General features: G+C 44.3%; 4 protein-coding genes and 1 long non-coding RNA gene across 18 annotated transcripts; all 5 read right to left on the bottom strand.

The window, feature by feature from the left end:
• Positions 1-30305: 30305 nt before the first annotated feature.
• On the bottom strand, positions 30306-46725 carry LOC129212016 (transmembrane protein 182-like). 4 transcript variants are annotated; one of them, XR_008579047.1, is made up of 6 exons: positions 46436-46713; positions 43735-43852; positions 41570-41668; positions 38816-38953; positions 30549-31159; positions 30306-30468 (listed from the first exon to the last, which is right to left on the bottom strand). XR_008579047.1 is itself a non-coding variant. In XM_054839992.1 (5 exons), exons 1-5 carry the CDS (start codon positions 46586-46588, stop codon positions 30930-30932), a joined length of 738 nt encoding a protein of 245 aa, XP_054695967.1. In that variant the 5' UTR covers positions 46589-46713; the 3' UTR covers positions 30306-30929. The 4 variants fall into 4 exon arrangements, 3 of the variants coding, with proteins under 3 accessions (XP_054695967.1, XP_054695970.1, XP_054695968.1); XM_054839992.1 differs by having other exon boundaries at positions 30306-31159; XM_054839995.1 differs by lacking the exons at positions 30306-30468; positions 30549-31159 and adding an exon at positions 31166-34243 and having other exon boundaries at positions 43740-43852; positions 46436-46725.
• An 8238-nt stretch (positions 46726-54963) lies between these two features.
• Positions 54964-83949, bottom strand: LOC129211760 (sodium/hydrogen exchanger 2-like). 3 transcript variants are annotated; one of them, XR_008578965.1, is made up of 13 exons: positions 83396-83949; positions 81626-82089; positions 81004-81254; positions 76011-76228; positions 72306-72502; positions 67390-67479; positions 65251-65321; positions 63965-64129; positions 63173-63287; positions 61686-61820; positions 57246-57312; positions 55481-56657; positions 54964-55370 (listed from the first exon to the last, which is right to left on the bottom strand). XR_008578965.1 is itself a non-coding variant. In XM_054839378.1 (12 exons), exons 1-12 carry the CDS (start codon positions 83670-83672, stop codon positions 56521-56523), a joined length of 2187 nt encoding a protein of 728 aa, XP_054695353.1. In that variant the 5' UTR covers positions 83673-83949; the 3' UTR covers positions 54964-56520. The 3 variants fall into 3 exon arrangements, 2 of the variants coding, with proteins under 2 accessions (XP_054695353.1, XP_054695354.1); XM_054839378.1 differs by having other exon boundaries at positions 54964-56657; XM_054839379.1 differs by lacking the exons at positions 54964-55370; positions 55481-56657; positions 57246-57312 and adding an exon at positions 61043-61160.
• Positions 83950-85862: 1913 nt separating this feature from the next.
• Positions 85863-90975, bottom strand: LOC129211813 (uncharacterized). 2 transcript variants are annotated; one of them, XR_008578983.1, is made up of 3 exons: positions 90362-90975; positions 86476-86555; positions 85863-85967 (listed from the first exon to the last, which is right to left on the bottom strand). It is a non-coding gene; the product is annotated as an uncharacterized LOC129211813 (long non-coding RNA). The 2 variants fall into 2 exon arrangements; XR_008578982.1 differs by having other exon boundaries at positions 85880-86042.
• A 5950-nt stretch (positions 90976-96925) lies between these two features.
• Positions 96926-102785, bottom strand: LOC129211913 (TLR adapter interacting with SLC15A4 on the lysosome-like). 8 transcript variants are annotated; one of them, XR_008579006.1, is made up of 6 exons: positions 102560-102785; positions 101836-102011; positions 101252-101420; positions 100574-100674; positions 97525-98655; positions 96926-97393 (listed from the first exon to the last, which is right to left on the bottom strand). XR_008579006.1 is itself a non-coding variant. In XM_054839697.1 (5 exons), the coding sequence occupies exon 5, from the start codon at positions 98610-98612 to the stop codon at positions 97719-97721; it is 894 nt and encodes a 297-aa protein (XP_054695672.1). In that variant the 5' UTR covers positions 98613-98655; positions 100574-100674; positions 101252-101420; positions 101836-102011; positions 102560-102785; the 3' UTR covers positions 96926-97718. The 8 variants fall into 8 exon arrangements, 7 of the variants coding, with proteins under 7 accessions (XP_054695672.1, XP_054695677.1, XP_054695674.1 ...); XM_054839697.1 differs by having other exon boundaries at positions 96926-98655; XM_054839702.1 differs by having other exon boundaries at positions 96926-98655; positions 100574-100671.
• Positions 102786-105766: 2981 nt separating this feature from the next.
• SH3BGRL (SH3 domain binding glutamate rich protein like) lies at positions 105767-141587 on the bottom strand. Its single transcript, XM_054839193.1, has 4 exons — positions 141299-141587; positions 115412-115597; positions 112061-112141; positions 105767-108275 (listed from the first exon to the last, which is right to left on the bottom strand). The coding sequence occupies exons 1-4, from the start codon at positions 141341-141343 to the stop codon at positions 108243-108245; spliced, it is 345 nt and encodes a 114-aa protein (XP_054695168.1). The 5' UTR covers positions 141344-141587; the 3' UTR covers positions 105767-108242.
• Between the last annotated feature and the right edge of the window lie 1242 nt (positions 141588-142829).

Below are 142829 nucleotides of genomic sequence, written 5' to 3'. Positions count from 1 at the left end.
AGGAAATGAAGAGTTTATTTGATAAACCCCAAATACCCAGGAACAGACTCCAAATGCTGACTTTAAGAGAACGATGCTGATTTGCACCGGTTAAAACTTTCAGCCCTTTCTCTCCTACTTCATACAGAAAATTTGCAGTAAGGCGGCACCAAATTCCCTGACGATTTTTACTAGGAACTGGATCAGCCCCATAAAAGCAGTTATCTGGAAAGGAACAGACCAACAGATACTCAATACCTTGGCAAGTATTTTTATTAACTGATGATGGAGAACTACGCTAAGATCAGAGATCACCTTTCAAACCTTTTGGCCTAAGTGTACTTTGTCTTGGACTTAGACTATATCCATCAAACTTTGAAGTTATAAAATGAATGAGTTTTTTGGAGGCCTTTCACACTGTACAGTAGCACTGTTGTTCAAAAGAATTATTCAAAAATCATTTAAGGTTTTACTTAACTGTAAATATTTATTTTTCATCAAAGGAAGGAAGTCCCAGAGGTGGGCTAGGCATCCAGCTGGCGGGTTTTCAACAATATATTGATTTTTGTACATCCTTTTCCAAGTTGTGCAGTCAGCAAGAGTCAGTGGCTGTTGAAGACAGTGTCTCCTGCAAAGGCCAGGAATAAGGGCAAGTTTCTCGTAGATAAACATGATGGGCCATATTCTGATCTAGAAAGAATTTACCCCAATTTTCTTTTCCCCTAAACCAAAGGTTTCATTTCATCATGAAGCAAAGCAAAACATTTTGTAGGCTTCTGAATATTTCATTATAAAATCTTTCCTTAATTTAGTTAAATTTTCAAGATATTTTATTTTTACCGTACGATAGGAGTGGAAGCTAGAGTTCGACGCTCCTCCAGGAGACACCAAACCTCTGTGTTTGAAGACGTGGTAACAGCACTGCACAGATGTTTCAGACAAGCATGAACCTGCATAAACACAGGAAAAAAACCCTGTCCAATCTCTCTAGATACTTAATTGTACAAGGAGCAAAGCATGCAAAATTAATACAGCTCATGATATTGAAATAAGGAAAATGCCAATCAAAGCAGTCTCCAACTGCTGATATGAAGTGTCCCAGAAACACAGGATTTGGACTAAAACCTATGTCGGCAGTTAATGACTCACTTGCAAAATTGTGTGATTACTTATTTTTTTAGTGTTACCACACAAGGATGCTCCAGCTACGGCCTGGGACAAATCTGTGTTAGTGCTGTATAAAAGCAAACTTCAGTATGGGATGAAATACAGGGATGCAATTAGTGTTGTACAAGAAAATACCGAGGAAAATATTAATTGCCTGCACATCATAAATATGACCTGTGACAATTTTTTCTGTAGCCGTTCCAAGAAAGGAAAATTCTACAGAATGATTTAAAGAAGAATTCAGTTGTTCTTCCCGCATGTGTAGGGTCATTTGGATGAACATGCAAAACTGCGTTTTTGAAACTATTGGGCTCCCAACATTGAATTGGGTGAGGTGGAAAAGTTCAGAGCTTGAGTGGACCAGTTCCTCAGCAACCTGCTCTGGCTGCACCCGCCTGGAAGCCTGGGGGGCTTCTGGAGGTCCATATGGGTCCTATCGAGACACAAAATGCTGATGGTTTGCTGTATGGATGAACAGAGAAGAGCACGTATTAGCAGTATGATGCAGTTAAAAAAAAAAAAGGAGACTTAAACATAGCCTGGAGGCTTACATACAGGAAGATTTGCAAGTGAATATAAAGTCAGTATTACAGGAATACAAGCTAAAGGATCAAAAGACAGAGAGTGCAGTGGTGTTTTCCACAATGGTTAGGTACTCGTCTGTCTGATCAGGCTTGGGAAGAAAGATGAATAATTCCATTTAGATCGCATTGAACAAGAATAGGTGGCTCGAGACCTACAGGAGGACAAGAAGGACAAGGAGAAAAGCAAGATGAGCAGAAGGATGATGCGAGGTTCAGGCAAACCCACCCTGATCCATGCTGGCTGAAGCTCAGCCCCGAGGCACGTGCTTTGCACCATGGCACGGAGTGTCTGAGCAAACGCTTTGGGGCTACTGCAATGTGTTATCTTCTTAAAGCAGGGGGGAAGATCCCTAGTGCCCTCTGCATCCTTGACCGTTCGTGCTTTCTGCTTTGAGCGTAAACCACTTATCAAATTCAAGCATAAACATTGCACAACTTTTAGAGTTGTGTTTAGCTCCTTAAATTTCAAACCTGAGTAAATGGAACAATTTTTTTTTTATTTTTTTTTATTTACTCTGCGCTGCTGCTGAGGGGCAAATACATAAAGGTGATGCATTTCAAAACTGAAGCTTTTGACTCAAAGTTTAGCAGAGTCATTAGTCATGTCACACATGCCAAGTCTGGTGGAATTTGGCATAGCTGTTTAAACTTTAACAAGGGGTAAATTAAATGAACCTTTACCTAAGATATACTGCTGAGGACAGAATGCCTACGGTAATGATACAGATGCTAATTTATCAAGAACTGTTGAGTACTCAGCTTCGTATTAAAATACCGGTGTCAGCCAGGATCAATCCCTACAAATCTGCCAAGAAAGATACAATTTGGATCAAAAAATAACATTTTTACTCAGGCTGCACAGACACAGTTTGGCTCTGATGTGTTTTCCTGGGTGAATTACAAAAGCAGGATTTGGAGATTCTTCCGTCTCGGGAATTAAATGCTCAGAACTATTGGCTGTCAACTTGAAAAATGTTAGATCTGCATCTCTCCACAATTGTCTTAAGTTTCTTGGAATTGAGCCCAGCTATTAGCAGGGGGTAAATAAGACAAAAATTGACAACAATGTGCTTTATAGGGTGAAACGTTGAAGGATGAGTTTTAGATGTGAACGGTTAATGGATTTCTTAGAACTGCAGTATTTGATTTGAAGCTTACCATGTTTTTGAAGCAGGTTCACCTCAGTTACTCTCTAAAAACTGAAAAAAAAAACCCAAACCCACATTTATTCCTTTTGAAGTACTGCAAAAATCCGAGGTAGTGTTTATTAAAAATATGTTTTAAATGGGCAGCGTTGTAAGTTTGAGGTCAACTGGATTCAGTTTGGCTGTTGGTGTAGACCACTACAGTAAAATGGAAATTGCTTGGTGAAATAAGGTTGAAGTATCTATTGTTTCCAAGGGCATTCACATTATTTCCAAATTCTTCCTTTTGTTTTCATAGTATGCTGTGCCCGAATGGGTACAGGGTTGTACTGTCAGACTGGAAGTGATTCTGCCTTTTCAGAGAAATGGGGTTTTTTGCTTTACTATTTCTGCTGACTTACGCGTTCGGACGGCAAGAATACTTCTCCTCTTCCATGTGATGAGCTGGGCTTTCTATCTTACATCATCTTTACTAGGGTAGAAAAGTCCCAAGAAATAAATTATAATTTTACCACAGAGCCAATGAGTGACCAGCTTAGTTAAAATAGGGCAAGCTTGTAAAGCATCCCATTTCAACAGGTTTATTTGGTTGTGTGCGACGAGCACGGATACGAACGCCTTGACACGAGCCCCAAGCAGCATGAACAAATCTAAATACATGTTAAAGCTCAGTTCAGCAAGGTACTTCAGCTTGAGGTTATTTAAACGTGCATGTAGCGCCATTAAGGTCAATAAGTCTATTTACACCCATGCACAGTTCTGTGTGTACTAAAGCACTTTGCCAAGCTGAGGGCTGGCAAGCAAACCAAAGCCTTATTCCCTTCTCTTCATTTTACTGCTGAAGCAAAGGAGTGATTTTTCTGCCTCTCTCTGGACTTCCTTTCTTAGGAAAATATTTTCAGTGGTATTTTTCTTTAGGTTCTGGATGTGTTTCTGGAATGGCAGCGAGTTCTGCCACCCTTCCCCACGGCAGCACTGCCTGAGCCTCTTGCCAAGGCTGGTGGAGGCTTTGGGTAGAGCCTGGCTGCGTTTACACCAACTTCAATTCTTTCCTGGTGTCAACACCAAGTTTCACTTTGGACCTTGAGATAGGTTTCTAGCCAGAGCTCAAATAAATCTGCAGATTATAATGATGAATTTGGGTACGCACATTATAAAAACAGTGTGCGTGTAATGCCTTTAAAATTGACTTTACTCAGTTGGGAAACATCAGCCCGTGCCCTGTCCTGCCTTTAGTAAACTGTTGTTATGTCCCAGTAATCACATTTTATATCTGGCAGCTTGCTGTTTGGCATTTCGGTTTGGGGGTTTTTTTATTTTTTTCTCAAGAAGGAAAGGGGGATTTTTTTTAAAAACATTGTGTTTCTAAGATTACAGGTATACATTATGGGATTTGAAAGGAAATGACTTCAACATATATTTGGTTGATGGACACCATTCAGGAGACACGATGTGCAATAGAGAAACTTCCAAACAATCTTTGAAGGCATGACTTTAGTAAGAAACATAAGCCCAAGCCTGAACATAGGCATCTGGGTTGTTCCATTTGATAAGACCATACAGAGAACAAGGGATGGGCTGAACCTGAGTGACATGGTATGTTCTGTTTTTACCAAAATATCACCCACTTGGGACTAAGTCCCTGCAGCAGTATAAACTAATAGCTTAGATTCAGTAGCTGCAGTGTCAGTTAGGTCACTGGGTTAGAGAAAATGTTAAGTGGAAACTAATCAGGATGTACCAGCAAGTGCCAGCAAAGTATGGGAGCGGACAGGTTAGGTGCAGCTTCACCAGGGTTCCCATAAACAAGGGTTTTACAAGTTCCCGTTGACAATTTCTCTTTGCAACATGTGTATAAAAGAGCAATTTGAAGTTTCAGGGGTGTCATGTCTGGATGATGAGTCCATCAATTTTCTTTGGCTGCAGGTTTCCCTTCAGTGGCTGGGACGTAAATTATGAGAAGCTGAAGGAGAAAGCTGTAAATTATTGGGCTCTGTCAACTTCAATATCCTCAGCCTGATGGATCCTTGATTTGACAACAATCTGCTTGTCAGTCACTCTTGCAAAATATTAACACGCTTGATTATCAAATGTGTTAGCCAACTGTTAAATCTAATGGATAGAGCAGTCGAAAGTCCAGAGATGCAAAGGCTCAGTCAGACTCGGCTGCCGTTCATCCTGCAAAGCATCTGCTGAAGCGCAGGGGCTGCTCGTTGTTGGCCTGTGACAGCAGAGTTTCTTTAGGGCTTGCAGTATTTTTTAGGAAATTCTGGTTCTTTTTACGAGAAAACTGGAAAGAAGAGCAAAAATGCTGTTGCCCAGTTTCCCTGGGTGCAGTCTGAGTTTCTGCTCACGGTCAATGGGAACGGTGTGTGCCCAGCGCTCCCAAAAATCAGTGTCATTGAAGATGCAGGAAACAGATTAAGTGCCTACATGACGTCCCCAAGTTTGCGAGGAAAAGACAGGTTTCCTTCATCGAAGAGTATTTTATAACTAGTAAATCAGGCGTTAAGGTGTCTCCTAACAGCCAGTGCAAAAAGCTCATCTTCATCTGTAAAGACCCTTTGGGAAAACCATCCCACTTCACCGTGGTTCTGTCTGTCCTTCTGTATTTGTTCCCACCTGGTTTTTGAGCAGCCATGGCAGCGATGTCTCTTACCGCCCACTTTTACAGCACCTGACCCCGTAATTCAGACCTAAACCAGCCTGGGAGACAGCAGAGAGCATGGGGAGCCGAGCTCTTTGGGTTTCCCCAAAGATTATATGAGCAGATCAGAAAACTTTGCTGTCTTTGGAAAAGCAGGAGCCACCAGTGCATCCAGGAGAGCTGTGGGAGTGTGGGTTAGCAGGAGGGGAAGGAGATGGGACCACGGGGAAGGGGCCGCCGGTCACTAGTTACATCCCTTGGAGACAGGGAACAGGCACCTGGGGTTGGAGAGAAACCCGCAATGCAGTAAAGATGGGTTGCCCATTCCCCCTCGCAAACAAAAATATGTATTTTAAGAATATTTTACTGCCAATAGCAGAGGGAATCCCTTCTAACGTTACAGCGCAAAATGGAAAAGGTGTGTGGTAACAGCCTCCAGCACCTCTGCTCGTGGAGCTGCAGTGGCAAGGTGGCTTGGAAATACCTACTGACAGGAGTGCCGGTCCTTAATAAGCACTGTTAGTTTAATTGCCCCCATTACAGATGTTATCAGCAGCAGGAATAAGAAAGGAATCGCCTGTCAAGCAGAGCGGGAATGCCAGGACAGTCGGCGATGCAGACTGCTGCGCTCTGCTGCATGCATAATGAAACTGCCAACCAGCACAAGTAAGGAATTATGCATTTAAGCTATAAGGCCTCTCTTCAAAAATCCCTGCAGCTTTTTTTTTTTTTTTTTTTTGGTGTGACTCTATATAAAGTCCTCCTAAGCTAACGTGCCTGCAGAGCCAGTTAAATACACACTGACCATCGGTTTGAAAGCTCCGAGACACCTCCCACCAATTCACGTTGGCAAGCTCTTTATGGATGAGGCATTGATCAATTATTACATTTAATCCCTTGTGTGGAGTTTAAAAAGAAAGTCGTATCTTTAAGCATACTAGTCGGCCTCAGGAAATGATGATGAGCATTACTCTGCCCCCTCATGCCGTAAATTACGATGGGCCACCGTAGGTACGGGTGTTGTGCTAAACATTAAAAACACTCACCTGGAAACAAATAAAAGCGTGAGTAATAACCAAATGCAAATTTATCCCCGATTTATAATGTGCTAGTAAATGCTGACATTGAGAGAGAGGGAATGTGGTGCAGGAGGAGGATGTTGGTTTTTGCAATTACAGTCCCAATCCACTCTCAAAAGATTAAAGTTTTACACAGTGGTTGTTCTCAGGAAATTTGCTGAATCCTAATATTTAAGATGAAAGCATAATAAAGGGTGATTTTTTTTTTTAAGAATTGTCTGATAGGTTTGATTTGCCGGTTCTCACTGAAGCAAAACTTTCCACTGACTTCAATTATCAGTAAATTGTGTTGACCTCAATAAGGGTTTTTGCAGAACTGGACCCGTAGCATGAATAGGCTGTTCTGCGCAGAAAAGCGACTGCATGAAAATGGCATCTTCTTACTCATCAGTTCTGCTTCCCGAGGGCACGCCGAGCTGCTGCATCTGACTTTAATGACAAAAATGAGGGTTTGCTGCTCTTTCCTCCTGCAAGACCTTCAGAGCCGGTGGAACCGGGCTAAGAGTTTGTGCCACAGCAGCAGGGTTTGGGTGAGAACCACCTCGCAGGGTGGTCGTGTCCCCCTGGTCCTACACACCCAGAGGGCTGTGAGCCCCAAGGTTGTCCCCAAACCCCGCTCTCCGCGTGACAATTAATCCACCGTCGTTTTCCCAGTGAGCTACTCCAGTCAGGGAGCTTTAAATGCTCTCTGTTTGACATCCTCCTGATTTATTGCATTTGTAAAGGTGACCTTAAATATTTTAATGGTAATAATTCTTTCAAGGGCTCGAATCAGTAAATGTGCTATGTTCATATTTTGGCATTATATACTGTAGGCAATTTAATCCATATAAGCAGTTTCAGTGATATTAACACTGTAGGCAAACTGATACTAAAGTTTAAATGTCAGAGAGAGTTTTCATATTAGATCTAGTGCAAACAAAGCATTTTTTCGCCAAGTACTGAGGCATAAAATACCAGGGGATAGTAAAGACAGAGAGTGCCAATGAATCTGAAATAAACAGGAGGTGAAATTTATAGTATTTTCAAATATGTGCCCTATCCAAGGACTGCTGCAGCTGCACAGATCTATAAAATTAGAGATAAGAGAAAAACCTTGTAGTGCTCCACAATAAACACACCTCCACCAGGGTATGTATCTGGATTTCTGTAACTCCTTGGAGATTTACTATTTCACCTTCGATTTATTACCCCACTGTGTGTACTGTGGATGGCGTTTTATATTTCCTCCATCACCCTGCTCATTATTTAATGACAGGCCCCTGTTATAATCACTGTGGGACCTGCCGCCAAACCGTCGCCCACTCCTCGCAGAAGGGTCTGAACAGAGAAACGCTGGGATGATCCCACCAGTATTTATCCAGCGATGCTCTGGGAGCTGTGGGATCAAGCAGGTTTCCATCCTCCGGCCCTGAAGCTCTGGGTGCCTTCTCACACTCAATGGTCAGCCAAGACTCTGCCTTATCGGGGGGAAAAAAAAAAAGCACAGACTGGATAAAAAGAGGCGCCTTTTAGGGTTTCCAGCTTGCAGTGAGGTGCTGGGTGCCGCCTGTTCTGGGGTACGTGATGTCCATGGCTCTGCAGAGCCGCTGGTTGGGTGCACCCCGTGGGGATGCCTGAGCCAACCGAGCGCTCGCCGGCACTGCCTCATAAAGCCTGTGACAAATGGTCAAAAAGTTTATTGCCCGTGTACTGCTGCTTACGACCCCATAAACCACCGAGGATAGCGTGCGTGGAAACACGGGCTGTTTGTTAGGATGTTTTCTTGTTAAATAACCTGACCTGCTCTGAAATCTTCTGCTGGCATCCCCGGGCAAAAAAAAGGGGTGGCTGCAGGGAGCAGCTCCCTAAAAATAAGTAAAGCAGCCTGTGTGTGTGCTCTATAGGATATATAAATAATATACCTTAAGCTTTCGCCTTCCTTTTCCAGCAGAACCGTGCATATAAGCAGAAGGAGAAGAAACCTGTCCCTACAAGAGTGCTAACACCAGCAGAGCCACCATTTGCTATCCGCTAACGTAAAGGAGATGGGCTCCTCCAAGCCAGATTTCCAGTCAAGGGGGAGAACATGAGCGTGGAAACAACCTCTACGGCTTTACGCAAGTTTAATTGTATTTCAGTACAATCAGTCACAGTTTCCCAAACTGTAGCAATAGGAGTCCTTGGACTTGGACAGGCGTGAGTGGCAGGACAGTGGCTGGATAATGAAGTTTTGGGGGGTGTGATGTCAACATTGCTTCATAATCAGCTTGTGTGGTGTGACATACATTTCTCTTCTTTCTTCGAGACTTTGCCAATCACCATTATGACGCTCAGCACAATTGTTAATCAGGGTTTTTAGAAGTGGGATGAAGCTGGCGAGCTGTGTTCCTCAGAAAACACATGAAATGGTGTGGCTTTGTGGGACAACAACTTGAGGGCTCAGAAGTGACAATTTTTGAACCACATCTCCAAGCTACTGCAGCAAATGCTGTAAAAAGCCACAGGAAGAGGAAGCACAAGTGCTGTCACCTGGGAGACGAGAGCAGGAGGGGAATGACCACTGAGAATCAAAATGAGTTAATGGTGGTCCTTTCTCTAAGAATTTTGTCCTTTCTGTCGAACACAGAAGGTTTAAACCCTCTGAGTGTTTGTCACAGCTGTTGGTGACCACAGCTCCTGGGTCCGTTCATCACTATCACTCGGATACACGGGACCACGGCACTGGACTCGGTAGTACTGCTTTACCCCAAGGTATTTTGAAGGTGCCTCGGGGAAATCTAGACATCTGTACTTAAGGGGGCAAATCCTATCCCAGCTGGGGCGATGAAAAAGGTCTGCAGCCTCCATCCTTCCCTGGCTCCTGGAGCTCCCGAGCGAAGCCCTGCTAGACCCTGCTGAGATGTTTCAGACCAGAAATCAAAAGAGCTCAAGACCCTCAAAACCCCACAGATGGGAAGGAAGAGACAGTCAGGAACAGTTTCTTCCACTTTTCAGAAAGCTGAAGCATAAATGAGATCTTCCCAGCACTGTAACTGCATCAAGGTGAACTTTTTTTTTTTGTTCCAGTCTGGAGGACTTGTCTGGCACGGCGATTCCTTCAGGAGCCCCTGACAGCAGATGCGACCGTCACCTTTTCTGGCTACGACACTTGGTTGAGCAAGCGACCCGTGCACAACTTGCAAACCCCAAAGCCTCTAGAATGGATGAGAAAATGAATGTGCTCAAAATCTAGTTACAAATTTCAGTCTCTTGCTGAAACAGAGCCAAGATCTCTAATTAATATTCAAATCTCTAACCAATATTTCGAGAAAATCAAAGTGTAAGGATCAGCCTGTGCATTCCTGTTTCTATCTTTGTCCTGATTGCACTTGATTTTATCAGGGTCACACTGAAGAGCTCAGGCTTGTTTAATTTTAAGCTCCAATGACAGTCAGAGGAACCCAATTTTAGTTGCTTCCCTGCAAGACCGTTTTTAGTCAAAAGCAATTCTTTAGCTTTCTTCGGCCTCCTTAAATTGACGAGCTATAAATAAGGTGTTATCATGGCTTCTTTCTCCATAGAAGATGCTATCACCATACTTAAAAACATATATAGAATGACTTGTGATAACTGCTACTGCATCAATAGCTGATAAACCAATAAATTAAAGTAACGGTGCATAAAATGATGAATTCTGATAGACTTAAGGCAATATAAAATAATTGGAGACTTTATTGCTATTTCCATTTTTAATGGAGTACTATGGCAGTACATTCTCGCAACAGGGCTGGAAAGGTAAATTAATCTTTATGCATCATCATCAAGCAGTGTAAACATGGCCAAACTTAATTATGATATAATAGATTGTTAAGTGTCTGCCCCACAGAGGTGTGATTGCTCTCAGGCAAGTGATTACAGCGGAGACAACTATCAGACAAGGTCTTCTTTAAAAGGCTAGTGTTAGCTTTTGCATGCCTCAGACAATAAATCCGACACGAAAGCCGTGCCAGAGAGGCAGCGTTCCACACTCCCAGCTGCAGCAGAACTGTATTCGAGGGACAAACACAAATTTACGGCGGGGCGGTAATGAAACGTGGCCTGAGATTGCAGGACTTTGCCAGTAAAAACTCTTGTTTCTCTGCAAAAGCGTGGTGGGAGTCATTGAAACCGCAGCCTGGGAGCAGGACGGAGGTGCTGGCCCCCCTCCCTCGGCTCATCACCCCACACCCATCGGCACCCCGTGCTCCTGGGCTGGGGTCCCGCAGGGAGGAGAAGTCATGGAGGGGGTGACCGGGCTGAAGAACTCATATAAAAGAAGCAAAAATCTTACCTGACATACGGTCTTTTAGAAATTATAGCACCTTAAGAAGAGAAATGCAATACAATGTGTATTTTCCACTTCTGTCTCCGATATTGTTTTCTGTCATTAGCAGTTCTGCTCCTGACACAGATGTGTGATTTTATGAACCCATTGTACCTCCCTTTCCGTGGTAGCAGTTTAATTTATACTTACATGTATAAGTACATATTTATACTTAGTAAACATACTCTGCAGTGATCTTGCTTCTTTGATGGACTAAGTTCACTAAAGGAACAGAAAGTAATAATTGATGTTTCAAATGTAGCTGCAAAACGTAGTTCAGAAATCTCACATTACCGGGGTTTTCTGAGAAATTTTTGCAAAATAATTCTAGGAATATGTTTTATTGAATAGTTTCAATCAGTCTGGATTTGATGTCGGTACAGTGTGGACAGCAGAAAATTCAGGCCAGAGAATATCTTTTAATCCCAGGCAAATTTTAGCTATATCTCCTTTAAAACTCATATTGCAGTGTATGTTTTATGTTTCAACGTCATGATGTTGACAGTGGCGTGAATTGGTCCTATATGGAGCGGCAGATCTTTTTCACACAGTCGAATACCAAGAGGTGCCTTAATAACTGGAAATCAAACAGCAGCATGTTCTTGAATTCCTTGATTACTCTAAGCCACTTTCTGGAGTTCGACACACTTGTGTTTATTTCCTGATAATTGTGCTAAGAGTTTTCTGCTGCTAAATTGCCTCAGGAATTAGGATGTGCTTTTGAGAGCAGTGGAAGGAGTCCCCTGCTAGCACGCCTCTCCAGAGCAGAAAACATCTCTCATTATGCAAATTATTGTAGGTGGTGTGGGAAGAGAGAAAAAAAAAAAGAATCATTTTAGAGCTATGGCAATGGTCCACTCCAGATCACCAAAGAGGCCACTTGGACCCGTCTTGATAATCAGAATAAAACAGCAGAGAAAACATAAAATCTTAAGATCCCACCTTTATTTGGTCACTAGTGTACCTTGCAGAGGAGTTCTCTGTACTTTAATTTCTATTTTAATTCTTTAATTCTCTTTTTAATTCCCTCCTCTGCTTATTTATTACACCACTTTGCTCATTGTTTGCACCACCTAAACTATAAATCGGTTTAATCCACTTACATCTCAAAGTCAGACTGCATCCTTGCATCTTGCTTTTGCATTTCCACTCTTTGATAATAGCTTTTACTAGCAGCCCAGTTTAAATTCTTAATTTTGTCTAATTCCTCTAAATGCACAATGATTCTTCAACTGGAAAGGAAAGAGAGTAGCTCTGAATGATCCATATGTTGAAGTACTGTATTTTCATCGTTTAAATGATAAACTTCCCATCAAATATCCACAAATGTACATTCATGACTCCCATCCAATGATCTATTGGCCAGAGGCACATACATTGTTTTAATTTATTTTAGAGTAAAGGTGCTTTCCTGCCGAGTTTGAATAAGCTTGCTACGTACCAAACAGATGTTCAATAAAAGAGAGACTTTACTGAATATGACACAGAAACTCAGGGAAAGAGGATGAAGAAAGGAAAATTACAGGATGTATGGATTCCTGGTTCATCAAACAACAGGCCCCAGTTTTCACTGGGGCCCTGTTAGGGGTGGAGCAGTAATGAAACAGAAGGACCGAGGATGTCTTGGGAGAAGGTAACATCTATGCGATGCTTATGGTGGCATTAACTTTGGTGAACCCACTGTGACAGCACACAGTTTCCCGTCCTCTGCAGCAGCAGTGAGATGGCTTCTGTGGTTGCTAAACTGTCCCCCCCATCATGGGAGAAACAACAACCAAACCCTAACAAAAATTCAATTGCATGATCTGGGAAGAATTAAAGGGTCTGGAGGTGGGCAAACGAGGGTTTCTTCCCACCATGTAAAATACCCAGTTTTGTTCTTGCCAGGGAAAAGCGTTTCTTAAAACGCCCAAGTCTTGCATCTATTCAGGCTTTTCCTGTTTGGATTGAGATGCTGTTTAAGGAGGCATTGAGGAGAGCAAAGCCAGCCTGATTCATCGGGAGATCAAAGAGGGAATGCTGCCTTTGAGATAACGACGCCTTTGCTTTGAAAGGTTTCTCCTTTGTGCAGGAGTGTTGCAGCGGGATGTCCACCCACCAGGCAATGTCTCTCTGGGTGGGACACCTCCTCCTAAGAGAGACACAAGAGGAGAAAAGTATCTACTCTCCCTGCTCCAGGTGAGCTTAACCTTGGGGGTGAAGTTGAATTTTTGGATGTTTCCTCAAAGTGAGATTTTGTGCCTGACCTTCTCCAGACCCACCCCAGCTTTGTGGCCAGATGTGAGCAGCACAATGGGCGTCTATGACGTGCCTCCACCCTCTTGACAGATAATTAGACTCAAAGCTGCATCATTTAAAACTGGAAAATTTTAAAACCCCATTGAAAACTTTCTTATTTGCAAGCGCTCGCAGACGTGAATCCCCGTGCAGATTTGCTAAGGAAGATTTATTGTCGTTTTAAGCCTAGCGGTTTGCCATGCTTGTCCAGCGGCAGTCCATAAACAGTTTTGCCTCACTCTACCTTCCAGTATTAATGTGTCAAAGAGGTGGAAAAATGAAGTATTTAAATACTTTTGTGGGCATTTTGGTAAAATCTGATGATACAGAATGCGGACCGGCTCCTGCAGATGCTACCATCAGCGCTCTCCATCTACTTAACTTGGTACTTTCAAAATCAATCCTAATAGTGGTGACAATGTCCTGGCACACAGTGTGAGACAACCAGATGAACATCATCAAGCCGCTGAGGCTTCCCGGAGAAGGATAGCAGAATCACTTTATGCTGAAGACTAGTAAGACTGCATGTTCTGTCTTTGTTTGGACTCTACAAATCTACTTCAGTTTTACAGTTGGTAAAGACTGGCACGATAATTTGGAAACCGCAGCATCCCCAGCCCCACGGGCATTGCTGAGAGCCTGGAAGGGCTGCTCTGAAAGCATCCTGACTCACAGATGCTGGTTGTTGAGGTGTCAGAAGAGCACGTGGGGGTTCTCACTGTATAATGGAGTGGAGAGAAAAGGTAGAAGAGATTTTCATCATTGAATTTATTCCAACTGGGGTCAGCGTTCTCCAAGACCAATGCTGTGGTCATTCTGGCAATATCTGACTGCTTCAAGCTCAGGTGAGCAAGAGCTTATTGGGGAACCAGGATCCATCAGACTATGGCTTGTCTGGCTTGAATCAGCAGGTACAGAGACTTTGGCATCTTGATTTCTGTCTTTCTATTCCTTTATTTACTTATTTATTTTAAATAACTATGTCCATCTGCAGGACTTCAAAACTCTTGGAGTTACCCTAACCCTATGTTTACAGCATCCTTAGGCCAAAAGGAAGTGTGTGATGAGGTTGTTTTTTGGTTTTGGTTGTTTGGGGTTTTTTTAATGTAGTCTTTTTGAGAGTCTCATTGGCGGGCTTGAGCTAGAGAATATATTTGCCGATCTCTTAAGTGCACAGATGAACGTTACCACTCACCGAGTGGGAGCAGCATATAAGTGGCAGGGGCTATGTTGGTGGGGTCTGTAAGTGACAAAGGGAATCACATTTGGGAGCAGAAGGTTTGAACATAAAATTGTAATGATGAAGCCAATCAAGCTCATTAAAGCAGTTATTTTAATTCCATCTTACATGACTGAGTATACTTAAAACACCCAGGGCAGAGGGACCTCCAGTCTGTATGTGAATGACGACTCTTCTGAGAAGCCTTTTAATTCTGAAAGGGAAAAAGTAACTGAGCACTTTCCGAGCTTGTCGCTGACACTGCTGAAGCTTTGCTGCTGCTGCTTCTTCCCAAAGGTCAGGCTCCTGTCCCGACTCAGAGTAAAAACATTATTATTGATAGGTATTGAAGGTAAATCTTGGCGTGCGTTATTTGGGTGGGAACATGCAGGCGCTTGCAATGACAAACTGTCTTTCATCAAATTCTCAGCTTTGCTTGACTCTCCTATATTCACTTTTTTAGAAGGAACTTCCTTTATACAGCTTACAAAATATGTATTTGCACTTTGACCTGTGCAAAAAAATGATCAAGTACTGAGTACCTGCACCTCCGAGCTTTTCAGCTGCAGGTGCGAAAATCCAGATGCATAGTTTGCAAGGAACAACGGAGCTTAAAAAGAAAAGACTTCCCTTCTGAGCGAGTCCTAAATACATTTGCTTCTTTTCCCTCTAACTCATGTGCCACTCTGGGACCAGAAAGCACAAGAACAATCTCGGGCAAACTGTTGCTGCACGTGCACAAACCGGTCCCAGGCAGCACCATGAAGGGTTTTGAGCCAGGCGTTACGGTGCAAAAATGCCTGCTGGTGTAATATGACCGGGTGTAAAATCACGGGAAATGGGTGTTACAGATAAAGCAAAGTGCTGCAAAAAATGCATAGAGACTGAAAACGGGAGGGTGAACTTCTTTCATCCTTTGTTGAGCATGTTGGGATGAGAAATGGGAACACTGGTAAAACCCCAAAACTTTTAGAAGTCTTTAAGGGACGATGAGAGGTTAAGGGACAAGGGTTGGGGTTGCTGGGAGAATCAGAGGTTCAAGCAAGGCATTAATCAGTCAAAGTCTCAATAAAAGAAACACCATCTAAAAAAAGTCATGGCGTTGTGAACAGTAGGTGAGAATATTTAAATACCAATGAGATAATAAACATGGGACTGAGAAACATGAGTAGGATATATGGGAAAAGAAGGTGGTCAAAATTAAAGGCAAAAGCAGAGCCGAAGAAAATAAAAGGTCTAAGTGATAACTGGCATCAGACCTAACTGTACCTTTTTGAAAAACAAGCCACTGAGATGCTAACCTGGAGATTTATAAAGGTCTTCCTGGGCAGAACACGCTAGTCACCTTCCAGTTGAGATGAGAAAGTAACTCAGCTGCAGAGCTGCGATGAGTTTCTCCAAAAGACACAGCAAGATTTGTTAATTTACAATGGGGAAGCAATATTATCCCTTTAATAATAGATTATTTTACATCTCGGTCCTCAGCACAAGCCACCAGCCATTCAGAACCAAGCAGGGAATAAATAGGAGTTTGCAATATCAAGTACGATATCATGTAAATAACAGCCTATAGAGACTTACTGCCTTGTTACTATCTGCAAGTAGCTACAACCAGGAGCGCTGCGTCTCCTACTCCAGCTGATGAATCCAAGCGTGATGCTGAAGTTTCAAAACACTGGAGCCTGGGCAATATTTTTAACAAGCCGGATTGACAGTTTTAATAATTCCTAGATCCCAAACACATATGAAATGAGCCCTTGATGAGAAAGGTCTGATTACAAATAACCTGCAGAGAGATGAAAGTTCGCTTTTAATATCTGGTTTTTTTAAGTCCGCTTTAGACTTTCAAGAGGCTTCAAAAGAAGGCAAAGACTAGAAAACAGTTTGATTTAATACTGTTAGATGTGTGAAATAGAATGCTGGACAATAAGAGATGTAAAACAAGCAACAAGTGCAAATGGCTTAAATCAAATTAAAGAGCTAATTGAAAATAATGGAATTAAAACCTTTTTTGGATGTTTTTATTCATCTGTTTTTCATCGCTGTTTGCAACAGCATTTTTTTAATCTTTTTTACTTTGAAGAACAAGCTTTCTCCACCATAAAAGACAATGATTTTAATCAGTATCTGAAATGTCATTCTATGGGGATGTAGATGCTCAACGCCAGTCAGGGAGAGAAGCACCATCCACACGAACCAGCAGGACAGGCAGAGAACTATATGGCCTTTGTCTGTAGAGCTTCCTGATACAACACCGTGATACCGAGTTACTTTATCTCCCGTTATAGTGATCCTCGCCAACAGGTTTTGCTTTCATTCTCCGAACTGAAGGAAATAGTTTTTTCTCTGTTGTAGGATACACGCTCATAGCTTCAACCGTGCAAACCTCTGCCTGCGGTGAGTAACCACGAGGTAAGGGCAAACTCAAATCTGCTCGTTTTGGGTGGGAGAGCAGATGTCCTAGCAGGAACGCAACTACCCTTACGGCTCTTCACTGTCCCACTTCTCTTACCCTCTCCAGTGCCGTTGCCCTCTCAAGTTGGCATCTCCTTGCTCTTCTCTCTCCTGTCCCAAGCCCAGCACACCTCCTTGGAGTTCCCCCAGCCGATTTTGAGCTCCAGGGTAGAAATGGCTCGGCAAAGATGCTTTTGTTCAAAGGGTCTACAAAGGCCAGAAGCTTGCAATGCTTAGAAAAACAGAGTTGAGTAGCACATGGTTGCAGAGTGCAGAGCAAAACTCAACCCGAGCCCACCAACCTGTTAAATGCATTCTGTACAGAACCTCCCCCCGGCCACGAATCCCTGCCATCACTATTTAGAAAGTTTCCTCCTTTTTTTTTTTTTTTTGAATGGCAGCTCACAGAAATAACATCCCCACGGGTATCAGAGCCAGGCGGCACGGCGGGTTCAGCTGCCCCGTGGGGCTTTAGGGGTTATTTGTGCTTTGCTCCATCCTGCACACGAGCAAACTGTGCTGCCTTTCTCACAGGCAGCTTCATTTTAAATCTTCAAGAAGAACGGGGGAAAAGCCAACTGAGAAAACACGAGGCCAATTCCCTCGCTTGTGGGAACCGTATTTTTTAAATGAAATTATTTCCCCTGTGTACTGCTACGCTGCCTCTTCATTAGAGGGAGAGGAGAAGCGTGTGCGCTTGCCCAACGCCGAGCGCTCACGGTATGCGAAGATTGCATAAAGAAATCATTTCTGGGACTACAAACCAAACCGTCACCACTCCTTAAGTTTGGTGAAATATCCAATCAGTCTCAGTGGGGTTTTGCAGGAAAAGGAATTAACTAAAAGGAAAAAAAAAGGGGGGGGGAAGAAAAAAAAGGAAGAGAGAAACCCACCAACCCCAGTGCATTCCCATAATGAAGGGTCTAAAAATGCCCCACTCATTGATGCAAAATTACAGTTATTGTTTATCCTCCTTCTACTTCACACAGCTTTATACAATACGCACGACGAAAAATGCAAGCAAACAACCGACACATTAGTTAAGAGACCTTCCATTTTACTTTGGCAGTTCACGATAATGGAATTTAATTGTGGAAAAAGCTGAATAATTTTAGCTGAATGTCATTTGGTTCATTCAAACTGGGAATCAGGGACATTTTTAACAAAGGTTTTCAAACTTCTTTTGAAATCAGGAAGCTGCTGTGCACAGATAAGGGGAGAGGTTTGAGGATTCTCTATCAGAAATTTCAAGGTTTTTTCCATCTGCTTTTTCACATTAACTGGTAATTATCCAGAAAGGCACATAATAGTGCAGAAATGACAGAAGCTGACAAAGGTTTTCCTAAGATATGTAAATTGTCAGTGATAGGCAAGGTGCAACAGAAAGGCTTTCTACAGCACAATTATTTATGCCAGTTTCATTTGCTTTTAGGTAGCACTGATGGCATACCGCACCGCCGCGCTTATCACAGGCGCCGCACGTTCCCTCCACCACCAGCACGTGGGAAAGATGGCAAAAACCGAGCTTGAAGGTTGGTGGTCTCCTCCGACTCTGCTATTTTATATTAAATACGTGTGCGCCTGTGCCTGTGTGTATAGATATTTCTGAGGACTCTCTCGTTTATTAGAACATTCCCCTTCGTAAATAAATAAAGGAGTGGAACCCTTCCCACTGAAACAGCTTCCGCGTTTCGGTTACGGTTGGTCTACGAGTCCCGCCTTCCTCTCAGCAGCGTTATTCGAGGGAGGATGTGTTAAAAGAGGCACTCAGCTGGTTGCCTCTGACGTTCGTTAGCCCTTTTCACTGATTGCGTATTTTCAGCAGGTAGGTGAGGCCGTTGAAGATGCTCCTCTGGCTGGGGTTGAGCAGGCGGGTGGTGGGACAGCCACTCCATCTGCTCTTAAAAGGGTTGGTGCCAGCACCAGCGGGTTCGGATACTCTTAGCTTATGCTGCCTAAGGGAGAAGAGAGCCTCTTTCCCTAAACTGCCAAGTCAGACTCGGGAATTATTACACACAGGAGTGCAAAAATGCCACCCCTCCGTGACGTGGCCCTGCGGGTCACCGGGCGGGCTCCAGGTCTTGAATGGGGTTTTACAGGGGTTTTTTCGGTCTGTGCTATACAAGCCAGGGGACAGAGGGTGGAGGTTTGATAAATATCCCCTTTCAAAAGGAGAGGTTGGGCTTCTGAGTCCTTCTGGGAGGTTAATTTTTATTTAAGTAAAGTGTCAGGGGCTGTGCACGGGAGAAATTCCTGCCTGACCCTCGCCGCGTTCGGCTCATACCGGAATTACGGGCTTTAATTAACCTTTTCTGGGAATAGGACTCCATATGTAACTACATATGTAATGAGAGGTTATAAGATCTTTAATGGATGAAGGGACTTTACCTATCAGTCCCTGATGTAGTGGTACCAGAGGTATTATGGTGGTATAATTACTTTACATTACCACGTGAGTGATGCTAAGTTACTCTGATGGGAGGTGTTTCCGTGTGGGTGGGTGGGTGGAATTAATTTTCCTTTATGGTAATATTAATTTAAGTTAATGGGAGCTGCGAGAAAGTAAACAAGGATGCAACACAATAGATTTATACAGAAAAAGAAACCAAGATTGCATTTGAAAGTCAATGGGCTTAGCTATTAGCTCTAAGGACCTTGCCTCCTATCTCCAGCTTTGTTTTCCCAAATCAGAAGGCTTGGCTCAAACCCTTGTAAAAGGCTTTGGGGTGGAGGGAAAGGATTCGACCCACCAGAGCTGTCGGGGCTGCAGGCTGCTGCTCGAGGGGGGTCTGTGCCTGCAGGAACCAGCCTGGGTGCTTACTTGGCTTCTTTCTTTTTTTTTTTTTTTTTTCTTTTTTTTCTTTTTTTTTTTTTTTTTTTTTTTTTTTTTTTTTTTTTTCTTTTTTCTTCTTTTTTCTTTTTTTTCTTTTTTTTTTAAGACAGATTTTATTTCAGGTGCTTTCATGCCATAAAGAATAAACAAAACCATAGAAGAGCTGTTTTACTTGGTCGGTGCTTAACTTCATCAGGAGGTGCAGGGTTGGAGGCTTTGGATGTAACATCCCAGCTGCTGATTTACAGGGGGTGCAGCCCAAAGACGGCCCCTGTGCTCCCGTCTGTCCCCCCTCCTGTTAACTCACAGGACTCCTTCCTCTTCTGCCTGCAGCTGCCTCTCTCTATGCCTTTTTTTTTTTTTTTTTAAGTAGAGACTGATTTATTATTAATTGCAAGGGGAGGGAATGCCCAGAGGAGACCCCCAACTCAGCCCCAGGGGAGACCCCGGGAGAAGATGAGATGGGGGACCTCAGACCAAGCCCAGCTGGACATGGATTTGGGGAATAATTCTGGACCAGCAGCAAACTTCTGGTATTTTTACAGATTATTTAGGATACTAAAAAATTGCCTGAGTGTTAATAATTTCATTACATGTTCTGGATTTGCTTTGGTTTTACTTTTTAGGTTTGTTTTTTTTTCAAAAAAAAAAAAAAGTTTAAATTAGATCAAAACCTATCAGGCCTGAGAAGAGGGTCTTGGGTGGTCTGCGCACAGCGGAGCTGAGCACGTTGTGCGGTTCTCATGCACGGACATCAGGTTAGAGCTGGTGAAAGGCCTCTGAAAAGGCACGAAGGCACTTAAGGACAGAAACCTCTTTTACTGGGTAACGGATAGAGCTGGGCGAAGCACCCAGGCTGATCAAGAAGCAATCACGGGAGCGGTGGCACGGATGCGGCTTCGTTACCGTAACACCTTTCTGCATTTGCTTGTAGTGATGTTTTGGTCACCGCGTGACTGACGGGCACAATCCTGAGGATGCTGCCCTGCGTCCTGCCCTGAAAACAAGTCCTGAGTGGAGTTTCTCAGCCTCAGACTACCAGAAAAAGCCTGAAAAAACCCAGAGGACGATCTGCCTGCGTCTGCTGGAGCCTGGTGTCCCCATCAGGCAGCGCCACGCATCTGCTTAGAGAGCAGAGGGGGGAAAAGCACCAGCACTACTCCTGAGCAGTTGTACTTACCCAGCAGAGCTTCAATTTTGACCATTAAACAATTGCGGCAAAATACTCACTGTCCGTCTACGGCCAGAGAAGGATTTACTAAAGCTATACAGCAAATAAGTGGGAATAATGAATCCATCAAAGGAAATCGTATACAGAAAAAGAGGTGAAATTCACTGGAGGAATTATTCACTTCAACTTATTCACTCAGCCCTGCTAGTAAAAATTTGAAGTACAGGCTTCAAGAGACCGCACAGGCATGGGGGACTGCATGCAGTGGAAGGAGAGAAGGGTAGGCTTTCATCAAGTAATATGCAAGAAAATCAGTCCCCCTTTTTAAAAACAAAGTCCCTGTGCCCAAGCACTGTCACCTATAAAATATCCTGCTCCGTTTTCTTTGTTCTGTTTTAATCAGGGACTGTGAATTTCAGAAGTGCTTCTGATTTACCCGGCACGGTGGTGGAAGGTTCGGAGCCAAAAGGGATTTCTGGAGGTGATATGTTTTGCCTAAGTCCCTTGTTGCAGAATTTTGGATGTTCTTAGGGCAAGCAGTGCCCCTCCTAAGATGACTCTCCCAGGGATGCCGAAAATTGTGAAGTAAATGGTCATCGGGGATGGCAGGAGCTCTGCATCTTTCTAGGTCATAAAAAGATGGGGAAAAAACAGTGTAGAAAAAAAAAAAAAATCTTTAGAAATACTATGTTTTCATTGACCAAAGCCTTCCAGCTTCTGTATTGCCGGAGCTCCCAAACATCAGACCCAGCATTTTGGGGGCAAAGGGGTGGCCTGAATGCATCACTTGGATTATCTGGATCTTCTTCTGCAGCCTCTTGTTAGACTTTGAAAGAAAAAAAGAAAAAAAAAAAATTAAATGTATTTCAGAGTAATTGAACTGTGCTCACATTAACTTACACTAAAATTATTTTTAATTAAATGACCTTCCCCTGTTTGTAGCTGGAAGGTACTTATGTGAGATAAAAACTCCATTCTAATAACGCTGAGACTCACCACCACTTAATTAGCATCACAACTCAAGGCAGACCGAGCAGGAAGGCAAGCGGGGAGGTGGGCTTGTGCTGCTGGGTGGGATTTTGGGGAGAGATGCTCCCTCCTACAGCAAGCTCCATCCCAGAGCCCACCCAGCGCCGCGAGGCACACCGGGAGTGGAAATCACACCTCGTATTTGACACAGTTTGTGGCAAAAGCAATTATAATTAACATTATATTAAATATTAAGTCAAGATCATAAAATGTTGATTGGTACTGATTAGCTGTATAATCCATAATTAGAAATCACTGCACCCTTCACCAGGTACTGTAGTGCTTCGCTCATGATTTCACTGCTAAATTAAGTGAGTCATTCAGCTTTTGCCCTGAGTTTTACTTTTGCATTTAATTTAGGTCAGAACCACGTTCAGGCGCAAAAAAAAAAAAAAAGGCACAAGACCCGTTCCCGCTGAGGCTGTTCCCAAACTCTCCATCCCGAAGGCAGCTCCCCATCGCTTCTACACCTGCAGGAAGGCGATGGCCAAATTCCCCTCGACCGGCCCCAGCACTGCTTCGGTTGCGTGTGCAAGACATAGGAAGGTGAAAGCTCCTTGTGTATTTTCTCACCCTCAGAAAATGGTTAATGCCAAAGGTAAAGCCGAGGCCGTACGTGCCCACCTGGCTGCTCTCAAGCCAAGGCAGATAAACCAGCGTTAGGCACCTCCGAGATAATGCTTTATTGCTAGCATAAACTAGGGGTGCACTGACACCTCAGCAAGGACACCGAGGGAGCGAGACAAGACTCTTTAATCCGATCCAATTTTGGAAGACCGAACCCATCCGTGCATCGCTCATTAACGGGATGGGAACACCGACCCTTTGGTATAACAGTTTGGGGAGGACGGCGGCTCTGGGCTGGCGAGCTGCTGCAGGAGGGTGAGTTATTCGAGGTGTTCAGGAGGGCTTGCTGCAGCAGCCCAGCCTCCCTGAACAAGCCTTCCCCTGACTTTATGGATCCGCTTATCAGGGAGAGCCGTTTATAATGGAGAATGTCGTCATTGCACACTAAGAAGCATTCAAGTGCTGTTAAAGTGAAAAACAAAATCCACTAACCATAAGGTTTTATGTCTTTGCTACTGTTTTTTCAGCCCCCACCTTGGCTGGAGACCCACTTGTGGTTTTCTGTAACATTTATGGGTAAAAATAATAAAACTCAGCAGATAAAATCCCAAGCCCTGTGGCAGCCTGGCCATCAGGAGGAAACCAGCTGTACCTGCGTGAATTCGGGCAGCCTCCTTGCAGCGCTGCAGGCGAGCTGGTCCAGAGGGACCTTCAGAGGCTGAGCTCAGCGCCCGCTGGCAAACCCAGGGCTAGAAACAGAAAATACACTCTAATAATTTTTCTTTTCCGAGGGTGCTCTTTGGAGTCCTATGGAAGAAATCTTTTTATTCCTTCTGCAACTAGAACACGCGCTGTTGTCTTTTGCACCGATTAATATTGCCTGGGAGTGGAGATGAGATGCTGGGCAGAGCCCGACGCTCTCAGTCAATTAAATCAATGCAGTCGTGACGCTCCACCGATTTTCCCTAACCGAGGGTTTGGCCTAAAAGGCAGCGCACGCAGCGTTACGGAGGACACATGGAATCACAGAGAACGTGGCTGCCGGCCAGGCTGAGAAAAACAGGAAAGCCGTGCTCCGGGTCCTCGTTTCCCAGTGATGGGCACCGCGGGATGCAGCCCTGGACCGGGTCAGGGAAGCACTGCGCCCCGTGACGCCCACATGCTCATTCTTGCATCCTTTTAACTGTTCTTTTTATTATATTATTGGTTATATTCTTATTTAAATGATGGCTTTAAGCTTGCATAGCTTGTCTCCTTCTTTTAAGAGCCGCTTTGGCTTAGTCCAGGGAAACTCCACTGTGGTCTCTCCTTCGCAGGGACTGCCCGTGCTGAGCTCCCTGAGCAGCCGTGCGTCCTTGGCAGATCTTTACCTGTCCCACCACAAAGCATACAAAAAGACAAGAGGCCACTCACCTCCTTCCTCTGAGCATCCGGCAACCTGAAAAAAACCAAAAGAGAGGACCAAACCTTGTGTATTCTTTGCTGAAATGTTTATAGTGTAGGGGTTACCTGAGTCAGCAGCTAACCTGGCAGATAATTGAGAAGATTCCCATGCCATGACTAGCCAAAGCAAGGTATTTCTACTCCTTCAGTATTTTCATTAAAAAAAAAAAGTGTAAAAAAAAAAACCAAGCAGAATTTCTTCCCTGCGTATCACCTTTAGGTGGGCAGCATCGAGTGCAGGCGGCTGCCACGGTGCTGGGCACAGAGTGCTTCATTCTGAGCCCACATCTCCTCTCTGGGATGCACAACAAACCCATCCACGCAAGAGACGGCCTGTTGCCTTGTCTAATACTAAATATGTCTTTTTTTTTTTTTTTTCCCACAGAACCAATGCATTAACTCAGAGAAGTGGCACCAGAAGGAAAGCCTGGAGTCACTGCCCGCCCTGGAGCCAAAACACTGCTCGAATAATGGCAGTGGGATTGCTGTGAAAGAAAGAACAAACTCCTCTCCAAATGGCTGCAAACAGCAGGTCTCTCCAGTCCCTTCTTAACCACTGAAGATATTTTCATTTAAAAATATCTACGTAAAGGCAGGTTTAATCTCACAACAGCATTTTCCAGTTTCAAAAAAAAAAAAAGTCTCAAGTTATTTCTCCTTCAATTTTTTTTTTCCCAATTAAATTAATTTAAAATGAGTGAAAAATGTTTCATGCCCTGAGATCCTGAAAACCTCCGGTGTCAGCTGAAACCGGCACTTCTGCTCTCAGCCTCAGCCCTCGCTGCAGGCACCTCTGCTTTGAAGCCTTTGAAGAGTTTGTGGCACAGGCAGAGGCTCTCTGCAGAGAAAGCCAGTCATTTTATATATATTTAATGTGTAAAGTGTGTGCGTGTGTTTGTGTTAGCATAGCATGGATTTTTTTTTTTTTTTTCCACACAATGCATGTGGAAAGATGTAGAAGAGTTCTTGACCTGCAGAACAAAATTGCGGGAAAAACCACTGTCTGCCTTGCCGAGAGCATCCAGAAGGTACCTTTTCATAGGATCATGGAGTCTTTAAGGTTGGAAAAGACCTCTAGGGTCATCAAGTCCAACTGTCAACCCAACACCAGCCCATGTCTACTAGCCCATGTCCTTTTGCCCAAGCCTAGGTCACTTCAGCATCGCCCTGAAGATCCAACTCAAACTTTCTGCTGACCTTCAGAGGGACTGAAACAGCCCGTTTAGTTGTGCCGCTAGGACCCGCTCGCTCTCCCCTCTCCCAACATCAGGATTTACTCTTTGAAAGCTTAGAGGAAACAACACTGCCAAAAAGGCACGAAAACACCGGGACCGAAGTGGTTGCGGATGCCACCCTGGCTGGGAGCTGCAAAGCAGCTGATATAGGTGCCCTGTGTTTATTTTGGGGGTGTGATGCAAGAGCAATGCAATAAATTTGATTAACGGTTGGGGTTTTGGAGCTAATTAATTATTTGACTCACGAGGTAAAGACCTCGATTCTGGAAATGACGCGTGTGGTTCGAGAGGCAGCATCTCTGCCTGCATAAGAAATGATCCACCTCAGCAAGCAGTCGGATTAATTCGGTGGCTGATTTGTCTAAATTATTAAATTTCCCTACTTTTTTTTTGGCAGGGACAGATTCAGAGTCGATGCCTCTATTTCAGAATGAGCTGCATTTATTCACCATGCACTGCAGTTATTCCAGCCTGTAACCGATGAGGTTTAATCGGTAATAAAATCTTAAGCAGCCAGTTCAACCTATGTTATTAGAGCAGCATTTCTGAATGGTTTGGTGAACAACTTCTCCCACGGACTGTTGTTTTTTTTTTTTAAATAGAAGTAAAGTACGAAAAATTTCTTACAACATCTAAAATGGAAAAACAACTACGTTCCGTGACCCTACGAAAATATTTCTGAGGACATGTAATATATTTTGCCAGGGTAATGTCCCTATTCTAGGAGTGGTTCTTTCCTCTCTTCTCAGCATTTGTTGCTTTTTTTAATATAAGGCACGCAGGGAAATATTGGAAAATGGAGAGGGAAAATATAATTAACCCTGTGTTTTTCACACAATTGCCCTTTGTGCTACTTCATTGTTATTTTTTGTAGCTTTTATGAAGCCATCATTAATCTAGTCAGCCAAGGTCAGGTGAGACTTTTTTCTTCTTTTCAGACCCTAACGCTTATAAAGCTTCAATCTACTCTTCCATAACCAAATGTTTAGTACCTACCGGTTGGGTTAATTAGAGTGCATTCTTTACAGCTCTGATAATAATCACTACTACACCATCATAGCAGTGGCTGTAGACTATTTTTGCATTTGTTATTTCTTTTTAACAGTAAGCATTTACATACTCGCGCTGTTTAAATGACTGGTTCCTGTGGGTTCAGCAATCATACCTGGAAATATCAAGTTCCAGAAGATAAGAGCATCACCCGCTCGTGACAATTCCCAAACTAAATGCAGCACGGCATCTTGGATATACCTCAAAAATAAGTGACTTTTTTTTTTTTTAAGAGGAGGAGAGCATATTCACGGGGGGGTGGGGAAAAAAAAAAAAAAAGATGAGAGGAAAGAGAGAAGATCGCTGAATGTCCAGCATTGATTTAAAAACAGGCTTTGCCAAGCAGGGTGAAAAGGAGCCTTCCCAATCCATTCAGTGTATGGATATTAATATTGATAACAGGGCTCTGGCTCCCAAGAGAAGGAGTGGTGAATGAATTAGGAACCAAATACATTTCTGTAAATAAAGTTTTTCCAATTCAGATTATTTTTTTTTTTTTTAGGAAGTGGGGAAAAAAAAAAAATCTGCTTCTCAAATGTCAAGTACTTGAAAGACTAAAAATAGATCACCGGAATAAATAAATTAACCCAGAAGACAGGACTGATGCTCTGCAGGCATCACGGATTAAATAAATTCACTAAATTCAAAGTGGTATTCCAGATAAGAGCTCTTTGTGCTGCAGCATGTACAGCTTATTGATTATAGGATTGAGGTGCTGTGCGCTCTTGTAAAATGTACTCTGGTTGATATGACTTAATCCTGCGGTAATGTACAGCCTGGTGCACAAAGCATGGAGCTAGCTTATATTTTCTTATTTATTTTAATTTTGTTTGTGTCTTAATTTGCCACACCGCATCTGTGCCCTCTCCCACGAGCACTTCCCCGGGCAGCGTTTGCTCAGGATGAGTGACGAGAGGCATTTCAGAAGGTGCTGAGTCAGCAAGATGAGGGCTGGGCTGCTCGATGGAAGCTTGCAGGACGCTAGCCGTGGGAATCTGCCTTGGTTATCTTCCACAGGGATGTAAAGCCTGAGCACTTCACTCTTCCGTTGCATTGCGTGGGCTGGCTGCAAGGATGAGTCGCCCTGTTGATGTAGGGAGCCTTGGGGATCAGCTCAGGTGGAGATACTTGTTCTGCAGACCCCCTGCATTTTGTTACGTGAGTCCACCAAGGCAAGGGTGTCTAACCAAGGAGCAAACACTACCTGTCCAGATAAGATGGATTCTTCTGGACAAAAAGAAAAAGTAGAAAGTTTTGTAAATCCTGTTGGTCAAAGTAAACAGTCCTGGATGGGCTGTTATACACCTAGCTGGAATGAGTGGTGGCTAAGTTCCAGTTAACCTGTTTTCTATAGTAGAGGGTGCTTTCACCCTCCTGGTCAGATGTTGGACTGCCAAGGTCACTTCACACTCGTACAGGACATTTCTTTCCCCCTTTGGAAGCTCTCCTGGCTCTGGTGCTCAGCCCAGCTCTCCTCTGCAGGTTTCTCTGAGGAGCCATCAGACCTCTCTGAACGTGGACTTTTACCCTATAGTTTACCAAGAAATTAAAAAACCTCCAGGCCGCTGGTGGTGCGAGAGAGCAGCTGGGCACGGCAGTGATGCTCACACGACATGCTGGTCTCCTGGTCCAGCTCTCCGTGGGGCTGCTGCTCATCACCCCGCACCTTCCCGGCCTCGAGTCCTGGTTTTCCGAATCGCTGGTTAAAAGTTGGTCTGACTAAGGGGAACAACTTTTATCATTAATTTTTGCCTCCTTGGTATGAAGGAACAACTGAATGAAGGAGCTGCGAGGGCTTGGGTTTTGGGTAACCTGCCCACATCCCCATATCTCCCACAGGCTTGGCAAATCCCCCAATATCTATCTTTTTACCAAAATCAAGACTCTTAATCTCCAGACATATAGCCTCTGCTACGTAACTCTGCCTCCTGAGCGTGATCCACAAGGTCTGTATTTTAACACCCAAGGTTCATTAATATTTCCTGCAGAGTATTCAGTAAGTAGCAAATAAAGCAGGAAGTGTCCCAGATGTTGGAGAGAAAAAATGGAATTATTCATTGCTTACTAACGTCAAATGCTAATGTGAGAAAAGCATCCTTGAAGAAATCCTTGACTAAAATTCATCAGTGATGTGAAATCACTGGTTTAATTATGCATTTTTGAATGTATTTATTAGTCCCGGTTCTGATCTGACTTACAGATGTGTAACAGTGATAAGGGTCTACTGCAGTCTTTGGAATTACTCATGATTTATAGTGACAAAACTTGGATTGGAATGAGGTCCTTGTCACTGCTCTATAATATCCTTTCATCAAACTTCTTCACATTCAACAGATGAAAGAGACAGCAGTTTCCGCAATTTCGAACCCTACCACCGAGTCCATTAGCTTGTTTTTTTGAAATTTCTCCTCCAGAAATGACGACTCTCACACAAAATTTTGTCTGCTCAAGTTATATTTACCACAAGAAACTTGAAAGCTAGGGAATTAGACTCTTTAGTCCTCCAAAATGATGTGTTTGGTTAACACTTGTGCTGGCTACAAATGTTGCATTTTAACAGGGAAGGTAATTAATTTAGCTATGCTGGTCTATAATCTCATTCCCTGTGTCCTTATTGTTGTGACTATTAGAGTATGCTCAATACCAGAGGGGTTTTTTTAAGGAAGGAAAAAAAAAAAAAACCAAACAAAAAACCAAAGCCAAACCTCCATTCGAGAATGATTCAAAAAGAAGTCATGTGTTTTTCAAAAGAATGATGGAGTTTTAAACTATTGCTTGTTCTAGAGCTGATCCAGAATGAGCAAGTCCCCAGGGACAGTTTACTCCCTAAGGCACGAATGCATGATTAAGCTAAATGTATTCCATAAATGCCTTGATGACATTAAACTAAATTTTTTAAAGAACAGATGGAGAAAGTTAATAAATATTTCATTCTATAATATAAAACTCACTTCTATATTCACAACTTCAGGGATCCTCAGCTTCACAGATATCAATAAGTCTGATGGATTTCTTGCTGCATTCTCATTCTTCTGCCCTGGTGTCTCTTATGCGATCATCATTTCTGCATGCTTGGATTGTTTTATGGGATCAGTGAAAGGCAAGTGACTGTAAATCTTGACCTCTTCTGCTCCTGGATTATATACTTTTATTCTTTGTGACCATAAGTGTTCATCTCTACACTGAATAGATAATTAAATGACAAAAATTATTCAAAGGGAATTTATAGTGAGAAATTATCACTTGAAGAACTGGTGGGGCACAGGCATAACCCAAGGAGATATCATGAGAAAAACAGTTTAGAATGACCAAATAAAACACTGAAATATCTGTGTATTTGTAAATACATGGAAAATCTATTCACTGGAGGGGGGGCAGGGAACCGACATGATTTTTTTACCTGTATATACCAATTCTGTTAAAAAAAAATTCTATTAATGGAAAACAGTGGGGATTTTGCTTAAGAACTGTAGACCAAGCCTGTTATTCATGTGAAAGAACTAATCTTTACATGTGGGAATTACAATTTCTCCCTCTACGTATGCCATGAATCCTGTAAAAGAATAATTAGAACTTGCTCCAAAAGGAAAGAAATGCCAGACTTGAATAATATTTTAGGAAGAGCATTAGCAAACATTCCTATACTGTTTTCTAGAAGAGATTTGCATTACATCAGTAATTAACTATACTGAGTCAATAGTATGACATAAAGCTTGGGAGATATATGTTTAGCACAGACTATGACATTTGTGAGAAGAGTGTGCATTTTTAGGACGTTTGATTTAAGTGGGACCACTGCAAACCGTCGGACAATGTACACCTGAGCGATGGCAAGAATTTAAAAATATCTAAATGGTGTATTATTTGTCTTTTGGGGGCTGACTCTTGTGCTGCGTCTGTAGAAGATCCCACGCTGAGCCAGCTGACAGGGTCTACCATAACAAACAAAATAAAAAATATCAATGCTAGTGTTTCCACTGCCTTTCCCCCAGCTCTGACCATCTTTCGGGTTTTGGGTTGCGAATCTCCACAACACTGCGTCTGGGGAAAATATTAAACGCACAGTAATGTGATGCTGTAAAGAAATACTAATTAATTCATGTTAGGTTTTATGCCACAGAAACTGGTTTATTTGCTTATTGAAAGTTAGGTTAGGTCCAGGTACATTTCTATCTTCAGAATCAGGGCTTTTAAGGAAAAAAAAGTTTCTCATGTTTCCCGACATCCCATTAAAATGGTTGTCCTTTGACGTCAATTAGAGCCAGCTAAAAAAAAAAAAATCATCCTTAATTGCTTTTCAGAAATAGACATTATAGCGTACACCGTCACAGCCAGATTCGATTACCTTTTACAAGAAACAAGGATGCTGGGAACGCCATAAAACTCCAGCTCTGCTGAATACGGATGCGGGGCTCCGTTGACAGCCACGGGAGCTGTTTTTCACAGCGAAGGCTCTTCCCTGGGCTGCAGAGAAAACTGATGCAAAACCCATAGACACGTCTAAATTTCTCCAAAGTGTAAAAGTGCTGAAGCTGGATGTTCAGCTGGGGCTGGTTTTGGACTAACAGGGGTTGGATGCTCAGTGCTCCATCCCTGCCTCCATGTACGAGCGAGCGTAATCATGCACCTACGCTGACAATTATAGCTACAAAAAGGATCAAAACTTGTGTATGTTTCATTACAACGAGCATCACCAATTTTCTTAAAGGCCTTCTCCAAATTTGTCTTACTCCAGAGACTCCATGATGTCTCTGCCGATCAGGTAGAAGAGGAGTCCGGAAAGTAAAGCCAGGGGCACCCCCGCTGCGGCGAACATGAACGACCACCCATAATACACGTGCACGGGTACGTCGTCCGTGCACATCTCGCTTCTCTCCAGAAGGATGTACTTCTGAAAGTCAGCGGCAAACTCCTTCCACATCACGAAGAGAAATATGAGCAGGAGAAATAAGGCTCCTGGAAAGAGAGACAAAGGTGAGTTACTCTTTGCGTATGAAGAAACACAGAAATAAAATCGAGAAAAGATTGCAACAGATTTCCACCTATTCTGGCAGGTCCTTTGCGTCAAAACTTAGCGTTGCAGAATTATTATCCACGACGTTGCTCTGCAGGTTTCCATGAAAGCCAAGCCCACTCCACCGTGACCGGGTCCTGCCAGGAGGACCCAGGTGGGTTGTTTTGCCTTTTTTTATTTTTAATTTGCCTGAGATGAGCGAGAAGGAGAGACCAAGACTTACTTTTTCCTTTTTTTTCCCCTACCCTTCCAAGTAGTGTCACATCCAATTTCCACCAGAAATGCAAACATGCGTGGATCATTCCTGCTGATGGCAAGTGTTATCTAGCAGCGAACCTGCTACCCCCAGCACCAGCGCAAGCAGAGCCCGTGCAGACGCTGGAGCGGCTGCTGCAGCTCGTGGCAGATCGTCTCCACGGCTTGTGTTACCCTTCCCGAAACCGAGCTGTGCAACCAAGTATTAAAACACATGGCAAGGAGTACAGACGATCCCATTTTGCGGAGAAATAACACATAATAGAGTGGAAAAGGGATGTAGCTGTGAGATATCAATCTCAGATGGGCTACTAAATAACAGAATAATAAAAAAAATAACAAACAGCTTATACCATGAGGCTAGAAAGTCTTTTTATGGCACAACACGGGCAAGCGAGACCTCCTGTGCCGTTCCCTGGAGCCAGCCGGGAGGAGAGCCGAGCTCACACGCAAGTCTGGTCAGCATCTCGCTTCGAGAGCGTCCGCTCTCCTCGGAGCCTCCCAAGCCTTGCAGGATGCTGCGACCCAAACAGCAGCTCTCCCCTGAGACCCCGCCATCTCGTATTTCCAGACGCATACCCGTCGGAGGTCAGCGTTTGCAGGAAGAGCTCGGTCACATCTGAAAAGCACGTGGCCGACAGGCACCTCCCGGCCCTGGCGCAGCCCCCAGCGGGTTTGGGGGGGTCGGTGCCTGAATAGGAACCTCCTTTCCCCAAAATTCAAAGTGACGGTGGTCGGAGGCGGCAGGTCTGGCTCCCCCGTATGAAGCAGATGACAAAAACTAGAGCGGCCCCAATATTATTTACTGTGTCGCATTAAATATATATAGTGCATTTTAAAGTCAACATACATTAAAACTAAATAGTGACGGTGTGATGACAGATCTGAAAGCATGTCAGTAATATCTGATCTTGCTACTTCACAGCTAGAAGCTCGCTATTTTTAAATGGTGCTGTATAACATATAGATATATGCACATACGCACACACATATGAAAGAAATACATCACAGGTTATAATATTTTTATAGTAGAAGTGAACAGTTCGAAATTAATTTAGTTGACAAGTTACCACGCAGTTCTGCGGATGTGTTGTGGCTTCTGCTGGATTTAATTTCTCCCCTTGCAATTTTTAAATCAAAGGTAGCCTATACTATATTTAATTATTCTTCCTGGCAGCTTATACACTACAAAAATCCAACTCCCGTGCTAAGCAAAGGAAGCGGGTAAAGCTTGACATTGATGTATCCGCTTAGCGATGGTGGTTACCGAACCCTCGGCCAGAGAGAACATCTCAGTGTTTAACTGTGTTTCTGCTTATAATGGCTATAAGCACATCTGCGGCTACAAACCTCCGCTCCACGTCTTGTACCAAAAACCGAGACTTGTGTGAAGGTACAGAGGGTTCAAGGTCCTCGCTACATGTTGCATACAAGTCGAAGCTACTCATCGTAAGCTGTCGCGTCTATTAGACTGCCTCCTATACCCTAAGACTGCAAGTTGATTCTTAATAATCAAAAAATCGGTGTAACCATACGACTAGACTTTCCGTCACCGCACGCTGTTATTCCAAGCCGCTCTCCCTTACACGGAAAAGTCCTGACGTTTGCTGGAGAGGCAGGCTAGGAGTTAAATAGCAGCTGTTGTAACATTTGCATGTTCATTGAGATTTTGATACCACTTGAAATTAAGTGCACAAATAAATATTTTACAGTTAATATGATAGTTGTATGATTAAAATACCAATTATTCTACTATAAGAAAACGATTGCATGTTTAAATAGTCACATGTCCTTTACAGAATACAATATATTGATAAGAAGGCAATTAAGTCTTTATTACTGATGTAATTTAAAATTAAATTAATTAGATAGCAACTGAACCTTGAAAAGTGCTCTTTTAAGGATCAATTTCTATTTCATTAACTTATAATACCTACCGTAAGAGATGCAAATAAAAACGGAGCCCCGGCGGGACAGAGGACACGGGTACGCTAGTGTACTTTTGAAATCTCCTACTTTTCTTTAAATAAGCAGGGGGTTTGCATTGAGGACAATTTAGCCTCATTTATGGAGGAAATCAAATTAAAACCCACCAGTTCTTAGTGAGGAGGGTGCGGGGAAGCCCGGTGAGCCGGTGGCACCGTCCCCGAGCTCGCCAGGAGAAGCACCGAGTGTCGATACGGAAGGATTTATTATTAAACAGGTACTGGAGGTGACGACACGACCACGGCTTCTAAATTAAGAACGTTTTCACACTCTGGGAAAATGACAAGAAAATGTAAAGTAAGCAGCCTTCTTCCCCGGAATAATTACAGCCGAGTGGCGAGGAGTCCCTGGGATTTACACCGTCTCCTCGGCGAGAAAAGAAAATCGAAAGGGCAGGTGGAGCCACAGGAGGACGGTGGGAGTGCAGGGGGGGCAGCGCACTGAAAACTGTTCAGCAAAAAAAACACTTACTTGGAGCAATCAATCACAAGCATTCGTGAAACTGTCTGAAATTTGTCATCATTTTAGACATTAGGAGACTCTTCATAATGAGGGTATCAGGGGCTTTCACTCTCATATTACCAAAGCAAGTGTTTGGCATTGGTGTTTTAAAATGCCATTTTATTTTGGATTTTTCATCCTTTGAACAAGTGTCACTTTAACACCTCTTTTTGGGGCCTTTTAGACTCGGCCGCAGCAGAAAGACGTCTTCGTTCCCTGCCAGCCCTAAACCGCTTTTTATGTAGAGACAGATTTCTTCCCGCCTTGGGCAGCAAAATGAAAAACTGAAAAAAAAAAAAAAATAAATCTAGTTTTCTGCCCAAGGAACGAGCCCGGCATCAGCACGCACGCCTGAGACATGGGACGTGTGTTGGGTTTGGGTAAGTGTAAGTGAAGACCTCATCAAACCAGACCATCCCCACACTCCTCTCTGCATCCCTGTGGTTTCTACCACTGGAAAATTAACCAAGTGATCTCTCTCTTTCCCTCCCTTTTCCCTCTTTGCCTCCGTTCATTAGCATGGTATGGAAAAAATTAACTGCGAAACTCCGTCTCAATGCTGATGAGGTCAACGGCATCTTCTGGGGAGGGACTAATTGCAAGAAAATTGAAGTGGGGTATTAAATCTTTCTCCTTCGTACACTACTAACTGCAGGACAAGGAACCCCGTCGCTCCGTCTCCCCCTCCCAGGAGAGCTGCACCTTCGTTGTGAGTAAATTGGAGTCGGGCTTTTCCTTTTTCTCTCACTTTATATCCTTGTGACACCTTTATAGCTGCTAATTGTAGGGACAGGTGAGTGAACTCAATCTTTAACTCTTATTCTGTGGAAGCTAGTGAACTTTCGTGTAATCTGCTAATTACGAGAAAAATGAACTTTGACTCGTTCGCCTTTCTCACTAGTTGCCTCTTAAGGATGTTAATAACGAGGAAATGGAGGGGTGACCTTCAGCTGCATTTCCATAACTGTCAGCCTTTACTGCACGTGGGGAGCCCGAGGTTGCCAAGGCGCTTGATTTGGGAAGAGGAATCTAAGCACAAAATTCAGCACTTTTGGTCGTAGGGCTGGCCCTTTTTTTTAAAGAGTTCAGCTCATGCTGAAGAACAGGTTGGTCCGAGCACACACCGTGTCCTCTGGCAGGACCACGACGCGGCTCCGAAAGCGGAGGAGAGGCTTTGTGCTGCCTTTGCCCGCTGGAAACGGCCCGTGGCCACAGACGGCCCACATCCCCCGCGACGGTGGGATGCTGCGAGCACATCCCCGTGCATGCCACGCAAGTGGGGATGCTGCAGAGCCAGCACCGGGACCACAGCGGCTGGAAGAAGCGTGGACTGTACATGGTTCGTCACGTATCTGTGCTTTCCAGCGCAAGGCGAGCTGGCCACCAGCTCCTCTCGAGGTTGTTTAACATTACCTGGGGCACGCATCCTTATCGCTCGCTTTGAAAACTCACCGCACGCTCGCGCTTCGCCTGTCCGCTGCCTCCAGAGCAGCCTCCTCACCCCTGAGCAAGCCACCAGCCTGAGCTCAGGTCATTTTTCTTCACTTGAGCCTAAAGCCATGCAGCTGGTCCGAACGCCTTAGGGCAGCACAGCAAGCTCAGTGAGTGCCCTAGGTCTGGACGAAGCGTGCGCTCGCTTCTAGGCTTGGTCACTAAAGCGCCCAAAGGAAATGAAAACCGAGGAGCACAGGCACAGAAAACTGAGGAGCACAAGCAAAGTTGTCTCAGCAATTCAAACATTTTCCAGAAGCTGCAGCGCAGCGTTCACCCGGCCCTCTCGGTGACATTGTAGTGATAATTAATCGTATTGTCATCTGACTATTGAAACAAGGGGACCATTAGTCACCAGGCAGTATCTGCCTCCCCCTTGCAAGCGCCGAAGCTCAGTCTGAGCTGGCAAACGTTAGGAGGAAAGCAGCACTCCGGCTATTTGCTCATGCAATTTGGGTGCTTTAGGGAGCAGGCTGGCAAGGATAACTGCTCAGCTGGGGCATTAGATGTGCAAATGCAAGCGGCAGCAAATGTCAGATGGGCTCCGGCTGTATTTCCCAAGTCACTCAGCAGAGGAAATCAAGGGGGATGTCTCCGGTCCTTTGAAAGGGGTCTCGGAAACGCCACCCACAGAGCACTACATTTGTTACGGTAGCTGGCAGACGGTCAGATTTGTCCTCTTGAAAGTACAGTAAATAAAAGGCATCTCGGAGAGGAAACCCAAAGGGATCTAATTGAGCGATAACAATCTTCACCGTTAGGCATTGAATTCCCCCCGGCGACGGACGGGCACACATAACTCCTCGAGATCACGTCAGGCTGGTTTTCCATAGATGCGCTCGGGAGTGCGTTTGCACCAATAATCTCTTTAGAGCCTTTCGGTGGCAAATGTTGCATCATTTTGCAACGATTAACCACGGCCGTGATTTCATGACCTCAGCGTGGGCTGCTACCAAAAGAGGCAGAGGGAGTTTATGGACAGAATGAAGTTGCCTGTAAAGGATGCCCTGAGAGGCCGGAGCATCTTGCAGCTGTGGTGCCCCATCTCACCATCCGACTGCCAGACCACGTTCCCACTCTACAAATTGCCAGCATTTTCACACTTCCTCAAGGAGAGATCATTTCTGCGAGGGAGGTTAATTAACACTGACCCGCGGGCCATGATTAGAAGACAAGACGCGCTTTCTCCCATGTCGTCTCTCCGCATCCCACTATCCAAAGGAAGGAAACGGCTAGGGATTGAAGCTGTATTAAATCTATTGTTCCTGCTGCTTAGCAGAATCATGCAAAATATTTTTAGAAGGGATAACAAAAAAATAACCACGGAGGGATGCATCCTGAATCCATCAGGAAGCCAGTGCCAAGAAGGATCCAGAGCTCTGGGTTCAGGATACCCCTCCCCCCAAAAAATAAAATATGATCAGCTGAAACTCTCAGCAAACTTTGCTGAAAAAAAATATTGCATTCTCCTAGCTATCATTTAAATTGAAAATTTAGCAGGAATTATCTTCCAGCTGAACTCGTTCCTCCTAATGACAGTTAATAACAATGATTGCTGTTCAGATTGAAACTGCTTTAATACAAACTTCAATTTAAACAGGAGCATCTTTGTCTAATGCCAAGAGGTTTACGTGATACATAATCAGCTCTTCTAAAAGGTGTCAAATTCTATGCCCCAGCCTTTTAATCAAGAAGTAGTCAAATAAAGTGCAAAAACAATGAAAAAAATGGAATACAGTGATTCAATATTACTCGACACCCTTTTCTGCGTGATATTTTGTTTATCTGGCCAGTGTCAGAAGGTGATCGATCTGAGTTTTTCCACTTGGGCTCAAAGTTGAGTGTTTTGAAGAAGTAGGTCTTCAGCTGAGGTAGCCAGAGTGTCACATCTGAGAGGATTCAAATATTTGGCCCTACTCTGAGAAGAAGAGATGACTTCAATGCACACATATGTCAAGCGGCCGTCACTACTCCGTAGAAGGCATTGGTACCCGATGGAGATCCAATAGCAAGCCGTCTTGCATTCCCAAATGAAATCCATGTGTGTAAAATTTTCTTTTAGAAAAATTAAGCCCAACTAAGCATTTATTAAACTCTATAAGAGAGAGAGAAGCAGATACCCACAGGCTTGCTGCCCTCACTTCAATAACTGAAGACCTAGAGGCAAATGGAAAATTGGACAAAATGCAAAGCGAATTAGCGGAGGCAGGTAGGGCCACATCGATTCAGTGCCTTCCAGAGGTTTTAGACAAATAGATAGATGCCATCTAGCTTCCTTTTAACAAGCAGCTCAGCTGGCATCGCATGGTTAATTATTAGTACATCTGGAGGAGACACGGATTAGGAGAGGAGCTTTGAAATGGATGGGGAGCTAAATAACAGGGGGAAAAGAGTAAAAGGTAATAATAGCAGGGCATGGTGAGATTGGAAGGTGTTTAGGTGGAGCTCCTCCAGGATCGGTGTTGGGACCTTTCTTGTTAAATATTCTCATGAATGTTTTCAGCCCTAAAAACCTTGGGCGCCAGTCAAAGCCCAAACTGAGAGCAAAGACACCGGCTCGTGGTTGATTCATGCCGTGTATGAGGAAGCAGGACCGGGTGCAGGATCTGTAATTAAGCGGTTGTTTTTCAGAGAAAGGCCTGACTTCGTTACGGAGTTCTTCACTTGGCATGGCTCAGCTGAGCTCCAGCCGCTTGACTCGCAAAAAAGCTTTTTTCTGAGTTTGAGTCACTGTTATAATTCAAGTATTTCTACTAGTTAAGCCACTTATTCCTTCTCAAATACAGAAAAGGAAAAAGCCCAAGTGATAATTCAGTGGAATCATTTGTAATGGTAGTGGGAATAATGAATAAACGCCTATTTTTAATTCATCTTCCTGCTGTGCCACCACTTTATCTTTTCAGGTTTTATTAAGCCAGCCCTCCCATTTTGAATCGCCGGGTATGCCTTTCATCGCTCAGCGGGTTTCCAGCTCTACCAGATGTTAACAGCAGAGAGAGGAGAGGCCCAAACGCAAAGACTGACTTAGGGGAAGAGCGCGTGGCTGATTGCTGCCCAGGGTTAAAGCAGCTGCGGACTTTACTAAAATAAAACGCTCTGCTCCTCTGGGTTGCATGGAGGGGGGGGGAAGTATTTTTTCCAAACCCCAGCCTCCCTAGGACTAAGGACTATCTTGCTAAAGCTTGACTGAGCATAGAGGTTTAATTCCAGCAGGGGAAGAGGGAAATCATTTACTCTGAGTCAGCGCAGCTCCCATCAGAGCCCCCATGCTCCCCCCCCAGCAGCGCCTCCCCCCACTTCCCAGCATGAAGCGGAGCACGGCCGCTGCGTTCCTGCCCTGGCCATATCCCCTTCCCGACGCTTACCCGAGGTGAGGAGGAATCCGCCTCCAACTTTGTAGGACCGGGGGCTGACGAAGGGCACGCCGCACACCAGCAGCAGCCCTCCCACCAGCCCAGCGGCGACGGCCAGCATGATGAACGCCGTCCAGAAGCCTCTGTACACTGCACGGTTAGAAAGAGTAAAGTCAGGGGAAAAGAGAGGATAAGCAGTTTTCTTCAGTCCACGCTTAACTCCTGCTTCAGCACCGTTATAAGCGATAACCTACGACGCTGCTTGTGTTAGGCAGAGCCGGAGCTCCTGTTTCGCTAACTCCCTGCCGCGGCATGGGTGCAACGTGCCTGGAACCGGTGCAAGTTCAGGTTGAATGTCGTGCCCTACATAATGGGATCGGAATGAGAACAAGGGGGTGGGAGGGTTTGCCAGGGAAGCACGCCACAAAAGGGGGTGAGGGTAAAGGACACCATGCTTAGCTGTGCCTGTGGGGGATGGAAGAGCTTGGCAAGAAAGGAAAGAAAATAGCAAAATTTGGAGAGATGGAATCAGACCACATCTTTGTTCCATTTTAATTAACACTTACAGGAGGTGCCAGGTTCCCGGTTTAAAATAAAGGTGGTTTTTGTTAGCAGGACTGCGGGGAAAAACGGGAGCTCATGATTTCCCCCATTAAGGGCTTTGCTTGACTCCATGTAAGAGAACAGGGCAAGAGAGCAGCTGCCTCTTCACCCACGGAATTTGGGGGTTTTGCTGTGACTTCACACAACCACGCCAGCCGGAGCCGAGCAAGCTTGCATCCATCACATCCCACAGGATGGGACATAGCCCACTAATTTCAGTCTCCCGGTAGCCAAGTCTCTTCCAGTCACTGCCCTAAACCTTGGCCACAGGTGGTGGTCTTCAGGCAGACCCCCTCTGATACCCTGCTCCCCCTTCCCCTGATTTATCTGATCCCCTCAGACCACCGCATCTCGCTCTGCCTGTTGTTTTTCAGAAGTGCTAGTTAAAGAGATTTAAGCCGAGCACGAGCGAATGGGTAATGCTGAAATGATTCACACTTGAAAGAAAAATGATACAGAGAAGATGCGTTTTGCTCATTTGAAACCATTTTGTCAGGAGAGCCACTTAGGGAGAGATAAGTATCTTGAACTCTCCAAAACCACAGAATTCATTTTCATGTTTAACCTCCCGTCACCCGTTTCTCTCAGGGAGGCTAAGAGGATGCAGATAAGGCAGAATTATCTCTGGAGCAGGTAATAGCTGGAGGACCCCTCTTCTTGGACAGCCTCCTGTTTTGTCAGCATTTGCATACGAGGATGGACTGGTTTGAAATAAAATGAGCGTTAACGACAGAAGCGCCTGCTCTCTGCAGCAGCCCGAGTGCTTCGCGGAGGCGTTGGTGCAGCAGAGGAGCCCAAAACGTGGGTGCTGAGACATCCCCGTCTCCCCGGGGATCATAGCGGGGTGGGTGCCTGCAGAGCCCCGCAGCACCCCGGGGCGCAGCCCCCGCACAGAGCCCGTCCCCAGCACCTTCCCGTCCCGGAGGCCGTTTCTGAGAGGCAGCTGGAGAGGGTTTCAAAGCAAGGGCTGACAGGCAGGGACAGATGCCTCCAGGGCCCTTTATTTAGTACGGAAAAAAATAGTGTGTTTATCAGCGAGATCATTCAGAAACTAGACGTCATGCCTGCCTCTCCTAAGCAGAAAAATCCCATCGCTTAACCCGCTTGTTTGCTGCACGCAGCCTGCAACGGGCTCCTCCTTCTACCATCGACAGGTCCCTCGTATCCATTTTACACTACGGCATGTTCCCCAAGGCAGGAATCCTGCACAGCACAGCAAAAGAAACTAGCTGCTCTCCCTCACATGCTCCTACTGACAATATTTTTTTTTAAAAAAATTAATTCCTCATAAAAAAAAATAAAAATAAAAAAGGTACTGCTAAAGGCTAAGGAAAAGGTCAAGATGTTTGTTTGTGCAGTATGCCTGCCCCAGATCCCCAGAGGCAACGCAGAGTGATGCACACTATTTAAAGAAATCAATTCATTTCAAAAAAGATCATTGAATTAATTCTAGCTGCTGCCACCAATTTAGCAAATTAAAATTCCTAACAGCAGCTGATTCATTAAAGAACTCTGAAAATACAGAGAAACATAAATAAAAAGGGAACCAGTTGAAAGGAGAGCTCTCCAACTGTGTCATATTCGGTGTATTAAAAATAAGCCAGTCACGTGGATCTTCTAACTATTTGGTCTTTAACTGATTTTTCCTGTGTTTGTTTATTTTGTCTTGCAACAAATCAACACTGGAGTCCTCCCAGGAAGCCAGACTCTGGAAACGAGTCAGCACTGGGCTGCCACAAGCCTGCAGCCCAGGAGAAATTATTTTTCTTGCTTGCCCGCAGGGTCTGGATTTGGCCATGGGGCTGAAGCCCTTTGCCTCCAAGCTCCTGCCAGCGAGCAAGAAGGTGGGAGAAGGGAGAGGTTGGATCTAGCATCCTCCCTTGCTCATAGGAGTAAGCACCAAGAACCGGCGGGTGGGTGCATGGCTCATGGCCAGGCATGGCTGGCTCTGGAGGACAGAAGATGTAGGAGAACATCTGGACGTGGTCACGGCTTGGGGCAGTCAATTACGCAAGGCCATTTTGTCAAGGAGCTTTCCAAAAGTCTCGGCCATGCTTGGCCACGTGCATTTCCAGCGGGACAACCACAGCACTGACACACGTCGTAAATCTCTGCCCGATCGCTTGGGAAAGGAGCTGCTGGGGGAGCAGGGAAGAAACCCACCTGCGGTTGTGTCGTAGGAAGGATGGGGGAAAGGTCCGAGAGCGATGGGCATGGGGAAGAGGTAGCCATGCATGCAGAACTTGGGGTGTGCTTGGCTGGCTGAAAAAGAACAACAACAACAAATCCCTGTTTGCTTTTATTTTCTGCAAAAATCACGGTTATAGTATTCAGATGGCAACGTACTATTCGGCAAAACTTATAAAACCCTCACTAAAATCAGAAGGCTGGGGAGTATAGAAGGATAGTAAATCCTGGTTAGAAAGAAAAAAGAAAAAGAAGAATGATGAGAGAGAGGAGACATGACAGGATCTGAGACTGCTCCCCCGTACATCTTCCCATCTTCATAACCTGAGTCTGAGGTGGACATAAATCACGAAAGAGGGAGCAGCTGAAATCAGTGTAAATAATCCCACCTCTGTTTTCCTCCAGAAAATGTGTCAGACCACCTGGAAGGGGCAAAAGTATTTGGGTACCAAAACAAGCTACCTTACAAGACCTCCAGTTTGTGAGAAGGGAAAGCACAATTAGAATGGAAGTGCCCCATCAATATTAATACCACTGAGGCTTATCATGATTAACGGTAATAGAATGAATGTTAAATGAATTAATTAATGGTTGGCCACTTATTTAAATATGTTCCCCAGCTCAAAGGAACACTTTATAATAGGTGGACATTAGTTCATGCTAAATTGACTATGGAATACCTATTGAATTAATTATTACGTCCATGAGAGCAGCAAATTAATTTGCCATGATCAATCCTATTATCATAAATACCTAAAGAAGTAATACAAATTTGCCAGTTATCAGAAAGAGTCATTTTACTTCAGGTAACATTATATTATATCATGTATTTCCATATAATGTAATTAGATAGCAAACTCCCTCTCTCAAGCCTGTCCTTTTTTATCAAAAAAATTTCTGTGTGAAAAATCCGATGTTGTTCAGTTGAACGGTGGCAGGAACTGTTCCTGCAAGATTGCACGGGAAACACAGGCCAGGGACTGGGGGACAGCAAAGTCATCTGAAATTTTAATCTCTGTGGAGTAAATTTGTCATGGGAACCTGCGTTATTTGCAGCCAAATGCCCTACGAGATGACCACGCTGCTCCAGAAACTCCTAAGTGTCTTTGATCGAAGCACCAGCAAGCACAGGGTCTATGCGGTGGTTAAAACCTCTGCAGAACTTATTTAAAATCTCTTTTATTTTATCCCCAATACTCGTCTGGGGCTGTGGCGTTCCAGGGAAAGGCTGTCCTCTAATTACCCACTGTGCATTAATGCAGGCGAGCTGGATGCTGGCTCGGACACCGGCGGGGCTGGTGCCAGGCGTGTTGTGGGGTGGTCTCACTCCTTTGCTCTTTCTGGTGGGAGCACCTGGTTCACTGGGCCAAGACCCCACACTTCGCTGCATGTGGGCCACCAGTCAGCACCAACTGGTGTCTCAGAACAGGTTTCACCTTCTCTTTTTTTTTTTTTTTTTGAAGAGTGAATGTGCTTTCAGGAAAAAAAAAAAAAAAGATTTTGCATCCGTCTCTGTTTGTTCATACGTGTAATTTCAATGACCTTAAAAAGCAAAACAGGCAAGATGTTAAAATAAACGTCTTGTGTGCTGAAGAGCATAAAAACCTGTGGTTACAGCTCTCCATGGCCCACCAGTGCCCACTGCTAGAGGTCCTGAGCACCCAGGGAGACCACACGCATGCACATCCATCCTTCCCTGTGCTGAAATCAGTGGGAGGTGGGCACGCTCAGCACCCCGATGGCTGAAAACGCTGACAGAAGAGCAATGCCAATGGCCAGGAAAGGTGTGGGCTCAAATTTAGCAGACCTTAGCGGAACACAGACATCAAGAGGTGGGGGGGGAGAGTTGTCCTTGCTGGTGGAAACCAGCCACTCCATAAGACTTTGTAGGTGGTATATTAAATGGCATCAAGAGATTCCTACATTTCTGTGAAGAACCTTCTGAGAGAAAAATCCAAGTCAAAAAAAGAGCACAGAAAGGGCGAGCCAAGTTTGCTTTTGAGAGAGAGACACAATGAGAATGAAAAAAAAAGTTAAATAAAGACAATCATCTCCTCATCCCTGGGAGCCCTTCTTGCGCTCGTTTGCAATTCAAACTGTGAGTGAATGCTGCGGATATGGTGTGGTGGCATCATACTCACTGTACCAGAAGGTCCAGATGGTCTCCGGGTGGCCCTTGCCAAAGAACCAGCACCGCCAGAAGAAGCCCTCATGGTGGAAAGTGAGGATCTCCTTCCTGACCTCTGTCGGCATTTCAGCCTGCGGAGGAATGAAAACCCAAGCTGATACAGGGGTGACCATGGTGAAAAGGTGGAAAGTGTGTATTTTTTGCTTAGAGAGTTGTTGCTTTCATGGTTTTTTGGAGTTTTTGTTTGTTGTTGCTGGAGTTGGTTTTGGAGGGGTTGGGGAACGCAGAGGCAGCTGCTGCCCTTGACTTTCTGCCATATCACAGCTACAAAATATTCTGATAACAAATCATCTTGCAGACCTTCACAAAACAGCTTCTCCTTTCTCTAAAACCTTTAAACCACTGATGGCCAGAGCTGGGGAGGCATGTCAGGGAGCAGAGCGTTCTGGGTGTATCCCACTTCTTAAACGCTTTCCTTAAGTAAATGGTATTGCTGTTGTAACCAGTACAAAGCAAGCTGATTACCAGGTAAGTAATTTTAGGTGTGATGCAATGCAACAGTTCAGATAACCTTGCTGCTCTGCAGGATCCATTTAAGGTCTGGCTTAACCCCGGAGTCCAACTCTATCATTCCCAATCATCAGCCCAAAGGTTTCCTTCTTTCTCTTTCTCTGCTGAGCCCAGTGGAAGTTATGCTAAATTTATGTGAGACACAAATTACTCTGCCCACACCAGTCTTCTCACAGGCCACAATAGGGATGTTGACAATTTTTCCTTTTTTGTGAGTCTACTTCAACCCCCAGACCAGACCCACGAGCACAAGGTTTAGGTCTTTCCAGAAGGGAGGATATTGCAAAGTTGAGTCACGGACTATTTACCAAAAAACTTATTAAAACTATAACCAAAACCAAATTTAACTTTATCACATAGACTTTGGTAAAGGATGCGTGACTGCTACAAAATTACGTTTTGCGGAGGACGGAGAAACTCCATAGAGAGCGAACTAGAGAAAGGAGACGGGACTCAACGGGGAGCTCCTAGAAGATACCTTCCTCGCCTCAAGGCTTTTATGCATCAAGTTATAACCACTTCCAGAGCTCTGATCTGATTCTCCTTTTACTTTCAGGGTAAAACACTAACTATGACAACAGCAACACGCAGCCCTCAAACTTCATCAGCTGGCTGGCTGCTGACATGGTGCGTCTGCGGCACGTTTAATCGCCGCTTGGCAGATACTCGAGACCATCCTTATCTGTAAGGGACAGGATTTGCCAGTTTAAGAAAGGGCAGAGAAGGTAAAAAAACACAGACCGTTGTACACAACCGGTAACTGAAATAGAAATAATAGAAAGAGTGTCTGAAAGAGAAATAAAATAGCTCAGAGGAAAGAGTAAGAGCCGTTCCTATTTCTGCCCGGCGCTTTTGAAGTCGCTCTGCCTTGCTGACAGGCACCCTAACACTTGGCCAAGAGCGTATCTTAAACGTTTGAGATGCTTGTTCACGTCGTGCAGCGCAACGTCTCTAGTCTCTCTGATTTCAAAGACAACAGCACAAGCAAAAATCTGGAACAATTAACGTTGTCATTTCCCAAGTGCACAAAAACTGAGCGACGCTCCTCTGTCCGTGACTCTGCCATTTCCGGGGCTTTACTGCGCTGCTTTAAACAGCAAAGACAGTGTCTTCTGCCAGGCAGTTTTTCTATCTTAAATATTATTTTTTTCAATAGAGGAAGTCATTTGGAAACATGACTCAAGCAAACAGTGTCCTACATTTGATTATGGGATTCTGAAATGAAAGAAAATATTTCTTGCCGGCATCATGACGCTTACCCAGCGTGACTCACCACACCAGAAAAAAAAAAAAATCAAATCTAATTGGATTGAACTTTGAAATAACAAAAAGTCTGCACACAACAAGGATCTTCCTGTCATTTTGTAATTGAAACCACACATTGATCGGCACAAAAACATTTTTGAAGAGTGGGTGGCTCAAGGAACTGATCTGGTTGTTATTTCATTGAAGAGTTAGACAATAGCAAGTGCAGCTAAAGTCAAACTTTTGAAAGGATCTAGAAGCAAGTAAGCAGTTAGCACTAAAATACCAAGTTGTCCTTCAAAAATCACATTTTCTGCTAACTAAAATCCTATATAGGTTTTAATTTTAAAATATATAGGCCTCCTCTTGTTAGATGGGCAGGAACTCCTGTCTACTCTGTTCTGCATCTGATGTTTGCTTTTGTTTTCCACCTGAGCTGTAGTCATATCACCTCAGATGTAAATGATTGCCAAATCCTATACTTTAAAATTTGAATTACGTTTAAACGAAGAAATAACTGAGGGAGAAATCTTTTAATGGCAAATATCAGGAGATATCTTTTGTCTTTAGAGGCAAATGCTGTCAACAAGTAAAGCTCTTATGTTTTTGCTTTTCATTCCCTAATGTTTATATCTGCCAGATTACAGAGGTGCTGTCTTAATGTTTCCTAAACGCACTTCAGTCAAAACGCTAGATACTATGGAAAAGCTGGGTTGGATTTTAAAGTTAGCTCAGGCTGACGTTTTACATTAGCAGGTCGCTTTCGATGAGCATAAACATTATCACAGATTAAAAACTGCCAGCACCCAAATTAAAAGTATTTGTGTTCCCTTTAGAGCAAATTATTTAAATAAGTCGACTCTTTCTCTCCTGAAGCAAGGCAAGATTTCAGAGTTTACCTCCCTGGTCCGCAGGGTGCTATTCCCATGCTCGAAGACGCCGCAGGTCTCCGTAGCCAGAAGCCAGTAATCCGTCCCAAAAGCGATGAGGAAGAGCAACACGCCGGTGCCGCCGAGGATCCCGGCTGTGAGAGCGGCTACTCCAGCCTTCATGGGGCAGCAGGTAGGGAGCAGAACTGGAAATCAGAAAAGGAGGAGGAAAACGCTGGAGTTTGCAGGGTCACTGGAAGAGGGGGACGAGAGAAGCGCTATTTTTGGGCTCGGAGAAGAATCTCCTCCTGGCTGGTGTGAGTTTCAGTGGGTGGTGGGAACAGGACTAATAAAAGCAGATGACCTGGTGTAACCAAACAGCTGTGGCATTAGGGAACATGACAAATAGCTATTGAGACAGAGCAGGAAGATTTCCAAATAAACATATGGCTGTTCATTTCAGAAGAGCGGTGCACAGAGCCCTTAGCCTCGGCCGGTCAGGCAGCGTCTGTAGGTCACGAGTGGCAACGACGCAGAACTGCCCAGGCCACTGGAGAGTTTTTAAAACCCTGTTTGTGCATGAGATTAGCAGAGAGGCTGTGCATGGCATGGGCAGGTCAGGACTCGAAGATCTTTACCGTGTCGTGGAGTCTGCAGTTTCTGCGCACCGTTAGCCGTGTGCAGTATAGAAGTGGCACTTGTGGAATATGCGTCTCCTGCTGCCTCTGAACAAAACGCTATCGCACCTTTCACACAAAGCAGCCCCAGAGATCCAAGCAATAACATTAAAATGTGCGTGATATCTCTTAAATATCTCTTAAAATCTTGTTGCTCTCACAAGTGATGCAATCATGCCATGCAAACACATTTAAATCAGGCAGGTTCACATCTACCTAGACAAGGAGCATTAAAACCAGGTGTACATACCAATATACCTAGAGCATCTTGCTATGCAGCTGCAGAAGGATGTTCTCTCTCATGCCACAGAAGAGCAGACTATATAGCATCCATACCCCTCCCACTGCCCAAGCCTGCTCTGGAAGAAGTGTCTCATGGGGATGAGGACATTCCTGCATGGAATTTCATTGCCATTTGGTTCCTAATGTTTTTGTCTTCTGCTGGAGCATCTGCTGCAGATCACTGCCAGGAACAGGATGCCAGACTAGGAAAATTATAATTTCTGTTGGGCAATAGCTGCATTCCCGTGACATGCCAGGAGTCTGGGGGAGGAAATTTAAATTACAGCAAAAATTCAAGTTCTGATTTTCCAACTTTAGCCTAAGTCATGACCTGTTCTAAAAAGGGGGATAGATGAAGATGTTGACTTCCTTATCCTGTGGGATTTTGTGTTGCCAAATTAATTTCTGAATCAATTTAATAGTTAAACTTAACCGTACACATATGGGTATTGCAGAGAAACTGCACACTGGTTAGGGAAACTGGAGAGACTTTGGTAAAATTTTGACTACACTTCTAGCCACCTGTTGAGGCATATGGACTGATGAATGTGCTCGTTCTTCTTCTATGAGCACAATAGACTTTAAATTATAATAATTTACTCTACCCTGTGCATTGCTCTTTCTTAAATATTGCAAGCTGGGATAGTTTTTAAATAATACATTAGACTTCTCTTTCTCACTGTCAGAGGGGCAGAGCTGCTGTTTGTTTAACCTGACGGCGAGCACGTGAGGCATCTGGTAGGATCCAGGAAAGAGGTCCCTGCCCGTAAGAGTCTCCTCATCAACATGTGAAGAAAGGAAAGTTGGGAGAGGTTGCAGACTTACCATCATGCAAGGTCCAAACTCATCCACAGTCACCGCAGCCCCATTAGAGCTAGAGCGGGACTGCTCGGCGCAAGAGTGCGAGGAGGGCAGAAGATGTTGTTGCATCTGGCATGGTGGGGCAGATGGTGGGAAAGCAAGGCAAGAGGGAGCTGCAGGACAGAGCCAACAGGTTGTCTCAAAGGTTTGGTTTACATCTTGGTCACTAAAATGGAAGAATGCCTTCTGATGTTAGTATGACGAGATGGAAGTCCTCACGGCAGGGCTGAACGCTGCTCTCGCCGGCAGAGACATCATTGCGTGGCCTTCAAACAGGGAGCAGTGGAAGTGCATCTGATGGGACAGCTGCGGTACAAAGGCCATTTTCAGGGAAGTGAAAATATGCTTCATGTCTCCAGCCTGCTTAACCATCCCTTTTCTTCCAAGCACGTTATTTAGTCAGCTAAGGAGAGGAGAAATCCTTCTGACACTGAGACCCTTGGCGTGCCCGTGGGGGAGCAGCTCCACTCCTCCTGCGCCCTCTCGGCAGTGCTGCTTGGGAAACGAGCCCTCCTCAGCCCCGTAATTCTGCATGAATAAACACGCACTGTCCCTTCCCGGCCACTTACTCACCCTCCCGCGTTTAGCTATCATCTTTGCTGGAAGCAATCCCAGCTACCGCGATGCGTTTGCACATAGGTGCTTCTGGCCAACCCTCCCATCACCTTTGCTCATCCCATACCTACATGTACTGACCTTCTCCCAGCCTGTCCCTGGGCAGCCCAGCACATTGACTCTTTTTCCATGGTTTTGAACTGGGATGACATATATCCATCTCGCCATCATTTGGTTACTTCGCAGGCAACGATTGCTGCAATGAGATGACCTCTTTGTATTGAACATAAAATGGTTGATTAAATACAAAGTGCAATATATCCATCACCTAATCAATCTTCAATAAGTGTCATTTCAATCAGTTGCTGTTTAACTAACATGTAACACTGGTTAAACCTGTCTGAAGTGACAAGGAAAATCAGTTGCCGTCTATTCTTGTGATCTGTATCTCAAAGCTGAACACGACTGACGGGGGAGCTTTGGCAATGCTTGGAGAAGCTGGGTGAAGACAAGAGTTTGCACACCAGAAGTGAGGACTTTTTTTTTTTGCAGACTGCACTGCAATTGCATAAAATTAAAATGCAAAGTGGACACTCGTGTATTTTTAAAAGAAGATTAATGCACACTCCCACATTTATGTGTGTCCTTTTCAGTCAGCTGTATTTGGCATTGCTGTATTTATGCTAATGCGTATTCGCAGGTTAGCGCTGTTTGCCATTTGGAAAGTGTCCTCAGCAATTCTCGGTCCCATTGGCAGAAAAACCCCTGCGTGGCTGAGGCAGAGCAGTGCTGGTGCCCAGCCTTGGCTCCTCATGGGCTGTTACGTGCCCAGCCAAACATTTTCCAAATTCTTAGGCTGTGGAACAGGAATTGAGTTTGCAAGGTCAAAACGTCTCTCCATGCAATGAGCTTTCCCTTCTCCTTGGCGCGGTCCCATACATGTGCTCGTCACCATGAGGGTCTGAAAAATTCCTGGACATGATGGACAACGAGACTGTGCCTGGGGCACCAGCAGCTGCTCCAGCAGCACCTGGTGGGAGCACCCAGCCTTGCTGGGGACGGTTAATGCACTTGATGGGGCTACAGCCCCCTACGTTTCCTTCTGTTCAACTTGATTATTTTTATTTTTTTTTTTAATTAGACATCAATCCCATTGCGTCCAGTCAGCCCAGAAGGTTCTGGCACCTCATGCCGATGGGCTGGGGGGGCTACCAGAGGAGCAAACTCCTTCAGCCCCGCTCAGCCTTCTGCAACCCCCTTCCTTCTCTGTTTTCCCATTGCTCAGGGAAAAAATGAGATAAAATTAAAATTTTTATAATAGGAATGGTTTTTCGTAAGAATTTTTAGTCTTACAGACTAAACTAATAGATAAAATAGTTCCTTTACTCTTCAGAAAAAAACATCTTTATTAAATATAAGATTCTGACCCATTCTGGTTTCAAAGTGTAAATTAGCTTTCTGGTTTCCTTTTGTGCAAGCATTTTGTTCATATAGATTTTATACAATGCAATAGACAGCCTCGTTAATAGACAGGACACACATATACTAGAAGAAAAGAAAGGGGAAAAAAAAGAAGAAATGGCAAGAAAGCCACCAATAAATCATTCCAGCCCCCCTCCCTTCCTCTGCAGTTAGAAAGGGCTGGGGATTTTCTGATGAACTAATCAGAAAATGTTGGCTTTAAAAGCCGACTAATTTTTGAGGAATGGGCTGGGGTGAGTGAATGCCTCTTGAAAAATTTTAGGAAAGGCATTTCTTAATTATGAACGTTTCATTTCAACATTTTCAAAGAAAAAGTTCCGTCCTGGAGGTCAAAACACCTTTTTATATCCATCAAATAAATGAAAGCAATTATTAAATACCTATGTCGATGTCAAATTTTCAATAAAATATTTTCTTAAATTATGATCAACTAATCCGTATTTTTTCATCTTATTGTTCCCTGGGCTGCTTTATGATGGTGCCTTTGCACCTGAGCTCTGTGTGGAAACGTTGCCCCTCTGGGAAACGTGCAGAGCACTGGGGGTCAGACGGCAGAGCTGGGGCGGCAATACGGGCATCCAGCACTTGTTTTTTGGGAGGCCATGAGCAAAGCACAGTGAGGCCACAAGGATGGTCCGGTATCTGCCCAGCCTGAGCTCCACCACCCTTTGTGGGTTTGCAACATATTGCAGGGCAGGGGAGGACAAACCAGGAATAAAAGTCCTTTTATTGTACAAAAATACTGCGGGATAAATCCTGAAATCAATAGTAGATTTGCAATTTCCCTACCATAACGGGATTTCACTCTCCATTTCTCAGCCTCACCAAGGGCTTAAGGAGGTCTGGTTTCACTGTTCCAGCAGAGATGTTCTTTAGTTTAGAGAGGGAAAGAAACTATTTCCCAGCCAGGAGCAGCAAGCCCTGGTACCGACCACTTGCCCCACTGGCCCTGGGTCCTGCAGATGCTCTGCCCGGTCCATCCCACCCCTCAGCATGAGGTCCAAGAGGCACCTCCAGAAGGTGATGCAGCTCTTGGCTGGCCTGAACGACCATTAGGAACACGCTTGTTTCCTCCTACAAAGCAAGTTTCCACCTGTCAAACAGGCTACCTTATGCACCAGCGCTGGGCAGACCAGGAGCTCCTCTGCCAGCCTGAAGGCAGGTCTTCATCTGGGGGAGCCCTGGAGGGGAGCAATCATCCCAAACTAGTCTACAGCCTCCTCATCACTAGTTGGTGCCAGAATTAATATAACACCCCTGGAGCACTATAGCAACAGGCTTAGGACACCCATCCTAAAAAAAGCCAAACACACACACACACAAAAAAGAATGTCCTGCCACACTTTCTAAGCCTGTAGAAACTGGTAATGATGTTAATTGTCCTTTGTAGCTTGCATGGGGATCTCTGGAGTGCCACACCAAGGCGAGGTAGGTGTTATTAACTGAGCATCACCCATGATCCGTGCAATAGTCCAAGGCAAATAGCATTTAATTAGCAAGGAAAATGGCCCTGCCAGTGGTCCCTTACCTCTTCTGGTCCCAGCACGGAGCTGCCTGCATGTTCCTCTCATCCAGAGAGACCCAGTGAGGGTGCCACCACACACAGCACTAGGACCTAGGTGTAAGGAAAGGGAAGTCACATCCTGGGTGTTTTAGTGACCTTTATTTCCTAATTGACCCTGATGATTTTTTGCCCTTAAACTTTTAAACCGGAACTGTGAGTCTCCAAAACATACATCCTCTGGCAAGGAGCTGGGGCTAGTCAGCTTGGATTTTTCCCAGAATCAGTTATCATTATTTTTTGTGTTTTGATCCACGCTTGCAGAAAAAATTATACATTGTGTAGATAGATCAACATATTTTCACACTCTCACGCTGAGAGCAGAGGATTTTTTTTTCTATTTTATAAACAGACATGATTTCAGGTCTGCTTTCAGTGACTTCCCTGATTCCCTTTGGAGATCTGCCTACCTCTCTGCATTGAAGCTTACCCTGATGATCTGCCCCGCTCTGAAAGATGTCCCACGTTGTGTTTCCCAAGGCAGATGGGGCAAATACCCCTTGTGGGTCTCTGCCTTTGCTCTTGCTTCCACAAACCTCAGAACAAGAAGAAACGGAGAAGAGCAAAGCCATCCAGACCTCGAAAAATGCTACTCAAGCGTTGCCAACTTTGCTTTGGAAATGGCACCAACATCCCCGGATGGTTTTGGCAAGAGCAGCCCCCCAATTATGAGCTGCGCGGGAAGGGAGAGGAATAGATATCCATATTGACATTTGCCCCTTTAATTCTGCATTAAAATTATAATCACTCGTTCATCTCCATCACATGCTCCTTTTTCATCTCTACCGTCAACATGTCTCTTGGAAGGAGCACATAAGCCTGGATGTTGAAAGATCCTGAACATTTCTTCTGAGGTTGAATACCCCCGGCACTTGATATCAGGAGAGAAAAAAAGCTCATTTTGCCTCACCTCCTTCTTAAGTGTTGCCAGCACTTTCCAGGACTAAGCCATTATAATCTCCTTAAGCAATCATGAAATAAAATAAATGCAAGTGTTATTTTCTGGTCAAAAATAAAAATTAAAAAAAAAAGTCCGCGTGCTGAACACCGATACTTTTTGGAGTTGCGAGAGCAAGGGAGATTTACAGCCTGATTGGTGAATGTGGCTGCTTGATCTACGCACCCAGACTTATCTGATGTAGTTTTTGGGCTCTCACTTTGCCATTGAGCTACTCCCCATCATTAGCAACTTTTGCCTGTTTTAACCTTAACTTTCAAAAGACTCCTGTACACTTCCAGAGTAAGCACAGAGCAATAACTCTCTGAACTACTAAAGGAATCAAACTGATGCAATTTATTTCCCCAGAACCATGCAATATTCAATGATACACTGAATCTGTGTTTTTAACACTTTTTAAAGGACTAAAACCCTGCAAAGAATTAATTGGGCATGCTCTGAAGCCTGAGCATTTAACAGTTTTTTCACTCGGTTGTAGAATTTTAAGACCACCAACACTGGATACCAGCAAAGATTATCAAAGGTATTCTGGGCTGAAATACATACTGGTCAGAGGGCTTGGCCACTAAGCAACTGGAAAATACTTCATGAAAGCTTTAGCTGTGCTATTATATTTTGTAAAGAAACTTTAAGAAAAAATCCATAGCATCTAGAAGGTTAAATTTGGGGCAGAGTGACTCATTGGGAAAGCATGTACGGCGCAGAATATTGTCTTCTCTGCAGATCAAGCAAATCGTTAATACAGCGGAGAGGTATTTACGGTCCCAGCACTGCAAAGCAGGGTTGAAGGGGATTAACGGGCTGGGATCTGCGCAGGATCAGGCCAGTGCATGTGCACAGGCACGTGGGGCTGGCTGGAGCCGGGAGCATGGCAGGAACCTGCCGCAGCCTCCGCTCTGCCACGCGTGCCCAGCCGCACGCCTGGAGCCAAGCAGCATCTGGAATTGCTAGAAGCTGGGAGATCCTGCCATCAAAATGTCTCGTTGGGCTAAAGTGAGATGAAAATGTACAATTTCAAAAAAATGCAAGCAAAATGTTTGGGTGGTTTTTTGTTTTGGTTTTTTGTTTTGGTTTTTTGTTTTTGTTTTTTTTTTCTTTTTTCCACACCAGAAAAAATTTCGGTTCCATTTTCTCAAAGTGCCCTGATTTTTCCAATCATTTCTGCTGCTTACTACAATATTATAAAGAAATCTATGTGTGCCAAAACCAGTCACCACTTGATAAGGTCCTTGGTAACCCATAGCAATATTGCAGAGAACTCATTTTACATGATGGGAAACTCAAATACAAAAAGATCATTATTTAAGTACCCAATACCCAGAAGCATGATGGATGCCGTACAAGACAAAGACAGTACAGACATCCAGATATTTAGGACAAAAGCAAGACAGTTCAGAAGCCAAAAGGAAAAAAAAAAGTAAAAAAACCCCCACAAAACAAAACACAAACAACAAAACAAAAAAAAACCCCTACGAGCAAGAATCAGCCAAGAGATTCACAAAGTTGCTATCCTTGATTAAAAAAAAAAAAACTTGATTAAAAACTCCTTGGCAAGCAACTTGATTTATTTTCCTTTTTGCTCTCCAGCTACGGAATAAAAAGGACCCATCTTAGTAAATCTTTCTATAGCTATTTACTGTGCAGAACTTAAGGAGAAATTTTAAACACTGTGGACATTAAACTGCAGGTAAACAGCGAATATTTCAACCCCAGATAGCCAAGGACCTTCAGATTCAGGTTTTGTTGTTTGGTTCCCCCCCCCCCCCCCCCCCCCCCCTTGTTATGCCCATAAAGAAACCTTTTTTCTCACTCGTTACAATCGCTTGCCTTGCTCGTGATCTTGCGATCACTGGCCAAGGGTTGCACGGGGCAGAGCTGAATGCGCCGCTGTTCAAAGCGGATCTGCCGAGCTCGCCGTGCCGGACTGATGACACCCCGCGCATGTCACCGGCTGCCGCTGACATCACCGTGAGCATTTTGCGGATGCAAGGAGGTAATAACCCTTAGAAGATCTCATAAGACAGCATATTTAATTGCGATAGAAACGTGGGACGTGTGTATTACGTCCTCAAAGTTGGGCAGTTTTCTAAACAAAGTGTAGACAAATCCACGTAACTCCCATGCGAGATGGATTAAACTAAGAAACAAGCCAAAATTTTAATAAAGTAACTGAAGACGACAATGGACTCGTACTAAAATCAGTAAATATGTACATATATGTATATACACACACACAGAATACACATCTAAGGCTAAAAGGTCCAATTTTCATTTGCAGTGAGGTGAACTTCCAGTGGCCTTCAAGTCAAAATGAAATACATCAGCTTATGTTACGACATCATAAAGGCATTTGTTCAGATGAAAACGAGACCTCCACGTCATTGTAAATACACACAATGTGGTGTCTTTAGTTTAAAAAGAAGGTCCCGGTGTACCAGGCAGTGGTCTCCTAATGGAATATTTCCGCACACAGCAGATTGGCTCTGGAAATCCAAAAATACCACGGAGGGGAGTATGGGAATTCCTACAGTTTCCTTTATTTTCAATTCAGAGTCTCTTTGGCCACTCAAGATTAAATGCTCTTGGGTCCTTCAGTGCAGAGGAAGGGTTAGAGGAAGAAAAATGTGGATGTTTGCAATGCTAAAACTTAGCCTTTTGGGTTCAGCTAAGGACAAGAATTCGAAGGCTTGAACGCTCACCTGGAGTTTCAAAGAGAATTACCCAAATGTGGAGATTCCTCAGGTGCTGCCCCTGGAGTATGTCTGCATCTGCTCTGCAAAGGGGATGGCACCTCTCCCGGCGGAAGCACTCCACAGCAGCGAGGTTTTGGGTCCCTCTCTCCGCTGCATCTTCTAAGGAGACACATTCGAGCCCCGTCTGACCCTGCTGCCCGCGGCCACGGCAGCGGAGATCTTTCTGCAGAGCCTTTGCAGGCTTGCTGCAAACCACCAGTCACAGCACGAGGCTGGCCCGTCTGTTTCAGGGCTGGCACGGTCTTCTCCTGCTGTCGCCACTGGATTTAGAGCTTCCCCGTTTTATTTTCTGAGGCGAACCGTTTCTTAAATAAATTTTAAAAACTCGGTAAGAATACATTTTCCTCTTTTAACGCAGCTGTAATAAGTTTTCATTAAAAGAACTGTGTCTAGGTGTGGGGCAGTACCTCTGGTAAGACGCAACGCCTTATTTAACTATGTGATTTAACTCTGGGCTTCACATGATTAATGTTTGTAGTCAGGACCCATCAGTTCCTGAGGAGCGGAAGAGATCTTTCGCTGTTTCTGCTGTCTTTCCTGGTGACGTGCTCCATCGCCTAATAAAACCTTCCTTGAGATTCTGAAGTTTTTCCTAACATATAATCTAAATGCTCCCTGCTGTTTAGTCTGTCCCCTGCTGACTAATGAGAAGATCTGATATCTCACCTTATTAAAACATCCTTTCTTGCACTTGCAGACAGTTTCAGCAATTTTCCCAGGCTGAACAGACCGATTTTCCTGAGCTCCTCTCCCAGACATTCCCTTGCGCTGCTGGTGCTCAGCTGCGCGTCTTTTCCCTTGGTCCCCTTTAAAAACCCCGCCTCGTGCAATGAGAGCACGTGCTTTGCAAACCACCCAGGATATTTTGCCCTGTCCACGCTGTCCTTTTCGATATTCATCTTATTTACATTATCTACACGGATAGCAGCCACCCATGAAACGGTCAGGCCCATCATGGGAAGCATGACGCAGCATCACTCGTGCTTTTACATCTCCAAAGTCAGCTCTTTCTCCGTTTCTTTCTTCTCACCCCAGGCCGTCCCGCTGGGCTGTGGCGGTGGGATGACACACACCGACTTCGACCGGTTCCGTTTCACTTCCCGAACTTTTTCCGCATCCCCCACTGCAGGAAGAGAAAAACCACCAACTTGTATGAGAGATGTTCTCCTCTGCAGGCCAACAGGAATGAAGAAATACCAAGAGCTAGTGAAGTGACAATTTGCTCGTTGGGGATGAGATATTCCACTGCAGGGATCACTTTTTAATTATAAAACAGAAGACAAGGATCAGTGTTTGGATTTAAAAAAAAAAAAAACACGCAATTTAAACCTTATTTTGTGCTTTGAAATATGTTACGTATCTGGATCAGTATAATAAAAAAAAAAACCCCACCCAGAAACACTACTGTTTATCACTTTGCTCTGCTCGTGTTTTTCTTCAGGAAGAACATAGTTTAAACATTTATTTATAACAAACTGTGGACTGAAATAGCCACGTCCCTGGCAGATGTCCACTCTACGAACTCACGCACGCCCCCCAGTTGTGTTCCTTCCATCTGCTCTTGCAAACCTGTAGTAAGGCACCTTTGTGCAGAGAAAGGGCCAGCTATCCTGCGGCTCTTTATTTAGCAAGCTTTTCGTTCGTTGTTTAAAGACAATTACAAAAGAAGAAAATATTAGAAATAGAAGGATAGAAGGATTCCCCAGCTTACCGGTGAAGGAGCGGCACAGCTTGGGCTGCGTGCTGGACTCGCCCTGCGCTGAGGAGGAGTCATCCTTCTGTAATTAAGAAAGAAAAGTACTTTAATGCGTTTATGAAGATTACTAGCGAGTCTGTTAATGACACTCCTGCTTCATAAACAAGCCATTTGTAATCCGCAAGGACTCTGTTTCCATTTGTTTTACTTTGGCCAAGAAAAACAAAAAGAGCTATTGCTAAAAATAGACCAAATAGATGGTAGGAAATATTTACAGACGCTGATTCGTTTCGAGTTGGTGGAAGAGGTCTGAGCTCTCCAGGAGCGATTCCGCAGACAGGATGGGGCAGGCGAGCCCCGGGACATCGACATTTCTCACCTTGGCTGTTCCCCACCTTGGCTGCAGGCAACGAGCTTGCACTAATGAGCTCCCTGTCCTTTCACTCCAGTGCTAATCTCCACCCTTCAGGAGAAAAAAAAATAAAATAATACTAAAAAAAAAAAAATCAGGTAGCACAATGCTGCCTGAATTGTTCAGTGCTTCTGTAAACTGGGAATAAGTCTCTTACGCAGCTGTGATTTGGCACCTCGGTCTAGAAACCCAGACTGCCAAAATAACTCTGGACACCTCCCAGCCTGGTTTTCTGTTTTGTTTCGGTTCGTTCTCCTCCCTCCCCTAACGAGGACCGATGCCTTCCATCCCTTGTTCGCACTTTTATTGACCATTTTAATAACAATGCCTTCCCGGCTCCAGCAGCATCGCCTGGCTCCCTGGAAAGCCATTCCCAGGGGCATTTAACGATTCTCAGAGCATGCTCCATGAAAGGGCTCCGACATAATTACCAAAGGCAGTATGTCATTTACGCACATGGCTTACAGGCAGCTCCAAATAAGCTCCTTCTGGGGGAGCGTACTCGCGTTTTGGCAGAAGAAAAGAGGACGAAGTTGCCTGGCTACAGGTGCAAGGATTTTCTGGGTGCTCGCTGGTAAATAAAAGCTATCCCGGGTCTCAGAAACCGCCCTGCCAGGGCACTCTGCGTTGGATCCTTGCCTAAAATAAGGCAAGCCTAAAATCCGGAGAGCGTTCAGAGCCAGCGCGATGCACAGCTCCAGGAAGCAGCAGCCTTCAGCAGGAATTTTGTCCTTAGGCAGAGGAAGGCGAACTTTCTGCTGGAAATAGATAGTCCTGGAGTTAATCCTCTGGGCTATGATTCAGATCTGAAGTCACCTCGTAGTCTTGCCAAGGTTTTTCTGCCTGGTTCAAATCATTTAACCTGCGAGTTAAGGGATAAGGATTGTTCTTTTCTTATTTTTTTTCTCTGCCTTCCCCATTCACTCTCCAACCTCTCCTTGGCAGGGGCTTCTAATGCAACCTGAGAGTCATCTCTCACCACTGTGACAGCAGAGGTAGACACCTAAAGTGCAGTAGACCCCTAAGGCACCCAAAAGCCACCCAAGTTGGAGAGAAGAGGTGATTCATCCTGGCTGAAGCCAGCTGTTGGCCACGGACTGGTGCCCATCCTGGCAAGGGCATCGTTTTCTCTGCGCTGACTGTGGAAGGAGATGGATTGTCCATCAGGCAAGATGAACTTCATTCTTGGCTCTTCCCCGGCCTGGTGGAGCCATGGACCTATGGAAAGATGCTCTTCCATACATCCCTTATTTTGTGCTGACTGACACAGGGGAAAAAGACCAACCAGCACCTAATAAACTATGAGATTAAGCTAACTGAGCTACGACAGCTTCATATTTTAGTAGCAAAGGACTAAGCAACTTCACTAAAAGAGAAAAAATATATACGCAGACAGCCAGAGAGCAGAAAAAGCAGTGGTTCTACACTGAACCAAAGGGATTTTTTAATTATTCCCTCAGCTGATAGCACCTGACTGATCGAACGTATCGCCAAAGCTTTTCTCAAGTAGGCTGGCAGTGGAAGACGGCGCAGACGTTTCACCAGCACCGGAGGGTTTCCAGCGGCTCTTTGCTTGAAGTTTTTTTTACGGTTCCTGGATTTCCAGTTGGGTTTGCAAACACAGTTGTAATGCTTCCATCTCGTGGTGAAATGCAGAATAGAAAACCGTGTGGCGTGAGAGCGTCTGCTCTTTCTTGCTGACTCAAAACCTGGAAGGCCAAACCCTTCCCTTCGGGACTACAAAAGATGGAGTATCCGACAATTAGAAAAATCTCAAACACTAACTAGCTATATTTTTCATTCGTCTCTCTTTTAAACAGGAAAATGCCATTTGCCTGTTAACTTGTCAGGAAACTAAATCTGAGCAGCTTAATTTTTTTCCCCAAAAATTTAAAATATTGAGCTGCTTTTAATGGGCTGAAATCTACTTTTTAGCACAGTGTTCCTTCTTTCTGCTGACAAATTCTTCAATCTGTCCTCCTACAGCGTGAAGTAACAGCGTTCACCCACCCTCCCACCTCGTCTTAATATTCCATGGCTCTTGTAGAACATTATCCCATCACTTCTGGGTATCGCCTTATTTCCATTCGCAGTAAAATGAGGCAGCTATTCTAAAACATTGACAGATAAGCTGCTGATCACACAAAACACGCCTCATTTTTCCTTTTGGGTGCAGAAGGATGCTTCTTGGGCTTAGAGTCACCCTTACAGATGTCAGTGGAATCAGCTCCCGGGATTTACATCTGTTGCACTTAGACTGGCACAAAGCACAGGGAGCTGCTGTAAAGATTAGCACCAACAAAGGACACCAGCCAGACAGCAGTATTCAGCATCACATTGGCATTTTGCACGACCCATAGCAGCATTCTCCACCCCCACAGGGCATGAGCCACCGTCCGTGAGTCAGTACGGAGTGAATTCTATTGCTTCTGCAATTTCCCCCCAAAACATTCTGTCCTCTGAAGGGCCAGCCGTAAGCATTGGAAGTAACAGGAGAAACGGTCTTCCCAAAGGTGCTGAATTTCCTACCAAATGCACCGCAGCACCTAATGGCAGCAGCAGAGGAGGGGAATGCAGGAGCACAAGGGTTAACAATCAAATGTCCTTAAAGTACATAGCGTCGTGCTCAAAATCAGCCCTACTCTGATGTTGTTCTTTTGAAGTTTAATTATACCAAATGTTCTACAGGAACATGCCATGTTCTTGCCTATCTATTTTGAATTGTAAGTACCAATCAGCATGTAAATGATCAAATTAAATCTTTTAAGTTGTTTGCAAGAGCCGGAACACCTTTCTGTGAATGAAGGGCTGAGCAGCAGCGGCATTTGGTGCGTCAGCGCCGTTCTCGGTGGGCTCTTCAGTGACTGGCATTTGAACAAAGAAATCAGAGTGGAAGAAAGCCTGCGGCAGCCGCGAGTTCTTGTGCTGTCGTGGAAATTTACTATCTAAATAAAGATAGATAAATTATTTCTTCTTAAAAGGTCATTCCCTTCTCCTTAGCGATGGAGCCTCGCTGCTCAGATTAGAGCCCACGGTTTGCACTTGGACAGTGCTGCAGCTCAAGCCGTCAAAACCAAAGATTCGGAGAAGCGGGTGAAATTTAGGGGTGGCTCAGGAATTACAGCTGCAGACCTGGGGGTTTGGGAGCAAAATACAGGGGGGTTTAATTGCTTTTCCGCTAGAGTAAGAGTTACAGAGGATGGGAGGAACTGCAAAGACCAAGCCCGCTCCTCGTGCACCATTCCCAGACCACTTTGTCTTTCCACGGGGAAACGCTGGCCCAGCTTATCTCACTGATTTCCAAAAAAAAGTCAGCAAAAAGTCTTCGCCAGCCACAGACATTGTATTTACCTTGCTTCTCCTCTAATTCAGAACATGAACCAAGTGGAGCTGTGCCAGCAGTAAATTTGGACTCAAAGCGGTTCTCCCAGGAATCCGGTATGCAACACTTCCCTCTATTTTACTTTATTTATGTCTGCCCAGAACCGTAGCTGCTTTTACAAACAAAACACGCTCACCTGCAGAATAAATAGGAAAGCTCACAATAATGCTTCTGTCCTTTCAAGGAGTTGGGGGGAAAAAAAAAAACAAACAGTTTCAAATATTTACAGTCCATCTGGCCTACTGACAATGGGTGTACCAGATTCCTGCCTTCGACGAAATCTCCCAGAAAAAGAAAACACGGGAAAAACAGACCTCTGAATCTACAGACTGAAACCCAATTAATAACATTTGCTCAGTAAATAACTTTCCTAGCATGGATGGAAGCCTATGTTCACACAGCACTGAACGGCGCTGCGTGCAAGATGGCTCGTTTGTTTGTCAGGAATCGGGTCGGGGTTTTTTTCCTCGGTATTTCGTACTCATTGGAATGCAATTTAGGATGGAGAGACACTTCTATTTTTTTTAGGGAACAGGATTTGTCTTTAAAAGGAAATACCGCCAGCAGCAAAGAGTGCTCTTGCTAGTTCTTGTTACACCTGCACGGGGAAGCAGCCCGTGCATGGTCTCTGCAGGTCCAAGCCTTCCCCGCTCCCTCTTACCTCCTTCCTGGAGCTGACCCCGTCGCCTCCGCTCACTTCCACCCGCAGGCTCTTGTGCCGGAGGATGAGGATCTCCTTGGCGTGCTCCACGGGCTCGGTCTCTCCGGGAAGGGTGTGCCTGTTGTACGCCGGCCCCTGCGCGGTGCACCGGACAGACTGCTGTTGGAGGTGGGACCGACCCTCCCTCTGCAGCAGCATCCCTTCAGTAGTGCCTGCATCTTCCAGCATCCTTCACCCCCCTGCACCCATCCTGCCTACTTAGGGGATAAACTGACCCCCCAAGAACGAGAGGTGGGGATGGAGGGGAAAGACCCAAGGAGAGAAAACAGGGCTCTGAGCTCTGCTTCTTTATGCAAATTTGTCCAAGCGATCACTGACTGACAAGACTGAGATGCATCTCTACTACTCCAGGCGAAACATCAACCATGTGCAACTATTCTGTTCTAGGTGTCTTCAGCCAGAGCTGCCTCAGTGCCCCTGCCCAGCCCTGCAATATTTTGTATCAGCTCCAGCGTCATATATGACTTGTGCAAGAGCATCAACAGAATAATAAATCCTGCTTCAAAAGGTGTGAACTAACCACAGTTAAATCTCCCACTAACATCGACAGAAGTTGAGATAACTCTGTCGCTACAAGGGGTGAGGTTGGATTTGGACAGGCGTAAGTGCAAACAGGAGGCACACCTTCATCTTCATCCCATTTACCACTCCTGTAGGTTTCCTCCCAGCCTTATCTAAGTTGCTTCTCTCGACTCAGCAAAGGGACAGGAGGGGGTGGTTGATCCCTCTGTGCTCAGCTGCCCACGCCAGCCACGTCCCCAAGGACTCAGTATTTCGTGCGTAATCCGTAAAACAAAGGCTTAGGTGGATTTTAAGGATAAGGCTCCCTGTATCACCATGTGAACAGCAATTACAATGCACAGTCCTAGGTGCAGTGTAAAACCTCGGACGGATTATTCATGAGTTATTCTGTAAACAGCAAGTGGTTTCCATGCTATTTACCAGTTGTACCAGTTTCATGGCAAAACTGCCGAGCGGCTTTAAAACCTCTGCAGATTAATTGTCGCTTGCAGCTCACTGATTGTGCTCTCTTCTATGGGGAAAAAAAATGCAACGTGAGGATAACCCCATCCCTGCTCTGCCCCTGCTGTAGGTAACCAGGAGCTGTTGCAGCTGCTGGATCTGCTAACCTGATGCCTGAAGATCCATGTGTTCCTCCTTTCTGGTTCTGGGTACGGATGCCTAAAATACTTCACGAAATTATAGGCTGACTGGGTGAACCTTTCAAAAGCTGTCATGCTGCAAACAGAAATGTGCCACTGACTTGGAAACTGGATCTGGCTTTACACAGCCAACCATTCTCTGCTCACAAAGAGACATCATTAGTAATTATGTAAATATTCATAACATCTGCTCAGGCTGTTAGGATAACTGAGATAACTTTTGTTATTGGACACCTAAAATACAGATTGAGGGAAGAGTTATACCGTTCTCCTTATTCGGTACAGGTTCCTTGCCAATATTTCCTGTATATTTTCCAGGACATCCGGATTCAGAGTATCTTCCAATTTTTTGTCTGTTATGACAGTCCTGTCGTTGTTGCTGCAAAGAAAACCAGAATGCCTTATTTTGGAAGACGCACAGCAGCACAACCGGCGCATCCCCAAAGCCCCGTGTTCACAGCAGCCCTTTCGGATCCCACCACCAGCGGACATGACCAACAGCTGATCCTTGCAGATGGAGCTCACTGCAGAAGGGGCATGGGTAATTAGCATCAGAGCTGTGCCCTCCGTGTGCTCCCTGGGAGATAAAAGAGCTGCGGCAGAGCAGAACCGTCTGTGAGAGACGAGATGGCCATTCCGACACACAAATAGTTGACCCTGATGTCCCAGCCAACGCTCGTTCTCACTGTCGGTTCCTTCAGTGCATGTAATGGTGCAAAGCCACCAAAAAATGGTGCGAGAGCCTCTTCCTCAGAGCACCATTTCTGCGTAACTTGGGGGGGGTGGGGGGTGTACAGGTGAGCCTCCACATACAAGATCAGAAACCATGTTCATCAATGCCAGTAGATTGCTCATCCACCCCATCACCCACCTACTAGTCTTTAAATAGTGTTTACTTTCCATTTGTCCAAGCTATGTTGCTCCTTCCCATGGGACAACCCAGCAGGGAAGAGCAGAGGAGACGGAGAAGTTTGCAAAACCTTTTCATTACTGTTCCCTCCAACGGGAGGGTCGGGAGGATTGACGGAAAGGCGACGACAGCAGGGGAGCACTTACAGCAAGGATGGGTGAGACGGGGCATGACCCAGCTGCCCTGCTTCTGCCAGCTCAATGGCATGTTTCCGCTCCAGCTTTTCATAGAGAAGCACGATACTTGATTTTGGCTGGTCGTATTCTCGAAGCAGGATCTTCTGCAGGTATTTGCTGTTGAAATATTCTAATCTGTTTGAGAACAAAACAAGACGGGCTTAGCCTCCTCCCACGACTCCCCAGCACCAAAACAGACCTGAGCAAGCCGGCAGCTTCACAGTCCATGACTGCCCCATATTCCTTTATATTCCATTAACTTCTTTCCAGAAATCAATGCTCCAAGAGGTCAGTCCCTAATTATTTCTGCGCCACAGTACATGAGCTAAGATATTAAAACTTTTACCAAACACAATAAAAACTCCCCAAAGCGCCAGATTTATCATGAACTCTTCTGTAAGTGCTACAAGTACACGCAGTAGCCCCAAGGCATGCAACAGATTTAAACACTTCCAGATTCCCTCTCGAGCCATTTCCTCTCACTTTCTGCTCAAATACAGCAGAACGCTTGGGAAAGATGGAGCACCGCGATATCAAATACTGACGCTCAAGTTCTGCTGTTGTTAGCTGTTCGCAAACCTGCTCGCAAGGAGCCAGGATGCTCCTCAGCAGCAGCGATTCCCAAACCCTCTAGTGGCACTTCCAAGCACTGACATTCCTAAGAAAATCCCTGCCAGCTGCATTTATCAACTACCATGAAGTTAGCTGCATCTGTGTCTGCGCAGCCAAGGAATTAATATTAGTATATTTTATTTGTATTAAAAAAAAAAAAATTCCTATGTGTACAATCTACCAGAACTTAGTGAAAACTGAGCACTTCGCTACAGAGCTCTGTAGAGATCGTCTGTAATTTGTCAATCCACAACAAGCAATTGCCCCTCCAAGTGCTGCAAGCTCCTATTTTTAATGCTAATTGTGCACACATTGGGTTGGGGTCCTCAGCTCCTGCGTGGCCAGACAGGCAGGAGGGCATGGCCTTTTCATTTCCAGCAGATCTCTTTGGACAAGAAGGGACAAACAAAATAGGAGAGGAGAAAGGAGTCTTTTTCAGAGCGAAGTACAGCATGACCTGCAAGCGGGGAAGCGCCTGAGAACCTGGTCTCACCTCGGACAAGGAAAAGCCGCCCCTTTCTCACCTGGGTCGTGCCATGAGGACGAACAAGGCTCAGCTGCCCACAGCAGAAATTTAGGGAACAGAAACCAGACTCATTTTTTTCTCTACACGTGTACACAGTTGTATTTTGGCAAATCCTTACTTGTCTTTCCAGTAATACTGTCCCCAGTGTCCAGATATATCTTCAATGCCAGCCAGCAAATGATCCAAGAACTAAACAAAAGAGAGGATTTTGCTATACACCGGTTGCATGTGTTGCATACGTGATGAACTCAGTCTGCAAACATCAAAAGCCAGCAGACAAAACCGGGGGATGCTTTCAGCTTGGTACGCAGCTCCGGTAAACAAGAAGAGGGACCATCAGGCTAATTCTGCATCCAAGCATCCACACGTATCCCCGGGTTCTGGAGTACAATAAGTGGTTGGGCTGCTTGCTTTCAGGTCTGTGCAAGCAAAGAATAACGGCTGAGGGACGTGGGTCTGCTCTTTATGATACGTACAGGATGGCTGATGGCTTGCATGTCCTGCATATTGGGCCTTGATAAGCAGGAAATGCTCACATTGAGGTTTTCGAGGACAATTTGTCTCAGGAGATCAGTATCTTCAGGATATAGGTGTAGATAACGTACAAATGATGCTTCGATTTGAATAAATACTGCCTTCCCCCAGATGCTTCCCACTGAATGAAATAATTGGTCATATCATGCCTTATACAAAAACATTATTATTGTTTAAAATGATATTAAAAATACAGACAGGTTGATTTTTTTTGACCTAGAAGTTAAATCTCTGTAATTTCCCAAATTGTTTTCCCTCCTACTGGCATCTCTAAACTGCGAGAGGTCTCTGCTTTACCACGAGTCAACGCCCCTCTACATTCAGGTACTGATGTCCCTGGAGCTTGCTCCAACTCTAATTTAAAAAAAATATATCTTTTGTGGGGTCAGAGGCAGAAAAAAATTCAGAGCAGTTCACTCAGCCCTGCAGCCTGCTACAGGTACGGAGTCCTCACGTTTGCTATTAGCAGCTGCACGGTCCGAGGACCAACAAATGACCCCCGCACCGGTCATCACTCTTGCAAGCAAGAGCATCCCAACTCTCCGGACAGAGAAATAAATTTGAGGAAGAAAGCTGCTCCTGGCTGCTGTGTGCCTGGTTTCCAACTATCTGCGTTGTTACCTTCTCTACTTAATTGGTACACAGCCATTTTCAGCTCACATTTCCTAATAAACACATTTCTAGAGATGATTTCCTATTCATACACTAACAAAAGAAGAACGTATTCTCTGCTCACGGTAGGAAAAGCCTCTTCAGCCTATTGAACTGTTCTGTTAACCTCACACAAAGCCCTGCAATACAACCTAATTGTGAGGATGCCAAACGGTTTTTATAAATGTCCTCAGACCTAATGTCTTTATTGCTAGCTGCCCAAAAAGACGAGAAAAATATTCCTGAAGGAGCCATACCTACAGAAATGCGACAATTAGATTCAGAAACGTTATTTTACACTGGATGCAGAGTATCACGGCATTAAAAATCCCCGGCCACAGCTCCCTGTCAGGTTGTAAGTCTCATATCGAAGGAGACCTGGAGCAAAGCCTCTCCGATTCATCCCTCATGCACCGACAGCATTGCGGTGGGATCCAGCAATGCAAAGCCTCGGCTGGGGGTGCAGAGTACCTGGCTTCCTCATGGAGTTGACCTGCTCTCTGCAGGAGCCCTCTAACTAGAAAGGCCAACATTTGGATGGCAAGAGCAAGGTGAACTAAATTCCAGCTCTGGGTTACGGTGACTTCAGTGGTTCCTTCCAATCCAGTGTTTTCCTTACCTTCCTTTTTCTATTTTTTTATTCCCCGCCCCCCCCCCCCCCAAAATCTCCAAACTAATGTGTGACCAGTGAACACCTGGAAGATCCTAACCCTGAAAGTGACCACGTCTCATTTTCTTTCTTTCACTCTTTTCAGAGAAGCAAAAAAGTTAGCATTAGGTTCAAGTATAAACTTTTGAGCAAGTGATTATCTTTTCCTGTCACGTTTGTTCACCACCTAACACACCACCAGCCTGATTCAGCTGGTGGCTGCTATTCCAATGCAAATAATAACTCATGGTTAGGAAGCTGCGTAGGACTTCAACCTGCAAAGGGACTGACCTGCAGAGGATTCAGGTAAAACTGCAGGTCTGAAGAGTCCCTGGAGGCACACCACCTTTCAGAAGGACCACATTGCTACAAGCAAAGCAGATTGGAAAGCTCTGGCTGCGTGTTGATGGAAGCATCACTTACCCGAATATGGATCTGCTCTCCCACTGTGGGAGCACTCTCTCTTTTCCTCTTGACAGCCAACAAGTCAACGAGAGGACGGATGGTCATTCCCTGCAGCACAACCAGAAAGACAGAAATCAGCCTTTCTTTACATCAAATGTTCTTAGCGGTACCTGCGCTGGAACTAAAATCACCAGCACAGGTACGAGCCGCAGCTACCTTGTTCTTTGCCAGAACGAGACCTGCTGTTCAAGCCAGTGCCTCTTACCTGCTCGGTTCGATCAGCAAGATAAAATCTGCGAAGCTTCGACAAGACTAGAAACTCTGTTCTCCCAGCTGTAAGCCAAACATTTTATTTGCTCGTGGTAGCAGCCTGTCAACGGGAGCTCACACACAGACTTCAGGATGGGGGTAGGCAGAGAGGGGAAATGCTCTGCTCTCTTCATCTGGCATCTCAAAGACCACAAAAAGTCAACCAACAATTTCAGGGTCAAGCCTGAGGCTTGCGATTGCTTGTAGCCTACCAGATGGAAAGGGGCTTGAAACGTGCAAAGTTCAAATGCCTGAAACGATGATAATCCTTGAGACTTCACAGCACGCAGCCTCCACCAGCATTTGTCTGCTAACTTTTTGAGTATTATGTGTCACGGATCATTACTCCAACGATCTTTGATGGCCAGCCAGTGGCTAAGTTTACTAATCAAAGTATCCACCTGGTGGGAAGGGTCAAGGGAAGAGTTTTAATGCCCTTTAAGCCTCGTGAGAGAACTTCTAAAATGCCTCTGCGGTGCGTTTCTTACTCTGGCTTCGTTATGAAATGACTTTTCTAGGACATGTTTACAGCAAAAATGATGGAGTAGTTGATGTTTATGACTTCTGAATGTCACAAATGCTGGCACAGAGGAGAGTTGAACACATTTTTAATTGCAGAAACAATTAATGTGTCATTTTAATAGCTAATAGCAATAAAAAAATGCATCGCTATTCAGAGTAAATAACATAAAACTCACAAATTCAGAAATAACAGATATTACAAAAATTAAGTAGAGACTACGCAATTTGGTCTCTTGCCTTCACTGGATAATCAGCTGCATTTGTTTTGATTTTAAAGTGACATTTTGGAGTTTTGCGACCAGGACTCTCAAATTTAGGAACACCTTCATTCCTTTGGCCCTTCCTGACCTTGGGAGCATTATGGGAATCCCACGTGCCATTTCAGGCCACATGTCATTTCACAACACACTCGTAGGTCCCCTCCTCCACCCACCAGGGACGACTCCTCTGAAGTGCATCACCCCATGCTGACGGCTCTATCATGGCTCACAGTTTTTCGACTGTCAGCCATCCAGTATCTAATGGGTCAGGGTAGGCAGCAAACAAACAAAACAAAAATCACAATTATTATATTTGCTAACAATTTCATGGAAGAGGTCAGAGGCCAATAGGCTGAGAGAGTGAACTTCAAATGGAGAACATGGTATTTCATTTTTAAACCGCACTGAAAGGCAGAACAATGAGGGCTTTTTTGTGACATTCCAGACAAGCCCACAGCTCCTTGGAGTACTTTCTGGTCTACGTGGCACATATCCAGGCCTGCCTGGAAGCGCTGAGGACAATTGCTCACTCAACCTTCTCAAAATTATTAACCAGGCTTGTTGTGGGAAGAGCCTTATGCAACTGAGTTAGGCCAAAACAGATGAGTTTCCTGGGTTGTGTAATGCGCTGATAGACGCACGTACGGACAAGCCCAACTGCTTATGTGTTGGTCACTAGTCTGTGCAGCACGAGACTTTTCAGACAGCATGGTCAGGATTTCCAAGAAAATGAAGTGGGTTTGTGCTCCGACAGGATGCCTTGGTGACCTTCAGCAGCTTAAAAGAGCCCAAATCATCTCTCCCCTAGTTTCTGTCCTGTCTTAACACAAACACCCCCTGCCAAGTCTGTACTAATGTCACTGTGCATATAAAGAAAACTTATTGCACAAAATAACAACAAAGAAAGTCCACTATCCACAGAAGTTGTTTTGTAGCCAATAGTCACTTGTCCTTTCCACCCAAAGTGACATGCTCCATGAAAGATGCTGGGACATTAAAGATATCTACTCTTCAATCCTGCATCCACCGATGTGGCTGGCAGCAGTGCCGTGGACTTCAGAAGCTGTAGGACTCATTTGCAAACCCAGGTTTCTAAGGTTCATTTTAACACCTGCTTCTATTCACCTATGTCTTGCGTGTCGAGCTACAGCAATATCTTTCTGGTTCAGCTTTTAAGCAAGTTTGCTTTTTCCCCCCCCTCGTTCTTGCGGTGGCCTCAGCTACACAATACTGCAGGTATCTGGAGCCTCAGCAAAGTCTGTTTTTATAGATGCTATGCTCCTGCTGAATGGCTGAAGGTCAAGGGGTCGCCCGGCTGACACGTACCCACAAGGGACCTTGTTTAACTCTCACCCTTTCGCATGGAGATGACATCACCAGTTGAGCTTTGAGGTTACACAAAAGCCCTTTTCCCAGTCCTGGGAAGGATTTTCCGAAGCCTCGGTAGAATGGAGCTGCTGCCTTAGAACAACTTTTGTCTGAGACTCAAGAGCGTCTCTGCATGAGCGGACGTGCCTAGTGACTGGATCTTTTCAATTTCTGACCCGCATTTGCATCTTAAAACTTGTCAACCTCCACCTAACTATGCTCCCCCCAACCCCTGGCCCCTGCTCTCTCCCTTCAGTCTGAAACCTGCGCCCGGTCCAGCTGCCCTGTGGGACTCAGCTCCAAGCCCATCGGCACGCCATGCTTGTTGACCGTTTTTTCAGCTGATGGTGTGCATTAGATGGACGTGGGGAAGCACAGTCAACCCCAACCCTCCACATTGCCCAAGCACCCAACACTCACACCCGAGGGGTTCAGGGAGGCCAGGCAGAAGGAATTTGCTCTTGTGGGGTGATGCTCAGCCATGGAGCAGCTGTCACCATGACCCACCATCTCCCAAAGCCCCAGCAGCTGCTCTGCACACTCCATCCAAGGGCAGCCCCGGGTCAGCCGCTCTGCACGGACCTCACATGCCTGAGCAGAGGAGCTCCCGGGGAGCTTTTCCGCACAGCATCACTCCTAGACCCCGAACCCCACTTCACTTCAGCCCTATGGAGACCCACTCTTCACTTTCTGGGATAGAGCGCACCAGGTAGACATCAGCCTTGCTCACTTTGGGACCAGACGACCCCAATTTTCCCACCACATCCTCCTTCAAACGTGACACCGTTTGCCAGGGGAACTAAAAGGTGCATTTCAGAGAAACCCCAAAAGGAGCCTCGCCCCGCTGCTGGGCAGAGAAGAGCAGGGAGACATCCAAAGCCCTCATCCCACGGAAGGCTGCAGGGATGCTTTTACCACTAGATGTCACAGCAAGGCCGAGAGCTGCTGCCTGCTCCTCCCGAGCACAGTAACTCCCTGCAACCTCAGCCTGTGCCCAAGGGAGAGAAAACCTTCCTCCATCCTACTCCTGGAGGGATGCTAATTAAGAATCTGTGAAAAATAAAAGGCTATTAGTCAGGAGCGCAATACCAGCACCAAGTTCTGCACCTCCCCTGCTGCAGACTGACCAGCCTTGGTCCTTGCCTGCTCTGCAACTGCAGGCAGGGTCGGATGTGGCACCTCCCATATGCTCCCCAGGAGCAGCTCCAGCTGCAGATGCTCCTACAGCTTTTCTGTGGGTTTGGGCTTTGCAAAAACACCCACAGCAGAAATCGGTCTTTTTTTTTAAAAAAAAAAAAAAAAATTCATCCATGCTTTAAACAATAAACCCAATATCTCAGAGCAACCAGTGCTGTGAGGGTCCACCTCCCTCTCCTACCCTGGCAGTGGGGGGTTAACACGTCCACAGCCACCCCGGGCAGGTTGCGCTCACTTGCAAAAGCTTCCCCGCTGGGAAGGAAACAACTCAAGAATCACCAGGGCAGAAGGAGAAAGCAGGTAGCAACAGGGCTTAGGGATCAGTTATAAAAGAAAAATTACAGGCAAATAAATCAAATGTGCTATGACTTTTTTATTTGCTTCTGATTTTCCTTGCTTTTATAACAAGTAACACACCCAATATTTTTTTTTCCCAGTGGAAGAGTTAAAGCAATCCCCTTCCTGCTGCATCATCATAAAATAACTGCAGTTGCTTTGCTGCATGAATGTGAAAACATCTCAGACATATATACAAAATATTTTGATAAACAACTAATGACTGCTGTTGCTTCAGCTGTCAGATGCCCAATAAAATGGAATTCATTCACAGAAAATCTTAAGAAGTCACTCCTGCAAAGTTAGGTCCTTTTAAATTGTCCCACTTGTGAACTACCAAAACTGAGACGACCAAACAGTAAACCTCTTAGAATTCTCACTGCCCGTGTGAGTTTGGAGCATCTCCAGAATCTTCCATCTTCTCACCTTTGGGATGAGGAAAACTGACCCTCATCACCGCATGGCTCAGGTACCATCTCATTTCACAACACAGCTACACTAACAAGTGGTTCTTAACTTGCTCAAACAGCAAACTGGTTCTAGAGGTTGATTTGTGTTGGCTTTGCTCTCACATAAAACACATAAAAGCCCTACTTCAGAGAGGAAACCTATACCAGCATCATTCCTCACAATTTTCACCAGCGCTTCCCCGATATGGATGGACCAGATCAAAGATGGGACAAGTTATTGTGGAAAATGCTACAGCACATGTTGTAAGTCAACAACTGCTAGTCAGCCTCACATTCTCACACCTTCTGCCTCTTTCAGTAGTAATTTTAAGTTTTTATATGCTTAACCACTTGATAGAGGGAAAGTTTTAATGACTGGTAAATCCTTGTATCCATCTAACATTTTAGTACTGGTTATTTGTCGGGGGGGGGAAGAAAAAAACCAAACAGGCTCATTCTTTACATCCACTGGTGACACTGAGATTGCGTTTACCTGTACGAACACGGTGAAGAGGATGACAACTGTTGTTGCTGCAATGAAGAGCTTCTTTCTGTGAAAGTCAGGAAGCAAGAAAACCAAAGAGAAACAAATGGCTCCTCGGAGACCCCCGTACGCTATAATGAATTGGTCTTTGCTGGTGATGGTGTTCACGTGAAATCTGTTCACAAAGAAAGTCAGCACAAGAACCCCTAAAAGCAGGAAAGAAGATGGGAACACATCAAACAAAAAGAGCGATCAGATAAAACTCATAATCTTATGACGTATTTTCAGTAAAACACCAGTCGTGAGGAACTGGCCAGGCCCCAGGGTGGTATATTCCCGAGATGCCACTGGAGAAGGGCTTTTCTTCCAGCCTGGCCCAACAGGTTTGCGTTTGATTTGTCCAGATCCAAATTAATCCCCAACACATTTCTGATCTGGGGGGATTACAGACACCGTTGACCAGCCACAGTTCTGGGCGCTTGTACGACTATAAAGTTTTAGGTAGCTCATCTCGTAGCAAATTCTCTTGTTTTTTAACTCAGCCTTGTGCTTATCATGGTCCAGCTGGGAAACCAGAGTTTCCTTTGGAAGGACTTTTGCAGGGGACTTTTAGCATCAGGACCGCGGATCTCCAGAACACACCGTTTGCCTGGTGAGTCAGGGTTAAGCATCAGCTAAATATTGAACGAACAATAACTACTGGCAACATGGGATGCATTAGCACATTTATTTTGATGGTAATTAAAATTTTAGGGCAATTCTATGGTCAAGCACCAGCTGAAACTTTACTCGTATAATGATATGGAGCCAGATTCCGAGAACTGAATTGAAATATTAATTGATTTATTCTAATTGGCGATAACAAATGACTGAATTGCTTGGATTATAAGTGGTCTCAAGGCAAACCATCAGTAACAATTTAGCCACAACTTACCCTCCAATTTCCCAAAGTTTCCAAGCAGTAACTTGGATAAGTAGCTTTATTCTGCCTGTGTTAATGTTTCTTCACAAACCTTTCACTCAGATTTATACTGTATGAATTTAAGACTACGTAAGGTGACACAGCAATTGATGTAATTTATGGTCATTTGCAAATACATAAACAGATGCAGAAAGGTACAGAAAGTCAGGCCTTAAATCAGCAAGCTGTGATTTTAATACCAACAGATATGATAAACATCTTATGTCCTGCAGATTAATGGCCATTTTGAGAACCGATGACACAGACTGTCACTGACTTTTGCTAGGAATTAGCTGGATCCACATCACTACTGCTTTCCTAAAGGGCATTTGCAAAAGAAATGAACTTCCAAAATAGTGCACTTGTAACGTACATATCAAACATCTTCCCATGTACGTACGACTGAAAATATCTGAACTTTGATTGCACGTCAGGCTGGTTTGAAGAAAACGAAGACCTGGGGATGTTCAGGAATAGGGAACTCAATTAACTGAACCTGGCAACACCTTCCCCATCTCCGGAGCTCCGTGGAGCTGGTGCCCAGACCAGCAGATGTGAAGTACTTTGGTTTCAAGGTATGTTGTAACTTGAAAGAAATAAATAAATTAAATAAAGCATACCTCAGATCACATCTACAGCTACTGTAAAGCTCAGGCAGTGGCAATGATTTAAAGGAAGAAAATTTACTTGAGCTGATATCCTGGCCTTTGTCTTAATTTAATCCTTCCTCATAAATTATTATTAGCATTCCCTAAACTAATTCAAGGCCAGTTTGCTCCAAAAGATGACATACAATTAATCATTTTGAGCAGAATATCTTTTCTTCTGCAGATATACCTTCAGAAAGAGCAGAAGTAAATCTCCCTCATGCTTGGATAAGAGTAGAATAGTAGTGCTGTCGTGCAATTAATATAGTTGGCTTTTTAGATGATATCTCATATCAAAGTAATTCCAGTCCCCAGGGTTCATAAGAATCATTTCTCATTTAAGAGCACTGAGAGGGTCCAATAAAATCCAGCTTACACACCAACCCCAGCACTGTCAACCCAAAAGTCCCCAATTCCTGCAAGCAAACTCTACGGGTGCCTCCCATTTCTGGATCGGTGCCTTGAGCACATCCAGAGCTGCTGGATGGGTCTGAGCTGGTCAGGGTCTAATCTCAACCACCACCTCCACAGCAGGAGTTTCCCAGCCCAGCTTTGTGAAGAATTTTTGAACTAAAAAAAAAAGTCAAACTCACTTGGAGCTTCTTTTCATTTGGGCAAATAATTTAAGAGAAACCACTTAACTGTAATAAAACATTTGAATGTACGCACAACTGACTAATAAGCACGTTTCCAAGTGCATTTATGGTGCACAGTTATTAAAACAAACCTTGGCGTGTATTAACAGCTAATAAAACCCATCCTGCTATGTCTTGCTAATCATGGCCTACCCTATTTAAGCAATTTCTTGAAGTGTCTATCAAATTTGAGTTCCCTCTGACTCAGTGGCTTGTAAACATAAATCCCATTGAATGTTTTTTAGCTCTCAAATTCTTTGCCAAAACACGTGCTCTGTTATATTCACAGATACAGTTAATATACAAAACCATCCATAAATGAGAAGGTAGGCACTCCTCACTCACTGAGGTGACGGTCACGCTGTAAGAGGCGATGGAGAATCAGCCTCTCTGAACACCAAATCAATGCAAGATACAACTGGGGATGACGGTAAAACAGCGCATCTATTTTTCTGGTCATTTACAAGGCATGAAAATGCAGTCCCAGAGCATTCTGGCACCAGGACTCAGGTTTTCGTCGTAACTGATCTCAAGAAGATTATCTTTAGCCACAATTATCAGGAGAGTATTTTCATACAGAACTCGCTCTTCCTCTTGTCATCACTAAGTCTTGGTCGCTTTTTTGCTGTGAGGTGGGTCAAACACTGCAATAGGTTTCCCAGGGAGGTTGTAGAGTCTCTGTCCATGGAGATAATCAAAAGCCATCTGTCCTGCCTAGCTGACCCTGCTTAAGCAGGGGCTTGGACCAGATGATCTCGAGAGGTCCCTGCCAACCTCAACAATTCCCTGATTCCGTGCAATTCTGTCATTCTCAGTCCTTATCTGAAGTTCTTGAATAGGAGCAGAAGCATCCTCACATTTTAGGTCCCAATTCTCATCTGCCCAGCAGTAAGCTGGGTAGATGCTCTTCTGTAAAGCAGAACAGCATCTCCACAGACAGTCGTTTGAAGGTTCCTCCAGCTTCCCTTTTAAGGATGCTGCTGTTAAGAATTAAATCTCTTAAATCTCTGCACTTCAGAATATGCAGACAGAGGCCCCACGGTTTTACACAGCTCTCTGATCCCAAGCTATGTACTTACAATCTCCCTTCTATTGTGAAGATACCAAGGGACTGAGAGACACTGAAATGGAAGTGGAGATCATGGCAATCAAAGGAGGGTCTAAGACAGAGGTATTGATAAAACAGATGTCATGAGAATTTCTATTTAGCACCAGAGCTGTCTATGGTGAGCACACAGACTAGGACATTGCAGCAAGATGCACGACTTGCTGTTGAGCAATTGATGGAGGTGGAGGGAAGCATCGGCTGGGGTGTCCCACTTCAGCCCTTGTGTTCACATCTGGGATAACCACACATACAGAGAGAGCAGGACAGGAGGATGGTGGGGGCAGAAGCATTCTGGAATCACATTTTTGACTCCCATAAATAATAACAGACATAAAAAAATAAAAATATAGAATTTCACCATACCCAGTGCTCTCCACATGAGACAGAAAATAACAGTGAAGCAAATGTACGGCCAGTTCCACTCATGATTTTCTCCAATGGTGGAAACTCCAAGAAAGATGAAGATGAGGGTATCGCTAACACTGCTCCACATCTTCATGAAGTATTTGACTGTGGTATGCGACTTCAGAGAGATGTTGGCCTCCACGTAACGTTTCATTCCCATGGCACAAGCAATGATGCTGAGAAAATGAAAACAAAACAATAAATTTTTCTACTTAAGCACACAAAATCGACACATTGTCCTGTATAAAAAAAAATAGGCTTCATCAAGTCTTAGATGTTTGCAGACATCTCACTGGGTAGTGATTCGCTTCCCACATCAGTCCAATAATATCAGGAGGACCACCAGGACAATAAGATGATATCTAGGTTGACCAGACTGACTGAATCTGGTTTTTAACAGATAAACAACTCACCATCTGTTGCATTTATCGCAGACACACAGCAATACCTACAATTAACTACACCCAACTCTTCCCATCACAATACACCATTTCAGTTCTTTAACTTTGCCAAACTTTAACTGTTTGGGCTGAAGAGTTTTCATGCTTAGGACCTCACATTTCCAATTTTGCCCCGGATGAGAGGAAGACATTTGAGGGAATGGGAGACTTGTTTCTCAGCACAAGAAATGCGTAAATAGGACTCCTGTGAGTTTGGCTGACATCTGGTCACTACGGCAGAATCTTGCAGAACTCTGAATCGGTGTAGTTTAAGAGCAGCCTGAATGCTGTACTTCTTCACCCAAGGGACCAAAGCTAAATTTGGAGAAACTCAAGCATACAACGTACCTCACGCTGTATATTTCTAAGCCTGACCAGATTTGCACTGTATATTACTCGGGCATGGCTATGAAGCCATTGACTCCATGCAACCAAGAGAGAATAAAATGCTCAAGCACACTCATAAGGCTGCACAATGAGCCAAGAAATGCCGTTGCTACAGTCAGAACATCTGACCTCCTCAGGTATCGCACATCCAAGGTCACTTCAGAAGTGTGCAGCACCAATTAAAACGTCTGCCTTGCAATTTTTCATGGATAATTGGGTCTTCAAGTTACAGGGTACATGTGGTTAGCCTAATTCATCAGCTTTTCAAATCAATATGTTTTCAGGCCAGCAATCTTAGAAGGTCAAAACAATTGAGTGCTCAAAGCGTCGAAGCTCCATTTTTTTATATTTTAACCTGGACAGAAACATTTCGTTCTACAGATTGTACCAGCAATGGCAAAACAGCTTTATGTTTCTGAGATCTGATTTCTATTGGTACGTGGTAAGCTCATCCACACCGAGTTGTATTGCACTAAAAATTCATTTCACGTGGGACACGATGGTAATTCTCATTACATTATAGCACACGCAGACAAGCCCACAGAGAAGTAGAACCTCGGCTTGCAGAAGTGCACCTAGGTCTGGCAGACTGACTTTAAAGATAAGCTGGGACCAGGGCAGGTAAATGATCCATACAGGTGCACATAGGTGTCAAGATAGGTGGTGGCTTTCACAACCTGTTACCCATATTCAGAAAATAGCCATGCAACTATTGCTTTGCAGTGAAAAATAGCACATTTAACCCCAGAATTTCACAAAGGGGATTCTTTGCATTATTTGGGCTTTGATGAAAAAACAACACAAAGCGACCAGGGTTGTCCCTGGCCCCAGCAAACAGGACAGTTTGCAGAAGCGCAGAGCCGACTGCGTTCTGCTTGTGGTTTCATAACCTGTACGAAACCAAAGACCCCGATTCTCTCCTCCACAGCTATTTATTTATTTCAGCCGCCGCATTGCTGCTCTTAATCTGCACCGCTGCTACCGACAGCAGAGTAAGGGCCACTTTCCTTCTGGCTCATCAGTGATCACGAACACCTTCACTGCCACAGCTTGGCATCTGTTGTTGGACCAAGGCAAAGGCACGAACAGCAGCTACATTCATTTCTGCTCTTCTTAAAGCACTAAGAAAAATCAGCATAAGAAAAAAATCGGCGATGCTATTATGGGAAAATACTTATCAGATATTTGGTGGGAACAACAAATAAGAAGTTACAAGGAAAAAAAAAACCAAACACTTTTTCGAATGAAGATGCATTTCCACTCACTGTGAGGTACTGATTACTGGGCTTTGCATTCAAACAAAAAAAAAAACCCAAATACACACATTTCTATTTCTTTCATTTGAAAATAACTGTTCATTTTCCCTCATTGCCATGAAAAACACAGACAGTTTTTGAAGAAGAAACATTTGGGTTTGTCTGAAATTAAAACTTAAGGGAGAGGGCTTGTAGTAAAGGCACAGGATACGAAAGGTCAGACCCAGAAAAGCCACAATACTCTGACTGGGGAAAGAGATCCCGTTTTACCCAGCAGCATGAGACCAAGATTCAAATCCCTTTTTCATCTCACGTTGCTTGAGTTCACATCTTCCATCTCCTAAGAAAGTGTACCAATACTTAAAAATATCCTGCAACCAGTCTTTTTCGATTTATCCTTTTTGGATTGACCCACTTTGCATAAAACATTGAGCCAGAAAGAGTAACAGGGATTGAACTACAGGCTAAAAAGAAAATAATAAATTCTTCTGTTTCTGTATCTGCCTCAACACATAGTGGATAAAATAGTTTCAACTAGGAACTAAGGGATCCAATGTGTATTTACGGGCAAGTGACTTCCAGAGCCGTGGTTTGGGAACACTTCTTGGGAAAAGGATATGGGTTCACACCAGATTCACAGACTAGGAATAAACTTGACCTGTTCTGTCACAACTTCAAAGGGCACTGCCCCTAGGGCAAGGGAAAAAAGAAAAAGGAGGAAAAAAAATTATGTAAAACTAAAAAACATTTGCAGAACTGTTTAGCAGATTGGGTTGCATTCACAGATATTTTTTTTTTTGGACTATGTAGAATTGATTTTTTTGGCAATCAAACTATTTTTCAAAGGAAAAACCTGCCAAGATCTGCTTCTTATAATACAGTATTCCCTGGTCACAAACGACCGAATTGTTTGAAATCGAGATATAAAAGAGGCATTTATAATTTGGCAATTATAAGACCGGCAGTGCAGGAATCAGCTGCCTCTGCAATTGTTTTGCTTTAGAAACAATGCATTATTCAAAAGAATAGAAAATGGGTTCCATAATGGGTACAGTAGATTGTGATTGATAAAAGGAGACACCATTAGGATTGAATGTTTTCTGCTCCGTGATGATTATGCAGCATATTTATTTCACCGTTCTGTCTTGCACTCCTATAAATAGGCTTTCTCTTACCTATTCCCAGAGCTAGAATTGTTTTCAGTAATGCCAGAATATTGCTCCTATTAACCATTCGGGGAAACAAAATCTGCAAGATATAGGAATGGTTTATATCCAAAGGAGTATCATTTGTTTTAAAATAGATCTCCCAGATACTCCTGTGTCTAGCTGGTACCTGACTTAGTTTTTTTATTTTCTTTTTATCTTCATTATTATCAGATTTGCAGTTGTTTACACCGTAGCTATCAATGCAGTCTAAGTGCACTTTATAGTCTTTAGGGAAATATGAAGTAGTTGGTTGTGATCCTACTTAGTTTAGGTAGGAGAACCAACTGCAACAGATATCAGCCCACGGAAACCAGAAAGACTGAATCACTTTGGTTTTCATCTCTCTCTGCTTCCAAGGTGAGATTTCTTTGACCATTAGGATTATTATATCTTTTTTTTTTTTTTCTCAGCACCTGCTCTGGAAATGAAATGCACAAAGTAAGCCCAAAGCTCAGTTACCTCTCTTAAAGCTGAAGGATCAGCCCCCAAATTATTCATATTATTGAAAGACCCATCCACTAAAAAGAAAAAGGAATTAACTGTATTATCTATAAATTACAATTTGTGAAAGACTGAATTTACAGAAAAAAATAGTTTTGCTTTGCCGCTCCAAAAAGTTGCATGGGAACACGCGAGGTGGTACCTGACACAGCGTGGGACTGTGCTGCAGGACGCAGGCAGCGCTGCTCTGCCCCGCGCCGCTGTAACCCGCTCGTACAAAAGCTTCACGGGGTGAACCCTTCGGCGCTCCAACGTGGCTTTTAGACTGATGGGTGTATACGACCGACCGTGCTGCAGTAAATTGCAAGCAGTTTGGGTTCAGTACCTTTGAAACCTTGATCTCTGACATCTTGGGCTAAAATTGGTCAGCAGATTTCAAACGGTACTGGAGAAAGAGAAACGATGGACGACGCCTTCACTCAAGAGACCAAACTCATGAGCTGTGTCAGAGCTGCTTCTGGTGGTAAGTCCAAATCTCCAAAGCAGAGGTTTCCATCAGAGCCCTCCACTCCCCAACAGCAGGAACATTTCCAGGCTGCAGCTCCGTTGGGGATGCACAACTCCCACCCCATCGCTCTTACTTTGCTCTGTCACCGTAAGGTCTGCCTCAGCACGCCTTTGAGGCCACGACCCAAAGCTAGCTGGTAGGTAGGGCATGCAGACCAGGAGGAGGGTGCTAGACCAGACATGCTGTAAGCTCAGACCAAACCTTTCTGAGGATTTGATTAAATACTCTTCGCAGCTCTTCAAATGTTAGTTCTGACTGGGCCACACATGGAAAATAACAAAACATGCCCAGAAAGCCTCTGCTGGCTCTGCCAGGCCCTCTAGACCTCTCATTGCTGGAACATTCAGGGTTTCCAAATGAAAAACATGGAGCTCAAATAAACATTCCTCCACAACCTACACAAACCGATCGGCCATCTGAAGCTTGCCCAGCATTGCTTGTGACTTGCAGCTATTACCATTGACGTGTAATTGTGTAATGTGTGAAACGGGGTTACACCTCTCAGCTCTTCCGCAGGCTTTTACACTCGCTGTTTGCTGCCATACACAGATTCCCAACTAAGCAAACTTACATTAAAACTTTTTCTGATACTTTTCAGTAAATATAGCCAAAAAGCTTTCCTGGACAGATGAGATGCTGGGATATACTTACGCCACGATCCCCGAAAGGTGAAACATTTCGGCAGTGAGGTAGGAAAGATAGCTGTACAGGAAGACAAAGAGCGGTTCGATGACACGGATGTCCTTGGTGAATCGCGTGGTAAAGGCGGCAGTCATCCCAAAAGTAAGACCTACTAAAACTCCTCCTAGCCCAACCACAAAGAATTTTCCAACTCCAGCAAAAACATCCACGCTTTTGACGGCTGGCATTTCACAGAAAGATCGAAATAGCTTGTAGAGCACCTGGGTGAAAAAATGAAAGAGAAAAACAGCCGTTAACAAGATATTCACCAGACATGGCCATACGTAGCAACGACATTAAATCACGCTGCTGGGATTTCTGCCGGGGCAGGGTCAGCATCCTTCTCTGGAGGTCAGGCACCCAACAAGGGAGTGCTGTGGCACTCTTATGCACTTCTGTCTCCAGACATAGAGTCTAAGAGCTGTTCACCTGAAAGCTTCTCAGGACCTCAGGCCAGAGAAGTGGACCAGGAGTCCTCTGCTAGAAGACGCTGTTGACGCCTTTTCGCTCTGCAGATCTCACGTCCCACCTCTCAGCAGCAGAGCATCCCTCCTCTGAACATTAAATACTCAAAATAAAGGCTGGTCCTTACCACCGTCACTGCGTCGTTCAGGAGTGATTCGCCAAAGACCAAAATGTGTAGTCTTTCATTGACATGTATCTCTTCGAACACCGCCAACACCGCCACAGGGTCCACGGCGGCGATCAGGCTGCCGAACAGAAGGTTGTGGAGCAACGACACGTCCTGCAAGTGAAAGGCTTTCACCTGGCAGATCCCGTACAGGGAAAAGCCGATCCCAAACACGTTCCATATCGTCCCCACGACCGCATAGAGGAGGATAGTGCCGATGTTCTCAAAAAAGGGACGGCTGGGCATGAAGTAACCAGCGTCAAGGACGATGGGTGGCAGGAGGTAAAGGAAAAAGATGTCGCTGTCCATAACCGGCGGTGACTTGTCATTTAAGCCGTAGATGATTCCCCCCATGATGAGTCCAACAAATATCAATAAACAGCTTTCGGGAACGACGGAAGGCAGCTTGTTATATAGATGAAATCCTGGAAGGGGATGGGTAGATTAAAAAAGTATTACCTCACCAGCCCAAACTGGCTAACGGGCACCCACCAGCTCCTCGCTGGGGTGAGGAAGCTGCCCATGCTCCCACCTCAGCAGGCTACGCTGTGGAGTAGTAGTAATAAATGCACGCTGTTAAGGGGAAGTCGCTCAATTAGAAATTGGCTAGAAAATCTGAAACATAAATAACTAACATAAATAGCAACTGCTAATTTTAAACACAATACATAAAAAAAAAAAATCACAAAACCCATTCTCATTAATTATAAATGGTGCCACTTTTAATATTATTTAATCATTAACACTTACAGCTGAAGGCAATACTGAAAAAAGTCCAATCAAGCCAGCCTTGAGCAAAGCCCAATGTTAGAGAGAAATGCTGACAACCACCACGACTACTCAAGGTGAGTTATTAAAAGAAAGTAATTGAAACAAACCAAACTGGAATAGGAATAATAATAAAAAAATACCTGTGGTTATTGTTTCTTCATGTATGTTAATAGAACTGAGATCTCATCCTATAATATGAAAAATAGCAAAATAAAAAGAACATTTCCATCTGCAAGAAATTCTAATCTAACCAAATCTCAGAGACTTTTCCCTTCCAAGGAAAAAATAAAAGAAAAAATGCTGTAAAATAACTTTTATAGCAGTAATTTAACAGAAGTTATCACAATTCCTGGAGGGAAAAAAAAACCAAAAAACCCCATAATTTCCACTTTCCTATGCCCAGTTTTGCAGGGGGCGGGTGGGAAGATAGAATATTTTGTATAACTTCAACCTTTCTTAGGTGTTATCACCATATAACCTCCCTGATGCAAAGAGATTTTATTTTAGGCTATATAACACCCTGCACACAGATTGAATTATTCCTTGTGGCTGGCCAGACGCAGCCCCTTTTTTAAGACCAAGGAGTCTTCATTTTAAGATGAAGATGTCAGCGGACGACCTGCAGGTAGCATGGCTGGCAAGCTAATCGAGATGAATACACACCTTGGTGTGCGCTGCAGTTAAACAAAATTCCTGGAAACCCGGACATTTTTCCTACTAATAGCAACACTACACACAGGTGTGAACTTTTGATGGAAAACCATCATTTCCAACCTAAAATGCGACTGGGTAGTTATTTTCCATGAGTGCGCTATGTCTGACACACCACATGCGCGTCCTTAGGACTTGGCAAGTTATCTCAGGCTCCAAGATTGGAGAAGAGGTGAAGTAAAGGCCACCCCTGCCCACACCATCCCCACAGAGATCCCCGTCCTTCCTCACCCTCTCAAGATGCCTTACCTATTTTGGCCAAGGAAGCAAGCATGATCCAGAGCGTGATTTCAAAGGGCACTTGGACATGTTGATAATCCAGAGAGAAAAACGCGTGCTCTGAGGATTCATTGCCCTGGGCTTCCTCGGCAGCCCAGCTGATGTTCTCCGGGATAACGTCCTCCAGCAGCGGCATCAGTGGGGAGCCCTGCAGGGCTCTGACTCTGGTGGTTTGGAGGATGGAGGAGAGCAAGGACCCAGCTAGAACAGCAGCTGCAGCTTTGCACCCTGGCCTCTGCCCCTCCATTCACCCTGGAAGCCGTCTGCTGCGGGGATTTGGCTGCTCCCAGCCGATGGCTCCAGCTGCAGGAGACACTGGAGCTTGGCTCACCCCCGTTGAGTGGGTTGCTGCAAAGAGAGGATCAATCGCTCCGCCTCACCCTGACTGTCCTCTACGGTCTATTATTTTCCAGCTGGGAGACCCTGATGGAGACTCGCACCCTTTGGCACCACGTGCCCAGATCGGCAGAGGCTCCTCCTGCAGATGCTTCCACGAAGGAACGCCTCGTGCGTCCTTAGACCAACCACACATCTACGCAACTTGAGGAAGAACTAAAATGCAACTTGTCTCTAACTCTTGACGTATTTTGGCTCCCAGTCTCTCAGAAACCCTTCTTGGAGGGGGAAAAAAAAATAAAATAATAATCTTCACTGCTGCTAGAGCAGCCAGGATTTGACGGAACAGGTCCCACATAAAAAGTGGACCCATCTTACAGTGGACTTCACTAGATTTCTCATCTGTAGTCCAGTGCCCACAGAGAGAACACACAGCAGTAACATTATTGATAACCACAGTTTCCATTTGGTAAATCAAGCAGAGCAACTGCTTTCCTATGCTAAAATAGAGCTGCAGGGTTCTGCTGGATGGAGGTCACCTGTACTGGAAGAATAAATTTCAATAATTGCTTAAAGCTTCTTCCTATAATGAGGAAAACAGGAAAAGTTATCTTCATCCCTCTTCGCTACTTGAAAACGACACTGAAAGCTGAGTGATTTGCTTGGAAAAGCTGGAGAGATAGAAAAATAAGAAGTTATTTGTAACAGTGTTAGACGTAGTAATAATACAGAGGGGGAAAAAAACATACTGGGCCAAATTCCTCCATTGTGGAGGTTCATTTAAGTTGACGATGTTTCAACAGGGATGAATTTGGTCCGAAGAACACATGTAATTAAAATACAGAGGCCCCGGGCTGTTGCTAGACTGATCGATGGCCTATTTGTTTGTCTTCAGCTGCCTAAATCACACCAAAATCGAGCCGTCGATAACGAGCTGGTGACCCACTTTTCTGCTGTAAAGTCCGAACCCAACACCACGCAGACCCAGATCCTGCGTTTCTCAGTACCGCGTGAGCCCCGTTTCTGATCTGATTTATAAAGGAGGAGGAGGATAAACTTTGGGAGTCAGGCAAGATGCAGCAATACGCTCTAGGAGAGACGTCTTTCCACCTTACCACGGTTAGTTTGGATTTACAGTATGCCTTTATCACGCTCGCTGACTTTAAGACAAAACTCTTCCTATTAGAGCTGTCTTTAAGCAAACTAAGCTTTTTAAACTCGGTGCCACTTCTTCCTTTGTATATTTAAAAAAAACCAAACAAAAAACCCCCACCCCCTGCAGGACAAGACACTTGGAGGACAGAAATCCCACCAGGTTTTCCTCCATCTGTTTTCCAGTGTTCAATTCCATAGTGTCTGGGATGGGGAGGAGAGGAAGAGGTGAGGAGACGGGATCCCTTGTTGCTCTGAAAGCTGGAGAGTGCAGTGCTCTTAACAGCAATTAAGAAGTAATTAAGAAATTACTTAGCCAGAGCTAAGAGGAGTGGAAGCAATTCTAAGCCTGGACTTGCATGCCAAGCCATCATATTTCTTCTTTCTACTGAAATATTTGGTGCTGAATTTAGGAGTTTGAAGACTCATTCCATTTGGTGGCACGGAGGAGTTTTGCCAACCTCCCATCCCCCTCCATCCCCAAACGATCCATTTTAATTTTTGCTGTTCTCGGGGAAAAGGCAAGAAAGTATTTGCTTACAGTTACCTTAAGCCAAAAATGAAATGTTTGTGTCTTGGAGGGAAAAAAGACCCGCAGCGTGGAGCTCAATAAAGCTATCTGAAAATGTTTTTGTGTGTAGAATCAATATCTATTTGATAATGGAACCAGAAAAAAAAAAAAAAAAAAACAAACAGAGTTGGGACAGTATCTGAGGAAGGTCAATGGAGAGGGTAACATTAAAATACACTCCATTTTTCTAATCAAGTTAACGTGTAAAATCAGGACCTTAAGTACAAAGAGACACGCATGCATACTTGTACCTTAACTGCTCACCAAACCCCTCTGCCTGAACACAGCATGACACACGGTGGTTCTTAAGAAAAAGATATAAAACATTAAGAGAGGGGGAAAAGCCAGCGCTTTGTGCAGAGTTTCCAATGAACCTGTTTCACTTGCATTCTCCTCTGTTCCTTTCTGTGACGAGGGTCGCAACCCTGCAACAAGCTCCGTGCAGATGGATCAGCGCAGCCTCTCTGCAAACTGGTTTTCATCCTGCAAAGCATCGAGCATCTCCTTAAAAGCTTTGTTTTCCTTCTCACTCTAATTACTGGCTCGCTGCACCTAGACCTGTGGAAAGATAATGAAAGGCTTTTCGCAAATACTTTAGACATCGTATTTCATTACTGTGAGAAGCCTCAAGTTTGTTTTCAGGATTTTGAAACCCCTTGTTTTTCTGTTTTGAATTGTTTTACCCTGAAGCTCGATATAAATAAGCTGGCTTCTTCCCTTAAATTCTTATATGTATCCCTGCTCATCACATATTAGCTATGAATAAACCAAAAGCCAAAGACAAAATGTTTTTCCAAAGTTCTGTGATAACGGAGTATGTGTTGTTCCCCTTGTAATGGCTATTGATATTATTGAGCCACTTTTTAATGCGAGTACCATTTGCTCATATGTTTATTGACATGCTTTCATTTTTTTCTAATGTAATGCACTTTCCCACATTTTTTAGGCTTCCGGGCTAGACTCTGATCCCCATAATTGTATTGTCGGGTACCTTGCTCCTGCTGGAACGAAGAGGACGAGAAGAACAGAGTATTGTATGATAGATACACTGAGTGACCAGAATTCAGGTTCCTGCAGTGAAAATGTTATGTTAAATTAATTAACTCCTTATACTCCTTAATCAATGGCAACAGATTATTTTTCTTTACTTACTTTGACAGCAAAAGGAAAGACGTGAAATCTTTTCTCTCCCCTTCCTGATGTGTAATTACTTCAGGAATACTGTAACTCCTCTTTTTCGCTATGAATGTATGTATCATTTAATAAAATAAAAAAATTGTAAATTAAATCCCAATTTCCATCACCTCCTGAAATTCATATATCAGCCGCTGAAATTTATGAAAGAAAATTTGAATAAACTCATGCCTTATATGAGGGGAAAGAAAAACAGTTTGCAGTGCACCTTTTAGCTACGGTACCACAAAGACTTTCCGTATTATTTGGTCCTCACACCAGGACATCATTTAAGCATTTACTCAACTATAAGCACTCAAAGTTTCATAGGTTACAGGTAATAACACATGAAAATCCTGTGTTGGATTGGAGCCTCCCAGAAATATCCAGCACAGAGAATTACAAAGTATAACCCTCGCAAAAAAAATTTCCCAAGCTCAAAACTCATCGGACGTCTTCCTCTCGCCGCAGAGGGATTGCGGGACTTCCCACCATCGGGACCCCCGCTGATTTCCACTCTTCGGTGCAATTCAGGTAATCGTAGCAGAATTATTTCTTCTTTCAAAGAAGAAAATACTACTTATTTCATAGAAGAAAATGCCAGACCTGCAGCACCCCAGGGCCAGCTGGTGCCAGCAGGGACGGGGCTACCTTTGCCCACAGCAGTTCTACCCGTGGTTTTGTGATCTGTGGCAAGAATAAAGAGATTTCCAGATAAATACTGGTGGTGTTTACTGGCCTCAGAAAGGCTAAGGCTTCTTCTTCTATTTCTCTACCATGGAAGTTTAATATTTCCAGAAATTACGTAAACGCAGAGACATCGCAGCCATTCAAGGTAACTTGATTTGGGGAAATAGCCCACACTTGTCAACTTCCAAACTTTGGACTCTCCGCACGACCTCCGTAGGCACTGCGATGCTCCTCCGCGTTCCTCCTAGCTACCTGCCCATCACCCAAACACCAGGCAGCACCGCTCACCCCACGGCCACCGAGCCACGGCCACCGGCAGCGCAGCAGGGATGCTCTCCCCCACACCGGTCACCCTTCAAACCTAAACTGCCCTTCTGCACCTTCTTTCCAAAAATTATTTTGGCTCTGACTGCGTTACCACTTCTGGCAGACCTGGGATGAGTCTAGTTCTGTAAATTCCTCACTTTTCTAAAACCATGAGTAGATCTAATCCCTTACCTACCCTGCACCCATTTCCAAGACTTTTTGACTTTGATACTATAGTTGTGACATAGCAATCAATTTTTCACCTCATATACTCAACAGATTTTGTTAAAAGCATCCTGCTCCACAAGCAAATAAATACCCAGGAGCCTCTCCAAAATCTCTAAACCAGGATAGCGGTTTGGTTCCCTCTCCATTCCTCGTGCCAAGCAAAAATTCAGATATACATCTTCATTTGAGCTGGCTCTGTGCGGTAACAGAGAGCTCTCCGACAAAAGCTGTGGGACACGCACAGAAAAGCTCTTAAAAAGTTACCCGTACACTCCAGCTAATCGGCTCGTTGTGAAAAGACAAAATACAAGTGTTAATGATATCTACATTTGGTATGTAAATATGATTTTCCCCACCAACATCAGAACGGCCATTTGTTCACATGCATTGTCTAAAATTTGAAGGAGAAAGCCATTCTCAATTACAAATGTGCAAAATCTTTTTTTCCCCCCCCTCGGAATAGAAACTGCTCCTATTTTCACATATAACCACCTTATTTTTCAGCTTCTCCTCCTCATTGCCTGCAATTTCCATTACATTTTAATAGGCACAGCAAAGACTGTGCATAAAATACTGATCTTTCTGAAGAAGCTGGGACCGAGGAGTACGTGTTTCCATCCATATGCAAGCCTGCGAGCAAGCACAGAAAACACAAAGCAGGCAGGCAAGTTTAGCAAGAAGATTTAATCGGAACTGAAATTTAGACCAAGCCCTTCATCACCCTTCCCTTGCTGGGAGGGATTGCACTCGCAGCTTTTCTGGACAGTAGGAATGGAAAACCCCTTAAAATTCAAAGCCGTAGCATGGGTTTTTCTCAGTATATCACAGGCCGTGAACATATTGAGAAACTAACTTTGCGTTGCAGTGAGCTGGATGAATTGATGTGCTGCTTAACTCACCTGCACCCCGCAGAGCCCAGGCAAGAATGCGTTTTTAATTTAACATCAGGGACTTCATTCAAAAATCTGGTTTTAACAAGAATTTGAACAAAGTTACAGTGAGGAAATTCAATATTAATAAGAAATGAGTAAAGAAGAATAAATCAAAGGAGTAAGGCATTCTCTTTACCCAGACGCCCATCATCAGGAAGCCGCAGAGAACGTAAACGCTAGATGCAAATTTTGTGGTTCATTGCTTAACATTTCGCCAGCTTGAAAAATCTCAGATGATCACTGCCACCTTCCCCAAACAGAGGAAGGTCGACAGAGTCCCTCCCGCACCGAGATCACGAAGATCCGTATTCTCCTTGCCTTGCACCTACTCTTTTTCCCTACAGCTTCCGTACAGTTTCCATACCACTCTCACTGCGAACACAACCACCTGGTTACGCTCCGCGCCAGCGGTAGGCTTGCAGACTGGCTGCATTACAGCTTTACATTTAACAACTGCCTCGTTAACGTGGTCTTAAAGAATTCCTACAGGGCAATCCCAGGCCGAGTGTCGTCGCTTCGGCACTGACTTCTGTTTGGATTCTGCTTTTGTCAATAACAGCTTGAGCACTTTGAGCAGTTGCTTAAATGACTTGTAAACTAAACGGCCCTTAATATTTTTCTTCATCATTACAACTGGAGAAGCCAGTAGCTGTGGCCTCAATAAAACAAGTAATACTTGTCCTTTTTGGTAATCTCAAAAACTATTGTTCCGATTTAAACTCCAAACTTTTAATTCCCTGAGACGCATCCAGAACTCATGCAATTGCAAATCACGTTCATATTCAAGGGGTGGTATGAGATTCCTTCCATGAAATAATACTTTTAATACTCATTAATTTTTAGATGATCGAATTAAAGTCCTGTACAAAAAAACTCCAGGTCGCAGTGCTGTGCAGCGGGTCAGTCTAAGTGACCCAGAGGCTGAGTCCAACCATGACACGGAAGTCGTTTCTCATTAATTAGGAGACCAAACCCATAGGACTTCCAAGGATCCTTCAAGCCTCCTCACGAGAGCACAGCCGGAGATTTGTCCTTGCTCTGGCCCCGAGCATTACACGGAACAAGACTGGGAGGTGTTTCCCAGCGCGAGGAACAAAGTCCTGCTGGAGCCTGCCGCGGTGGGATGAGCACGGGCCGTGCCCATGGGTCACGCCAATGTTTCTGCAAACCTCCATCCTTTCATCAGCTGCGGTCTGGCTGCTGGGAAGGGCGAGGGACATCAGCCGCTTCCTCTGCAGTGCTGCTCTTGGTGCTTTGCCTCACACACAGCCTCAGCTGCGGGGGAGGATGGAAGAAATTCTTCTCATTCACCATTTTCTGCCAGTTTACTCAACTCTTCCTGTCCCCTGACCAAACTGCTAACCACCCACTGGGAAAATACACGAGCCTGGACAAACCAAACACTGAACATTACTGCTCTCGTGGTGCCGTGTCATGACAGTTCTGTAATCCCAAAATAAAGCAAGAGCCAAAGAGGAAAACGAACCCTGGAAATCAGCATAAGAGATTACAGCGGGCAAACCGCAGTGCCACCTGCATTGAACTTACGCTGGTAAACGTCTTGTAATAAAGTCGTAGCAGATCCAATATACACGAGCACAATAATTCTTCACCTCGGAGGTGCGAGCACGTTCTGCCTCCTGATGATTGTGTGTTTACAAGCAATTTTAATTCAGGGACTTCAACCCAGCGTGGAGATCAGAGCCCGTGTCTTGGCTGCCTGAGCCCCACGTTGCTCCCTGGACCCCCCCACCGGTCCCGGGTACCGCAGGGTACGCCCAGGAGGGCTGGAGATGCCCCGTTCGAGGTGGCTGCTTCCTCCGAAGTCCTTTTCCTGCTGAATGCAGCCTTTGGTTTCTTTTTCTGCAATAAACATAAGCAGGTGGCTACTTCCTAGGTTGTATTTGTTAAATAAAACTATTCAATAAATCCGACCCAAAGCCATTCGAATGCAACGGCATCGCCTGCGATCAGCGACCCGTACTTTACGTTTACCAGCTGGGCTCGAGCGGTGAACGGTTCTCGTGAAGGGAACCGGAGTTGTGCCAGTTCCTCTCCAAGCATTCAAATGCCACTGGTGCAAACATCCACCCATGTCATTTTACGGTCCGACTTGCATGATTTTTCACGTTAGTGTTTTCACTTTCTATTCCAGGAAAGGTTTTTTTGTAATTCCACCAACAGGAAAGAGGAATAAAAATAAAGAAAATTAGTTCATTTAAATTTTCAAGCCAAGATTTTTTTTTGAAATTAGTTTGCAGTTATGTTCCCTGTTCCATCAAGTTCACAAACATTACTCATTTGAAACAAAGCCGTAATATAGTTTATGTACACAAAAAGAACGAAAGCAGGCGCGAGTCTGGGTTTTCTCTCGCTCTTCATTAACTTTTGTTACATCTCAGAGTAGCAATTAACTGAAACATCAACTTTATAGGGCAGAAAAATGGACAGAGCAAGTAAATAAATGGTCACTGCAGTCTTACAAAATTGGCAGTGGAAAGCAGAAGGGTGAAGTCACTACAGATGGGGAATAAGAACAAAAAATAGCAACACAGCATATTATGAAATTATATTATCGCACAAACCAAGAAATTTTTTAATTGCAGATGAGCCTAATACAAAAGCACGAGAAGTGAGTTAGTGCCGTACCACGCGTCTTACTGTAAAGTGAAGAACTTCGGCTTCGATAAATAAAAACTCACCTTCGCAGCAGAGCTAGCGTTTCCAGCCCCACCTCAACAGCGGAGGGCAATTAAAGCTAGCACCCCCCTCGGGGGTTAATTCAGCTGCAGCAACGCTACCGACAGACGTACAGCAGCTAACTTGCCGGCACTGCTATGGACAGAACAAACAGAGTTTCACAGAGTTCAGAGCCGCGTATTTCAATTTTACATAACTGGAACTATATTTAGGCAAGATGCCGTTTCCACTTACCCTCAAGGAGACACGGAAAACCCCCGCAAGCCTTTAGTGCTGCTTCTGCGGCTGGTTTTAAAGACCCAGCTCTTCTGGTCTCCTGCAGTTACCGTTCGCCAGGTGAAGCTCCGCAGCCCCTCGCCCACCTGCCTTTCAGCACCTAAACATCAATACGTAATGGCCCAGGAAACGCGGCGAGACGCCAGGTTGCTTCCGAGAAACAGTAACTCAACAAGATTATTTTTTTTTTCCCCCCCTCCCTGAAAGAGAGCCCCAAACAAGCATCCCAAGCAAAATAATGTCCTGATTGGCACAGTCCACAAAAAAGCCCACGTGCGAATTTCGGTAATTCAGCATTCTGCTGCCGATCGATGTGCAAATCCCCCCCCCCCCCAGCTTCGCTGCATCGGATATCCCTCCAGCCTTTCCGCCTTCCCCCCCAGCACGGCCCTGAACCCTGCGATGGAAGGAGGAGGAGGAAGGTCTTCAGCCTCAGGGGATTCATAGGTCAACACTAAACACTTATTTCCACTCAGAAGCCCACAGGCAGCCAGGACGTGGCATGTGGTAACGGCAGAGTTCGTTAGCAGCTGCGCACTCATTTACCAAGCAGCTGCTGAGCCACACAGCTGATTTATAACCCCAATAGATTGATGGGGTTATCACAAATAAATTGACTCAAAGGAGATGCAGGCAGGCAGGAAGTGGTGAGGTGGTTCTGGTAAAGAAAAAGAAAATGAGGTTAATTAAAATCAAATAGCTAAGTTTTGGAAACCTATGTGTAAAACAGGAGCAAAACAGGAAAAAAAAATAATTGGAATTGCAATTTCCTGTATAAACAGGAGTGGAGAGAAAGCTGGATTACCATCTCTCTGCATTTTAACCTGCAGAATATAAGAACATCAATTGATGGAAGCTGTTATCCTGCACACTCTGGCATCTTTTTTGGGGGAAATAATCCTCCCTCCAAAGAGGGGTGCACTTTGAGATCGATTTGCAAAACAGTTGTAAACCTCTGGAAATCCTGAACTAAAAGGTACTAAAGGAAACCACCACTAGATAACATCATTTGACTATTTAACATATCAGAAAAATTGTTAACCTTGATCTGGCATGTCAAAATCCCTATTACACACCCAGATAGATTAAGTCACCTTCTGTCGGAGCTCATATCCTGCAACAGGGAACAGGCTGGGGGATGACATCATAACTATAGGTCACAGTTAATTAGGTAGATTTAACTCAAGAACCCAGCTTGCTCCAGGGTCCTGGTCCCAGTACCCGATGAACGTTTCTCTGTGGGGACATGGAATGAGAACTGGAAATGAAAGCACAAATTCCCTGCCAGTATTTCTCCTTCAGCTTCGGATTTTCTGGCACGTGGATAAAGATAACTGCCAGCCAGAATTGGGCCTTACGTGTCTGACCTGTAAAATAGGGCGCTGCTTTCATTTGTAATAAAATACACCTGCTGTCCCCCAGCAGCCTGGAAAAGCACACTTTTTAAGTGATTTTTCCCCCATGTAATTTGAGTTCACGGAGCCATTTTTCCCTGCTAGTGAAAACGGGCACAGCTCCAGCGCAGCTGGAGTAAGTTTTACTCGCTTAAATTCAGAATGGGGCTCGGTATCTTTCAAACATAAATAAATCCAAAGCATGTCATGGATTGAAACGTGTCAATTAAAATAAAATGGAATTTAAAAGAGTATCTAAGTGAATAATAAATCTATTTGTCTCATCTTTCCAGGAATTAAGACATTTTGCTCCTAAAATGTATTCTGCAGCAACACTGCAGATGTTTTTCTTCCTACAAAAAGAAGTGAATTTTGAGAAGTTATTTAAATTTTGGATTAAACCAGAATACCAAATACCAGGTGGAAAAAAGTACATAGACGATACTTTTCCGTGGGCAAAACCGTAAAGCATCACAGATTATATTTTTTAATTGATGCTTTACGTTAACAATGTGCATTTATCTACATCTTCACTCGCACTGCTAAAACAGGGATTATTGTGCTAAACAGCAACATAAATCAGCTGAAAATTCATTATCCCTTTCCCTTCTCCATACTGTGCATGTATTTAAATTCTAAGAACTCAGTCAGCTTGTGTTTTTCTATTAGAAAAAACAAAACCCAATAGCATGCCCGCAATAAAATCATGTATTATCCTTACAGGTGCTAGACATACCCTTGCTTATCTCCATCCGTAATATGGCTGGTTTCAGTATAGCTGCTATCATGACATATATAACATGCTCCTCACCTCCGCCAGGTTGTAATTCAGGTTATAATTATAATAAAGGCCACAGACAACAAGCTTTTCTCATAACTCTGATTGTTGTGTTGTGTTTTTATTCTAGCTAAAGTTGTCCACATATCGGGTAAAACTAATTCAAATATGGGCTCTGAAAGCAGTCCTGAAGAGGTACGGGATGGACACAGCTTCACAGTAACCTGGGATCCTGCCAGATACAGGAGATTCATTTCCAAATCCTCTCCTGCCGCTCCAGCTCTCTAACAGTGATGGGAGAAGCGGGTCCATCAGGGTTTCTCCCGCTGTAGCAGCTGATGATGCTCAGCAGCTTCTGTTAAGATCAATGCTGAAACCGCAGTTGACTTCACGGCTGGGGTTCTGAGGTCAGCAGGAGAGCACAACGGGTCTCCACTAACGCATTTCGCAGGGCTGGAAAGGACAGAAAAACGACCAGAGTCTGGACCTCCGGAGCTTTAAACTCTGACTTCCGCACTTCCTGAGGAAGAACCTTGTGCAATTAACTTCTCTGAAGACTTTGGTCTGAACTATAAATACATCCCAGGGGAAATCAAAGGCTAGGGCAAGGCGGCACAAATGCCACAGAGCGCTTCGTTTTACGGTTAATTGCAAACCCTTTGGTTACTGATGCCCTTTGGAAGATTTTTTTTCTCTTGCTCCCAGTTAACTTCCTCTACTGAGGAAGACTTTAGAGCGCTGCTCACTCTGGACTCCTCCAGAATTTAATGAAGTCATTTGGACTCTTGACTTGATTTTGAATGCTGAGAAGGGGATTAATGAGACACACGTGGAATTAGGGCAACGCACAGTAAAAGCAAAGCATCCTTTCCCATCACCCTCTTAGAAAAGAGGGACCAGTTTCTGTGTGACTTCCAGTCCTCGCACCACTAAGGTCAATGGGAATTTTTGATCAGGCAAGAATGTTCACTTAGGTCCTGGACATGTAGGAGTCTGGTTTTATTTAGTTATTTGTTACACACTCAGCAGGAATTGTCTTTACCTGTCATTTTAATCAGGAGAGAGAGGTTTGTTCTTTGGCCACCCAGATCACTTTTCCCACAGGAGCAGATTCTTCTCAATCCCGCCAGTCAAACTACAGCAATCTCTTTTCTTTCATCCTTCCAAAAACACCCATCCTACCACAATGCTACCATGGAAAAGTCTGCCTTGGACTGAAGACTGCCTGCAAAAACAACACAAAAGATTGAAAGTTGGGCATTCAAGGTGAGAAACAAAGAGCAGGACTAGGATTTTCAAAGGCAGCTGAGGGACACGAATGCGTGGCTTCCAAGGCAGTTCCAGAGAAGCAGAGTGCCCACCTTCCTACAGCTCCAAGGTCAAAGTCGAAAAAAAAAGCTGGGAAACACCTCAAAACCAGGGGTATTCACTCCGCTCAGACGCTGAATTGGCTCATTCAGACCATCTGTCAGACTGAGCAGCCTTGTCAGCCAACTGTTGGTTTTGTGTTTTATTTCAGAGCTTTGATCTCATCCTTGAGTATACGTACCGTATATTCAAATACATCCGTGCTTGCATCTGAACATGTGTTAGACATTACGTGCGTAACTAAAGTGCACAGCCCAATGAATTTAAGTTCCACCAATCCTAAAAGACATTGCGAGGCATCAGAAAAGGTTAAAAACATTAAGACGTATGAAAGTATTGTAGTTCCCTTTCCATGATGCACGCTGCTATATTTAGCAGTTTGACACCGCGTATGATGACGCACGCAGCGGCAGTTGCATCCTCCTCCTCCTCCTCCAAAAGAAGCCCCATGCCATGAAGGTGCAGTCTCTACATACACACAGCTTATGAAGGTTCCAGTACACCTTTTTCTGCACATTTCCTTCCCTGTATAGACCAAACCAAGTACAATTTTAACTTTAAGCCCCACCGCACAGTTCCTGTTACAATAAATGCAACTAATTAATAAGCTAAATTACTAGAATTAAGAGCTTCAAGGTGAATCCCTGTGAAATCAGATCTTCTCAATGTTCTGAGGCATTCTTTCAAGCCTACTGGTATTTTCATTACAAATGTCAGCTCAGAGATGATTTTTAAAACAGCTCAACAACTAAAAGATGCTGATTTAAAGGAAAAAAAAAAAAAAAGACACAACCCAAGCAAAAAACCCAGTGAAACCCAAACAACTTTGATCTCTTCAAAGGACTGATCAGATGTCAAGGGCCTTGATTTACAAACACAAATATGTTTGCATTTGATGTATTATTACCTAGAGATCACAAGATCCTTCGTATTCTTAGAGGGTTGACAAAGGTTTAAACTCCGATGCATAATAGGCATCTTTTAAGAGAGGCGTCTCAAAGGCAAAGTAGGTTTTGGGTTACATTAGTTGTTTCACTGAGAAGCTCTGCTTTATAACTCATCCCACACCTATGCACGGAGTGCATCAGGAACCAGATAAAATGATCTAACTAGCACATTAGCGTTCGTCACAAAGCTCACAATCCTATAAATACAGTTTGTTGCTGGATTTTGGATTTGGATTTCATGATTAAAAGCCAGAACTGCACGTGTGTCAAACCATACTCAGTCATAGCTCAAGTAAAGAGGTTTACTTACTAGAAGAAAACTTCTGTACACCAGGTAACAGTCTAATTCATTTATCAATTTACAATGTGACACAGCGATTAATTTCCAGTTGAAATACTTACTGAGAAGTAGTAACAGGTAAGGAAGAAAATAGGTTTGAAAGCTAAATAACAAAACTTCCGTAACAAAATCTGCATCTACGTTTCCAAACGAAGATGAAGAAAGTTTGCACTACCTTTTCAGGAAAGTTGCAGTCGTCTCAGCTTGCTGAGGGTGCAGGTGCTTCCTTTCCAAGGAAATAAAGGCAGAGTCCATTTACTAAAAATGCAGATGGAACATAAAATAACAACATACTGACAGAATTCTGAGTGGATTTCAAAGAGGTAAGGATTTATTTCAAAGGATTTTTTTTTTTTTTTTTACACAGAAAATTAGATACTTTTACAACCTTGACGAACTATTTCGCCAAGATTTTCATTGTAACATACTCCATCTCTGCAGTGCAAACATACACACACAAAAATATTAGCATCTTCATTCATATATCATGTTGATATATTTCCTATGTATGATAATACACACAAAATAATCCAGAGTCCGCAACACCTCCATCTGCTGACAAGATTTTCAAACCAGACAAATATTTTTTCAGTCACTGATACCAAAGTTTGCAGGAGCAAAATTCAAACGTGAATGTCCAAAACTTGGGCTATATAGCCCAATCCAAAGTCCAGTGAGGACAATGTGACTCTCTCACTCACGGGCTGGCTGGCTCAGTCTCTTACAGCAAAGTTCTGCCAAGACACCTCTTGATCAATTTTTCTTGCAGGAGTAAATCTGATGGTACATGATTGCAGTTACTCATAGAGCGTCTTAGAAAGAGGACGTATACATTATAAAAATACTGTTGACTAGCATTTTAGAGAGAAATTCATATCAAATTCTGTATTAGAAGAAACAAAAGTTACCTTTACTTCCTCTGCTAATAAGTACAGTAGACAAAGCATGGTTTAAGCCTTAAAATATTTATTTGAGAAAGTCTGTAGTGTGTAAATGTTTCCATTTCCCGATCTAATCCTTAGAGGGAAATATTCATATCTGAACCGTATTCATCTCTTCAGCCAAGTACATCAGTCACGATATAAACCGCATCCTGCAGCTCTCACACACATGCTGGGTTTGAGATTTGTAAGCTTGGAGTACTAAATTCAGAGCTATTTCTGTTGGTAGTGTTGCGCAAACTAAACAAAGCTAACGAGTGCAAGAGCACTTCTCTGGCTTTTGATGTTTCTATATTCTGCTCCTGAGATATCTGGAAGCTTAGCTGATTCAGGTTACTCCTCATCAAACTGCAAGTGAGGAAGTTTCTTACAGAACCACACCTGGTCAAGTTTTCTTCAAAAAACTGTTTATAGAGCTCTGCCACTTTTGTCTCCATGTACTTGTTGAGCATGGAGTTTGAGAGAGGCTCCTCACAGAGCATGATACTCCTTTCTCCAGCTTCATCTCCAGACAGGGACTTCATACCCGGCTTCTCGGGATGCTCACACAGAGGGGACTGACCTAGAGGAATATCTATGGACAGCAGAACAGGGCCATCAGGAAGTTCATCACACACGTGGTCCAAAACACAACCCGAATCACACGTGTGGTCCCCCACACGGTCTCCTCCAATGTGTAAATCAGGATAGTTTTGATAAATGCTGTTGCACGACCAGGATCTATACAAATCCATCTGTTTCGTAGTTTGTTCTCTTTTGGGGATACGTAGAGCTAGTGATACTGTTCCTTCAGCAAGCATTTTCTGATCTTTTGCAGGTAACTCTTTCACAGATCGCCATTGAGGACTGCTCCTGTGTTCCACTTTGCTGCTTTTAGCAGAGATCTCATCCTGCTTCTCATGTCCATCAGCAAAGCCTTTAATTTTGGGGTTGTCTACAAGTTTCTGTCTCCAGATTCCCTCTTTATCCTTTCTGGATGCATGTGATTTGCGAGGCTTATCTTGATGACAGCTTTCCTTATATATGAGTCTAGTTAAGATGCCTTCTGCCAACATGATGACAAGTGTGGTAACAGTCTAATCAGAGTTCCATGTGGTCCTGCAAACGAAAGGGAGACAGGCAGAGCATTTCAAACTTATTTGGACAAAGAGGAATAGTTACAAAAAGTGCATTGTTCGGTTTTTATTAAGACTGTGATTTTTCTTTTTCTCTAGAATATTTATTTTTAGTCAACAGTAAACTGCATGCTTTTCTACAATTTTAACTTCTATACCATGTCAACAAAAATAATTCTGAAGATATAGGAAGGGCATTAACTGAGTTCTTCATCTGTAATATCACTTCTGTTTGGCTAGTTGAGATAGATTATACTTATGAGCTGTAAAAATCAGCAAAGTTATTTGACTTGTCTATATTACTCCCACCAGTTGCAAATCAACCTTTTTCTATTGAAAGACAACAATTTCTAAGAGCTAAAGAGGTGACATAAGATGGAAATCAAGATCAAATTCAGACTTAGAGGCTGATTCTGAACTGGCCTGGGCTTTCCTGTGAGGTGCCAAGGAGCTTCAAAAGATGCTGAGAGTTCTTCAGGACTGCATCCAAAATGCAGTTCACCTGTACAATGTTTTTAGAGTCTCTCTTGATGATGATTTTAAAGATATAAATAGTTAATTTGTCTTCCTCAATAGTGATGAATAGTACATTTATGTACCTATAGGCTCCACAGTTTTACTAAGTGCACATGAATAATTAAAAGCTAGCCAATATGTCTCACAATAATCTACTCTGTTTAATGATTCCTTATCATTCTTTTTCAATTCACCTACTGTTAAAACCAAAGGGAATCTTTCCTGTCCTAAAGTTACTAAGGAAAAGGTCATCACCACTCCTGTTAAGGATAAACAGGAAAGATGAACACAAGAAAAATCCCTCTGTTCTTCAGATGTCTTTTTAATCTCCGCATATTCCAAGTACCTTCACACACCTCTAGTGTGTTCATGGTTTGGAATAGTGGGGAGAGGCAAGGGATGAGGCATTTTACTGAAGAGTACATAGTAAATCTCCCAAAGAATGTGACATACTGGCAGGCCATTTGAAATACACCAAAACCTCTACTTAGATCATGGACAATTAAGGCTCAATACTTTCCACAGTGCTGGCAATTTACACCAGTAGTAATACCTTGCAAGTCACTGGACAGACAGCTCTGCAAACAAACAAAACCTCTGCAAATTTACTATGATATTTGATACATAACCAGAAAGATCCTCCTCACTCTACTCATTTGCTTCTAACTATCAGCAACCAAACCACATACTCTGGCTTATTTGTTCTGCAATTAAACTTGATACACTGGGTCACTTTTTTTCAATCCCAGTAGTCCTTCCAGAAAGCCACTCTAAATCTCCAATTACTTGAGAGATGGAAATTTTCAACCTCCCTCCTAATTTTACACATTGCCACAGTACAAGTGTCTGCTTTTTTTTCTTTTTTCAGGGGTCTTTTTGAGCTTAAATTGCACTGTTTGCAATTGCCCTGAAACTAAAGTAAACACTGGAATTGCCTGCAAGTGAGACCAAAGCAGATGAGAAAGGCTGTACACCATGCCTTCTCCTGGCTACATTAGCATAACTATTTATCTACAGAATCATTTACATATGCAAAAAAGCAGGACAGCATTTTCTTAAGCACTTAAGGAACTTAGGAAACCAAGTGCCATTTTTGAAAGAGACATGAATACTTGGCAGTCTAAATCTTGCTGAACAGTCAATAGAATCTGGAATGCTGCATGCCTCATGTGCTTCTGAAAATCAGGACACAGGTACCCAGATCCTTACATACTTAAAAATTTTGCTGTATTGCTTTGAAAATGCTTATAGTGTGACTCCAAGAGCTAAAATAGGGTAATCTTAGGAAAACTGCTCTCTTTCAAATAAAGTAAATGGTGCCTGCATTCTGGAACAAAGCATAAGGGGGGGGAAAAAAAAAAAAAGTACAAAAAGCCCAGACTTACCAATCCTAGTAGGGTAAGAGAGGCGGATAATCACATAGCCCAGAACTCTCCTACTGCTGCTGCTGCAAGAGAACGGATTCTTACATACTCTTTCTTCACTGCTGTGTGGAAAAAAAAAAAAAAAGACATACACATGATTTAGTTCCTCTTTTTTTCCTTTTAAAACAGAAGTGATCCCACTGGAAAAGTATGTGGTTTTTGATAACAAAGCGACAGGAGATCTAAAAGAGGATGTTAAAAAAAATGAATTGAGAGATTTCTGACTGTGGTGCAATGCTGATGAGCTGCTAACTGCCATAATGCATCATTTAAAACCAAAGACTACTAAACGATCCGGGTGCCTGCACTTCACCAGGCTGTTCAAAATTGAAACCGCATTCCACCAAACACTTCCATGTACATAAGTTCAGTTTTGTTCTATCACCCACCTGACTTACAGGGCGATGTTATTTACACCATTTCCCCTTTTGAAATAAACAGCTAAATTTAAAGTCTTGTGACCTGCTTCTGGTGGGGAAGAAGTTGATAACTTCTTTTCATCAAGACACCAATGAAGTATCACTTGTCTATAAAACGCAAATACGGGAATTTGCTCTCTGAAAGCAGCAGCCATCAGGCAGCTGTGAAAATCGTGTCGCTCATTGACCATAAAGCACTTTCTTTGGACTTAAAAATTACCTGTCTCAATGGCAGGTCAGAGGTGCCCCCGCAGTGTTTTTAGTATGTCCTTCTCGCACAGGCTGAAGCCGAGCTCGTGCACCAAGTCACACCACTCCCCCAGCACTAGATCCAGTCCATAGACAGCTTGAAGAGTTTTCTGCCGAGACCTTTTCCAAATTTCATTTTTCTCAGAAGATAAAAAAATCAGAAGCTGACTCCCATCCAAGTATTAGACTAAAGCTCTTAAATAGACTCTGTTTAGTGTTAACAACAGGAGCAAGACACACATGTAAAATAAAACTAGAGTGCAAAGATTAATGTTACAGCAACATATTGATTGCAAATCACCATTCAACATGTTTTGGCAGTAAAGTAATGATGCACCTTAGAAATGAATCAACGTAAGGTTTGAAGTAACTATGACCATATAGGTCCAATGGAGTCTCTTTAAAATTATTCCTCTTTGCTGCTTCTTACCTCTATTTCACAAAAGACTTCAGTTTTTACAGAGGCAGAATGAAAGTTTTTTTTATTCCCACTGAATTTATATAAAGCTCACTTCATATTTAAAGGCCATTTAAAATTATTTTTAATCATCTTACAGGCCTAATTTCTGCCACGGCAGATGTGGTTGTGACTTCAATAGAGTACTCCTACCCCCAGTCTCGGAGGCAATCAAACCTCGCAGGAACCTCATGGTTCAAATTCCACGTAGTTTTAATCCTTGGCTCCTCCACTGAGCTTGTAATTCGTGCCAGCTGCTGCCCTGGGTTTTGTACTGCAGTTCCAACAAAACACAAAAGTAACCAGGAGAGAGAAAGGGAGAGGAAGAAATCAAGTTAGGTAATTAGTTTTGAACGATTAAAAACAAGTCACCTTTCATTTCAGTTGTATTCAGGTGTCAAATGAATCAGTATTCAAGGAAATTAATACCTTTCTGTCAATAAGATCTTATCAAAAAACCTCTCATATTTATAAAAATAGAGTAAGATAGAACCAAAGTTGTTTCAGAAGCTGAAAACAGACCGCAGCTAGAAGCAGCCGTCAGCAAGAGATGTATGTCTGAATCCCGAGGCTAAACTTCAAGCAGAACATATAAAGAAAAATAAATTTAACTAGATCATTCATATATAGAAAAAATAAACATCACAGCATTGCATATTACCATGAACAATTATCATATTACATTAACTATAGCAGCATGTAAACAGAACCCCTTATTTCAGTCCAGAAGACATATTTTGCATGCATATAAAAATAGAAGTTGACTACATTGACTGTTTCCCCCCCCCCATACGGGTCTTTTTGCAGCTGAAGGGCACTCACGTATCTGGGAAGCCAAAGTACTTTTTAATCATAAGGAAGCCCAATTTCGCTACGCAGCGGCTGACAGGGGGAGGCCACAGGGAACCAAAGGCGAGCGGTGAGGAACAGAGCAGAGCTCACCCCGCGACCCAGAACGGACACCCAGAGCTCTCAGGTGCCCGGGGCTGAACCCCAACGCTGAAGGGACAAGGCTGAAGCGCGGCCCGGGTGCCGCCGGGACGGGGTCGGTCGGTTGGGACCGACCGACCCCGTCCCGGCGGCACCCGGGGCCTCCTCAGGCCGCAAAGCCGAAGTACCGCAGGGGGCGTGTTTTGACGCTGACTGACAAGAGGAACGGCCAATGGGGAAGGCGAGGCAGGCTCGCCTCAGTCGCTGTGCGGCGGTTGGTTGCCGCGGCAACGGCGCGAGGCGGCGGCCGGTGAGGGGACGTTGGGCGCCATTAAGGTCCGGTACGGCGGTGGGAGCGGACCCGGGGGTCGGGGCGAGCCCTCGGTTGCCTCCAGCCCTCCCGCACGGCCGGTGAGGCACAGGCAGGCCGCTCTCGGGGCTGGGCGTTAACGGGCTGCGGGAGGAGTTAGCCGGCGTGTCGGTCGGTGAGGGCTGGAGGGGCGGCGGCCCTGCCCTCCCTAGTCGGTTGTTACAGCAAACAACTGTAAATGAAGTTGTCTCCAAGTTGCTGAAGATGTCTTCGATAGACAAACCCGTGAGAGAAATAATTACCGTATAAAGGACCAGTTTTGGCACTTCATGAATACAGCACGTGTGTTGCGTGCTTTGAATGCTCAGGGTACAGCGCTCACATCCTGCAGTGTGAGCGATTTCTACTTCATCACCCGAAGTTGACTTTTAGAATCCTTTTGCGCTTCCCAAAGCTTCTCCAAAAGTTTACCAATAGAGTTCAAAATTGTTAATAATAAACTTTTTAGCCTAAAATATTCTACCAAGATCACATGACATGGACAAATCACAGAATACTTCTGCAGGAAACTCATTAAAAGATAATTACTGGGTAATTATTTCTTTGTAGAGTGGGGTTATTTTGTGTAGGTAGTGCTGCCTCATCTATTCAGGTGGACTTCACGTATCAGCTTTTTTCTATGCCAAGTGTAATCCGTTTCCAGAACAAGTGCAGGTGCTGTCGTGGTCTCTGTGAGAAAGGGAAAGAAAATGCGGCAGAAACGCAATGCCAGTACTCAGCTGTGCAATGGGCTACAAGCAATGAGTAAATGCCTTGTATCCCCCTTACATCTCGAATCAGCTCGACATCAGAGTGTGAACACAGAACGCCTCTCTCTAGGCAGTGTCACACATCACAAAAAACCCTGAAAAAGCAAAAGACTGGCAAAGGAGGAAAACACTAAGTCAGGAAAACACTGTCAGGAAACCTTACTGGTTTGTTCCCAGGTAATGAGTTGTCTCAGTTTCTTTTTAAATTGGCTATTAAAATTCTCTTACCATCACAGGGAAAACACAGAAGAGATGAAGTCTGATAAAGTTCTTAACACAGGTTACTTATCAGTCTGAATCTATTACATTAATGGCTTTAAATTAGTCCTTAAAAAAAAAAAAAACACCAAAACCCAAAACTTAATTACATTGTTCTTGGTAAGTCTTATTTCTTGCATTTCTCAATTTGTGGGCCTGAGTGCACAGGACAAGCCAATACCTTTTTCTCATGTTAAAAAAAAAAAAAAAAAAAGAAAACCAAAACACAGATCTTTATATACTCTGTGTGTGTATGTGTATATATATATTAATATATATATATATGCAGTCTTTTACCAGTAATTGAGCTGGTCAGGAGCCACACATTTACTCATGTACTTCTGACTGCAGCCGTACCTCAGGTTAACCCGTTCTGGGCTCAGTCTGCGTGAAGTTAACCTGAACTGACTCTGAACAAAGTCTCTGCCGTAAGGGGCTAGCTGGCACCTATCTCCACGATGCACGCCTCAAATTTGTATTGCAAGACATTCCTGGTCTTTGAAATCCGTGCAACGTGAGCTGAATGATATCATCAGACTTTACAGAATGTTCCGTGACATACAGGTTAAAAATATTTAATGAGAAATTAATAAAATCCCACATTAATTGGTAGAAAAGTTTATTTTTGCAGTGCACACCATTGTAACCTGAAACAGCAAGTAAACATATGCAAACATGCAGTTTGGTTTTTAAACAGATTTTTGAAAACAATTTGTACTGAGCTTTACATGAATGAGTAACAGTTTGATATTTTAAGACTTTTTATAAACAAACAAGAAAACCAGAGATTTTTCTGGGTTATACAAGCAAAGCGTATACATGTGGAAAATAAATGTGATTCATTATAGTTACAAATGGCATCGGAAGTCCTTTATCTTACATTATGGACCACTTTTTAAGGGGCAAGTAAGCGTGAGAGACAAGCAATAAACACCATGAAGACATCAGTGTAACTACAGCTCTCTGTTGTGCTTTAGCTGTTCAGACAGAAAAACGTTGATCCTATAAATGGGAAGCAGCAGCCTTCCCGCCAACCATTCTTTAAAGGATTGAGTTACTGGTTTCCTTTAGACCACGTGAACTGAAGTCTGGGATCAGGGCAAGCCCTAGCGCAGTTTTGCAGCCGAGAAGGCATCTTCTAGCTGGTGCAAAACTTGGGCATGTAAAGCTTAAAAGAGTGTACCTGCTGGATCTACCAGGCAAACAGGGAAAGTAAAAGTGAATAGTTTCAGTTTAAAAATTTATCCTACACCGCCCTCTGGCAACACAGATATTAAATGACACAGTTCCCCTGCTGTGAGCAGCATAAAGCTAATTAATTACACATTGCAAAAAAAAAAAAAAAAAAGGCAACTGAGAGTGTTTGGCAAGCTTTGCAGGCACAGAGTGAAGCTGATTTGTCCTGTCCACTTTCCATTTGTAACTGCCTTGGGGAAAGCAGGTTAACAAGGAAGCGTATTCCACGTTCTCCTCAAACCTCCAACCCCTCCAAAGACTCTTCTGTGTAGGCGTATCCTAAGTAAGTAAAACCCATTAGCTGCAACAGGTGAGAGATCTGACCCAAGAGACTTCACACGCAGCAGCTGTGGATGCGTTACATTCACTCTGTTGTAGAGATCCCGTACTTTTAAAATAAACCAGTGTTTTCACTTGAAAACTCTGCTTCTTTCAACTTATAGGACCACTTCAAACCGTGAACAAAACATGCAAAGAAGTCAATCGTGTGAGAAAGCATTCTAAAAGAATTTTATTGGAATGATACAGGAATGGTTAATATACAGGTTAAATCCTCAATGTCTGCCTTCTACATAGGAAAAAAAAAAATGAACAAGTTCAGTTCCTGCGCCCATCATTAACCTAACACACGTATAGGAAATGGAAAAATAGCCTATAGGCAACAAATTCCTAGCACTCCTAAATTCATGCAATATATCTGCATCAAAATGAAGGCAAGTTTTCCACGCAGCCCCACAACAAAGAGAAATTTTCGGTATTTTTTCCGTTTGTGTTGGTGCCTTGTTCCCCGGACAAAGAAATAATTCAGTCTGTCTCAACAGAGCTTTCTTAGGAATGCTGATATGGTTTGAACGCTACCATATGGCAAGGGCGGGGGACCAGACGGGGGAAGCGACTTTGCTTTCTTAAACTTGGCAATTTTCTTGACCGTCGGAGAGTGACCTCGTTTCAGAATGTTTTGGGTCGCTGAACTGACAGAATTTGGCAGCAACTTTCAATTACAGCTTCTCCAAAATAATGACTGTAATTCACAAAACTTACACCGTACTTTCCTTACACAGGAAACACAGCAAATTGGTGTGAGTATAGTGACTTGTGTGTCAAATTCCACTTTCTTCACAAGATTTCACTTGGTATTCTTACCTATTTTCTCAAAAAACTCGACCACTAGTTTAGATGTAAAGATTATGCCAGTATTAAGAAAGAAAAATCACCTCAGTTCAGAAAGATGAAATCATAGTGAACAAGAAGAATTGGACTCTGGATTTAAAACATAACCTACCTACCATCCCCAAAATATCTTAAAAATAAATTTCACAAAATTTCAGTAATTATTGATAAAGCCTGTTAATGAAAAAGCACAAAATGCGTGTGTTAATCTTGAAGGTAAGGCAACATTAATCTATCCCTATGTCTTTTGACGCTTTTGTAAGCATCCGCTTCAAACTGACTCCCAGGCCCACAAATCAGAAAAGATAAAAGATTAATTAAGTGTCATTTTAACTAACTCGGCTCCTGCTCACTCGGATGCGTGTGGGAGTTTCAACATGAGCTCTCTCGAAGCAGAGCTGCTCTCCAACCAGAGCAAGTAGCTGCGCTCCTCTTTTAACAGACCTTGCCAAAATCATCAGTTGCAGTGAACGGAACAAAAGCCCCAAAGAAGTGTTGGTGGGGGAAATACTTAATTACTGCATCTTTGGAAACCTAAGTTCTTACTTTTATCCTGTTTCTAATTTCAGACTTCAAAACTATGAACTGTAAACCATTTTGGAAAGTATTTATATTTTTGAAAGAATATGGCCAAGACATAAAGACCATCTCAGGAGCGCTGGGAGAACACACAGGTTAATATTGCACATGGTAAATTCACCACTGCAAGACACTTTAATAGATGCACAATTCCTGTAATAGCTTCGCGATACGGCAGTAACAATGGAAATAAGTTTTTAAACCTTAAAAAAAAAAAAGTCTTGATTAATTACAATAGTTCTTGCTATTCAAACATTTACTTCCTTGTTTGAAAAAATACTATATGAATCTAATGACTACTTGAACATGCAATAAGATGCCTAATGCTATAAGCAGTGTGAACTGGTATTTTTGTAGAGAAATACATTAAAGGCTTTCACCCTTACAAAGGTAAGGAAATGCCATTTCTGGCCGTTTTGGCTTATTTGCAACGGTGCTTGGGAATTAGCGCATACTCCGCTGAGGGGCACTGACTCTTGCACACAGACATGTAGTCAAGTCATGCTTAGGCAGCTGTGTGATGAACTTGCCAATGGAAAGGCTGTCCATTGCCCAGATCCCTTTTTCTTTGTCAAAAGAGCCCACACGGATCACTTAAATGAGAAATACATGGCAATTTTTTTTCTTTTATCATCTGTACAGTGTGTTACAATACAAATCTTAAATATCCATTCTACAAAAGAACAAACACAACTTTCAAAAGTGACTACAATGGCTATACTACACAATACCACCTACAATTTCATCTGAAACCAGAAGAGACACTGAAAAATTACTGTGTAATTCAGTAACATTTCTGAGGCAACTCAGGCACTAAAGTTAGTATCTGACAAGGTTTTAGATGCTGTTTTCCGTATTTTAAATAGTTGGATCTCTAGGTATAACCCCATCTGTGTTATTAGTACTAAAATAGTTTCTTTAAGTTTACACAAAACGGATGAATTGCCAAGACAGCTTAAACTATGTGAAAATCATTCCTGTCTAATTGCTTCAGTTTCCTATGCTTCCAACTTTGTAATAATACACCCTCTGCTCTCTACCTTTATGTTCACATTTTCATCTTGTGTTCAAATTTGTATGACGTACGGTGAATGCTGCAAGCACCAATCAAATGTTAGAAATCACATCTACATTTCTTGAAGCAGACACAATTGTACTATTTTATAAAAAGCTGTGGAAATTCCCTTTACAGAACATTTAAGGCAGTTGAAATTCACGCTTGCTGCTTGGCCAGTGCTTCAGCTTCCTGAAAAAGAACAGAATTACACATATTAGTACTTCATGAAAGGCGACAACTTACACATACCTGCATTAGTATATGACGTAACAAAAACTGTAGCAATATGCGATTAAGAATTCAGCAGCACTGAACCCACTCAAGAAAAGAGTCCCCACTGCCTAGGATGACCTTATAAAACAAGTCCCATGCGGTGCTGGCTTTAACTCCAGTTCTGAGCTAGCTCAAGTAGGACTTGCAGGAATATTCCAACCCGTGCCCACAGCCAGTTTTGACCATAAAAGTTTAAAACAAAAGATCAGATATAATGAGTTATCCCTCGTTCATGTTAGGACACAAGAACTATTTAGAGATCAAAGACTATTTGAAGAACTATGGTTAGATGGAAAAAGAATTCTTACTAAGTTTCCGCATTCAAAAAAAAGAGGTCTTGGGAGATACATAATTTGTTTTCTGAATGACCAAAAGCCAGCATTTAACTTTTGCCTTCCAGAAGGGCGATCAGAGCAGCCTGTGAGTCCTTCAGCCACAGCTCGGAGCTGCTCCAGCAGAAGACGCAGACGTGAGCTCCGTCCCGGTGCTGGCAGCAGGTCTGTCCTGGCACCCGCACTGCTGAGTAATCCCAGCTCCCCGCTGCGGGGGGACGCAAGCCAGCGGGGACACGCTCCTTGGGAACCACTCCTGCCTACCCCCTGCTCTCCATGCTCAGGGCTCCCATTTTTCAGTCTTCTGTCAGCCTTTGTAACATGGTCACAAATGGGAACAGAATGACAACAGAAGAAATGCAAAAGGAATTTTTTTCTCAAGATGGTTTCTACAAGTGTACCTTTGACTGGAGATCAATTACCTGTTAGCAGCCACATGGCCTACACAAAGATGAACAGTCACAGTTCTCTCACTACAGCACTTCAGGGTGCACAGTGTGGTTTACTTTAAAGGAAAAAGTTCGACATCTGCTAAACTCAACTTTTATGCAATGGAGTTGTTTGCTTTGGTGACTGTGTGGAAATACTGAAGATAACAGACTCAACAATATCATTGTTAACATGAGCCAGTATGCTAAACAAATAAAAAACAAGAGGAGGAAGGACTAAGAAGGGAATTTCCGAGAAGCCTGTAAGTACAAGGCATGTCTCCGTTATCTTAGACATGGTGGATCACTCTGGTTTTCCTGGCTATCTGCCCAAGCGCATCGCATCATGCTGCCTTTCAACTCAGGGGCGTGGGAACAGCCTTGCTCAGACCGCTGGCTCAGGTCTGCCGCGCTCCCGGACTGCGCTCAGCTCCTCTGGCTGCACGTCGCAGGTCAAAGAGCGGAGCCAGGATGTCACTGCGCAGCCATGCTGCTCATGTGAGGGCATCATATTAGTTCACAGCAGAAAAGGCAGGTGAAAAACGAAGGAAACATTAAAAAGAACTACAAAGCCCCGGGGGGGGAAAAAGGATGTTTGATACTCTCTAACAGACAAGTGATTCTTTGAAGGGTATGAAACAAGAGATGGTTCCCTTGGCTTTGTAACAACTCCATTAACCAGTCACGGGCACTACAGAAGTGACATCTAGGTTTTGGTTTTGTTTTTTTTTTTTTTTCTTTCCAGAAAACGCAGGACAAAGTACTTATCTTCAAAACAGGCAGCGGTAAGCTGGAGAGGTATTTCTCTCAACTCCAGGAAAGGAGCTACAAATAACTCAGAGAGCATGCAAACCTATTTGTCTTGAAGGTCAAACTCCACTTCCTTGGGTGTGGTCCTGCGAGTTACCTGGAAAAGGCTCAGCTTTTCAGATCTGACAGTATCCCTCTTTCATGGTTTTCCTTATTTCTCCCTCGAGGCCCCTTACTGAGCATGCTCTCAGTCCTTAAACAACTAATCACACCCTTTAAACTCATGAAATCCTCTCTCTAAAACCCTTATTGCTTGAAGTGGGGATACTTAACTTGAACGCCGACCTTTCCCAGGGTTTGTAGGTCTACTTGTGCCCAAAGCACAAACCAAACCACCAGGGGTCCGTAAACCGTTACTTGCGTTTCCCGTGCTCACTTTGGAGCCCCTCTTGTTTAGCATTAATATTGGAACTTTGTGTTCAGAGTCAAACAACTTTCCAAATCTCTCACGGTGACATTTAATGGAGGTTTTCTGTCACGGTCCTCTCTTGCAACTGCACACAGGTTGATCCTAGACTCCTTCAATTTTATGTAGCAACATACGCAGGCGCAGTGTCGTTAACTGCTTTATTATATCCAAGCTACATGCAGCTATGCTGTAAATGCCAATTTCAGCTTCTACAAATCAGTTTTTCCTCCTCAGCCGCAGGCAATCAGCTTGATTTGACATCATGTAATTGTGGGACGGACACAAAAAGTCAGACCAAGAGCAGAATGCACTGGGTACAAGGTCACTTATGCTAAGGTTATCTTCATCAGCTCAAACACGCCTCTCCAAGCTGTAGCAAGCAAAAATTCAGCAGAGTACAACCGCGTTATGCTTCTGCTTTTTAAAACTCACCTTTTCCTTATGTGAGCACAGAATCAGAGCAACTAGTAGCCATGCAGACTGCTTCTGCAATCTGGCAGGTTAAGTAAGAAGCGATGTTCACAGATGTTACAGAGACAGCTGACCTGATTCATCACAGCAGCAACTGCTTTCCAGTACCAGATCTCGGCCGTGAGGGGAAACGCACGGGCTTTCCTGCGTCCCATGGTCTCAGGGCTGCCTTCTCACTCCTTGGCTCCATCCTGCACACTCTTTTGTGCAGCACTGTGCAGATGTTCTAAGAAACTTAAATAAGATTTACATGACTATCGCACTGAGTGCAGCTGGCCTCCTGACGCCGGCGACGCATGACGCTGGGGCACACATCACAGGTTTTGCTCTCTGCCGTTCTCTGCACGAGGCAGAGTTTTTCCTCGCTACACCGTTCACAGTAGTGGAGCTACCGCTGGAAATTAGTTTGGCTCCCAAAACTGCTTTAGTCTGACCCACAACTTGTAATGCTTAATACTGATGGATCATCATCCACCTTTAAAATTAGGTCTCTTAGTGATGTGCAGAGCACGACCTTCAACTCTTACATGAATAAAGCTGAAAGGAAATGGCGTGTTTATCCACTGGAACAAGAAAGCTGGAAGTGACCTGGAGGATCCTGCTGCTGTCAAGTGAAACGTATAAAGTAGGCTTGTCCTACCCTATCAAAATCAAAAGGAGGATTCCAGCCCATTGCATCCGCAAAGCAGCAACCCAGTTTGTAATTGGCAAAGCAAAACAAGGCTTCAGATAACAAGCTGGAGGAAAAAAATTACTCTGAAGCAAGACCACATTATTTCAAAAGCAGTGACTGGTTTCAAGGTATTTTCTAGTACAGAAATCTCATCAAAACTTCACATAAATTTTTTTCACTGAATTAATTCTTTGGTTTTGTGACAGCTTTTTTCATCTGGATTTCTTGTGCATTCTTCAGTGCAAATATTAACTACTCTTTCACTAAAAAAGAGCAGGGTGGCTCTGCAGTGAGGGTACCAAAAGAGCATCTGTACTGAACACTGAGTTTTTCTGGTAGAAGAAGGGGGAGGAAGATGCCTCCGGGGAACACAGCATCCTCCAAATAAACCAGCACGTAACAACAGCATGTTGCTCTGATGTTGAAGCCTGAAAGTTAGTCTCTGGAGACCAAGTATCAGACCAGCAGGCAGAGTGACTGGGGCAGCCACAGAACACATAAAAGATCCTACTATGAGCAGAAAAGAACAACTTGTAAAATACAGGTTGTGGTTTACTGTGAGAAATGTACCCACCTACCTTTGAACCAGGTGGCGCAGTCAAGCCTAAGAACGCATATACCGCGTTGTTCTCTCGAGCTTCAAAGAAAGCTTCGTAGTCCTTCACAGGAGTCAGGGAGGGCGTGGAAACAAAAGACAGAATCATCAGAGATAATCACAACTCAGTTTGGTGTGTTACCCAACCTGCACTGAGCAAACTGCTTCCTCTGGCCAACTGCAAAATTCAGAGCATCACCTCAGATATTTATCATTACCACTGATGCCAAAGAAATCATAATGTCTGAAAAGTGACAAGCTGGGAATTTCAGTATCTGTAGCAACAAGATGCTGCTGTGAGGTGCTTCCGCCTTTCCCGGAAGGACAGCCTCCATAGCAAGGTGGTAGTTGTCACTGGTCTGGCACGGATGTCTGAGCCCACACCTTGTCATCAGAAACCCTGATGTCCCTGGGTGTCATTGCTAATTACTGGTTGACAATGGTAACCATGCGACTACGGACATTAACTCTTAAACCTGTTAAAAGTTAAATTTAAACCTGTAAACTAAGAGTACATCCTTTCCCATCATGTTTTCCATTAACGATTAGTCTACGCAAGCAAAGGCAATCAGGTGGCACTGTTCATTGTACTCATAGTGCACTACAGTTGCCCTACATATGCACACAGCCACCTCCCAGGAAAATTAAGGTAAAAACAATGAGGTAATAAAAGAAATACCAATGCTTACTTCCTTCTCTGCCCTTTTTTATATCTGAGGCAGAATACAGTGCCGTACAGAGTACAAACAATACAGCTTAGTTGTCTGCTTAAGTCAGGAAAGAGCAAGCAAAAAGCCCACAGTGTGGCACAGCAAGAGCAGTTGCCAAACACTGACCAAACGAACGCAGAAGGTTTGTGCAAGTCCACCGTTGTCCGAGTTACCACATACTTCCCTCCCTCCGATTTCCAAACTCAGCACATATCTGTCCTATGACTTTTCTTCTCTCCCTTTTTAACCAAAGCAACAGAACCAGCTTCACCCAGCTTTACTGGGAAACGTTTTGATGCAGGAATCCTGGCTTAGAAACCCAAGGCAAGGCAGGAGCTCGGAGCAGTCTCAGTCTCTGGCTGAAGGCAGGGAGAGAGCTGCCATTAAGGGCACACTACTTTGCATGCCTGTCTGTCTGGGAGGCAGAAGCCTAAAAAATAGCAAACGCTGTTTGAAAATAGCACTGCGTTCAGAGCAGGGGCAGCTCTCAGAAGAGGCTGTTGCAGCTGGAACAGAAGGGAACAGAGCAGTCGAACAGCCTAGAGATCAAGAATGTCAAATTATTCTACACGAAGCATTTGGGTGCTAGTTTGAAAAAAATGTGTATGATTATGTTAAATCCTCCCTGAAGCCTTTCTGTTGACAGTACTGGGGCTGCTTGATAACAAAGGGGTTGTTTATCTGGCTAGTGCATAGTCCGTCAGTCTGCTTCATAGCATCTCCCAGGAAAGGAATGCCTGTGACTAAGGAGCAGGGTTCATGCCAACTTGCACAGCATCTACAGTTACAGCCTTTCTGCCGTGCACAGGCCAATAAAAGTCAATTTGCTCATTCCTCTGCCAGTTATGCTGCATCAGATGAAACAAACAGGGAAATTCATGCTTCACATGGATCAGATAAAGACATAAAAAGGTTCAACTGTGTGGGCACAGAATTCACTTTTACCTTCCTGAAAGCTGAACTGTAGTAATCTGAATCCAGCTACATGAATTGACTGAAATTCAAAAGTTCAAAGTGACATCAACCAAAATTTTCGGGATGAAATAAACCTATAGCAAGAACTGCTCTGAAGCATCCTACATACCTCTCCCCAAAATCACTGTATTCAGAACTGTTGTGGGGTGCAGTTGGGGACACATGAGAAGCATCTCTGAAAAGCAAGCATCCAGATCTAGGTGTGTACAGCTTTTTCTCTTCCTGTCCCATGCCTCTGCCTAGTAAAGCCCTGTTCTGCTCCACGGCTGCAGCAATGCAGCAGAAATTTGGCAGCATTTCACTGATAAAGGACAACCGCACAGCGATCTGCCTGCGTCCCTAAAGCTCCCGGACACCAAGGGAGAAAGGTGATACTGTTGCAACTGGACTTCCTACTGGTAGAGAAATATTTGCCTCTTTTTCGTTTGTTTTTTGGTTTTTTTGTTTGGTTGGTTGGTTTTAAAGAGATGTAACTGAACAGAGATTTTCAGCTCTCAGTGACTAGCCCTTTCTCAGGTTTCAGCTCCAGACAACTATTGATCATTACATTTGTTGCTCTAAACCAACTGTTTTCCATGTCACAACCACAGTCAGTAAAATTTTGAGAGCCAAGTGATACATTCGCTCACTGTGGACATTGTTTCAAGTTCTGCTTTTATTACAAGCAAGAAAAAAAAATCCTGGCACATTGAGAATAATTTCTTTCAGTAGCCACAGAATTACCTCGCAAAGGTACAGAACTGGCAAGTTCTGACTTATGGAGTTTGCAGGTCAGAACCAGACTGCAAAGCGACTTAGAAACCAACATACAGCACCAGAGGAATGCACACTGTGAGCTCTTTTCAGAAGATATTAAGTTTTAAAAATAAAATTAAGTTAATCTAATAATCATTCAAGCATGGCCTGCTGAGTAGAAGTGCTGCAGGGCAACTTACTTTTGATCAAGCATTAAAATAATTACAAGTAGGGATTGTATTTGCAACATGAGTTTTAATCTGTTCAGGGCACTAGAGTAAGTGGACCGCAATAGCCTTCGTTTTGCAAGCAATACACAAAAACTGATCCCAGGAAGGTTCAGAAAACTGATTTATGGTCATGGCAGACATCACTTCATACGAGGGCTTATTTTGGAAGATGAACAGAGCTACAGAGTGATCTGGTATCTGCACATATTGGCAAACCCCACGTAGACAGAATAGATCTCTGAACTTGCTACAGAACATAAGGTTGCTGCAACAGTGCCAGATTTCTGTGAAGCGTTAGCTCACGATCATGGTGAACATGAGAACTGAAAAGCCCTGTAAACTTTCAGAGCCATAAGAGGGAAAAAAATCACAGGGAAAAAAAATATATACACTACAAGGTGGTGGTAGGCTCCTTGTAGTAAGTAGCACAATGATCTGAGAATCAGGACGTCCAAATTTTAATCTCTCCTCTATGCCAGAACAGGAATATTCAAGAACCAATTATCATTAAAAGCCCAAGAGTAGGGGTAAATGTCTAACACCTTCCACACCCTGACACTTTGCACGCTTGAACGTACAGCTGGCCATGTCCTTCCTTGCTGATCACAACAGTGAAGCAGAGACTATGGCAGTGAGTAAGAGGACTGGGATGAGAAGAGATGGAGACCTGGAGCCGTCCCTTACCCCGAGGTACCGGCTGTCGTTGAAGAGCCGGGGCGGCAGGGGGTTCCCACTTGCTGGCCGGCTGTCTTCAGGCACGTTCTCGCGCATCCATTTCCGATTCTCCTCATTGGCGGCGATATCCTTTTCCTCAAATTCAATTTTGTTGGCTTCCAAGAAACCTAACACATCTTGTTGCTGCTTTTTAATCTGTCACAAAAGAGGGAGGGGAGGGAGAGAAAGCAAACAAAATCAGTCAATTTTTTCTGCGATGATCATGCAATTCCAGGGTTCAATGCAGAAACGGGGGTGCAAAACAGGTTGAAAATGGAAGCGGTAAGAAAATTCTTAGAATAAAAAAGTATCTTCTAAGGAGTCATATCTGAGACTTGACTTGGCTCCTATACAGTTGAACAGGCCACAGTCTAAAGACGCTGTCCCTGTACACTTGTGCGTGATGTGAACCTTAAAGGTCTCCAAGCGAAAGCAAAGGTGCAAGCCGTCCCCTTGCAGAGGCTGTGTTGTCCACCCCTGACAATTAATTTGGGGGAATGTTGTTTTTTCGGGTGCAGTGAAGATGGCTGGAAGGACATTTGAGGTACAACCTGCTTCCTCCACGCCCCTGGAAACACAGGCTAAGCCCACCCTTCCCAGAGTCCAGGTTTTTGTCCTCCTCACATAGGCTACGCACCTCGCTGCAGGGACTTCCCGACAGAGATCTCATAAAGTCATCATTAACACTAAGATCCCCCAAAAATTTTGGCTCGTGGTTTTTTGGATTAAAAAACCTGCTCTGCTTCAGGTTTCAGAGGTGGCAGGTATGGTCTCTGGATAGCTGTGACCCCGCATCCCCCCCGTTCTTGCTTATCTCAAGGAGGAGTCTCGGGGACTGACTGCATGGGCTGGATGAGATCCCACACCTGATGCATCCCCTCCTCTGAGTACTCACACAGCACCCACATGAAAAGCAGGATCTGTGCGGCAAAGTCTGTGCTGGCTTTTTTTACAGGAAAGGTGGTTTTTATTACTGTCATATATGAATTATTGACTTCCTGATACAAAGATGTTCTGTTTATGCTCTGTTCTTCCTCTGCATGACTTTACCACCATAAAGGAAATTATAACCATGCGCATCCTGGCAAACAATAAAAAATGGGATTTTATGGGAAACTTGTTCTCTTCAAATTATTCCCTTCACTACAAAACCAGTCCAAGGACTGGCTTTAACCTAATTAGCTCAGTGCAACAAAAGCAGTGCTTCATACAGATGTTGCACTGCTTCTAATTCAGGTCAGGCCCCGTTTCCCTGCGCAGCCTCTCCTCTCCATTTACGGCGAAGGGAAAACAGGCAGCTCCCGGCAGCAGCGCCGAGGGCAGGGCACAGCCAGCCGAGAGCCAAATATGGTGCCTGCACCCCCGGCTCGCACAGCCCCGCACCCACGGGCCACGGAGCTGCACCAGAAGCCGGAGGGAGGCTGTGAGGTTTTAGCACAGGAAAGTGCTGCCCTGGAAGGGTGCGGTTTGGGAGAGCAGAGCTCCTCCAAGGAGGAGACGGCCATGCCTTGGCAGTCTTTAAGCATCCATTGACTCGTTCTTTAGCAGCTCCTTTGCAGCCATCGCTGCTGGCTGCGCAAGAATCCATGATAGGGAACCAGTCCAGATCAAACTAGATCTTGGGTGGGGTGGTTTGTTTTTAAAAATCCTGGATAGATCGATCTCCCTCTGCGTCTAGCTCAGTGTAGTGCGAAGGGACTGACCCTGCTCTCCAGAGCCAACATAATTCCTCCTAACATGTTGGCAGAGGAGCTGCTGAACTCGATTAGCGAGTACCCTTGTACCCTTAAACAGAAGGATATTGCTGGGCATTACCTAATTTTCATCATGACTAAAAATAAATAAAAATGGACAAGTTAATACCACCCCAAGGAAATAATTCATGTTACAGGCCGTATAGAAAAACAGACTTGAATCCAGTGGCAAGAGATTTCCTTGCTTGCCTTTAATAACAGGGGTCACAGCAGGAGGGAGCAGTCAGGGGAAGTTTTTCTCCATCATGTCATACAGCTCAGAGGAAAAAAAAAAAAAAAAACCACAACCAAAAAAACCAACCCAAGCATTTCCTTCATGAACTATTCTGTAGGACTAAAATAAGGGAAAGGTCTTTGTAATTGTAAACTCCTCTGCCAGTGGTCAGTATCTAAGGCAACATACTGACCTGGGAATAAAAGGAAAGTTTTTTCCCCAAACTAGTTACATTTTAATTAACCATTTCCCACCAGTTGTAAATTACAGATCCAGCTAGTTTTCATCAGTCTCAGGTCCTCAACTTGTTCAAAATCTGCTGCTTAGTGAGAACACACTTTGAGATGTCCCAGAACTTTTAAGAAAAAACAGACAATCAAATTTTTTCCCAATCTAATATTAAACTATACACTCTGCCATGTAAAACAAGAGCTCTAAGTTCGACAGTAATTAGCATTTTACTCTCCTGAGGCCTCTGTTTTTACTATTAGATTGCCTCCTAGCCATCCACACATTCCTCACTATATCTCAGCTCGGTGTCGCAGTGCAACCCCTTCAGAGGTAGCCTCTGCGTGTCCCCTTTTCCTGCAGCACCCACTCCGATGGAGCCGGACTATCTTAGCCATTAAGATGCTTCTTCAACATGAAGAAAATGCCTCCAGATACCCTCTATTTCCATTATTTCATATGATGAACTTAAATACAGTTTTCCTCTTGGACATATATATGCAGAACACATTGCTGTACGCTGCCAGATAGCCTGTTTTGCTCTATTTTCACTCATTCTCCCAGTTTTCTGGAGTAAGGAGAGTCTCTGGGTTGTTTTTTCAGCTACGGGTAACACAGCTGGATCCCAAGTTCAGGACTGCAGCTCTGAAGGGTTATCACAGCAGATAACCCTCTCTGCTTGCTTATGAACAGCTAGCAAAGCTGGACATGTATTTCTCCTGCCAGAACAGGCAACCGTGCGGAAGCCAAGCACGGCATTTTGGTCTCCGTGCCGCACTGTCTGTCTGTGGTCAAAGGAGGTAATTCTCTAAACAATTGCAAAGAAAAGCAAGGAGCTGGTATTGATGCCTGAGTAACGTTAGTTTGAAACCCTAGTTTTCTGGCCAAAGGAAAAAAAAACAAAACCCTGAGTTGGAAGATTAAGAGGTGATGTCTTCCTCCCAGCTCCTCAGACAAGTCTTCTGACCACGGTGACAAGCACTTACACAAGAGCATTAAATACGCCAGAGAAACATGGCACCAACCACTGGGCAGAAAAGACACTGAGCTGCCAGATCGCATTATTTTGTGGGATTTTATTTAGAAAACTTCAATTAATCTCAGGCACTAGAATACCACGGGGAGGGAAGTGCCTAAAATAGAGCAAGAGACGCCTGCTGCTTCTTCAGGGTGTTCTGTCTTACTCAAAAGGTCATGTGCTCTGCTCAGGACAAGAGCCTGGAAGATGGTTCCTGCTGCCCATGTTTGGGAAGGAGCGAGAAGCCTTTCTTCAGGATGTGCCTGTCAACACCCAGCACTTGCTTCCCAAAAAAAAACCTCTCCCAGTTGCCTAACCGGGCACAGACACCAGCCAGCGCCTTTCCAGATACCACACCTCGTCCTACGCAAACAACTGTCATGTCTAAAGCTATTTTGGCCTGTTAGCTGCAGCTAACCACAGTTTGCAAACACAAAAATCCTTGTTTATACTGAGTGCTCCTGACACACTTTGCAGGGCAGAGCACGCCAGCCAAGAACCGGGAATATGCATACAGTCAGTGCAGGAGCCAGGGAGCCGAGAGCAATGCTGCTGAGGCAGGGTCCTGAGGCCACGGGACCAGCACCGGAGAGGCAGAAGGACATGTGGATAGACACAAAAGCAGAGAAATCATGGATAGGGATGAGCAGACAGCTGCAAGGAAGGAAAGAAGCTGCAGGTGGGAACGGATGGGAATGAGCAGAATGGATGGACGGATGGGAAGATCCCAAGGGCAGAGGTGGGATGGAGACAGAGGGATGGAAGGAGAAGGGGTGGGGAGCAGCAGAAGTCGGTACTGCCAAGAGGAAGGGCTGCATCCTGGTGGAGCTCACCGCTGCCCTGCTCGAGGAAACAAGGATGCCCTGGTGAAAGGCAGCTTTGCTCACAGGTGGCTTTACCCCCACCCCACAAATACACACCCGCTTTCTCAGCCTGCACACGCTGACTCGTGCTTCTCAGGGCATTCTTGGGGGAAAACCAGATAAATCACTCAGGTGAGCAGAAATGTTATACTTTTTGCTGACGTTCCTAAGATAACATTGAAAGGAATCATTTAACCAAATTAACCTATTTTCACTTTGTTTTGGCTTTCAATGTCTGTTCTAGAGACAGAAATAGCATTATGGCAAGTTACTAGTGGTTGAGCAAAGACTCACCACCAAGCTGTAATCTTCTGCGTGCAAAATCCACATGAGAAACATTAGAAGCTGACGATTCCAGCGGACTTATTTTTTTTAAGATATCCTTGTGTAGCAAGATTCTCTTCCTTTCTAGTTACAAGTCAATCATGAAACATTAAGCTTTTAACAGAGCACGTGCAGAGAACAACATTACGAAAATGAGTAGTTTAGCATTATGAACAGTATTGTCTCTCACTTAAATATACATCAGAAGTTAAATTTACTGTTCTGAGATCTAAGAGTGGATGATGTCAGTAACGCCAAGAGAAACCACATCAAAGCTGCCAACAGTAGAGACGGGTGACGCTTTCTAACAAATTGCATCAAAAATGGAGTTTTAATCCCAAAGTGGGCAGAAAAGTTTACAGAAAATACTGCAACATTTTAGACTCAGTATTTTTTTCTTCTCCAAATCTTTACTCATTGGAAAAAAAAAAAAAGAAAGAAAAAAAAAAAGAACTGAACAAAAAGATAACAAACCAAAAGGAGGCAGGGGCGATGCTGCAGGACATTGGCCCAGCAAGCAGGCAGCACTCCATCCCAGCTCTGGCCAGGACAGCCAGCCTCTCTTAGCACTACCCTGCTGCAAGGAAACGGTTCTTTTAAATACAGCACTGAAATGAACTTCAAAGAAGTTTCTATCTTATTTGGTATGCCCAGGCATACACATACAAAAGAGCAGTTTAGTTTGCACTGCTGGCCAAGAGGGGATTTGGGGTTTAAGTTTTGTTATTTTTTCAGTTGATAAATAAATTCCTTGTTGGACAATAGATATGTTTTGGAAATCTATTTATGGACTGCTGGAACCCAAAGTTTACAGTTTGAGCGCTGCTGTTTTGATCACACAACAAACTTCCCGGTGCTGATAACGTGGCTGCAGCCCTGCCGTTCTGGCACTTGGCACAAGGCGTTCTCCACCATTTCTGCGGGTCCTCTCTCCTGACCTCCACGCAGGGAAAAAAACCCACAGATTTCCCCCCCTCCCCCCACCCAAAGATGCAATTAAATGGCTCATACATTGTTGTGAGGATTTAAAAGAACTTTAAAGAGATTTCCTTTAAAGTTCCTGGCCATGGTTATATCATCGCTTATAGCATCCACATGAGGCCTGAGCTGCTTCTCCCAACCTCACAGCAGCTGAGAGCCAGCACCAGGACAGCAGAGAATCAACGCCTTACAGCGGATCTTGATCCTGCACACTTCTCAATTTAGTTTAAAGACAAAACCAGCTGTACAAGGTTCTTTACCATTTCCAATTCCAGCCTTCTGCGTTCTAGATAAGGAAAAGCAACCACATCTTCAAAGCAGTTGCAGTTTAAACAAGCTGTTTCGTCATTAGGGGGGCAATTCTTTAAATCACAGGAGATACCTGCTTTGTGCAGAACAGTGCAAGAGTTCAAATCCCCAATGACGCTACTGTTTGGAACCAGACTTGTACCCATCGGTTCTTCAAATGGTTCAGTACCTTTTGAAAGATTGATAAACTTGAATTTAAACAGCGAACAGGAAAAGTGCAACATAAGAAATCTTCAGCAAACGCCAGCGTCAGCCAGCAGCACCGTCGTTGCGCTTGCTGCAGCCGAGGTGAAAATACCCAGAAAGCAGTTTTCTTTGGAGGGAGCAGGGCAGCACAAGGAATGCTGTGCTGCTGCCAAGACAAATTAACTTGCCGCAGGGCGTCCCGCAGGCTGAGCTGTGCACCGTGACTTTAGGACTTGACCATCTCTGCTGCTGTGGCTGGCTAACACTACAGCAATTCACAGCCACTTTTTGGAAGTGGATCTGTTTGGGGTTTTTTTTCCACATTTACCTAACTTCTAAAATGATAATGCCTTCCTCATGTGAGTTGCTAATGCAGAAGCTAATACTTGCAAATTAGCTGCAAAACATTTATAATTTCGCCTCCCAGTACAACATAATTTGTAGGAGTTCAGCAGCACGGCAGCTCAGCTATGCATTTAAATGTCACCAATTCCTGACGCCCCCCCTAAGCTTCTTCTCCACCTCCAGGACACTACAGCAGGACTCCCTTCAGAGACAAAACACCTCCGAGCAGGCCTCCATCAGTTTTCTCTGGGTTTACTGTAATATTCAAGGAGCCAGGTTTTTTTATAAAGTGTTTTTGTTGGTTTTATTCATATGAACAAGCCAGATTATTTTACTCCCTTGTAGTAGCTTAGAATTCCGAGGTGCCAGTGGTGGCCACCATCCACTGTAAATGGCGGTCAAAGGGTGGAAACCTGTAGGCACCTAGAGCAATGACTTGCTCGATCTGAGCTTTGCAGGCTGTCTCTGAGATGTCTCCCAGCGATTCATGTCTCTCTCTTACTTCTCTCTGCCTGGTAGAACATCTACCTATTTTTAGGTCTGGGCAATTATCATTACAGAACTCAAACCACGTCTTTGTTCTGGCTATTTTAAGCTAAGCATTACACGTAGTAATGTCATCATTCTCTCTCCAATGCTTGGTTTCTGGTCTGTAAGGAATGAGATTGAGGACAAATACAGCAAAACCACCACGAACTTATGCAACCTAAATCAAACACAGGAGGCTGGAAAAGCTCACGCTGTACTTGCGCTGCTTTTTTTTTTTTACAGAAATTAGGCAGTGCCCAGATGGGCTCCATATGTACTTACTCTCTCCCTCCAGGGCCCTTTGGGAAAGTCCATGGCATATCAACATGTATCCTGCATAGCTGCTACAGCAGCCCTCTCTTGATGCGGTTTGCTTAAAAGTTGTTTATTTGGCCGTGGTTACTGCCCCTGGGCTGCATTAGCACCATGTGCCAGCCTGAGACCCAGGACAAACGGGAACAGGCTCTAGCTCGCAGAGAGAGCAGCAACCAGATTCCCATTTCTCGCGTGTGGTTCTGGAAGACACTTTTTAAAAGCCGGAAAAAATCCTGGGGTGAAAAGATGCAAAACCACCACTCGGAGCAGGGTCAGGGGGGAAATCCAGGCTAGCGAAAGCTTTCTGCAATCTAACCTGGAGGTTGCATCACATCTGGAAGCATGTGGTCTGTCTGCGGGGGGGGGGGCATTATCCAGGTGCAAGGTACCACACCACAGGTCAGATTTTGCAGCACAAGCCAAGAGTATAGCTAGAACAAAGGACAATGTCTGTACTTCCCAAAACAAGACCACAACTTGCTCCAGAAACTGTAGAAAGTTACATAAATGGAAAAGCTGATTCATGAGAACAAAAATAAAAGCTTCTCTTATGGATTATAATGCTATTGTAAGTGCAGTCATTCAATAACCCAAGGCCCACGACAACAAAACCCAAGTCAAAAGATCCTAGTGTATTCAACAGGTTTTTTCCTACCAGAGGAACCAAACACAAAAGTGAATGTCGCCTCCATGTAATAAAGTCCTGCAGATCAGGATTCTCAACAGAACCCAGGGCACTTATGGACCCAACTCCCACTCACTTATTTACTCCTTGACACAGACTGCAAAGAGTATAAAAATTCCCAGTGGGAGTTTGGCTTTTAGTTCCCTTAGCCCGCTTTGGAAGGTTCAGCCAGTAACACAGGCCTGGCTCCTGTTTGGTACAGCCCAGTAAAGCAGCCTGCCGAGCAGGTTCCTAAGTGCTATGTCCCTGATTGCTACTGAAGTTCAAGGAATTAGTAAGAAAAAAAGTAAGAAACCTTTTCTCTGTTGCTCCAAAGGAAAAAATAAAGTAATATAATCAACATGTGGAAAATACTAATTTCAAAAACTAATCTCAGCCTGATTCTGTTCAGAAGCACAGGAGAACACTAAATGCAGGATCTCAGACATCCACTCGCGCTGTGAAGCAGCATCGAGAATTGCAGTAACCCACGCACGCTCCCTGTTCTGAAAGGCTGCTGAGCTGCCCTCTCCTTCCTCGTCTTGGTCAGTGCTCGGCACCCAGCCGGATGGTGCCTTTGCGCTATGTACGTGTACACGTGCGCATACGCCTGAACAGGGGACAGCACACACTGTGTGTGCTCGAGGCACCTCGTAAAGTATGATACACATTTAGGAAAGGTAGTGGTGTAAATGCCACTAATGCCTGGCTTCCGTCACCCGTGGATGCATACAGGACAGCGTTACTTCCCAAGAGGGTTTTCTTACCCATGGGAGATCCAGGTGAGTACTCAGTGTCACACTGCTTTGGGCAGAGGTGTAAACAGAGTGCTGTGAACAGAGTGCAGCACAAGTTAAATGGTTGGGGAAAGCAACTGCTCAGACATAGGATTCCAAAGACTCTTTACAGTCACAGTATGTGGTGATTTGGGGTATTTGTCACTTGGTACCTGCAAAAGTAGACATCTGCTAGCAAAACTCGAGGCTGGAGTACATTAAGCAACCCCTTAATCATGTTGTGGGCATAATCACACCAGCAGCTGACAGAAGCAAATCAATAAAGAAGTTCACCTTTGTTTGTGTTGCGTGATATACGGTCAAAAATATTTGGACTCAAATGGTATTGCTTCTTTCATTTAAACGTATACAGGATCAGAGTTTAATGTTGTCGCTAGTTTTGTGTCAGACATGCGACAAACCTTCGGTGGAATTGGCTGTATTACAGTCAAATTCTAGTAAGAAAGATACTAAAAGGCCATAAATAGGTCAGAGCTGACTTGCTGCATCGCATCGAATGTCTATTTAGCTACTTTCCTCCAGCAGTGGCCAAAAGCAGATTCCTTTACCCATTAGTCAAGTATGAGGACAAGAAACATTTCCTTATTTATATCGTCTCAGGTCCTGGCAAATGCAGTAGCAGCACTGCCTAATGAAGGCCTGATTACTTTTTAATGTGTTTTAAGTTTACGTTCTATGAAGGCACCTTAAGGATCAACGTATTATCACAGCTTAAGTCAAATTCTGCTCTTAACAAATAATATCCAAGCACCGGGGGAGTGGGGAGGGTGAATCCATTCATCCTTTTATACCTGCTTGTCAAGGGCTGTTGTGGTGCTACCAGGTTTCTAACACAGAATATCTTATTGTTGGCAACACCTGAAGACAATGTATAAAAGTACCATTTAATAAACTTCAGGGTCTGTTCCAGTACATGAAAATGGTTCTCTGACAGCTGAAAACTCACCTCTTTTCCTACTGAAGCCACAAAATTGAGAAGCAAATCTTTCTCTCTTTTGGCTGCAAGGAAAAGAAGGGTGACGTTGTGCATCCTCCTTTAACTCTCCTCCTTACTGGCTGCCCCCCAATATTTTTTTTCAGTCACTCATTTAGCATTTTCTGGCCTGCCAAGGCTCATGTATCCCTTTGGCAGCATCCTACTTGTTTTGCCCGTGAGTCCAGCTCAGCCACAAGCCTACCAGCCAGATGCACAAAACTCACAAGAGTGTTCCGGATGACTGTGCAGGTCAAATGTAACATGCCTTTAGTCAGGGTATGTTTGCTCACAAAAAGAAAACCAAAATAAATTAAACATCCCTCTACTATCTGCTTTAGATGCCTTTATTAATTCTGTAAAGTGCTTAAAAAGAGTCACTATTGCCAAATCAGAGTTACACAGAAGTCAGGGTGCCAACGCTCTTCTCCATAGCAGCCATTGCCTGTGAAAAGACTGGAAGCACAGAAGTAATACAAAACATTATTTCAGGAGTTTATCATAAATATGGATTAACTCACTGTGCTACAATAAACATGCATTTCTCTCATGTGTTTTGCTTTTCTTAAGGAAAGGTTTTCCCTGGTTACCTGTGGATCCTCAGCTGGAAACACGTTCGGAGCTCATCATGGAGGAAGGAGCTATGTGGTTACAACTGAGAACTCCAGTACAAAGGAGTTCGTTTACTGTTGTGATCTGGTTCAAACAACCAAAGGTACTCACTCCACGTGTGCTCATCTCTGATGTTTGCTCATAAGCACTGTGCCCAACACACTGACTTGTACTGACAATCAGGTTGTTAACTGTTGGGGGAAAAAGAACCGCTACACGTTACATGACTCGAAAGCAATATGTTTCTAAATCTGACGGGAAAAAATAAGGGTCTCTGTGTAGTCCACTTCACGGTCCTTGGTAACCTGGACTTACTAAGGCCTGCACAACACTACTTTTCAATCAGAGGGTATGTGGCATTCCTACAGAAAGCTTTGCACCTGGCCAATGACTGATACCAGTGACTGAAGTGCAACAACCAAAAAAACATGGGCTGCGCCGTATGAACAACTCCCACTCCACCCCACACAAGTCAGATAAAGATGTATACACAGTATGAACAGTTACCATATATTATATGGATTCTTAAACTGTGATGCTTTTGGCATGCCAATACCCTGAGCACATTACTGCACTGGCTGATGCACAGTGCCTGTGGGGACCATCAGTCACCTCTCCAAACACAGATCCCTTCTGTACATCAAGGGATTAGCTTTTTGTTTGTGTGGTGTTTTCTCTTCTTTTTTTAAAAAAGTTATGTGAAAAGTGACAGCAATGCCCAACGGGATTATTTGTCTGGATTTCAAAAACAAACAATCCCCGCACAGCCAAAACTTCCATTTTCAGGGATTTTAATGCAAGATTTTAACATTTAAAATCTCCTTCCACCATCAGCCAAAAACCAGAGACGTTTACTCATGGGATGGCAGCAAGCCTTTTGACACTCTGTATTTCCACACACATGAAACACTAGGTCCCCAGTAGTTAGGCCAGGGAGGAGTTAAAACCCACAAAGTCACAAGAAGGGGCTGGCAGCACCAAAGCTGTTACTAGAAGAGGCACCAAACCTTGCTAAGCGCATGCTTTTTGTAGACAACCTCACAGCCTGAACACAGAAAAACAGTGAATGCCAACGAAGCTTCCAACTGCTGAACGCTGGGCGAGGTGTTTCAGATCTGGAGAGGTGTCAAACTTACACTTGTCCTCTCTCAAAAGGAAGGATCTGCGCTTGAACTAAAGCAGGGGGGATGCCCGACTACTGCTTAACTCTCTGCTCCCACCGGGCTTCAGGCCCCCGCGGCCGTGGGAGGAGTAAGGAGCAGCACGGTTCTCCCCTCCCTTCATGTGATTTCTGCAAACAGCCCCACCAGGAGCCCTGTTTGATTAAGGATGAACTTTGCACTTGAAGCAGCCTCGTGTCTCTGGGTACTGGCTGGCAGCGGCTTGAAACTCAGATGCCCAGATCTCTCAAGCATCAAACCCCTGCCCGTCCTCACGCAGGGGCTCTGCCCAGGCTGCTCCCTGACCTCGCCAGCGCCAGGTCTGGGGATGCCTATCCAGGAGGGATTGTCAGGGAAGCACGGCTCATCTCTGGGACCGTACACATTCAACCTGCATAAACCAGGGTTATGGAAGGAGACCATCTCCTTGAACTCCAAAGGCTTGTCTCTGAGCATCAGCATATGCCTTGGCACAGCTATGTGGAGGTCTGAGCTGGAGAACTCTTCCAGTCACACAGCAGTATTGTTCTGGGGGGCCTCAACCCAGCTCTCTGGGTGCCATCAGAAGGAAAGGCATGGGGTGGGGAAGGGAACGTGCCAGGGGATGCAGGACTGCCTCTCCCAACAGCAATACCAACTGAAAGCATGTACCAAACCAGGCCATTCCTGTCTCAGGCCTTTGCTCCATTCAGTAAAAGGAAGGATTTGCAACTGCAAATATTCACATATCGGGATTTTTTCTAGTTTCTTTTGTGACTAGACTACTGAAGTTAGCCAAAATAAACGTATCTTGCAAGACCAAGCTTCCAGACCTACACTTCCCCTTATCTTGCTTTAGATGAGAATGTAAAGAAACACTGATGTATTGCAAAGCCATAGCTTTAACCACGTGCACTGACACCGTCCACGAACCATCGCAGCACCCAGAACTGCCATAATCAAAAGGAAAACACCACCATTACAATACAAAATAAATTGACCTTTGGCAATTTTCTAAGTCATTTTTGTGGCATTTGACTTTCATAAGCCTGAAAACTGCTCGTCTGGTCCAAAACCAACAGAGAGACAGCTTCCTACTGCGGGAATACAGGCTCCATTATCTCGGTTATCCGTTAACAAAGCATAAGCAGCAACAGAATATGAACTCCTCATTTATTACGCACAGTAGTTTTCTGCTGCAGACTTGGAGCTTGGCAGGCTGTATTTCCCTGGATGTCTAACGTGTGCCTAGTCAGAGCATCCAAACTCCGTGCAGGGTTAAATATAAACAAACAGACCTGCTCCTCCCAAAAACCAGGATAAAACTAACACCACCTGAACGTCACAAACATAAAAGCAGCAGGAAAAGCAGACAAAGGAACCAAACACACATCGCATTATCCTGCGGCCATCACCAGGCTTCCAAGACTATCTGGGAGAAGGAAGCACAAACCCAGCGCCTGTTTAACAAAAACCGCCCCAGGATCTGGAATGAACTCATGACGTATCAGCCAGACCATCTCCAGCAACTCCACTTATCTGACCAAGGTTTACAGTTAGCAGGAAAGCAGAAATCAGCAAACCTGTTGTCACAGCTTCTGAATTTTCCCTCATTAATCATTACTGACATTCACAGAGTTAGCTGTCTGGCACAACTCAGGCAGAACAGCAGAGGACTTCAAGCTTCAAGGAATCTCGTGTAATGTTCCTGCTTGTACACCAACAAAGCCATTCGGGTTAGTACCAGCACTAAGCCCTGAGCTTGGTCCATCCCTGCAGGGAGGAGATGCCGTCCCACCACGGCTGGACTAGGGAGCAGCCCCAGAGCCACCCGCTCCCCACCCAGCACATGGGCTCTCTGTCACCACTTCATGTCCCCTCTTCCAGGCAGTGCCAGCCGGGTTAGCCAGGACTGAAGGTGAAGTTGTTTGCGCTCACCCCCTTCCTTCGGCCCTGGGATGCTCAATGGGCAACTTGGAGAGGATCTGAGCAGAGGGCAGCCTCCAGCAACAGCCTCTTCTCCTGGCACGACCGTTCAGTGTGTTGCCTCAGCATCCTGCCTTAGTCTCTCTGCTGCACTCTGAGGCACACAACAGTCTCGGGAAATGGGAGCTTTCGCTATATGCAAGAAAAAAAAAGTTCTTAAGTCTAAGCTACCTCTGTCACAGAATCCTTGAACAATTTTGAACGCACCCTTCGCCTCTCAGAGTTTCCTTTCCTAAGCTGTTAGTCAGCATGAGTAATTATTTTTTCATATCACTGCTTATTTACTTTGTTATTTGGGTTAGAGATCATTTCTGGCTGTTTCCGCAAACAGTATCAAATACACCACAGCCCAAGCTTGTCGAGAGGCTTTATGCACTGACTGTAACAGAATTTAACACACAGCATTTATCTCCAACAAGATAATCAGGCTCAGTATCACATGAGATGCAGAAAACTCCCTGGAACATGACACATTCCCAGATATTCAAAAGTTCTCAATGTGGCTGAGAAAAATGGGGGGAAAGGCACTGAGGGAACCTGACTACTTGCTCTAGAAGCTTTAAAAAGGGCTTTAGTCCTGAAAGTCTGGACCTCACCACCGTTGCCAGGTTCCGAGTCTGTTTTTTTCAGCCAGTCTCTCTCTGAAAGCCAGAAGAATTATTCCTCCTTTATTTTCACAGAGGGCTCCAGGACAGGCCTTAGTAGTCCATGCAACACTGGCAGCAACCAGACCCTCTGAAAACAGCTGGCTGTCCTGTTACGCCAGTTAAAACAGCACGGGTCCCACCTCGTCCCACCCTGAAACTTCAGTCTCCACAGTCTGCACAGCACTTGGCGAATATTCACCAGGGACGCAGCCTGAGAAGACAGCCTTAGATCAACACTCACCATCGACAGCAGAGGGCTACAGTTTGGGGTGTTTATTGAAACAGCTGCTAATGTAATTATTTTTCAGAATCTGTGGGTTTATGCTGGCAATGAGGAGCCCTGCATGGCAAAGATGGGAGAGAGGAAAAACAGTTTTTGTTTTGTTTGTCTGATGAGAGCTGAACTCTGGTTAGGAAAGGCGTTACAGACAAGTATTGCACAAGGCTCCTGGGGATTGCAATAAAAAGAAGGTTTATTTCCTGTATGGTTTAGCACACAGAGAGACTAAATTAACTGACAAGACTAAAAGCTTACAGCATTAATTGTTGTTTCACTGCCTTTATACTGCCAGCCATTTATTATCTTTAAATAAAAAACTACTTTAAGAATAAATATAATATGACCTCAGGGATCCTACGCTAAATCCAGGTGCTTCTGGTCTGTATTACTTTCTATCTTCAAAGAACTCATCTAACACAGACAATATTTAGCAAAAGAGTCTTTTTGGTGACTGCTATTCTAAAACTAAACCAAATAAATTTTTCAAGAGAAGAAAGCTTTTTTTCCCCTGAACTAAAATACCTAAATATCATTATACAAAAGAAGGGATTAAGAGAAAAGCTATGGATTAAATACAAGTTTTCTTTCTCCTTCCAGAAAGAGTCGGGCTATACTGAGATAGAACAGCATGTCAGTACATCCACACCAAAGCATCCTGGAGATGAAAGATTTAGCAGACAATTAGTCTGTATCGGTATTGGCTTTCTGACCAGTTAATTTGCCTGGGGAAGATTTCAAGTGCAGATCATCCTGCGGGCCCCAGATTCCCTCTTTATTTTAGTGCAGGCTTGGACAAAATATTGTAACATCAGAAACTGTGTCTTTAAGGGGGAAGAGAGAGGGAGGTAAATAGAAACCTCACAAGAACTGACCACACTGCAGTTTCTAAAACTTTCGGTAGCTGAAGCAACATCAGGAGTTGGCCAACTTCTGCCTGACATAGCCAGAAGGCCAACGCCTGGGGGCTTGCTCTCAAGAGCACTTCTCAGGAGACATCCCGAAGTCACTCTTTACAGGAATCAAAAAAACCCGAGCATTTTCCAACACAGTAACGTTCTTCCCATCAACAAGCTCTTCTCACCCACTGCATCTCTGCAGCCCAAAGGGAAGTGTCGCCTCCCACCCCAGACCAAGAGCACAAATCCAGATGCTGCCCATGCCTCGGCGGCAGGCACAGCCACTGACAGAACCACGACCTGGAGGACACTTTGCAAACCCCCGCTGTCTTTTCTAAGTTTTTTAGAGCACTCCTGTCACCATGGTATCTGCTTCTTTTTCTTTTTTCTAAACCACAAGCTTCCTTCTGCCTCCGTGCAAGCTAGCATCTGCATACCACAATCAGAAACTAAGACAAATACACACTGCATTTTATTTTTTAAAAGATTAAGTCCCCCGGCTGTTTATTTGCTGTAGGATGGAGTTCTCCAGGCCTGGGCGAGCAGCCAAAATAACTTCATTCCCCTGATGTTCTTCAGTCTCAGCCTAATGCTCGACGACTGGCAGTGTGAGGTGATGGCTATCCTAACACCTTCCCAGCTGCTAATTTTGGTCCCAAATCATTATATGGAAGACATAGCTGTGTGTCCAGCTGCTCCTCAGTTTATACAGGTGTAAATTCCTGGAAGAATCATTCCTTGAGATAGCTTTATGGACCTACTTTGATCTTTTCACAGTGTACACAACTCAAACCTCAGTCCTCTGCGGGTGAAACAGAGGCTCTCACACCTACCTCCTGGTGCATTTTAATGTGATAAAAAGGAACAGAAATTTAGAGAAAGATTGCTCAAGTGCAAAGGTTTCACAAACTTAGCCACCAGAACCATGAGACCTGCTTATCTGCATTACAGGGTGGAAAGGAATTTCCAGTTCTTAATCAGGATTATCAGGTCACTAACAAATAAGTTTGCAAACCTGCCCCTTTTTATCTTTTTATTTCTACTCACATATATTGTACTTCCTGCCGAGGGGAAAAAAGAAATCCTACATCTATTATCCATAAATCAGCTTCACTTGAACTTCATATCTATCCATGTCCACTGAGAAAGTTTTGTGATATATCTTTAATTCATTCACTGAGTTATTTTGCTGCTCTCCCGTTCTGCCAGTTGCTCTGCAGCTGCTGCTCTGGCCAAGTACATTTGCAACATGTGCACAGGAATGATCTTGGATAAGCGGCATTAAGTATTTCCTAAGGAGTAAAATCTCGTCCTGCTGTAGTCCATGGCAAAACTCCCAGTGACATTAGCACAGCCAAAGGTTGATCCCATGAGGTGAATACAGATGTGCTGTTTAAACCTGCCTGGAAACTACCACTGTCATAAAAATGTGGTTTTACGTGAAAACTATTATTATTTTCCCCAGAGGCTACCTGTTTTCTGCTTCCATTGAGCTTTGCCAGTTTATTTTGACCTACGCCTAAGGCAGGAGGGGCTTCTGATACACCTATCTTATCGCCTAGGTCTAAACACGATGTATATCAGCATCTGCTGTTCATGCTGCAAAATCATATTGGTTTTGGAATCACCTGCTGTCCGTATCACCAAACGCTGATGTGTTCTATGTAAGAAATGCTGAGATTGTGACCGGCAATGAGACACACGTAGAACAGCTATGTTCACTCCTGCAGGCTCTCATTCACATCCCCCTGTCTGCCCAAGAACCCAGGAAAACAGAGTGACATTTCAGCTATGATTAATGGAAACCTTTCCTCAGTCACACCCGAGCACAATGCCCAACCCAAACCTCGGACGGAGAGGCTGTGCATCACCTGGCAGAGCTTGCTTCATGCCAACTCTCCCAGTTACTAACACCTCAATCCCGATCTGGATCCCACGGTGCATTTCATTATATGTAAAATAGAAGATCTCATGACAAGTCTTACCTATGCAAAGTCTTACTCAATGTCTAAACCTTGAGATTTCAGTGTTCGTCTCTCAATAGAAAGTTTTGAGCCTGCCAGCAGCTACTGCACAACAAATAGCTTCATACAACATTTTCTGACATCCTTGTCCTCAGCTCCTGAATTGAACTGCAGTTGTTCGGAAGGAAACCAAGAGGAGAATTATTATTAACTTCTGCTTCCCCCCCTCACCCCAGTTTCTAAGCTACAAGGGACAAATATAGTTAAAAGTTCCTCTCATTTCTACAGTCCCTCACAGCATCTCGGTTTGCAAAGCAGAGAGGTAAGATTTCAGTCGCATTGGTATGTCTGAATATAAAACAGATACAGAATCTGTTTACATTTCAGAGGAAATTTCTAGTTACCCCTAAACGTCCAGAGCCTTCTAACACTTTTACAATTGCAGGTGTTTGTAATAACCACCAAATTAAAAACAAACCAACACATCCCAAACACACGCATATATATTCTTTTCCATCAAACATTTTTCCTGGAAAACATGTTCTTTAATTTTTAAATGCAAACTGTTAACATAATTTTGGGAGCAGAGCCAATTTCATCCAAGAACAGAAGAACAGCTTTATTGGGTTAGATCCAACACTTGTCTACCCCAATATCCTGTCTCCACAGGCCACAGATCCCAGGGAAGAGCATGCCAACAAATTCAGCGCAGAGGGCTACACCACATTATACTTTCCCAAACTCCAACAATCCGCAGCTTTGAGTCAGAGGTGTACTAATTATGTTTAATAGCCCTTAATAGACTTTCCTCCTTAATTTGTCTCACTGCTTCCTGAGCCCATGCAATTTTTGCCATACATGATGCTCTCTGGCAGTGAGTTTCTCCATTAAACTACATGTTGTCAAACAAAGTACTTCATTTATTCTGAACCTGCCACCTGCTAGTCTCACTTGCTCTCCCCCAGTTGTTGCATTAGGAAGTTACGAATGATCACTTCCTATTTGTTCTCCCATGCCTGACCACTTTTCATGCTTTTTCAGCTCTTTCTCTGCTGCAGAATTCTACCTTATTTGGTTATTCCTCGTACAGTGTTAACCTCACCCTACCCAGTATCTTTTCTAACTTTTTAATAACATTTAAAGACAACTGTTCCAGTCTATTATAGATACAGACTCACCACAGAGTTATACAGTGGTATTGTTTTTTTTTTCTTTGCTCTCTCCCATCCTAAAAATTCCTGACATTTTGTTTGCTTTTACGACCACTAATACGGTGTTTTAGCAGAATTACCTCGTGCAGCTCCAAGACCTCTCTGCTAAACAGCATCGGTTAGTTTAAACTTGACTCTTGCACAGGATGACAACTGTTTTTTCCCACTTTCTCACCTGGGACAGGTGCAGCAGGCTGCTCTTGCACTGTGCCACCTCACTTCACCAGCAGTGTCGTCACCGCGCTCTTTCTCCGGATTGCTTAGGGTACAGCACAGATCTCTGTAGGATCTCCTTGTAACTTCTGCATATTGCAAAAGCTGCCTATATATTTCAAAGTCTTGATTGTTATCTGGTTTATGCAACTGGTGTGTAATCAATTATATAAGCCAAAAAGAGGGGAAAAAAAAATCCTTTCCTCTTATCCTGCAGCAGCTTAGTTTCTTTATGAAAAAATAAAGATTTTTAATGTGACCAAAGCTTGTCCAAAACTTTCTGGAAGTCCAGGGATTCAATATAAAGGGATCACTCTTATTCATATGCTCAGGAGCCGGTCCAGGTAACTCAGCTGTGAGGCACAGCTTCCTCCTCCCTGCAATGTCTCTGCCCACATGTCTGATGGGAAGGAGTCTAACAAAGAATAACATCAATTTGTCCAGCACAGGAAGATAGCTTGTAGCTTCCAAATTTCCCTGAGATCCCTTTTTAAACCACTGCTGCCTTTGGCTCCTTTCTTCACGCATGACACCACAGCAATTCAAACAATAGGTCCCTAGACAGGTAACAGTTAAAATTTTATGCTCGAATGCCTTTGGAATTTAAGGCAAGGCAGTATTCACATAGGGAAAAAGAGCCCCTATAACACTAAATTTCAGATAGCTAATTAAAGAAATCAAATCGCCACATCCACTCCTCATAGGGGAAACCAAGCCCAACAGGTAGAAGTTATAAGTCAGGATGCAAAGGCTATTTCAGCCGTACCCAGACAGCATTAACTCTAGTCAGTCCACATTTTCTTCTGGCAACTTAAACCTTGGTCTCACTTTACTACCTTCCAAATTTCGGAAAATGGGCCTTAACAGTCAGCTGGAATTGCTGTCCTGGAAAGGACGTGGTCCTGGACAGAGGCTTTTTCCTGGGACACATAATAGTAGATAGGCATTACAATTAAAATTCTTTCAGGCTTGATTAAATATCTGATCAACAAAAGTACTTTAAATTTAATCATAAACTGAAGGTCTCCCCTGAATACAGTTGGGGTTAAACAAACGTCGTTAACACTGTATTTTCATGTTTGAGTAAAAACATTCTTGAATAGCATAATATTGATCTAAGTAGTGGATTTGGACCAGGTTTCCAGATCACTGAATAGTGCCAGGAACTAAGGTCAGCGGTTCCAGGGCAGCAGCATGAAGAACAGCTAAGGCAGAGCTCATCTCTCTCTGGCTACAACAGTGAAGCAGCCTTAGCTCTTCTTTTTATCATACACGAGGATATTTTAGTTCTGCTTTGAGCTTGAACAGCTGATATCTATCAGTGTTTCTTTAGCTCCATTTGCCTCCTCTCTCCCCAATTCCTCCTCTTCTGGGAGGAATAAGAATAACCTCGCAGAGACTCTTGGTTTTGGCATCCTCTGCTCGGTACACACATGCCAATTCACTGACTTCTGTAGGAATTTTCTGAGTGTAACTTTAGTGCCTCAGGACAAGAAAAGTTCCTTGCTCAACTTTACAAATATTTATTTAAAAAGCACAAGCGCTTATCACTGGGGTTCAAGCAAATTCAGTGCAAGCTGATGGCATTCAGCTTCTTCCCAAAGTCAGCCTTTTCTCCCCAAGCAGTGCATGAGAAAGACATAATCCTGATGCACCATCTCAAAATAAACACTGTCATACCTGCATATACAATCTACAGATATTCTCAGCAAAAAGCCTTTCCTAGCCTTAACTGGGGAGTATAATTTCCCATCTTTCTCATGCTGTCAGAAAACTGTTTCTATTTAAGCACAGTAGAATGTTTTTTATTTTGATATATTAAAACTATTGCAACAACTGCAGTCAATTTAATCTCTGGCTCTATTAAAAATTTGAATGTAATATTTTAAGAAAAATATTTGACTTATCTAGAGTTTGGAACAATAGCTTTAAAAAAAAAAAAAAAAAGACCCACAAGGCAGATGGAATGCATCCTAGCTAACTGCCTCGCTAGATTCGCATTACGTATTTTTGTTTTCCACCCTGAGAGCTCTAATTCAGAACAATTCATACCATTTTATTGAGAGAAATTAAGTTTGGTCAACACTGGGTATCCAAAAAAGTACTTTGTGCATATTATGTTTACACAAGAGATGGGTTTAAAAATCAATACCAAGCCTACTCACAAGTCAGTTCTCACCCACAGTATATAAACTGCATGAGCTAAGTTATCACAAAAATATGTATACGCTTGTGAGATTGTTTTTAAAACTACAGACGCAGCTTATTTCCCCCATAATAGGTAGTTTTACCTAAACTTGCATCATATTACAAGACTATTTATAAAAGATCCCTGTCATTATTTTCTTCTCACGTTAACTGCAGTGCCATTTGGACCGAAGGAAGTTCATCAGCAGCTCAGAACGTCTGCTGCCACTGCTCGGGGTTTCCGGGATGACAAACGCGACCACACGCATCCGGGCTTTGACAACACATTTGTAACCTTGAACGCGACTGCAGAACAAAGCGCTACGCTTATTAAACAGACTGATAAAAAACGCTGGATGCAAAGAACTGCCCTGCTGTAGCTGCATTTGCCCTCAACAAGGCTCAGCACAGAGCCACCTCCTGCCACGGCCCTGCGCTGCTGGGGTGTTCACACGGACAAAGCACCAGCCGCTCGCAAACCTCAAAGCAGCCGAACCACACAGAAACAGGAAGCACCCAGACTTTAGTCAGTCTATCTTAGGATGGCAATATTTGCATTTATTGTGATAAGCAGAGAAAAAATGCCCTAGAGGGATTTAAATGCAAAAAGTATAAAATAAAAGGTTTTTGGTTTTTTTTGGTACAATCTCCATTTCTCCATGTATTACTCCCCTGGGATTGCTTCATCCTTCTGAAGCAGCTTCACCAGCCCTCCTGAAGCCCTGGGTTGTTGAACAGGAACAAGAGCTAGTGGCTACACACAGCTCTGCTCATTTCCAGTCACTCTTCTCCCTCAGTTGCAACCCGTAATGCTCTAGAAAGCACTTGCCGCTTGCTATATATCCCCAGCAGCACCAGAAAGTGCTCCTGTGCCTTACTGGGTTATGGGGGGGGGGAGCAACTGCGAGCAAATGTTCGTTCTCCAGACCACAGGCCACTTTCCATTTCCTGGTGGGTGGGGAAGAGAAGCCCTAGATCCTTTCCCAAGCAAGAAAACAATACAAGAAAAACATGAACCCCCCACATCCCTAACTTTGTGAATGAAAAAATAAACTAAAATTTCCTTTCCTCTCTAAAACCACCCCTAAACAGCAGCGAGCCTGATGTGTAACATGGGACTCTGGCACCGATTCTGGAGAGCATCTCTTTTTTTTCCGTGTCTGCAGTCGCTGTAGGAGGCAAGGAAGGAAAACCACCCACGCAGCCATCAAAACAAGCGAGGGGGGAAGAGCCTGGAGAGATGGAAGCACGGGCTGTAGACCACAAACATGAAGTGCCTGGCTGTGAGGAGCGGTCTGGACACCAGGGGTTGATGCAGCAGTTTCCCACAGCACTGGCAGCGGCACGTGGGAGAGCTCAGCCCACCATCTCCAGCACTGGTACTTCACTTCCACAGCCCCGGCCTCCAGGTTTCATCCTGGAGCTTGCACGGGGACGTCGGATGAACGAACACAATTCTCTCGGACAAAGTCTGTAGGCAAGACTGGTGCAGTTGTTGGCAACAAATGGACACTCCTAAGACCGAGAAGAATTTTAACAGCTGGCTCCTTTCCACACCAGATCAATAAAACTGGTAATCCAACCTCCTTCAGGAAGATGCACACAGGTGCTTCTGGTGCTGCAGGAGAGCTGGGGCAATCTCTTAACCAAAACCCAACAAAATACCTAAATGCTAATGGAGCAAAATCACAGACTGGACTCATGCAATTCAGCTTCTTCCCTCCTTGCATCCTTTTTATTCCAGGAGCAAGAGTCTAATTACTCTTTGGCCTCTCTTCCTTTCGTCTCTTGAAGGATTTTAATGAAAGTCTACAATCAAATCACTCTCACAGCCTGCACAGTCCCTGCTTGAGTGCTTCTGAATGCAGCATTTGCATCTGTCATTTTAAGTTTGTAGCCTCCAACACTGTCTCATACTAAGTAACACTGTTCCCTTCAACTGTACCTCACGCAGAAAGGTTCCTGGACAGAAGCTACGCGTGCACATTCCCACGTTTGGTGTCTACAGCTCATCTTTGCAATTACAATTCCCCGTGCATCCTTGCCCCAGCCCACAACCCACCAGTACAACATTCACGGTGAGAAAGATTAAAGAGAAAGGGCAACTTTCCATACAAGACTTCCTAATACAGCAGGAAACTGGTGCTGTAACTATTACATTATGATTTCTGGGGTGAAATTCAAATAAGAAGCCAGATGAAGACTCCAATCATCATATGTTGGCCGAGTCTTTTTAATTACAGACTTCCAGTATATTGTTATCTCTGCTTATGAGAACAATGGCAGTGAACCACCCCAAACCAAAGTCACCTTTACCTTTACCACGCAGACTATAACGCAAATCCCGTGATCAAGCACAAATATAGGACTTTGCAACCAATGAAAACACACCAAAAATAACACTGAGCACTAACTCCTCGCGCTGCAAAACCCGTCACGGGGCAGCTCAGCAGTCCCACTTTTCCACTTTGAATGACACATGTACACAGAATTAAGTGAACTTCACCAGAAATCCCTTGAAATATAGTTGGGAAATACCTCTGCTTAGACATGAGCTTCATACGATATTTTTTTCCTCACACATACATACTACTGAATATACACTAGGGAGAACAGTGCCTTGGGGAAACATTTTATATACTGCGATGTCGCAAATTATACTGCATAACAAAGTATGATTTTGCCAATAAAAGACCACAAAATTTGGGCACCCTCCAAGAGTTACAGCCCCAGGCTGTGAGGTGTGAAGCAATCTCAACGCCTTTTCCCTTCAGTGGGAGACGATGCTTTCCGGAGTCTCACGAAAGCTTTACCTACTTACGGAAACGGGGCAGTCATTTTCTAGGAAGGAGGCGATTTTATATGATTTCAGTTTTGCTTCTCCTCAAGCAAATTAGCCTTTTAAAAACCAAAATAACACAGTGCCGGGTGTCACTGGCAGTACAAAGCCAACTTAGCAGGAGTGAGAGCCCTTACAGGGCTGATGTTAGCCAGTTCAGTTACTTTGCTGGAAAAAGCTTTGACTCTGTTCCACCTCTCTGTAGCAACCTCCTCTGATGTGGATTTTCCATTCCCTGGGTGGGTTATTCCAAATTCAGCACCCAGAAAGGCTCCTCTGGTCCTCCAAGCAAAGCCTGTCTCACCAACGGCTTAAGACCCAGGAAAACAACTCATTCGCATCGAGCACATTTCCCTCCAGATAGGTGCCTCTCAGTCTTACTTTAGGTTGAAACATTGATTAAAATTCTTATACTAGAAGGAAAACAGCCACCCGGTGAGGTACTCGGCTGATCCCTGCCAACAGAAACACCCTCGGTGTACTCAGTAAACCGAGAATGTGCAAGTCTTGCTCATTACCACAAGATTACTTGAGCTGCACTAGCTTTAGACGCAGGCATGAGTGTGTATATATATATGTGTGTGTATGTGTCATAAAACTGGCAATTACATGCATGTTACACTCAAATTCCACAAAAACAGACTACGCCAACGCTATATTCAAATTCCACAATCAAGGATGCACAAAGGAGCCTAAAAGGCAGCGGTAAGTCAGAATCAAGCCTCGTAACGTGCACTATCCACACAAGGATGAGACAGCATCGCAGAAACCACTAAGCTAATAATTAAAAACCTAATTTAAAAATGGGAAAACATAGTCAGGATTGAGATCAGTGGTTGCACCCCTGGAGCGTAGTATCATCACACAGGCAGAAATCAATAACTGCCATTAAAAGGTCACTGATAAAAATCTATAGCAACTGAATCAGTCAACTTGAAACCTATTAGCAGCTGTATTAGAAAGAAAGAATTACTTTTTCAATTTGCTAATGACCACTTCTCTCCTTCCAGATGATCATTTTGTACGAACCCTGCTGAAATCCCTTTGGACCTCCCTTATGAATGAACTACTCAGGATTTCAAGACACTCTCCAGATCAGCATCAGATAATCATCTGCTTTTTGCAATCAGCAGCAGCACATCGATGTCAGCATTGACATCAAGATTAACAAAAACGGCACGGGAAGAGCGCGACACCAGGGACATCCAAGGCACATGCTCCTGTGCCATCTGCACTCCATCACTACAGGGCACAGCCTCTGTCATTAGAGCTAAACGAGGGGTTACAGCATCACAGCCATCAACGGCAAAACTTACCAACGTGGTATTTTATCTGCTGAAGATCACAGAAGAGTGACTGCACTCAACCGGAGAAGGAGAATTCAGTGAAGGCTTTTTCTTTTTTTTTATCTTCTGTACATCACCGTCCTCTGAAAGTTTGGGAATCTGCACCTCAAGTACACAGCCTAACAGTGACGTGAAAGGTCATCACAGAGCCACAGCTTAGTCTCTTTATCTACTTGCAGTAAAAGTCACTGATCATTAACTGCAATAGCTGGCATTTTCTAAGTCCCTGGCATTTTCTAAGTCTCCGGCACAATCACAGCAAGAGCAACAAAATCCCCTGGATTTTAGACTGAGAGCATCTTTTACACAGATCAAACAGAAACCAGACGATCCTGAGGACACTACTGCTTTGAGCTACATCTGAACCTAGGCACAAACCCCCCAAATTTTTGTTTGCTTGTTTATTTTCTTTTTGAAAAATACAGTCTTCTGACCGAGCTCTGCCTACAACATACTGGGGCCATAAGAAGCGAAACCCAGTATTCCCACACGGCAAGAAACCGCAGCTACTCGGACAGTAGCCACACATGCCTGCCACCGCTAATGATTCGACAGAAGGGGAATAAACCCAATACTGACACGATGGGTGAAACAATTTAGAAATAAACTTCAAGAGCAACAAAAAACCCCCACCAAACCCAAACCCAACCATTGTTGGCTTTGCCTTCCCAGCGCAGGACGAGGGCTGCAAAAGCGTGTCACCGGCTCGGACCTGGTAAAGCCGGCCCGGCCGCGGGTGCGGGGAGCAGCACACAGAACTAACACAAGCAGCTGCGAAATCACGAAGAAAATGACATTTTATTTTGGCTAGCCAGCTGCAGCACACACATCTCCCTACAAGAGCTGGACACTCCTCTCGGTCCGCAGAGACGGGGCGAAGCTCGGCTGCCCCGGCCTCTCCTCACGCCGCCCGGCCGCAAACCGCCGCCCTCGGGCGAGGGGGGCCCAAGGGAGCCGCAACCCGGCCCGGCCCCCCGCGCCCCCAGCCCCGCACCGCCGCCCTCCCGCACGGTACAACTTTCCCGGCGCACCCCTTACCGCCGTGGAGCCGGAGGAGGAGGCGATGTAAACCTTGATAACCATGCTGGGAGGCGAGGCGGCGGCAGCAGCAGCAGCAGCGGCGGCGGCGGCAGCGGGATGCGGAGCCGGGCGGGTGGGTGGGCGTGCGGGCGGGACGGCGAGGAGCGGGCTGGGGCTGGGGCTGGGACTGAGGCGGCGGCGGGAGGGAGGGAGGGAGGTGGCGGGAGGTTTCGCCCCGCCTCGCCGCGCTCACTGGGCTGCCGGCCCAGCAGTCACCAGCACCCGGCCCGGAAGAGGGAAAAATGGTTAAAAAAAAAAAAAAAAAAAAAAAAAAAGAAAGAAAGCGAGTTCTCGACGAACCACGCGAGACGTGCGGGGGAGGGGGGGTGTCTGCGCTATGGCGGCGGGAAGCTCCGCTGAGGCGACGCGGGGCCCCGGGCGGGGCCGCTGCCTTAGGGAAGGGGCGAGGAGCGGGGGGCGGCCCCCCCATCCCCGCGGGGGGCAGGCGGCGGGGGAGCCGCGCGGGACCGCCATGGCAGCGGCCACCTCCTGTCAGGGCCGCCGAGCCGGCAACGACCGGAGTCCCTGGGCTCCCCCCGTTCAGCAGCCTCCCCTCACGCCGTCCCCTTCACCCGTGAGGGGGTGCCTGTCCGTGCCTTGCCCGTGGGCGAGAGCACCGGGCGGCACCCGGCCACCCCGGCGCGGCTGGAGCCGGGCAGCCGCTCCCTGCCCGCCGGCCCCGTTACCTTGGCATGTCGCTTGGGTTGGCGACAGAAGTCGGGATGGGCAGTTGTTACCGCGCAACGATATGTAGAATTAAGGATTTTCTTTTAAAATTTATTCCAGCGCGAAGGTTACTGTCCAAGGGACGTGCCGGCCCATGAAGAAGACAGGCGGCTGGGCACCCAGCCGAGTTCTTTGCCTTCCCAAAATTTCTGTAAAGTATCTTCCACACGCGCCGCCATCCCACGGCAGGCTGTTTCCTCATTTGTATTAATTAGGACCACCGGGCGAGACCTCGAAGAGTTCTTAATTGTTATTAGTGACACGTTATTTAGGGAAATATATATTCAGCACCTGTCTTCCGCTTGCCTCTGGTACTCCAAGTATTACCTTATATATATTTTATTACATGTTCTGGTAGCGACTTCACAGAAAATGGAAAATAATTACAGTGATAAACACAGCAAGCTGAAATTCTAACACCTATCAGATAAGATGAAAGGTGTTTGTTCTGCTCTTGGCAAAAAGCGGGAAGGTATTTATTTCTGGAATGATTTTCCGAACCAAAATAAGCCTATTTAAAATTATCGGGTGTTTTTTCCAACCACAGACATGATTTTTAGAAAGCCCATTGAAATAAGTCATCTGTATTTGTTTTATTAATTTGCCAATAGTAAGAAGAAAGAGAACTATTTTGAGGATGACATGCTGAATTTTGATACTACTTGTGATGCTTATCTAAATCGTTGAGACTGTCACGAGATTTATGTATGTTTTCAAAAAGCAAGAAACCCAAATTTATTTAGGACAATGGTACACAATAAAA

Source organism: Grus americana, chromosome 12, assembly GCF_028858705.1.
Source record: "Grus americana isolate bGruAme1 chromosome 12, bGruAme1.mat, whole genome shotgun sequence".
Classification (NCBI taxonomy): Eukaryota; Metazoa; Chordata; class Aves; order Gruiformes; family Gruidae; genus Grus; species Grus americana.
Note: the sequence above shows the minus strand (reverse complement) of the source record. Positions and strands in the feature narration are given on the sequence as shown.

What these genes read in the sequence shown, in the direction of transcription:
- LOC129212016 (XM_054839993.1), bottom strand. Translation starts at nt 46,588, where the DNA reads ATGAAGGCTGGAGTAGCCGCTCTCACAGCCGGGATCCTCGGCGGCACC. An exon ending in GCACCCTGCGGACCAGGGAG is followed by an intron (nt 43,853 to 46,435) that starts GTAAACTCTGAA and finishes ATTCCTCCGCAG; the next exon opens with GCTGAAATGCCGACAGAGGT. An exon ending in CGGATTCCTCCTCACCTCGG is followed by an intron (nt 38,057 to 38,815) that starts GTAAGCGTCGGG and finishes GCTTAATTACAG; the next exon opens with ATCCTGCACCCGGTCCTGCT.
- LOC129211760 (XM_054839378.1), bottom strand. Translation starts at nt 83,672, where the DNA reads ATGGAGGGGCAGAGGCCAGGGTGCAAAGCTGCAGCTGCTGTTCTAGCT. An exon ending in TCTTCACCGTGTTCGTACAG is followed by an intron (nt 67,480 to 72,305) that starts GTAAACGCAATC and finishes GTTGTGCTGCAG; the next exon opens with GGAATGACCATCCGTCCTCT. An exon ending in CAGTATTACTGGAAAGACAA is followed by an intron (nt 64,130 to 65,250) that starts GTAAGGATTTGC and finishes GTTCTCAAACAG; the next exon opens with ATTAGAATATTTCAACAGCA.
- LOC129211913 (XM_054839697.1), bottom strand. Translation starts at nt 98,612, where the DNA reads ATGTTGGCAGAAGGCATCTTAACTAGACTCATATATAAGGAAAGCTGT.
- SH3BGRL (XM_054839193.1), bottom strand. Translation starts at nt 141,343, where the DNA reads ATGGTTATCAAGGTTTACATCGCCTCCTCCTCCGGCTCCACGGCG. An exon ending in CCTCCTCCGGCTCCACGGCG is followed by an intron (nt 115,598 to 141,298) that starts GTAAGGGGTGCG and finishes CTTTTGTGACAG; the next exon opens with ATTAAAAAGCAGCAACAAGA. An exon ending in ACGACAGCCGGTACCTCGGG is followed by an intron (nt 112,142 to 115,411) that starts GTAAGGGACGGC and finishes ACTCCTGTGAAG; the next exon opens with GACTACGAAGCTTTCTTTGA.